Source organism: Falco rusticolus, chromosome 15, assembly GCF_015220075.1.
Source record: "Falco rusticolus isolate bFalRus1 chromosome 15, bFalRus1.pri, whole genome shotgun sequence".
Classification (NCBI taxonomy): domain Eukaryota; kingdom Metazoa; phylum Chordata; class Aves; order Falconiformes; family Falconidae; genus Falco; species Falco rusticolus.
In genome coordinates this window covers 3,536,227-3,680,405 of record NC_051201.1, presented here as the reverse complement: position 1 = coordinate 3,680,405, position 144,179 = coordinate 3,536,227, and the positions used below count along the sequence as shown (strand labels likewise).

At 43.5% G+C, this 144,179-nt stretch overlaps 1 long non-coding RNA gene across 2 annotated transcripts; it reads left to right on the top strand.

Annotated features, from left to right (window-relative positions):
• The first annotated feature begins 38,813 nt into the window (after window positions 1-38,813).
• LOC119157617 lies at window positions 38,814-97,057 on the top strand. Of its 2 annotated transcripts, none has more exons than XR_005107605.1 (4): window positions 38,814-38,859; window positions 56,786-56,870; window positions 65,164-65,319; window positions 96,918-97,057. It is a non-coding gene; the product is annotated as an uncharacterized LOC119157617 (long non-coding RNA). The 2 variants fall into 2 exon arrangements; XR_005107604.1 differs by lacking the exon at window positions 96,918-97,057 and adding an exon at window positions 81,285-81,488.
• Window positions 97,058-144,179: the final 47,122 nt, after the last annotated feature.

Below are 144,179 nucleotides of genomic sequence, written 5' to 3'. Positions count from 1 at the left end.
TGTAATCTTTGTAACATTAATCTTTGTAATATTTATTTTGTAGCTTCTCACTGTTTCTACCTTTTTACCCCCAAGATACCCACATCGGCCCCTGGGGATGCTCCCTCTGCTCGTGGGAGCCTGGCAGGCAGCAGGTGGAGATTTAAGGGTCAAAAAGGATGAGCTTCACCTACAAAAGCCATAACATTGCATCCCCAAGAAGTGGGCACGGTGAGGTGATACACTGATTGCATCTCTGTGTCTCAAGGAGGAAATAAAGCTCATATCCTGGCTCCTTACAAAGCATTAAATATCCCTTAGTGTTTCAGGACACAGGTGAGAATATGGCACCTGGTGTTTGGCTAGGTGCCAGTATGGGTAAATGGATATTTTGGCCATCAAATATTTGTCTTTTAGCTTGTGCCAGACACTTTGCCCTGTGACTTGCTCAAAAAGCTGATGTGTTCCACCTTAAAGCTGAAGCATTTCAGTGGAGGATGCAAAAATAAAAAGATTAGATTCCTCTAGACACTAACTCTGACCTATAAGCTGGCAGATGACAGAAAAAGGTCCCCCTCAATGCCATCTTTTTCCTCTGGCCATGTGTGGGCCAGAAGAAGGTAGAAATTTGGCAGCAGTACCAAGCCATGCAATGGGAATAAGAGGGCAACCCAACAGACTGTTCAAAAAATCCAGGATGCCATTAACCACCATTCCTAGGACAAGCTAGAAAGCAGTGGTAGGAGCTATAGGGAATATGTAAGTCATTTTGGGATGAGTTATTCTGGAATTTTGCCTCATCCTGGTCCTTCATGTATTGTTAGCCTTCTGAGCAAAGCTTACTTCTGCCTCAAGCATCGTAATGCACTTCCTGTAGTCTGAATGAGTTTATTACAGATACTGTATTAGCAGCATTGGGGGAAAAAAAAAAAAATTTCCATGACAAGTACATTTTTTAAAAAGATTCCTCTTAGAGATTGATCATGTGCCTGCTCTTCATCACCAGCCTAAAGGACGAGTTTCCAGGCTGTATATCTCACGAGGCAGCAGGTAGTGATGAATATGTACACAGAACGTTTAATTCGTAAGTTACTGAATTAGAATTCTGCTTCTCAGGTCAGAAAGACTAAAGCCCTCTTGTGATCTATTGTCCAGTTAAAACTCCATGAATTTTGAATAATATATTTAAACTGCTTTTTCAACTTAATAGGAGTAATTAATTATTTAACTTAAGCAAGAATTGTGCAGAAAGCAAGCAAACAGAAATGGAGGTGACATTCAGCAATAGAATGATTAATTATAGGTTATATAGCATCTTTTGATTTATTTTTTTTTAATGGAATATTTTATTATTGTTACCCACTTAGCAGGTATCTATATTAGCTCCAACCAGTTATTTCCTAGCCATTACCACTTCTCAGCTAATATTTGGAGCTCTAAAAACATGCACGGTATCTTTGCGTTTACAGAGAGTCTGGAATACTACATTGCAGAGGAGCTCCGCTGCTGCTAAGACTGAGATGTTTTTTAATTGATCAAATGGAAAGCAAAATGCTGTGGCCTCAGACAACTCGTTTAATCTGTCCTTTCTCTCCCAAATTGTCAATTAATTATGCTCTTTTCCCTGAAGGCAGGGAAAGAGGTTGGCTTCAGGTCCGCTGGTGAAGCACCTGGATGCTATTGAAAGGAGGGTAGAAATAAGGGTGAAATGTTTATGCGGGCAGAAAATATTCTGTGATTAATTTCTTGTGGAGGAGGGAAGTAATTCATGTGATCTTTTTTTTTTTTTTTTTTTCCTTGCTGCCACCTCATGGAAACCCAGGGCACCAGCAGTGGCGACTTGTTTTTGTTTTTCCCCCCCGCAGCGCTTAGACAAGAGCCCTGTGGAGAGCACTGCATGGTACCCGTGCGCTGATAAGGGGGACGAGAATAGCCTTGCGGTCCTCAGAGAATTCATTGGTTTCCTAAAATCTGCCCGGGTTGCAGAGCTATCACTTTCCCTTTTACCCGAGCACCAAACGTGGGTGACACCAGACGTGACCAGGACCAAAAAGCCACACGTCCCTGTCTGCAGGGGCACTTCCTGACCAGAAACGAGCGGTGGGACATCTCTTTCTTTCCACTACCCCTGGAGAACAACAATTTTTTGGGAGCAAACTACGCCTACATGGAAAGTTCCCATTTCCTCCTCAAAACAACAAAAAAATTAAAAAATAATAATAATAAAAAAAAGGCTCTTGTCTCCTCTGTTCCACGGCTGGGGCAGGTTCCCGCTTGCGCTATACCATGGCCCTCGCCTTGGCCAGCTGCCCAAAACTCCCGTCTGTTTTCCAGACAGGAAATATGAATCAAAATAACATGACATAAAAACAGTAATTAGCTTTTGTGTGTGAGGCTGCTAAGGCCTTAATGAGGAACAGGCTTGTAATAAAACTCTTGGCTACTCTCTCCAAAACCTACTCTCTCGCTTGCTCTCCTTTTCAGTTCATCATTTATTTTCTTGTACAGAGAAGTGAGGAGAGAAAGAGGCGCTATCTGTAAATTGATTGTCCCCACCCCAGCTTAATTATCGGGGAGTCTATAAATGTTTTGACAGTTTTTTCCATTTTTGGGGGGCTATTTCTCTCCCACCCACAATGCTCATCTTTCCCCGTGATCCTTCACTGCCTTTCACTGCATCTTAAGAGCTCTGGCTTGAGCAATAGCTGAGATTTTAATGAAAGTGTGGGATCCTGCCGGGTCACCTGGGGCTACTGCACTCTTCCAAGGATATTTTCTGGACAGTTGCTCCATCGAGCGACCTGGGGCAGTTGCAATGTCTCCAAGCATCCTCGTGCCTTTGAGGAGAGTGAAGTATGTTGTGGAGCAACAGGTTCACCACAAGGCCAAGGGAGCTCTCTTCGCAGCAAAGGGTCACCTCATCTAGTGCCGTTTGTACAGAAAACTGTGATCTCAAAAGGCAAATATTAACTTCCAGCTCCTTGTGTGCATGAGTGACTTTAATTTCTGGAGAAAGAGGCTTCAAGTTGTAGTGGTAAACTCTTGTCTCAAACCTGGCATCATGTGGACTCAAATTAATGTGTGAAACCAGACCTGCCTGGGAGCTGCGAGTACGCAGAGGTGTGCAGGGGTCTGCAAACTCCTGGGCTTGTCTTCAGCAATGCAACAGTTTGCTTATGAAAACAGCTGTGCCTCCTTCCCAGACAGACCTATCTAGTGATGAGTGATATGATGTTATAACTCTCCAGGAGTTAAGGACCACGAAATACCCTGCTGGTCTTGGTCCAAAGTATAAACCCTACTTTGATACCACTTTCCCTGATATAACCACAATAAAGTCAGTTTGTATAGACCCTGATGACTTTTCTGTACATGCCTCTGTCCGCACGACTGTAGGCTCCCCACCAGTTTTAATGAGTTGTAATTTAAAGGTGAAGTCCCTTTCTGGTCAGCCTATTCCCAGCTGCAGGGCACTGATGCAAGCCAGTTGTACGGTTTCTAGCAATGGATAGTAAAACTTCTCTAGGCTCTGTCATCAGCCCTGCACATAGTGCCCTATTGGCAGCAGATCTGCTGGGTTTCCCCAAGTAAGAGGAAAGAGAGAAGTTGTGTCCCTGTTTCCAGAGGCTGTGTCCCTGTTTCCCACTTCTTTATGGGGAGTTTTCTGGGGCGCAGCATAGGAAAAGACAGCAAGGGCTGTGCGTTGCATGTTAGGGGTGTTTCGAGAGGGTACCCACAGATTATCTCCTTCTGTGGAACAAACCATGGACCTTCCTGGAAAGCTTCCTTCCACGGTGGGACTAACCACATGCCAGTGCTCTGTAAAGTGATGCTTACCAATTAATTAACCATCTGTAAGAGCACCTTGGCTGCTGACGGATAGTTTCCATTGCTTCGTGCTCTACCTCACAGCTGGCAAAGGCCAGCAGTGCTGCTGGGGGCGGAGAAAATATGTGCTGGGAGACCTCAAAATGTGCTGCAGTTTTTAACTCCAAGTGCTGCCGTACGTGATAACATCAGATTAGAGCTAGCAGAAAAAAACTTTCCCTGGCAATTTTTCAGTGGAAAATGCCATCCAGTTGAAATCAAGACTTCCGATCAGAATATGTTGTTGTCAATGAAGTTTTGTTTCAGTTTTTTAAAAAGAATTGTTTTGACTAGGTTGGAGTATTGTGTTTGGACCTTGTTGGAATGAAATTACTTGATTTTTTTGTCCTAAGTGTTTTTTCATAACAACAGTGATTTAATTTTATGTTTTGAATAATGTATGTTAAAAGGGAAGGTATCTTGTTCTGATTTAGTTTTATCAGAACAGGCTAGTTTAATTCATCTCAAAATTTTTTATGTGGTTGAAGATAAAATGTGGTTTTCAAAAGTTTTTTTTCTGATTTGGCACTAAACCAAATTTCAAAATGTCAGAATTTCAAGTGGGTTTCCAGTGAAGTTCAGCCCATTCCATGGTGTAAAGCAAGAAGAAAACCCACATAAAACAATCAAATTGATGTAGACATTTATTACTTGTGAGAGTTGTAAAAGCATCACATGGCTTTCTCATAAAAAGTCATAAACCCTATTTACAGTCCCTGCATTATTATTCTAGCAACTAAAACCAGCAACTCTATGAAGTGCATGAGTGTTCAGCAAAGTCTCTCACAACTAGTTTGGAAATGCAGAAAATACTTACTGTTTTCAGAGCAGGGGGACTGTATTTTACATGTATTTATTTATTGTGTTTATCTCTTACACTTATAGCTTGGCCCTTACCCAAAAGGTCAGAGCTATAATTATTTATGCTTCATGATAAAAAATACAGAAATTAAATCGGTTAAGTGCACTCGTGCTTTTGTGAAGGTTAAATGCTTTAGTAGAAGAAGCTTAAGCCTGTATGCAGCAGAGCATCCAACACTCACAGCCTCAGGCAGTGTGTGGTTACAGGTGAAATCTGTTTGAAATGATCATAAAGTCTATAAGGCACATGAAAAAGAATTCTACAAGGTTTTGGATCAAGTCCAGGCTTTTCCTATTCAGAAAAAAGAATATATATATTAAAAAAAAAAAAAAAAAAAAAAAAAAAAAAGAAGAAGAAAGATTCATTTGTTGTTCCATGTTCTTAGCTCAGTGAAATCAATGAGAAAAGGTCAGCTCCAGAGAGAGGCTTTGGTTGTCCCGTTAACCAGCAGTGTTGCTATTGCAAACACATTGTATTTGGGTGTTGTCATCTCTGGAATAAAGCACCAAAGCTTTTAGACTGAAGCCAAAGCTTCCCTCAGACTTTCTAAAGTGAAGACCTTTTACATCGCCTGTAAAAATGACACCCTCCTCCTCCTTTAGGGAAAGCAGGGAGCAGCTCCAAAGCAGGATGGGCTGGAGATGTTGCAGTTTTGCTTTATTAGGGGTCTAAGCAAAGGGAAGTCCTGCTCTTCACATTGGGTTTGAACCTGCAAAACACGGACTTACGGAGCATGATCCTCTCGACTGTAACATAACTGCTAATATCTTCTTATATTTTCTCTCATGTATCAACCTTTACAGGGCTGACAAGTTCATCTAAGCAGGTGAGTGAGCTTTGCCGTTCATCAGTGGAAGACCTCTGTGGAAGGCTCAATCCCTCATGAATTTCCCACTGGTGCCACTGCACTGGCATCAGCACTGCTATACCCAGCTACAGCAGCTTTTTATAACCTTGCTGTTGTTATTGTCAAATTTTTGCTTCTATAAAGGACTCATACATAAGCCCAGGCCAAAAATTCCCGGCCAGTTTTTCCCTACAGATCTATGAACTTGTGTCTGTTGACTGAGATCAGCCAGATACTGATCTCCAGAGTCTGAAACTCAGCTCAGAGCAGTCTCAAAAAAAGGAATTATTTAAAGACAGCCCTGGGCAATTTATGGACCCGTCACCACTCTGCCATGGATGTAGTGCAGCTACCCCACGCCAGCTCACCTTGCCTGAAAGTATCTCAAAAAATAGCCTACGAAGAGCCAATAAAATTGTTTTGCTGGCTGTTAAGAAGGGTTAAAATATCCAAGCCACACAAAAAAAACCGCTTACGTTTTTAAAAATGGTTGAACCCACAGCAGAGCTCCCTTCTCAGAGAGGAGATACCCCTTGGGCTGCAAGAGGACCAGTATTGCTTTCCCATCCACTTGGGGAAATTCAAAGATAACCATGCCATGTCCTCCTGCACTCCTGCGCCTGCCGCAGCTTTCCCCAACTCGCCTGTGCGCTCAAAAGACACATGGTATTAGTCTTTATGTTTCAATTATTCTGCGGTAGAGCTTGGACGTGTGCAATATATTGAAAGCCTTTGGGAGACTATCAAAATTTAATAGGGAAAGTATGGCATTTTTTAATTTTTACTTCCAACCCTTGCTGTCAAATGATTTGTTTGCTATTTTTATAAACACACTACGGTACCACTGGGGAGGTATGGGGACAAGAATAAACTGAGCTCACTAATCCAGTTGCAAAACACAAGGACAGATTAACCCCTCAAGTACCACTCATTGGGATTTCCAGATGTTCAAGAATAACAACCAGGTCTGACTGGCATCTGGCAGTGGAAAACTGCCTTTCCCTGGGCAGCAGGGCATGGTGAGGTAAGACCAGTGGGTACCTTGGTTTGTATCTCAGGTGCCCTACTTGCTACATTCCTGATTAGCTCTCTAGACAGATAATATTTTGTAGGAAATTACTCTGCAACCTCGGCTCTGCTCTCACTCTGGGTTTCTTAGCAATAACATTGGACATGAAGATGTTTCCTTGTTGTGCCATTTCAGCCGCTGGCACTTCCTTTCCTCCACACTCTTGACCTCCTCTTTGACTTGTTTCTCTTGGAAATGCTCATCCAACTCTTCAGTCTCTTCTCGCTTTCCCAGGATTTTTAAGATCAGTTATTTAGCAACTTTCATCACCATGTTTGCTAAGGCCTTAGAGCTTGTGTCTTCCTCTTTCTCCATATGCTTCCTACCTAGAAGTCCTGCCTGGTCACAGACTCCTCTTGTTCTGGGAAAGTATTCCAAGCTGCTCTTGTCCTCCTTTTCCTTCTTTAGTTGTTCCTCCCATGTAGCTGTTTCTCATCAAGTCCAACTCGTTCTTTTCAAGCCAGCACTTTTGAGGTCTTAGTCATCTGCCACATGATAAAACTTACCCCTTTCTAACTCTTCTCCCTCAGAGCCCCATTTCTACCTCTGTCTTTGCAACCCCTCTGTCAGCACTTGCAACCTTAGAGCTGTCTTTTAAGCAGCTTTCTGATTTTAGTGTTCTTGCTCTACCTGCTTAGACTCCCTGCACTAAAGGTTTGGCAGGGGCAATGCACAAGCCAGAACTTTATTTTATGCTGAGATACTTAAAAGTCCCCCCTCACTTCCTGATGACTTTTCCCCTTAAAATGCAAAGGTGCAAGTTCACTTTTCCTTTCCCATGTTGACGCCTTTTTTTAATGCTTGAGACAAGTGGTATTCCTCTACCAAACACTCCGCGTTTCCTCCTTTTCCCCTCTTACTCCATTCAACTTGTGAGGAATTTGCTGCGCGCTTCCTTTTGGAGGTCCAAAAGCTACACAACACTAATGTAGCGTTGGACTCGTCATAGGTTGGCAGCAGTGAAATGCCTTTCAGTATTCAGTAGGTTTAACTGGCTGCTTTAGCACCACCTGCTCTCCAACCCGGTCTACTTATATACCACAATTTATTTTTGTACTAATGGCAAAATACACTGAAAAATAAATTGTGTGCTTTTCATCTACAGTTATTTCCTTGAAAAGATGGCCTTGGAAGAGAACCCTGAGTGGGTCTTTACCTATGAATCACTGTCTGCAAAGAATCTGTAGCTCCAACTGCTAATCCCAGTACATGGAGGAGAGGAATTCTTGCATGTGTGCATTTGTATAGGCAGAGAAACATTGACGCTTGCATCTGCCTTTGATTCAAGAAAAGGGCAAAAAGAAGCAATATCACTTTACACAGACAGGAGACAGTTCCAAACCATGTTACATTTTGTACGATAATGGTTTTGAAAGATGACTCATTCAAGCTTGTCAAATTAGCCATTACATTTGCATAGCTCTTATGGGAACTGTTTGAGCTAGCACAGAAAGTGAAAAAGCAACACGCACATGCACCAGAAGAAATTTAAATGGGATTGCTCTTTGCGTTTCATCTTTAGCACTTAAACTGTCTTTGTTTCCCATCAGAGAGGCAAAGGGACAGGTACAAAACGTGAGTAAAACAACTCTCCCAAACAAGTCCTTTGGAGCACATTGGAGATTGGAAGACATTTTGGCAAACTTCATTTTATGTCACATGTGTGCAATTAAATAGCCGCTTTCTGACAAAGGAGGAGAAGTTTATTCAGGACACAAGCGCGCTGACTGCCCAATCGCTCAAACACTTGTATGAGATTCTTTACACGTCCAAGCCGTAGCATCGGGTCTTGGCGCTGTGAGTCTGGGCTCTGCAGTCAGCACATAAATTATCGTCCCCAGTGGACAGCAGCTTTCTGCCAAGGCTGAAGCTGAGGGGTTTGGGGCTTTTTGAAGCCAGATGTCTCTGTAATCCTTGATTCCTGTTAACCTCTTCACTTAAGTGTCTTTGGAATGATGAGAAAAGTTTTCCTAACCAAGATGACAAATTGGCAATAATTGGGCCACATGAAAAGTGGGCATGGGGGGGGGGGGTGGGGGTGAGCAAGGTGGGTGGCTGTCTTGCTGAGTTCTTTCACTCAAGCCTGAGCGTTAACATGTAGATCTAGATCAGTCAGTTCTTTGCCTGAGTTACTGCCTCAAGAAGATCCCGTTTGGCATCATTCCTGCATCCACCATGGTGCAATGGATCCCCAGGAGCTCTCGCACACTGGGAAGGCCACATGTGCATTGAGTTTCCTGGGATGAGGTTGGTCTGGATCTGGCGCACTCAGCTGTCTGTGCAAAGACTCCCAATGACTTTGCTGGAAATTAGCTCCAAGGTAGAGTGTGATGCTTCGCACAGAAACTCTGCCTCATGCTATCTGCGTGTCTTGTCATGCAAGCTTTAGCTATGAAGTCGGTGTTTGAAACCCGTTATAATTAGCTTCGGTTCCACACTGAGTCTTGGTACAAATAACAAGCAGAAGAAACAGAATTTTTTCATCATGTCTTGGCATCTGTCTCTCTCTCTGTCTTATTCCCAATCTCAATACTTGTAACAGTTTGGGTTTTTCTTCTTCTTTTTTTCATTTCAACCATGACTTGAAAAGATTAAAGCCTGACGTTACTACTTAAAAAAAGGGACCTCTTCCAACAGGGTATCCTGCAGAATGCAAGTGGGAAGGAGCAGTGGGTGACTGAAGCTTTTTGAAACAACAGCCTTAATACTTGGTGCTTGCATTGCACACAGCGTTTTGCCTGAGGATGCCAGGGGCTGGATTCTCTCCCCCTCACTCCTGCTTTTGTCCATGACTAAACCTCAGAAGGACGACTTGCAGAGCAAGGCAGCAGGTGGAGGCTGCCAGGCTGTTAAATTTTGTGACTTTCTTATTTAATGAAAATCTTGGTCCATTTGAGACTTTTTATAGTATGCATTCATATATATGTAATATGTCACTCATTTTTATGTCTTTTTAGTGTGGCTGCTTTGCTTAACCTAACACAGAATAAGGTTTGACTGGTTTATGGTAGGCAATCATGAGAGCAATGGACTCTGTGGAAGAGAGGGATCTGTTCTGGTGGAGCAGTGGAGAGAGGTGACCAAGCGATCCAGGGCTGAAGGAGACTGAGCTGCCCCAGCTGACCTTTCAACTGGGGCGGTGATCTACCCAGGTCACAGCCCTACCAAAGACTTCTTGTGTGACCACCACTTGAAAGAACTTGATGGAGGAGCTCTGGCAACTTTAGTTCCTGCCATCTGAGATCTCACTGACCCTTGCAGTGTCCCTTGTCTTTCTGCCAAGGATTGCTATCCAAGTAGCAAGTGCAGCAGGCATATTAGCATAGAAAGCAGCTGATTCAAGGGCAGTGCCTCTGCGTTAGCCCTTGGTGCAAACTGGCAGTGATTGATACTCCTCCAGCTATATCAGTTAAGGTCAAGTGCGAGCTATCGTGCAGCAACAGGGCTGGGGAATGAATCTCAACTCCCTTCCCGTCATTCTCTGACTTGAAGTGCTGGTGTTCAAAAGCTGTCTGGCTCCCTGGCGTATTTCCAGTTCTCCTTCTATAGACTTGCCAGCATCATGATGGGATACATGACTGAGCAGACCCCTCTGCAAGAGCCAGAAGGCAATCTTTTGTTCACCACTGATATAATTTGCACAGAAGCCTCTCATATTTTTCCTGCTTTCTCCTGCTTAGCAAACAGGGGGTCTTTTGCTTCAGGTTTCCCTCTGACACCAAATTTTTTTGCCTTAGCAGTGGAGGGGCTCTCAGCCACCATCCCAGCAAAAGTGGGGAGCAATGTGGAAGAGCTGAGGAACAATGGCAGTGTTTCAGAAAGATGCTGCTGCTGCCCAGTCATTTGCATATTTATATATTTCCCCTTTTATATTTACATACAGTATTTAAATTACATCCCTCCCCCTACCACAGATCTTCATTTTAGATACAGAGCTTTAATGAAGTTGCTTTTCTAGAAGGAAAAAAATATGTGCACATGCAAACCTACTGTGAGAGGAGGAAGACTCATCAGCAAGAGGAAGAACAGGTTTTGTAATCTGCTATAAAACCGGGCAAAACCACTGATGACTTCCAGCAGCACGTGGCTTTGCTACAAAGGCAGAGTTTTATACCCACCTTGCCCCACTGCGGGTCGGTTTTACAGAGCCACATGCTTTACACAGCTCTGTGCTGCTGCACTGCCTCTGCTGCAGCCTCAGGTTCGCTCCAAATATCCCCTTTGCCCACCAGGAAAGCCATCAGGCTAATTCATGTAGTCACGCTATTTAGACCTTGAACAATTTTTCTCAGCTACGGTTATGTACAAGGTCTAAATATTTTCCTTGTGAAGCACAAACACCTTTTACCCTTCTGCTTATGCACCCTCTTGAGGAGCTCACATGAGAACCTTTAATCAGCACCATATTTTGAGGACAGTCTCTTTTCTTTTCTATTTATTTCTTTTTCTCTCTCTTTTTTTCTTTTTTTTCAGTTTTGTTTTGGTTTTTTTTCCCAGAAAAACAAGCAGTGTCTGGTCTACGCTCACATTTTTATTTTCATGTTGCTGTTGACACATAGGATCCTGACAAGCCAAGTTGTATTAATTTCTTTGATTGGCACAAAAAGTAAATTTGCAGCTCGCGTTTCGTTCCCAGTCTCCTGTTCTGAATTTCAGCCCTTCATGGAGTAGATACAGCCGGAAGAAATTGGCGGACTGTGTTTGCTTCATGAAAGCTGGGCTGTTTATCTCATACTTATTCTTCCGTTTGTTCTTATTTTCCCCAAAAAAATAATTACAGATCACCTGGGCTGAGGGGGGTAAAAAAAAAAAAAAAAAAAAAAAAGAAGGGAAAAAAACCAACTTCATTTTCAGAAGAGGGCTTTTTTCTGCATTTCAAAGAAAACAGACATTGCAGCAACTGTGGGTTTCCTCAGACCCTGGAGATTGTGGTGACCTTTGAGACAGATTGTGGGCCATCAGAAGCTAAATATGCTTACTTTGGTTAGCTTGACATGAGTTACAACTCTGGAATGCTGAGGTCCATGTTCATGATATATTTAGGTATAACGAAGGGTTATAACATAAAATTAGATCAACAGATTGCTATCTGGCAAAACGAAGGCTGAGAAATTATACATGCCACAATGTAATGGAGTTACAGTCAAAACCTGGTAGCTCACTTGCCCACAACTACAAAATCTGCAATATTTTAAACTCTTTCTCCAAACCCTTCCTCGCTTCCCAGTAGATCTGCAGAGATTTGAAATAGCACATCCCAACACATCCCTGAGCCAGGCAGGGATGCAGTGCTGAGCCTGCGCTTCAGTCACCCTCCGTGGCTGGCCTCCAGCTGCTTCCACTCCTCATGAATGCATCTATCATCATACTGGCATGAAGAAGAAAAAAGAAGAAAAAATCTCCCTAATCATCCAGTACACTGGAATATAAACTGGGAATCTGCCAGTCAGGTGTCCTAACGTTTAGGCACTAAATAAATGTTGGCGTTACTCCACTGAAGATTTGTGAATATGCAAACACATTGATTAAGTTTTTCTTTGGCATATTAGATCTTTGGTGTGTATGAGTTCATTCTGAATCTATCAGTGCACTGGCTCTCATTTGCACTTGGACTATATCTGGTGACCACTGTAACCTGTCCAAGGATGACCACCGTGGTCCCATGCCACAGGAGCAGGCAAATCTAAACTGTAAGGGTTGTTTCATTTTACATCTACAGGAAGCAGAGATAGGTCTCAGCCTGAATCTGAGCATGATTACGATTTCGAAAGTCTGTTTCATGCTCATGCCCAGCATCTGCTTGGGCTGAGCCTTAGCAGGAATACATTATTCTCCTTGGATTGGGAAGGTGCTAATGTTTTCCTGAGCAGCTGTGACTGCAATACCTTTCCAAGGAGCACCAATTCTGATCCTTATATCTTGGAAATCAATGTTCTTCCACATACTCCTGATCAAAAGTGAGCACTTGGGTGATTTAGCACTTCAGGTCAACAAATTGGGCGGTTGCTCTTAATTATGTTGTCATTATCCCAACACATGCTAGAAGCCTCAGACGGGACCGCAGACCCCATTTTGTCAGGTAGTGTAACAATGCAGGCTAAAAAATTGATCTTTACCTTCCTATTTTGTAATTCAGCTGTATTTATTGCACTGCCTCCGGCATCTTCATATGTTGGCAAAAATCCCCAAGAACAAAGCACAGAGCAGCGTCACAGCTGGGAATCTTCATTCTCCTTTATCAGAAGTTTTCATACAGAAACAAGTAAGGAAAATATCTCGCATGACATACAGAAGCATCCTTCTTGAGCGATTCATTTTTCAGCAGGAAGAAAGGGAAAAAAGACATCCAGCTTGAGTTCACTTTTCTTCCTGCAGTGCACAGATGGGTCTTTGAATGTGGCAAAACGTGTTCACCATGCTCAGCTCCGGTGTTTGCCAGAACAAAACTAGATTTTGGCGTCTGGGTGGAGGAATGACAGGAATTGGGGGCAGAATTTCTTGTCACAGGCAGAGCAGTGTGACTCTGTTTGCTCTGGCAAGCTGCCCTTTTATTTATATGAACTTGCAGCCGTTTTTCACTGTGCAGGGCCATCCCCTAGAGAGTCTATTTCAGAAGGAAATCTGTCTAAACTTTGATGAAAACTGTCATGTTACCTCCCTCTCCTAATTTGCCTTGGGTATATGGGCCACATGAAAAATGCAGCCACCCAGAAAACGGTGAGAAGAAATCCACCCACTGATAAAAAACCTGTTCAGTAGTTTATTTTTTTGCACTTCACATCTCTCCAGGTTGCCACCTACGCAAGCCAGGCAGCAGTAAAGCCATTTGCCAGCAAACAGGGCTGGGGCCACCTAATCAACCATTTCTATAGCCATTTGGGCTCCCAGTTTGGCTGGAAAATCAGTTTTCAACAAGTTAACTAAGTAGAGCTACCACACAGCAGCCATAAATAAGCCCTTGCCGCTGTGGCCATCTGCTGCTGAAGGCCACTGAACAATAGCTATTTTCAGGAAAATGTTCAGCTTCTTATTGGTAATACCTCTAACCAAAGCCAAGCCAATAGGGAGATCATATGTTGGTTGGTGGGTGGCCTTAATGATTTTACCATAAAAGTAATTCCAAAAATACATGTATCGGGCGCTCCAGCTAATCCCATAGCTAGCTTTGTCATGTATGAACCAATATAGTAACCAGGCAGTTATTAGTGGTACAGCAGCAGCATTAAAGCTACTAAAACTGTCCTGGCCCGACGGCCGGTGTGGTGCCCCTGTTTAAAGTCACACGGGAAGCTCCATTTTTTTGCCGTTTCCAACATTACCTCCTCTCCGAGAGAAAGCCAAGGAGACTGCGTGTGCTCTGCGTTCACAGAATGGTATCTGGAGTCCTTTCCCCCAGGGTACACGGTCAGCCCCCTCACTGCAGGGGTGTTGCCATGTAGAGATGGGTTTTCTACAGCTCTCCTGTACCTTTGGATCTTTATGGAGAATTCTGAGGTTCGCAGACTTTCAGGACAAAAAGGGACACGAAGATCCATGTTAGTAACAGCTGTGGGAAGCCCCCGTGGGGACCCTGGCCCAAAGGGTGAGCACAACTTGTAGGATAGCATCTAATCCTGTTTCCAAATGGCTCTCCCGTGACTGCTTTCTTGTCCTCTTTGATCTTTTGGCATTCCCCAATTTATCTTTCTCTTACCGTGTTGTCTCCTCAGCACGTCACTGACCTGGTTCCCCGCGTATTAGGGAAAATTAAGAAACCTATTTATTGAAGACACTTGTATGAATCCAACCAAGTCACAGAGAAAACAGCAAGAACACCATGAAATACGGAAGGGTTTATCTCCATTACTTACGCACACCCCAGATGAAGGTTGCTAGGGCTGAGAAGGGTACGTGTACATTTGGTTCCACTGTTTGCAAAGGCTCATTCCAAACAACCCATGAGAGGGACCTGAAATGTGTGGCAAATCCTGAAATACACCTAATTTTCAGTATTATTGAGCAAGATACCCAACTGTCATGATTTGCAGGGTAATAAAGTGCTGCAAGGCACCATAAACACAAAGCCAGGGTGAAAAGCTGGCCAGTACCAGCTATTAACAGCATGTGGTGGGCTTTCTGTCATTGCAGAGACATTTCTGAGATGGAGCAGCCCTTCAAAACAGCTGCTTCTACCTCCCTGTCCTTATACTTCAGAGTTACAGCACTCTTTCACACACTTCTATAGGTAGCCCAAATGATTGCCTGCGTGCCCCCGGGACAAGGCAGCTGGCCCAAGCTGGGTCACTGGAGGAGCTGTGCAATCACCCTCGGAGCAGGACGGGAAGCCCACGGGCTGGTGCTCACCTTGGGGCACATGGTACCACGAGCAGCTAGCAGGGCTTAAGCACAAATCCAGAAAGCATTGCTTGGGTCACACCTGGTGCTAGTCGTTGCCACAGGATATCAGAGAGCAGACATGGCTTGAAAAAGAGTTTAGAGAAATCCCCACGGGACGTATCCATCAGTGACCATGAACAGCAGTGACATGCATGCAGCCTCCAGATGAGGAAATCCCTGCACTGGTACTAGCCATAAACTGGGTGAATATTTAAGATGCTGCTCTTAGTTTTCCTTTTTTTGTGGTATTTCCCTTAGCGCCTGTTACCGGTCCTGTCAGAGGAAGAAAACATAATCCTGAGTGGCCATTCGTACACTTTTTCACATGGCCAAATGCTTTGAGCCTTAAATTTGCGGTCGTGGCTAGTAGGAAGAAGGGTTGGGGCTAGAGGCACTGGGCAACATCTGCTAAGGCAGCATGTGGGCAGAGCGTTCCCCTCTGCACCTGGGCATGGCTGTACCCGGGGGACCCCAGAAACCCTCAAGTGAGTGTGTGCACTCCCGCTTCCAAAAAAATTGTTTTCCTAAACCTTGAGGGAGTTGAAAACTCTTTGCCCTCCCCTATCACATAATCCAAATGGACCTTCAATGCTGTGAGCACCCATCAATTTTAGAACAAATGAAGGGGAAAGAGGATGTTGCACTGGAGCCCAGGTGATGCCTGGAAGCAAGAAATGATATTGATGCTTGTAGCTGTGCTGTGCGTCGAGTGCACCGGGTATCTCCTGCTCCTACAGCGTCTTCACCTCCAGTTTTGCCTTCACCCGCAAAGTAACCTTGGTACTGCAGTTTTCCTCGTCCTTCCTGACATTTTGCCGTTTTAAAAGCCATGGGGATATTGCAAATAGTGACTTAATATTTAACAAGGCAGTTGGCTAGTTTAAAGGGATATATGTGTATGCATGTGTGTGTGTGTATATATATATATATTATTTTTTTTGTGGAAGGTCTATCGTTCTGTTTCTAATAGGCAAGGTACTTGAGGCACATGCATGTGCACAGGGACAATACTCTCATTTTTCTTCTGAGATACATTTTTCTGTCATTTGTGTAACCTTTCTTTTCAGTTTGTTAATCAATTATACTCCAGGCTTCATCAGAGGGGTCTAAAGTGTAACAGCAGCCGCTATTGTTACAAGGCAAAGAACAAATTGATTGATGGTGGGTAATCAAAGTAATATAGAGACTTGGCATGGGTAATATTTACTTTACATCCGTCACTTAAGACATTTTACTGCCAATCAGTGCCTTCAGAAGGCTGGCTGGAACAATAGAGGTCTTTCTACTTAATTCCTCCTATTGACTAGGGCTTACACTGACAAAGTTCACTTGCTATGTAATCCTCAAGGCATGCACTCGCTGCTGCAGCCAAGTTTTTAGATATATATCCCCCTGTGTCAATGAATTGGAAAAAAGCAGCTCTTTGGAGCCAAAGCATTGAAGGTGGTCCCTGAAACAGAGCCCATGACAGTGTACAATTGGCGTGTCGGCTTTGGAGGTGTCAAAGTGATAGGAGCGCTTACAGGAACCCTCCCTGCAGCTGCTGGAGATGTGAAAGGCCTTTGATGGTTCACTGGTGACCACTGTTTGCAGGTCAAGTCTGGCCAGGAAGATCCTATGCAATAACAAATGTGAGGGGCGTTGGTGGGAAGCAGGAGGAGGGGTTCGTTTTTCTCTATTTCTTTTCTTTTTTGGGTCTTCTTTCCTTTTTCTTTTTTGTTGGTCCTGCTCACTGCAGAGACTGATATTTACAAGATGACTCAGAAAAGCCACAGACCAGGACTGGCGTGGGGGAGCAAGAAAACTATGAAAAGTGCCTTGTGGGCTTCCTGCAATAGTTGGAGCCCCGTGCTGTTGTGACATGCCCAGCACCATAGCAGAGGGGTGCCAAACATCTGAGTGTCATCTCAGGCATCGCTGGGGGGAAGGTGGGGACACCAAGCTGCTTTCACTCTTCCCCATTAAGGTGAGGAGTGCGGTGAGAACAGGAAAGGGTGAAAATGCCCCTTTCAGCTGGAAGCCATTTGTACCTACAGTGCATCCAGCTTTCAGGCTCACACTTCCCTGACCTGGAAAATGAGGACACCTGAATGAGCGTTTTGGGAGGGTGGGACTGCAAGGCAAGACTCATTTGTGTTTAGGCTGGTACCTGATCAAAGTCTGCAGGAATTGAATGGAAAGGCTCTTTTAAACCAGCATTTCAGGTTTTTGAACCTTTTTTCAGCTTTGAAAAGCTCTTGCAGATAACAGATTTCAGGTTATTCTCCAAAATATCAAAAGAAATGAACTTTTGGCGCATTTACAGCCTTAACACAGCCACAACCTTCTCCCATTCCACTTTAAAAAACATCTTTTTTCTGGTTTTGTTCACAGCCCCACTGGACATCCATCCACAGGGATGCACATTTGGCTTGTAGCTGGTGCTGACTCAGTTTCCCAGTGCTCTTGGCACTTCACTCCGGTGGTTCAGCTTTTGGGTTAAACACCAGGTGGGGAGCCTTTGGTCACAGGCTCTACAGCTGCTTCTCTTACACAGCAAAATCACATCTCTGCCTTCCTTACAACACACACTAAGCCGCTATAGCCCACTTCTGCTGAGGACTTATCAGTCAGATTGCAATATTTTAGTAACTATTAAATTCAATCAAAGATGCCACAGAATTTTCATACATTAAACACCAGAGAGCCAGCGTTGTTATACTGGAGGTTTCTCTTATTGGCAGCTTTCTGTCTCACAAATGGCATTTTTTTCTATGAGCAGCATCTTGACTCACAACAAATATCTTCAAGAGAGTTGAAAGTGAAGCACCAGTGGGGTTCCCTGGGTTTCAAGACCCTCTGCTCCAAAGAGATTTTTTTTTCTTTTTTTTCTTTTTTCTTATTTCCCCCCCCCCCCCCTTTTTTTTTGAAAGGGTGCTGGGGAAGAAAGAAAAAAATAACCTGGGTCTCTGCCAAAATAACTAGCTAACTTCCAAGACAAGTCTGTCAGTAAAGCTCACTCTGGAATTTCCTCTACATGTACTGGAGGGTTCAATTTTTCCATAAAACCCGGTATTATGTAAGGGGCACTGACAAATGTTTCCAGTTGGACCCTGAGATTGCAAACGCATTTGTGGAGGGCTGACAAGAGATAACAACCCAGATCCCCAAATCTGGTGACTCCTGGAGTCACCCTGGAGTCAGAGCACACTTCCAACAAATAGTTCTTCTTCTCCATGAATCAAAAAAAAAAAAAACCAAAACCCAGAATTAAGGGCCTGAGATTTAACCAGTCCACTTTAGATTGTAATAGAGACAAATAGGGCTCAATTGGATCTGTGTGTCATTGGTGTGTAAATGACACCAGAGTGACAGAGCACGGTTATCGCAGCACTGGGCTCCTGCAGCTCTCCCCCAGCACCTGCAGCCCAGGAGCACATAGTTCACGACACAAACGTGATTGTTCTGAAATGTCCCCGAATATTGCATATCTGTGTCCAGCAGGGATTTCAGTGTCAGCACATTTTTCAGCTTTCACTGAGGGCTTGGAATGGCAGAGGGTGTTTCAAGGTCAAGGCTGGGAGACATTGGCAGAGCTCTGCGTGGGAAAGCTTGACATTGCGATATGTCTGGCTATAACCATTGCAGTCAGACTGACCTCCCCAGGAAGAAAATGCATCTTGTAATTAAGCAGGGGAAAGTAAAAGTAAACTGGCATCTAAGTTGGCAGCTAAGAAAAAGTCCAACGCGTAATCATATATGCATATATATAGACACACATGCCATCTCTTCCCTAAAAACCACACATACATGGTTGGACTCAATGATCTTAACAGTCTTTTCCAAGCTAAATGAGTCTGTGATCTGATGATATATAAGCATCAATATGGTTTGCAAAAATGGAAGTGATATAGATAGATTTGAAACAGTAGGATAGCTGTCTATGATTCTTTTCTCCCTTTCTTGAGGAACCGCAGCATTAGCTGAAAGTCTGGAAAGGCCAGAGTTGGAAACGTTTTTGTACATATTCATTAAAGACATGGACAGAAACGTTCATTACTGCATTACTTTGATGCAGCTGATGGCTTGAATGTAGCTCAAGACGGGTTGCAGCAATGCACAGCAGCACCTGGGTATATCTTCGATGTGTCTGTCATTTGCAAAATGCATGTCATTTGCCACCTCCACAGCCCATTTTTGCTGGGAATCCCTCAGGGTTTGCAATCCCACTATGCCTTCACGAGAAGCTCTGGTAGGGAACTCCCATGGGAGCTATGGACATGGTGGGGACTGCACAGTGGTGGCTGGGGCAGCCAGCACGCTGCCATCAGCTAACGAAGCAGTGGGCTGCAGTGATGCAAGCTGAACAGAAAGGAAATACAAGTGTGCTCAGAAAAGTGCAGGAGCAGCTCATGCAGCTGCTTCAGGCTCCTGTTGCTAGCCCACAGCCTGCTTCAGGCACTGCCCTCAGGCAGCGCTCTGCTGGTTAAAACAGAAATGTGAGCAAAATGCTGGTTTTCATCACGCATCATTGCAGTCCCTAAACATGGGCTCTTGTGTCTCACAGGCAGGGCTGTGAGTTGGGATGCCCTGCAATTCCCACTTCCCAAAGCACCAGACTCAGAGCTGGTGTGTAATTTATTCCAGCATAGGAAATCCTGCAAAAAATGATCGATTCCCTCCATCCCCCAAGGCTGAACACGTTCCCTGGGCCCAGCACCAGGCATATTGCTCGTGCAAGCTCAGCCTGAGCTCTGGCTGCCACAAACCGTACTGACCCCAGAGACTTCGAACCACTCTTGGGCAAAGCCGCCTGTCTCCTCCTCTGGCTGGTTCCACCACCTGCAGGGATGCTACCTTAGCTGGCAGCTGCCAGGGCTTCCAGGCTCACCCACACCCTGCCAAATGTGCTTTAATCTGCCATACTCTCCAATATTTCCAGTGTCAGCCCAGGGTGAGCAACACAGCAAGGGGATCGTGTGGACAGGGAGCTCTTTTGGCATGACGCTGGAGACCTTCCCATGACACAGCGCAGACTGGGTCTGCACCACTTACTTCCAGCGAGTTCAAGGGAAGGAAAGGGTGAAGTGAGCTGCATGGCTGATAGGTAAAAGGTAAAAGTTCACAAGTCCACACGCACACGTGCCGAATACTTCATGAACTTGGAGGGATACGGTTTCAGATCGCAGGGCTGGAATGCAGCCCTGGCTGCAAGGGCTGGGAGCAGGAGGGATGAGGGGGTGACAGAGACGGGCGTTCACACGAGCGCCTTGCACCCACAGGAGATGGGGGGAAAAACGGAGAAAAAGGGGGCTGTTGGGGTGAGGTGATGCCGTTCGGGTGATTCCCCCGGAGGGAGGGGAAGAAGAGCTGAGGCAATGCTGCAGGCTACGCTTGCTCCAGCTCCCGCTCCGGTTCTGGTGGTTTTATTGATCCCACAGGGAGCAGACCTGAGCCTTTCCTGTCTGAACCTACCTGGAAGTCCTGGCCACATACCTGCTCCTTGTAGGTTGCTTAGCCAGCTGATTCTAGTTAAAAATTCAATAGCCATTTCTTCCCCCTGAATAAATAATAGTAATTCATATGGTCATAAACGATTTTTTCCCCCCCCCTCAGAAAGCTCTCCTTGATATTCAGCCACTGGTTGTCAAACAGAGGCTTGTTTCCTTTCCTGTTAATAAGTACCGTCTCTTTTTTTTTTTTTTTTTTTTTTTTAACCAGACTTTTTGGAGCATTACATCAGCGTACACACAGTTATGTCAAGGCTGGATGGAGATAATTCACATCCTGTCAGGTCTGACATAAGAGAGTGGGCTACCTTCCAGCAGGGTAAAATATGAAAGGGAAAGTAAAATGGGTCCATTCTAGTGTAAATGAGGGCTAGTGAATACCGGACATATGGATTTGGGAGGTAATTGAGGAAGAAGGTTTCGTGTTTAACTTCTGCTCGCTTTCTGCTCCCCTTCACCTCTACCCATTATCCCTTAAAAGCTTCGTGTCACGACCATTTGCCATCTCAATACCCACAAGGAGTTACAGCTCGTGTCGTGCCTCATCCGTCACTGAACACGTCTGGATACTGTTTTGCTAGTTCATTGCAAAACGGGAAGACAAGGTGAAAGTCACCTAAAAATGATCAGAGCCAAAAGTTGTGACCCAGAAATGGCAAGATGAAAATGGGTGGTCAGAAGGAACGTTCAGCGTTTCCTCCAAGCCCTGCAGCCACCACGGCTCCCCGGGCCATGCAGGACCACACGTTGTCACCCTCACCATTTGGAAGCCTTTTTAATTTTTAATTTGAGCCTTGCTTGCTGTAATGCAATCCCATTCTTTCTTGACCCATCACCCCATGGATATAGATACCCTTCCATTCTCTCTGCAGCAGTTTTTAGGTACTCAGACTTAAAAAACTGCTAGTATGGAAAATAGCCCAATTATAGTCCCATCTTAATTAATGGGCACCTAGTGCTGTTTTAATCAACATTCAGCATGAGACTGAAGCCTGAAATTTGCTTTTACTCCACAGTTGCCAGAAAAAGGCAACCAGCAACTGTAATTTCAGATTCTGTTGCCCATGTTTGTCCCTTGGGGCTCTGCCCGGCTCTGCAATTAAAATAAAAAAGGACCTAAAAATCACACTTTATAAAAGTGAATGTAACTTTGCATCAGGACAGTTTTAAATACGAGCTGCAATTACTTGAAATAAAATCATTTTGAGGAGAGATGACATTGTTATTTAATGAGTGGGATTTCTGTTCTGATCTCCTCTAAGATCTCCACTGCGTTCGTGAAAAATCAGTGACAACTTAAGCATCTGAGCAGATTTACTCTGGATTTACTGTAAGTAAGGGAGAAGCAATATTGCATATGTATCTCAGCTATAGCTGGCAACGCAGAATAGATTTAGTAAGTGCTCTACATTTGGCCCCGAATTACTACTATGTGACAAATTTTGAGGGTGTATGAAACACAGGAGCAGCTTTAAAATGAATGATCTTGCAAGTTATTTCTATTTCACGCTTGTACTACAAACTCTTCAGAGCCCTTCACATCCATTTGGTTTCTGATTTTTAATGAAGCCATCATAAACCCAGAGCAAATTGAGTCCAAGGAATTCCAATAAAGACTTTAGAAAAAAAGCCTCCAACATGCTATATCTGAAATGACAAGTGTGTTATTACAATCAAATGCAGGCTGACTAATGTTTATTTGGGGTTAGGGAAAAATGGGGTTTAATTCATGACAGCTGATTTTTTTTTTTTAGGGATAATGATTATTTACCTGTCTGAATCAAATTATGTTGTTTGAATCTGATGTTAAGGACGAGGGAAAGGCAGAATGTAACTGAGAATGGTTATCCTTCCATTTTAACATAAAAATAGTTAAACAAAGAGCCATGTATTTAGGAATGAAAGCAAGACTATGTCATTACGTGAGAAATGTGCAGAATGAAGTAAAGGCGATGGAAGCGTGTTTTTTGTGTGTGCTGCACATAGGGGTTTTTCATTGTGGAACTTTTCACTACCTCATTTCAGGCACTTTATTGCTCCTCCAATTTCATTTTCTGTGTAATTTGACAAAATTACAAGTTCCTCCCCGCCCAAAGATGTCTTTTCTTTGAAACTGTAAATGTCTAATTTCAAACTCCAGCTTCATAATGCACCTTTAAAACAAATTGAACCCATATTGCCACAGCTAAGGAGTTATGTTGAAAAGGAATGAAGGTTTCTTGTAGAAGGTTTTGTGTCTGTTCTTGTACCAAAAAACAAGTAGGCTCCATGTCTCATGATTTTGCTGTTTACCACCACAGGCTCACTCTCTGCTATGCATTAACTTGCCCCTTAAGATAATCCTTTTTATTAGGATTAAGCTTTCACACCTCCAGTGCTAGGTTACATCGTGACACAGCAAGCATAAATTTTTCATGAAAGGTACAGAAAAAGTCAGTCTCACTCATTCTGTTTATTCGGCAATGCTCAGCTATGAGCCATCGTGAACTATTCCTAGAAATTCTGTTTGCAGAAAATGCTGCTTTCATTGCTAAAGCAAATGTATTTGAAACATTAATGAGCGGGGAGAAAAATCTTTCCAAGAAACCCCCGTGTTTGGGGGTGCAGGACCATCATCTCCTTGCGCCGATGAGAGGCAGTATATTTATTTCCAAACCTGCTGTCAGAGGTGGGTACTGGTCTCTTGCTCCAAACAGGGTTTTGGGGGAGCCACGAGCCAACACATCATGTGTGACCACAATTAATGTTGCTGATGCTGTTACTAGTGTGCCTATAGTTTAAATGCAATCGACAAACCTTTTTTTTTTTTTTTTTTTTTTCCAAAAGGCAGGGGGGAAATGTGTTACAGAGGTGGTCTTAATCAGGTAGAACACAGTCCTTGATGGCGTTCGGTGCTTGGGAAAGTGCTCAGGTCTGCTTCCAGTTTTTGGGCTGACTGGCTGACCTCTGGATGCACACGGGGTGGTCTGCCCACACCACACCACCCCCCCGGTGCTCAGAGACCTTATCCTGACACTTTCTTCCTTATTTCAGCGCCTCTCGTTTGGGTCTCAATGGATGTGATACAGCAGGAAGCAGAGCCTGGGAGTTCATAGAGGGATTTTCCCCTCGTTCCCAGACGCTTCTTGCCATTAAATGGTCTGTAGCCTCTAAAATGGCTGTGGATTTACATACCATTAAATTACACTGGGTGTGGATAATTTAAAAAATTGTGGAGTGAAGTGTAAATCTGTAACAGCAAAAATGAAAACACTACAGCACCTGCTTGGGAAATTATTATTTAAGTCAAGGGCATAGAAACTATGCTGATGTTATTGGCTAATCCAGCAGTATCCTGCCAGTGGGATTAGCCACAGTTCACCAGCAGATAAAAATTAAAGTGATCCCAACTGGCATCCGGATGCCTTGTGTCAAGTGGAAGCCCATTGTAATTACAAGAGACAGTGAAAAGAAAGATTTCATTTCATCTAGCAAAGGACCAGCGTAAGATCAGTGTCCTGGGGGAGTTAGTTATTTGCTTTTAGGCATCCATAAAAATTTAGAATTAGTGCTAAGAGCACTTATTCATACCTTTCTTCCCTCCCCCAAATAACTGTAAAAGCTTCAAACCTGTATTTTACGCCCTCAGAAATGAATCTGCAACAGGTTCATAGGTCAGTCTGCAAGATTTGAGGTGATTTTTTGAACTTTGAACAAGTTACAAATACTTCCTAGAACAGCAAATGCAATAAATATCTCAGCAGAAGAAATTTCTTTGACTTCTTTCCCTGGATGAAATCCAGGGATGGAAGTGGGGCCAGAACCGTTACATGATGAAGGGGAATTTAAAAAGTCAGCTTCGAGAACCTCAGCAGAAAGCTCATTTCAGGCTTCGTGTGAGTTTTTGATGAACATTTACAACGTCTTGAACCATTTTGCTCATCCCTACTAAATACAGGTTGCATCTGTTAAGTCAGTCAGCAAGGAGCCGCTGTAAATGTGAAAACCAGAAAAGCCTCTGCTGAAGTTCTGAAAGCGTTTCTCCTTATTTATCACCAGAGGTGAAACTGAAAGCTTGTTTTCCTTCTGTCTGGAAATGTCACCTACAAGATCTTCTAAATCCTCCATCCTTAGCACTTTGAGTTTCCATTTGATTGGAAATTTGTCCCGAAGCTCAGCGGGGTGGGCTGGGAGGCAATGGCCAGCTAGCTTGTCTCCCGTGACAGATAGCCCTTTTAGAGGCAATGGATTTATATCCCTTATTTATGAATAACGAAAGTGAGAGTAACGATGAAGGGGGAATGACATATTTTTCCTTGACATACTTTGTCACCCAGAGCTGTTAGAGCTCTAAGCAGTCAGATTTGTTTAGGCCTGCAAAGTGAGTGATGTGCCCTTTTCTCCGAGGTAAAGAGATATTTGTAGTGGCGTGAAGCAAGCTGGGAACATTTCTTGTAAGATCGCCCAAAGGAAATAGCACCATGCACAACTGACTTCTTGTATAGAAGACTATATTAAAATAAAAAACAAAAAAAAAAAGAGAAGGGAAAAAAAAAACCCTTAAAAGTATATTTATAAAAAAAGAGGGGGAGGGGGGGAAAGACGACATATTTCAACCCTTGTTGAAACGCCTGAAAAATTTCCGTGTGACACTAAATGATCTAAGTCAGGTCTCCAAAGAGTAGCTCATCATTTCTCAGACAACAGCAGGAATTTGTGGCTGACCTCCTGAGGGAAATGGTCAACTTTCTCCATCTTTCCTCTCTATGCCAATGTTTGGCTTTAATTTATGTTGGTCAGTTGAAAATGGAAAGTTCAGTACCAAAGCTGAACTGGGGGGAAAAAAATACAGCATGAGAAAGGATTTGTTTTGTGAGATAGGTTTTCAAAAGCACTATGGTTTTACACAGCCTGTTTCTGTATGCCTTCCAGCCTGTTTGTCACCCCAGCATCGCACAACCGTGAGCGCGCTACCCAGATGGAGAAATGAAAGGCTTCAGTAATTGAGGTCAGTTGTTGTTACTGCTAACTGTTTGCAAAGGGTTTTTTACAAGCTGTCAGGCTACCCCCATCTGGTAAGAAGCTCCACATCTTTTCTAACCGCTGCAGTGTGTTTTCTTTCAAAATATCATAGAGGAAACATATTGCATCGAGAAAGATACAAGCAATTTCAGCGAAGCCGGGTGCCGCGGCTCTGTGACGTACATTGGTATCTCAGCCGTAACTCACTTGTAGATCTGTCTGTTGAAAAAATACCCCAAAGTGTCACATGCCGGGTGCACACCTCAGAAATCAAGCCAAAGAAAATAAGGTGCATGAAGAAAAGAGCACCCAAAAATGACACGGTAGAAATTAATACTCCAGGTTCTGAGCAGCAGAGGAGGCAGGAGGCTGCGCGGCTGGTTTGCTGCCCCTGCTTTGGGGGGGACGTGCGTGGGGTGAGCCTGGTGGCACATCTCCTGCCTGCGCCAAAGGAAGATCCAAGAGACAGCAGGGAGCAGCTCCAGAGCTACATCTGCGAGGCCTCCAGCAAAGCACGGAGTATCTACTACTCCAGGAAGACACACCGGCTTATACCTTCACAGGTATCTAGCAGAGACGGTGGGCATTATTTTCAGGTGGGCTGAACATGCCCAACATCACAGGCACCTGGCAGAAAGCCTTCTGCTGTGACCTCTATAGAAGTTCCCCTAAAAAAAAATCAATAAAAGTCTCCAAAAAGCAACCAGCAGCTGATGAAATAAGCAAGCTAAAGCACAAAGCTAGTTGTCAGGATTGATGGTTGAAGATTTTGTGTTGCTGGAAGGAGCATTACAGTGACGCTGTTTGCCAGACAGCATGAGGCACAGATTTTGTCCAAGACAGTTTTGAAGAAAGAATTAGGAGTTGTGCTCTGGCACTGTTTGGGACAGGTCTCCATCTTATGTATATTCATTACCTCTGCAATTCCTTTTCTATTTGTTTTTCTGGTAAGGAGCCTTAACCAACAGCCCAGGTGATGTTGTTATCATTTCCAAGAGGGTTTTTGGCAAAACACTGGGACTAACAGCTTAAAACCTGGGAGCACAGCAAATGCACTCTAGATTTGCTTCCAAAGCAAGGTATATACAGGCACGGCATGTGTAAATGCTGTTTAAACGCAGTTGAAAATGATACCTAACTCAAGATAATCTCTTGAATGGTATTATTTTACCCACTTAGGAGAGACTGTACTCTCATGAAAAAGCTTCACTACAGCAGATCACATGCCTTCCCACTCCCAGATCCTAACAAATAATCCCGAATTGTGTAAACATGAATAGCAAAGAGTTGGGTTCTCTGTTTGTCTTCTGCTGGTTTGTTTTTTCCTCTTCCTCTGAAACCCAGACAGATCGTGCTGTCTCATGCTTTTCCACACCCAGGATATTGGAAAGAAGTCACTTAACAGCTCAGCTCCTGCCAGCAGCTCTCAGCGAGGCGGGACACCAGCTCGCTTGCTGGGCTTCCACCCAAGGCTGCCGTTACGTGACCACCTCACTGGACTGTCCCACTGACTTGGAAGCACCTGACTCTCCCTGCCACGCTCTCGTGGATGATGCACAACTGCTGGAGGGTCACCTGTGGCAAGGGAAAATCAGAGATGTTGGAAAGATCCCAGAGCATCGGCCACATATGTAACCCTCCCCTCAGTCACCGTGCCAGCCCAACAGTGGGGAGCTCCAGCAGACGTAAGGGTTTCAGCACTTCTCCCGTGTTATCAACCATCTGCACAAGCTCCAAATATATTAAACTGAAGTCAGACACCTTTAACCCCTCAGGTTTGCTTACTGCAACAGGCTTTTCCTTGGAAAGAGTCTCCAGCTGATGAGGGGAAGAAGAAGATGCTCCTGTTTCTTAGCAAGACCAAGGAGAGGAGCATCCTTTCCTTGCACCGCCTTCTCCATCCCTCTCAAACTCCAGACATTGGCTGAAACTGAGCAGACTCCTACAGTCCTGCAAACCACGGGGCTCAGTTAGTGAAGGAAGACAACTCTCAGCTTTTTTGGGGCCAGATCTTTTCCTCTGGAACGACATACATACACAGACTGCTGAGAACGGCAAGCTTCTCCCAGGCATAGGTATGCCAAGAGTGGGCAGAAGTTGCTCGTGTAGCACAGGGCATCTGTGCATTGTCTTTCACAGCCCTTGCAGTAGCAAATTGGGTTCTGTATATGAAATATAGTATTTTCACACATCTAGTGAATGCCACAATAAAAAAAGGAACTGGTGCAGTTTACGACTGGGCCTCATGCTGAGTCCAATTAAACCTACTGTTTCCAATCAGGTTTAATGTGAGGATAAAGTGAATGCTCCCTGAGATTTGGAGGAGGATAATTTGTCAGTAATAATAAGTGTAGACAAACAGGATGTTCCACAGTGCAGGGGCCTGATTAAAACCAAATGTGTTTCCAGGGATCATCTCGAAACTCCTGGCAGCCAACGCCGTCAGCATTGCTTGCAACTTGCAGCATTTCTTTCACAAAGGCTTGCAGCCTTTGCAATTCTTCCTAAATCCCATGGAAAAAAATAGGAACCAGGCCATTGGGTCACCCAAGAGCCATCTCTGTGCATTGTTGTTGGTTTTATGGTTTTTTTTTCAGAGCATGTTTCAGCTTTATAACCTGTCAATGCAAGGACATCCTAACAGGAAAGGGGAAAAGTCTTGGATTTTCAGCCTGGCCCTATCCTATTTCCTGACAAGAGCCTGTCTAGCTGGACTTATTGGCAAAAATACATTCCCTGATCAAAATAGGGTTTCCTACAAAAGGTGAATTCTTTCCTGATGAACTTTTACCATAGAAACAAAATTGGCAGTCATCAAACCATGGTCCAAAAAGTCACTTCAGCTTTGGGAGACTTTATTGAAAAGAAACAAGGAAGGTTTCAAACTATCCCAGGCTTCGGGTGTTAAATTAGACTCGAGATCATTCTAATAACCTCTTTCCTTAGGGAATGGGGAGGGTGAATTTCCTAAGAAGGATTTTCTCACTTCTTGGCCAGATGGGAGACTCAGTAACTCAATGCTTGTTAGTTAAGTTATAGTCCCTGAGAAATCAGTGGTTACCTGTTGCTGGAGAATTGCTTTTGTTCATTAGAGACAAACCAGCCTGAGGTCAATGTGCAGAGCAGTTAACATACTAGCAAACCACTAATTAACCTAACACAGAAGCAGGAGCCCGTTTCCAAAATGTGTCTCTAATTCCCCATCGCTCAGTGTTTACAGCGGTACAATGGATCGTGTGTAAAGCGGGGGCTGTGGCAAGGATCCGCGGCGGGGAGAGGGTCCCACCAGGGGACAGTTTCTGCATGTCTGCAGAAGTCTCTGTTGGGGACGGGAAAATCACTGATGTAAATACAAAACTGGATGTTATGTCCTGCCAACATTCACCCTATTGCCCAGCAGGACAATTGCCCCCTAAAGTGCCAACCCTTTCGGCTGTAGGTCTCTGGCTTAGTCAGATTTATCTGTTTGCCTTCAGGATGTTTCTGGCTTACTGGGAACCTGCTGCCTGGATCTTCTCTCTCTGCCCTGGAGGCACTTGTTTTTTTCAACAGATCATGGGAAACACTGTGATGCTCAAAAATGGAAATTATTTTGAAGGTTTCACACTGCTTGTTTGGTGACATAAGCAGTGCCCTATGTCCAGTAACACATCCCCAGAAACCTGCATTACTTCCTTGCATCTCATTCCTTAATGAATTCTTCTTAGGAGAGTCTGATGAGCTCCCTTCTGTGTCCCCAGGACCCAAGGCTACCTTGGCTGTTCCAACAGCCCACAGTCACAAGTGGCTGATATATACATATATATATATACACATGTGTATTAAAAAAGAAAAAAAAAAACATTCTAGACTATAAACAGGGAAAGAACCCCATCATCTGAGCCCCGAATACTCTTATGGATGAGTTCTGATCAAAAAGAAAGCATACATAGAAAAAAGTGGATGTGTTACAGTTGAAGAACAGTGTTATGATGGGGTTTGGGACATCTCCCTGGTGAGGGAGCCTTGCAGCAGAAAGGCTGGACAGGCACTGCAGGGCTTATTTCAGTCTCCAAGTGGATAGAAAACTCCTTCTTTCCTTTCAGCCTGGAAAAAATGTGGGTAAATTCACAAGATTCTTCCCCAGGACACACTTCTGAAGTCTTTACCTGCACAGAGTCTGTTTTGAGAAGCCTGGAAGAAACCAGGTTTTGGGGAGAAGATGTTTTGGGGTACCTAGAGATTTGCATGTCTCCAGCACAGAAAAATATCTTTTCAAAAGGAGGACTATGAATGGAGACAGGAAAACAGCAGCACCCGCGCCTCTCCTTGTCCTGGTGGGGAGTGACAACTGCAAAGCCGTACTTTCAGATGGCAGCAGCTTCTCCCAAAACCGCATGATGTGTCTTAGCCAAGCTGCCCCAGACAAATACATGGTTTGGTTTAATTTAGAGCCACATCTCATTCCCAGGGAAGGGTAATTGGATCCATGGCAAAGAGCTGGGAAGGGGGCCTGAGATGAAACAAAAGCGGCAGCTCTGCTGCGTGGCATACTGGTTTTCTCCAGTGGAAATTTCTTAAGGAACAAAACCCCTTCTCAGCACAGCAGGGCAATTTCACCGACCTGATTTCCTGCCACTGTTCCTTCTCCTCTGATGATGGGGAAGCATGTCTCTCCTCCTACAAATAAATTTAAAAAAAGCATAAAATTAATACAAATGTTTAATGCAAAAAGCCTGCAGGAGGACAACTGCTTTGGACTGGGGACCTTTGCAAACACAAGGTGATGCGGTTAGAAGATGGTTTCTGCTGCCGCTGCCCCACAGCTTCCAAGCTTGGTACATCTAACTATCCTGAGAGCATCCCTCTAGTTACAGCTTCCAGGCAGCTCTGAGGAGCAGAGAAAGAGGGCAAGCTGTCCCTGCTTTGCCTCCTTCCTTCCTAGCTCAGCAGGTCAAAGAGACGGTGAGGAGGAGACCTGGGTTATCAGCTCTTGGCCATCATTCCCCACAGTCTGGTCGACACTGGCTTTTGATGGGACAGCTCCAGCATAGCTGCAATGAGAGTGGAATCTGGTGCCTTGTGTGGGCTGGGGGATGGAGCTAAGGCCATGTGCTCGCAGCGGGAGCGGGTGGCTGTGCTGCTGGAAGGCTGCGGGCAGCCCTGTGGGCGGCACGGGCAGGGTAGCCCCCACCATGCTTGCCCATGCACATGGGATGTCTTCTTTGTGGAGCACAAACCCAACATAAAAAAAAAAAACTTTAAAAAAATTCCCAGCCCAGCACATGGGCACAAGCTGATCTTGGTACTTGCAAGGTCCCAGGAAAATTGTATCGGTGTCTGAATCTGGTTTGAATCTCTTGAGTCTTTCTGACCTGGAGCAATCCAGCAGTGACATTATGTTGAGCTGTCACCACTTTGGGCTGGCTGTGGAGCTGAGCTACCTGGATATACCCCAGAGACGAGGAATTTACAGCTTTTGTGTGTTTGAGGATTGGTGGAGTGGTGATAACACTAGTTTGTGGGGGTTTTTAAATCTAGATATAAGTTATCGCTCTTTTCCTCTCTCCTTCTCCCCAGCGTACATTATTAAGTGCTCAGCTCCAGAGTGTTCTTCCCCACATTTGTCATGTGTGTAATATACACTATTTAAAGGAAAGTAAAAATCAAGGTAATTCTGGGGGGAAAAAAAAAAAAAAAAAAAAAGCTGTTGTTTATAATTTTAACACATAATACAATCTTTTCTTTCAATGCTGGATTTCCTTTCTATAACCAAGTGCTGTCACTATCTTTGTTTTAAATCTGGGCAAAAATTTTTGTAACTTTACGTACTTTTTTTGTAACTGTGACTGGCTTAAAAGTCAGTGTGATGATGGTAAAAAGCAAATCAGAGGTGTTTTTTCATCTTTTTTTCATTCATTGTTTAAATTTCATACCCCTGAATAATGGAACTGGTTCTGTTCACAAGACTATTTTATCATTATATATTCCCTCACAAAATGAGTGCTCAGCCTGGGATTTTTTTTTTTTTTAGGAAGATTACTTATAATAAGACCCATACAGATATAAAACATCATCAAAATATATTAATTCTTCTTTAGTCTTTTGCTTTAGGCTGGAATTCTCTCTGCCCTTTCATGCCTGAAAAATGAAAAGGAACTTCAGCTTTCTTCCCATGAGGGAAAAAGGTGTTTGCTTCGGAGGGCTTCTGTCTTGCTCTGTGTTTTTTAGATCCCTTTTAAAAAACATCAGGCTGGAGCCGATTCGTGGGTAAGGTACTGAAGCAGTGAGGATAACCCTCCAACACAGCAGGGAAGGTGTCGCAGAGCTTTTCAGCAGTCTGCTCAATGAAGATGGAAATTGCGTATAAAACTCTTCTCGCATTTTTTTTCCAAGAGAAAATGCACACAGAGTCCACTAGAGGGTAACAGCTCGGGGATGTGCAGCGGAGTGCGCAGCGGCTGCATCCAGCCGGGATGCGCTCGGCGTGGCAGGTGGAGCGCAGCCCTTCGCCGCTCCTGGCTCGATGCCGCTTGAACCCTGGCTCCAGGTCAGAATCCACCTGCAGCTGGAGGAAAGGAAGAGACCAGTTGGGAAATTTATCCTAATGAAAAAATGGATCATTATAAAGGAGCCAATTGCTTTTTGATTCATATTGATTAGATAGTCCTGGAAGAAGGGCATTTACAGAAAACATAAAGTCTGCTCCCTCTGGATGCGCTCATTTCTTCTCCCTGCTCATTCCTTCAGCTGGTTAAAAAGCTCTCCAATCTTTTAAAGCTTCAGCTATGGAGACCTAGCTTTGTTTTAGTTTTGAGCACTTTTTTTACAAACCAGAAAAAAAGAAAAAAAAAAGACATAAAATCATATGGAGCCTTTGGAATGACTGCTGGCTGGTGTTGCACTCAACAAGTCAGCAACTATAGCCTGAAATATTGAGTGGCAGGGAAATTGATGTCTTACCTTGGCACTTTTTTTTTTTTTTTTTTTTTTTTAAAACACAGAAATATATCAAATGGACCTTTCTGTGGCAGGCTGAGAGCTAACACAATCTAATGTGATTACGAGGCAGGGGGTACTCAGGGTCATTGTGCATCCCAAATGAGTGAGGCAATAAACTACTTATTGGCCCATTCGTTTCTGCTTTAGCACATTTGCCAAGACCAAATGCAAGAGGGGGCCAAGGAGGGGGGTGGATTTTATGGGATCACAAAAGGGAGCTGTCAGAAGCCCTCAGGAACATTTTGGGCAAGAAAAACCTATTGGAGTTCAATATTAGCAGTCAATCGTCGAGCTTAAAGCAAGGAGGGTGCTAGGTAAACAGTGAGAGAACAGATGGGACCCCACGGAAGGCTCAGCTAAAGGCACATCAACAACCTGCAGATGCCGGCACAGGGGGACATGACCCACATGGCTGTGTCTGCCTTCTTTGGGCATCTAATTCCCAGAGGACACGTTTGAAGGTTTGCCTTGAAAAAGCTTCTCTTGCACAGGACTTGGTGCCCTCAGATCTCACTGCCATGAGTGATAGGTAGATGCCTTGATGCTGCAGTTCTGGCTTATGAGGATTTGCTGCTGGAGTTAATGAGATTCCTGCACCCTAATGACCGTTGCTGAAGCAAGGCAGATTGCAAACACAGGACAGTAACTGGCCAAAACCAACTGTAATGGAATATTGTTATTTTATCAAGAGATTTCATCTCTTCTCGCTTAACTCAGTGGCAAAATTTCCCCCAGCTTTCTGGGCTCTGGATTTGAGTTTCATTACAAGGATAGGAAGATAGCAAGATGATATGCACAGCCTTATCCTCAAAGCTGGCAGCTACTGAGAAAAAACTTCTTTATTGTAATCTGGTTCCATTATACTGGGATTAAGTTAAAGCGTGTAAGATTTCTACTCGTGTCTAAGACTGAATTTTGTTTGTGCCATATCACGGAAAGTTATGGCTTGGCTTTCCCATGAATAATTCAGCCTGCTGCTCTTATGCATTCTGCTGCCAGCAAAATTGTCATATTTTAGGATTTTATAGATGGATCAAAAAGGGTACCCTTCTAAAAATGCACAGTTGCAACTGAGAGAAGGGCTTCGGATTGCAGCTGTGCCCTGTTTGAAAATGCTGCTTGGAAGACTGATTATTTTATTTCCTTCTGGACCAAAGCATACCAATGCTCTCATTTTTCTACAGCCACCCCCACCACACCACACCACTCCCAATGCCAGGCCCCAGATGGGGCTGGGAGATTTGCTTATTTAAAAAAAAAAAAAAAAAAATTTAGGGAGCTGTTCAGAGAGGATCGATAGCAAGTGATCATTTACCAGTCTCCTCAGCCTGTTCTTTGAAAGCAATGCTTAAATTTCCATCATCTTCAGTAAGAATCAGACAGAGACTATTATCCGAAAGTCAGTGTGGCTTTGGTATAAATACACCAGGCTGGGGTGCAAGTAACCTGTTTTAATCCTGCACTTTACCACTGAAATTGCACCTTGGCTAAACCTCTTTTTTTCCTAGTGCCTCGGTTTCCTCATCAAATGCCACTAAACTTTGTACTAAACCTTAAATTTTACAGGAATTGCAAAAGAACTAGGATAAAACAACAGAATATCTGTCTAGTTACCTCCTAGACTAGTTTTATCTGCTGTTGTTGGATTAATGAAAGCCTGGTGTTCAAGGTCTCTTGTACCCTGCAGTCCATAGTGCATGAAAGCATCCTTAAGCAGATAAAACTCCACTAGGGAGAAAGACTGAGGATGCAGGATCAGGACCTAAATCTTGTTTATACTACTTAATCCGTGCAGCTCACACCATGCAGCTTGTACTTTCTGAACTGACCTAACAAGGTGGCTCGGACAAGGGTATACACCAGTGCCAATTCAGAGACATTCTCCCCAGCTGCTTCCTTGCTGTATCCATCACCAGGGCCCAATCCTTGTGATACTCCAGTCTGAGGGAGACTTGGCTGCTGGCTTTACTTTCAGCTGAACCACATGGACCTGATCCTGCATGGTCCAGCCTAAGTGACAGCTGGCAGGATTGGATCCTATTTTCTTTTTCCTTTTCCTTTTTTTTTTTTTTCTTCTTTACCTGAAATATATATAAAGCTTGCTTTTATCAACAGCCTGTGTATATGGTCAAATTATGAACTTTACCGAGATGGAATGACAGAAAAGACAGTGTCTATTAAGACTCCCATCACCCCACCCAGATTATCTTTTTTTTCATTTTGTGGCCAAACAGCAAGCTTTTAAGGATTTTAATCCACAGCATTGCAACCCACCAAACAAATCCAAGAAATGGGTGTCTCCTGGGAAGTCAAATCAGCCTGGATTAAATCCTCCTGTCCAAAAGGGACTAGATAAATATTTGCCTACAGGAATCGACACCCCCAGCCTCTCTACATGCTAAAGAGGCAAGTGTGGGTGTAATGGCTATATAGATAAACCCTTATCTGAATGATACCACACTTAGCTTTACAGTCTGCACACTCCCTTACCAATTGCTAATGGTTACTGGGTTTATGGCACTTTTGCCTCAGTTAGGGTGCGAACAGCCCGGGTTATCGGTGGCAGGTAGCAAGCATGCCCCAGAGAGCCCCAAACGGGACTTTTTGGTGGAAACAAGTGCTTTAGAGGGGAAAAGGGTTTTTTCTCATGCCAGAAACTGCTTTAAGTGAGCAACATGTGTCCTGGGCATTAAGAGCACTGTGCAGGGGAGAAGCGGCTGCAGTAGAGCTTCAGCTGCGCTTGAGCGAGCTTGAAGCTTGTTTAAATTTCTTAGGTCAAAGCACTCACAAAGGTAATTTTTTTTTAATTATTAATTTCTTCTCCTTCATTATTAATTTACAGAAAAGAAGAGCAAGGACAAAACATCTGGACCCCTTCTCCCTGATGCTGCCAGAGGAGGGATGCTGCCCGCCAAGGGGTGGGAAGCGGCGCTGGGACCTCGCCCAGGTGATGTTTATGGCACAAAAAAGTCCCAATATCCCGGCGTACAATGACCACACTGTAAATACATCCCTTCCCATCATGTAAGAAGTTAAGATCGTTACTTTTGGCTGGAAACAAAATATATGACATGCAAACCGCTCTGCTAGTGGGCAGAAAATGCACGCGGCTGCTGTAATGTTTCTCATTATATTTCCCCTTTGTTCATAAAAATGACTGAGTTATTGTATAATGCAGGAATCAAGGAAGAAGGAAAATATATCATAAAGATGGAATCGAAGACAGCCTGTCAGTTATGAATGTAAGTGAATGCTTGATTTCTTTTATAAAGCAAATCTGCTATAAAACTGATAGTCTAAGTAAAAAAAAAAAAAAATCTGACAAATTAAAAAAAGAAATATTCTGACAAATAAATAGTTCGTCTCCTCCACATTTAATCCAGCCTTGAAAAATCTCCAGCAACTCGTCAGAGGGGTTTGGTTTTTTCATCCTTTTTTGATTCTTGAATTTTCCCCCGAATTTTGTGTGCGTGCGTTTTATTAGGTTAATAAAACTTGGTTTTCAAGGTTCTGGACGCCTCGGGGGTACAATGAGCTCGGATGTCAAATGCATCAAATAGCTAATGAAGGGATTTCAAGGGTCTCCAAAGTGTCCATAGCAGCAATTTGTAGCGTCTCATAAAGGTAAAGCCCATTCTGCCTACAGTGTGTTTTGTCTGACGGTTTTCCGGGTCCTCCAACTTCGATCTGCTGTTTTATTCCGATTTTATACCGGGTGTAAATGCCCCAGTGTGGCTGTCACAGGGGCTGCTCAAACCAAGTCAAACCACCACCCTCGAGCCAGCTCATGGCACCAACACTCTCAAAGAGCAAACGGGGTGGAACCCCCAAACGTGTTACAGGGATTTTCCAAAAGGAATTGCGAGGGTAAAACGATATAGGGGAAAATCCTTACCCAAGGACACGGTTTGCTATGGGAAAGTCTTGTTTGTGGCGGAGTGGGACGCAGAACTGCTTTTTGCTCTTTCTTTTTTTTTTTTTTTTTTCTTTTTCCTTTTTCTTTTTTATTTTCTTGTTTGTTTGGTTTTTTTTTTCTTTTTTCCTTTTTTTCCACTAGTTCTTATTTCAACTTCTTTTCTGCTAACTAAACCCTCTTTCTGGGGGCTGAGCTCTGCGCAGGCGGGTAACAGTGAGGGATGGAGGGAGGCTGCGGTGGGTCCGCCGGCTGCGCCAGGCGCTGCTGCCCCCCTGCTCTGCGCCCAGCGGCCCGGGGCGCTCGGCTCTGCCCCCAGGATTTTCTCCCCTATTTGCTCTTCAATCACTCCCACACACACCCCTTAACCTGGTACTATTTTAGCAAAACGGGAAAAACAAGCAGCCCCCCGCCCCATTCCGCATCCCACCCGTGCGGGACGCAGCTCCCCCGGGACTGCGGTGTGTTTGGCTAATGCCCGGGCAAACGAACTTGCCCTTACCAACTTTCCTCCGCCTTTTCACAAACACGGAGCTCAGTTAACGGCGCTGCAGAGGAGTCCCTTTGAACTAAGCTTCTCTAATAAATTACCCGCACTCCCACTTGCGGATAGCGCTGCTCTCTTCCCCTCCCGAGATGCTGGCGGTCGGTAGAGGAGCTCTTGAGAACAGGCCGGTATCTGCCGGTAAACCTTGCAGCTCTGCCGTTGGTTACGAGCTCTTCTAGGCTGCCAAATTTAAGACATCACCTATTAAAAAAAATAAATGATTTTTTAAAAAAACGGAAAAAAACCTGCCGCTTTTTGCAGCCCCTGCTGCTGGGAGGGACCCCCGGAGCCTCGGCGCCCCCCGGGCAGGGGCGGGATGGGGATGGAGAGGGGCCGGAGCTGGGCTGCGGTGCTGAGGATGGCAGGACCCGGGGCCGTTGTCACCCTTAAAACAAAAGGGCCATTATGGAGCCCATCGAGCAGCAGCAGTAAAGGCTTTGGTACGGCACAGATCTCTCTATGAGGTTACAACAGCAGTGTTAATCTTCTATTCAGTGTTTACAGAGCCAGCTCATCCGTGGGGTGGGTGGAAGGCAGCCAGCTCGCGAGAGAACGCTCTTTATTAAAAAATACGGAGTTATGTTGCTTTTAGCAGTGACCCCGGAGTGTGTCCCGCATTTCTGGGGGAGGGCAGCTCCCCTTGCCCGGGGGTCCCCCCGGCCCGGCTCCGCAGGGGAAGGGGTCTCTCCAGCCGCCTTTAGCAGCATCTGGTGGAGCACCCCACCGGGGAAAATTCCCTGGGGGGTTTGATGGGTTACCCACCCCACCGGGGAAAATCCCCTGGGGGGTTTGGTGGGTTGCCTTCGCCCAGATGAGAGCCTAAAGAGAAGCCAAACTCCCCCCGGCAATGCGCGGCTGCCGCCGCCCGCGGAGCGCGTCCCCCCTGCGATGCTGTCGGGCGGGCAGCACCGACCTGCGCCGGGAGGGCTGCTCCGCTCCGCCGCTTCCATTTATCCACCTATTTGTTTGATTTTCGTAAGGGGGGTGGGGGGGGTGGGGTGGGAGGGAGCCTTTCGGTCCGTATCGGCAGGCAGAGACGATCATTCCGAAACGGGATGAAAGGGGGAGGAACGGGTAAACTGTGGAAAACTTAGGAGAAGCAGAGGCGATAGAAAAGCCAAAAGAATCCAACCCAAAACAAAACAACCAAAAAAAACCCCAACAAACCCCCAAACCCTCTCCTGGCTACACTCATCCTTGTGTGAATTGCACTTCTAAAAGAAATGCCAGCAAGGAACCAGCTCCTTTCTCCATCCTGCTTATCCCAGCCCGTGCGAAGGGCAGAGCATTCCTGGGGAAGGGCTGTGCACCCTGCACGGCGGTGCGGGGAGCTGCCCTTCAGCTCGTGTCGGGGCTGATGGGCTGATGTCAGCACTTCTGCCAGGCAGGCAGCCCCTCGGGGGGCGAGCCCGGCCGGCACCCCCCGCCCCTGCCCTGCGCTCCGCCGCAGCCAGCAAAATAAGCGAAAGCGGGCGGCCGCACCCGCGGGAGATGCTGGAGCTCGCGGGGGATGTTTGCGTGGGGTAAAAGCACAGCAGTGAGAGGGTATTGCGGGTGGGAGCAGTGCCCGCGGCGCGCAGCGCCCTGCCCTGCGCTGCGCTGCCCTGCGCTGCGCTGCCCTGCGCTGAGAGGCACTGCGCTGAATGGCACGGCGCTGCGCGGCACGCTGCGCGCCGCCCGCCGGCCCTCGCTCCCCTCCCTGTCAAAGCGCACGGCTCGCACGAATGTGTTGCGTTTCCTCGGTTGATTGTTTGGTCAGAGGGTTTGCCAGCTTCCTCAGGGCTCCTTCTCTGACTCTGGGGGGGGGGGGGGGTGGGGGGTGAAAGAAAAAAAAAAAGAAAGAAAAAAAAAGAACCGCATTTCCTTTTTTACTTAAGAGGGAGAGAGAGAGAGAAGCAGAGGCTGGGGGCTGGTGGACTCATCGAGCTGTATGTACTGGACTTTTTCTCTTCCCTCTCCCCGTCCCGAAACCCTCCTCCTCTTCCTCTTCCTCCCCTCCGGGCCGGGGGTTGCGCCGTCCCCTCCCCGCTCCGCGCTGCTGCCCGCAGCCCCCGCCGGGCTGCCGGGACGGAGCCTGGGGAGCGGCACCGCCGAGCTCCCAGCTCCGCTGGCCCAGGCTGGAGGCTTTGGGTTTGCTTCCTTTGCCTTCAGTTGCTTTAAAAGATTTTTTTTTTTTTTTAATTTTCCCTGTCTGTTATTTCCCATTTCGCGTCCTACCCTTGCAGCTCTTGTGGCTACGACAAGGGATCCAACTGCAGAAAGAAAAGTAAACACGGAAATCTGTTCCACTCGCTTTTATTTGCTTCGGGTTTTCTGTTGTTGGGCTTCACTGCAATTATTTTACGTGGGGTTTTTTTGTTTTGTTTTGTTTTGGGGTTTTTTTTGAGAGCAGCGAAGCTACTCTGCACCGTTTGCTGCCTTTCCCCCCCTCCCCCCCCCCCGCCCCCAGCTCTACTGGCTTTAACTGCTGTCTTCAATCCTGCTGCTTTTAAAACTGCATCTTTCTTATAGCTGAATTTTATCTCTAACCTTACCGTACTAGAATATGCTTGACATAGGTGGTGTGGGGGTGCAAACCTTGGCATAAGGACAGCACGCTTTACAGAAAATTACAGCCTTTTCCCCCCAGCCCACCTTCTAAACTACTTTTTGTGTGGCCTGATATTTATCACTTGAATCAGCACTGATTTCAGACCTGGCTGCAGCAGGTCAGGGGCTGAAGAAGCGCAGGGCCCTATCCCAAACCTCCTGAAATCAGCGGGAGCTTTGGATCAGGCCCTACAGAAACAAATTAGAGGAAAACCCTGGGTACAGTGTAAAGGAAAATACAGACGAGTCAGAGAGAATGGTGCTTTGTTCAGCTGCAACTGGGAAAGGGGAGACCAAAACCCAAACCGCTTTCTGATAGCCTTAAGCCCAAGGACATTTAACTGGGGTGGAAATGTTAAATCATCTTCGAATTAGGGCCTGCCTGGTTTGGGAGCCAGTCCTAAAAGTTGGTCGAGTTTTATTTGCTGCATGGGTGAAAATGCAGTGTAATTCACCCCTATATTTAAATATGTGTGTATAGATCCCCGTGCATGCATTTGGCAGCAGGGATGCACGCCTGCCTACGGATAGGTACATAAAAGCATTCTTGGGAAGGTGCTCACACACCGAGGTGTTTGCAGAGCTGCAGAAAGCAGATGCAACACGTGAAGAGCATTTTAAGGCAAGGGCATATTGATTCCCTGTCTCTGCACCCCCGTCTCGGTTTCTCTGTGTGCATCCCTCTGCGAGTGGCCGCGTGCGTGTGTGCCTGTGCGTGCCTGGGTGCGTGAGCCAGGGCGCGGGGGGGTGAGCGATGGGGAAGATGAAAGCATGTCATGACCACACGTCAGAGAGCAGGGATTAGTGCAGCAGAGTGTATTTTCACATTGTGTCGCAACTGGGTCACGTCTCCAAGTTTTCTGCCGAACAGGAATGGGGGATTTCTAAGAAGATAATAAATCTAAGCTAACCGCATCAGCCCTGCACCTCCTATAAAACCGAGACTCGTACTTTAGGGGCCACGTGCATCTGCCCGTGAGACAGGGATGGGTTGAGACAACGCTACTCATTTCAAGTGTTGACATCTAGCAAGGCAATCAAAATATTTGTCCAGCCTTTGCTACAGGATTTTGTTATTCTTCCATTGAAACTATTGCTTTGTAAAGGCTTTTTAAAAGCTGTTGAAGCTAAGCAAAGATCGCTATCAGGGAAGATGCTTGTGCTCTCCATTAGATGGCATTGCGAGTTTGGCAGTGCGGGAGGGAGAAAGTGGCTTCGTGCACTGGTCACCTTCTGCTGCCGGGACACGTATTTGCATTGCAATTGAAAGCGTATTTATCTTTTCAGCACTTGTTATATACTTACAGTACCATTTGGTTTATCAACACACAGCTTAAAAATTTTATCGGGAAGGTTTCTGTGTCAAGAATGAAAATCAGTACCCTCCTGCCCTGAGTGGTGCACATCGTATCTGCTTTTTATGCAATTAAAGGCATTATAAAAATAATTGGTTACTATAGAACACTTAAAAACCATAACAATCAACTATAATGTATAACAGATTATACACAATCCTTTCCTGTTTTCTAAAGGTTCAAACCCCTGGTAATTCAGCCCTTATCTCGTGGGGTAGCTACATGCATTGGCAAATTAATTTTACGCACTTACAGATGGTGGGTATGTTGTATGCTGCGCAAAGACGTGATGCCAATGAGAAAAATGCTTTCCACAAATTGGGTTTGATCTGAGAGATTATAGATGCAATTTTAAATAATAAATATGATTAAAGTTCTAAAATAATAAATTAAATATAAATCAATTAAGAAAAATATTTTTTCTACTCACAGTGACATTCTGTCTGTAGTTCTGCTTTTACATCTCATGCCAGCACTTCTTTTTAATTTGAGAAAATCCTTTAATTGTTAAAAAAAAATCTATTTTGTTTGCAAAGACAGAGATTGTTTTAATCATAAATTAATTAGCATAATTTAATTTACACTGGTGAAATCTTATTAGCTAAATTAGAGCCAGTCTTTTATTTACAATGAGGTTAGCAAGAGCAGAATCAATCTCAAACTGTTTGCTATTGTTTGTTTTGTTTTATTTTTTCCCCTGACTTCTTGCTGACATTAATTTAAAGGGCAGACTTCACATTTATACTCGTTTGGGAAAGATGTTCTAAAGAATTAAATTTGTATGTTAATCACACACCACTGCATTTAAAGGAGTTTACCTGTACAGCTTTAAAACACCCTGATTCACAAAGACTGAACTGTATATTTTCTCAAAGTTATGACTGGTAGGCTATATCGGAAATGTTAGCTTGCTATATATAATTAAATATCTATGCACACTAATGGCTAAATAAATTTTAAAGTATTTGTTTTGTTTTATCTAGAAAAAAATATTTTTATTTTAGGCTATGAAATTTTCTTATAGTACAATTTTTTTTCCTACTTTCATTTCTTTGCTGTACCTTTCTTTCTTTCTCTGGATTAATTATCTGAGTAAATGTTAAAAGTCTGATTTGTTGGATTTCTTTTAATAACCCCTATTGCTTTCCTGTGCTGTCATGGGAGGGAATATTCTGGCTGTTTTCACAAGTAAAGTTTCCAATAGCTTTTTTTTTTTTTTTTTAATTAGTGGGCATAAAATGACGCTTCTAATTGAATATGCGAGTCAATGACAATTAATAAAAAAAATAATTCTAATACCTTAGATTTCTGGACTTCAGCAGTAATAAATAGCGTGCTTATATCCCAGATATATTTTACAATGTAAGTTTTAAATACTTTCCCTGTAACATCTGCAAGAGCCCAAGAGGTTAATTAATACCAACATCTCTATTAAGATATCTGAAAAAAAGGGGCTTTAAACCTTCAGGAGCCCAATGGAAACTTCCTAATCCAGTTCTGCACCAATTAAGCATGTTGGAGACCAACATTTTGTTTGTTTGAAGGTCATTTTTGCCCCTTGCAGAGCCGGGGAGGGGGACACACCATAAAGTTACGTGGCTCGTTCCATCAGTTCATCTCATATTATCTGCAGTGCTAGAAATGCAAAGCAGTTTTCCCCCCTTGTATCAGCTTGCAGCTAAAACCAGAAGGGCTGAAGCCAGGGACGAGAGTGACGGTCAGCTGAAAGAAAACAAACACAGCCAGAGCAACGTGTGATTTCCAAAAGGAGCATTTAAAGTCATAACAGTGCTTAATTCTGCAACGCTGAGCTAATTAGCATCCTCTGCACAAAGGCGCAGGCACGTCACGTTCCTATTGCAGGCTCTGCGTAACTTTTTCTTTCGTTATTTTCCTCTTTTGTCAAGTTGTATTTAATAGGGGTTTTTTGGTTTGTTTGTTTGTTTGTTTTTCTGAAGTAACTTCTGTCATTCAGCACTGATGATCCAGCAAACTGGGATTTTTGCCCTGTGCTCAGTGCAGTAATGATGATATCATCATCCCGAGCTGAAACAAAGCAGGGCTTCATTTTGGGGGCAGAGGGATATGATAATCAGGGAGAAATCAGAGACCAGATCTTAAAATAGAAGAAATTGGTGAATTTCCATGAAAAATCAATGAGGAGCTGGAGTGATATTTCCCCCCACCACCACCCCAGGGTGGAAGAAAACTGATATCAAAGTCAACAACCTCAGAGCTTACCCCAGTCTGTGGAAATTTTGACATACATTACCTGCTTTTGACCTTTAGCAGGGCAGCAGAATAAGCAGCACACAGATGCTGGGGGAACGGCACAGCACCCAAACACAGTTTCTCTTTCATACAAGAAAATCAGATGGAAGAAATTTAAATATATTTTTTCTATGACAGTTTGCAACCAGAATCATCCCCTCTTAAAAAATACATAGGCAAATGACCAATGTGGTGATATGGAATTAAAGCATTTTCATGGCTTTTTCTAGCACGGTAAGGCCCCGGGTTTGATGGCAGCTGAAACTCCTGGAAAGTTCAGCAGAACAAACAAGCAAACAAAAAGGGGATATGTAAGCTCTCAGGGGTCAGGTTTCCCCGCTCGCCTATTCATCACCCAGTGCCGTCTCCTCTAGTAATTTTTAACTACATTTGAGGGTACTTGCACACTGCAGCCTGTTTGGTTTGACTCCTCTTCGTGAGAGAATCCGATGCACGCCATGTTTAGGGGAGTAAAAGATCGTGGGATGAGGTTGGAGAGATTCAAATTGTGGTCTTGGGCAATAGCGCAAGTTTAAATAAATGCTCAAAAACTCCAGGAAAAGTTCTGCATAGTACTTCTGGTTAAAATAAAATAGTAATAATAATAATAGCATTAAAAAAACCCAAAAAAAACAAAAAAGGAAGGGCCAAACTGCTATAAGCAACCCTAATGGAAATTACATTGTGGTAATGACTCGACGGGCCAGTTTTTAATACCATGAAGACAGCAGCTCTGTATTCTTGCTTTAACAGTGTGTCAGGAGGAATAGATGCCCATGCCTAATCCTGCAGAAATAACACGGCTCTGCTTTTATTGAGGCTCTTGGTGCATCGGGGTTTTAGGGTGGCTGCCTTTCCCATTGCTACTGGCCCTTTTGAGGCATTTTCTTGCCTTCTTCATGGTTTCGTTAAAAAGAGATAGAAACCACAGGCTGGCTGGGATGCTAACTTAACGTGCTCACATCCGCCTCCCCGCCAGCCTCGGGAGGTGTTTCAGCCCCAGTGCCTCCGAAACAGAAATCCCGTCACGGGCAGATCTCCGGGTTCGAACATGGGGGGGTGAAGTATTAGCTGATGAATGAAAGCAAGGAAAGTATTTTTGCCCATGATTAAAAAAATAAATCGGTTTTAAAAGAACATATTATATTTATTCAGTTTTGAGTTTGGCTGAGGTTTGTTATAAAAATAGTGCCGTAATTTTTTAAGAAACATTTTCTGTTTGGATAGATTAACTGTACACGCAAGCACTTTAGCTTTTGATTCCTTTCAGTAATATAGTAATATTCATTGCTGGCATCAAAAGCTGCTCTTAATATAAACAGTTTGGGAAATCTTCCATGCCAGGCAGATAAAATCTCTTTGAAATGTGGGGCAGTGGCGAGCCCCAGACCGCACAATCCCCCCTCTGCCCTGGGGTCCCGGAGCCGAGGAGGCATTGCCTGCAGAAGTCCCTCTTCTCCAGCACTCCACTACAAATGCCTGGTGCAAAAAAATGCATTTGAGAACAGTATTATTACTGAACCAGCTGACTGCAATAACCAGTGGTATGTGGGTTCACGACAGAAATAATATGGGTGCCACAGCAGTGCAGGGTCCTCTCTCTCCCCCTGGTACTTGTCACACCTGGGCTGGTGCCCTGTGGCACCCAGCAGGACCATGGCACATCCTCCCCAGCTCACCTTGCCTCCTCAGAGCCCCTCAGGGTCCCGGCAAACTTTTTCACTTCCCACGAAGTGTGGAAAAGCCTGACTGAAGTGGCAGTGCCGGGGAGCCGGCGGGAGCGATGTTGGTCCCTTCCCCTCCGCGCTTGCCTTCAAAATAGCTCAGTGCACCCATTGCCTTTAATCTCTCTGCTCACAGGTTATTTGCAGCTTGGCAGTAATTCCTCTGATGGCCTGGGAAGCTTATTTATAGCCAATAGTTACCTTCTGTAATTTTATATCTGTTCAATTGCAGCAAGATTCATCTGAGTTAATTTTTCATAATTCACTGAAAAGCCCCATTTCCCTAAGCTGAGGCTGTGACCCTGAACACCCGTGCTGCCGCTACCTATCGCACTGGAATCAGCAGAAGCAAAAATCAAAAAAGGAGGAAAACCAGCAAAACGCTGAAAGAAATAAGTTATTTCTTTCCATTTTCTGTGTCAGTGGGTCACTGAGGAGGTGGCTACCTGGGGGCTGGCTGGGTCCTACTCGTTTGTGCCACCCGCACCAATCCAGCCCGCAGAGCCCCTCTCAGCGCCGGCACGCCTGAACGTACAGGGCTGTTACTGCTCAGGTTTTGCTAGCAATTGTTTCTGCCTTGCAATGCTCTTTTGTAAATCCTGCAGCATTTCTGAGCTGTTCATTTCAGTCCTTTGTAAAAGTCGTGGTTTGGGTTTCTTTCCATTTTGCAGGGTTTATGCTTCAGTGTGTACATGGGTGCGCTGCCGACACGACTGTGAACGCACCCAAAACTGAACGTTCAATTAAGCAGCTCACTGCTTTCTTGACATTTTAATGTCATATCTATCTTTTTTTTTTTTTTTTTTTTTTTTAAGGGAGTTAGTGGTAACTTTATCTCTCATCAAATTCCAGGATTTTCTGTAATTCAATTATACCTATCTAGGTTCTTTTCTTTCTTTCACTTTACTGAAGTGACACATAAGATTGTATATCTGCGTCTCAGAAAATTCAAATCACTCTGGAATTATCTTCCTTTTTGTTTGTTTGTGTATGGCCAAAAATATTTCTTACACTTCTTCAAAAACAGAAAGGTCTGATCTGTTGTTTATTATATATTATTATTACACTGTTTTGATGATGTTCCATCTTCAGAGATCGGTAATTTGTTACAGCAGCAGTGGTGATGATAATAGAAAAAAATAATATTAGGAAGCACCACCTCTTTGCAGTAGCCTTTCCTGCCATGTTCCCTGTCAGCTTGCATCCCCTTCTCCTCGTTTGTGAGATAGAAATAACCTTGGGACTGGGAGAAATGTGCGTTTCTCATAAGAACGTGGGACAGGAAAGCCTTTTCTTTAAATCGAAGCAGGTTGGCTTCTGCAAGAGTCTTGAGGCAGGAACTCTGCTGCTGGTGGTATGTGTCAGCCCTGGGGTTAATGTCAAACCCAAAGTCCTTATTTTTAATATTGCTTTAATCTGAGACCTGCTGCAAAGCTGTGCTTTCCTATGGGATCTGGCCGGTGCCGGACCAGGCTGTGTTTTCCTGGAGGCTGCAGAGAGCTATCCTCGGCGATGGGACGGGCTATGAGGATCTTCTCCCCAGCAAGTACCTAACCTTGGGAGGTGGTCTCTGCGGGGAAATTGGATGGAGGTTTGCCCAGAACAAGTCTCCAGGAACTAGACGACGTGTCCAGGCTGTTTCCACCATCAAGCTCTCCTCCATCACGCCCATCACAAGGACAGCTGCCATGTGGCATTCCTGCATTGCAGCTCTGCCTGCGCACGGGCTGGCCGATGGATGTATGGACAGGCCAGTTTGCCTACTCCCTCTTGGAAGGGAGTTTCACCACTTTTCCTTCTGAGATATATTTTGCCAGCCAGCTATTGAACCAAGAATGTCTTGTCCTGCCCAACTCTTCCTTTCCTAGGTAGACGGGAGGTCTGTATGTGCCCCAAGGGAATAACGGGGGGCATCCCCCCTTCTTTCTACTACAGTTACCCTCTGCATCCACGTGTGGTGAAGTAGTCCAACAACGTTGATGGTGGCTGCTGTCTTGGCATTGAAGGGTGATGCAGCCTGGGAGCCCTGTGAAAACTGATACTGTTAATTTTACCCAGCTTTGCTCAAAAGTTATCAAAGCCGAGGATGGGCTCCAGTGCACATGGCTGAGCGCGCCGGGTACGCGGGCTTTTGCAGACCTCATGCACCGTGCAGGTGGATTGGTATGTGGAAAGGTCACACCTACCAACTTCTTAGGCCTCTGGTGTGAAAGATAAAGCCATCTGGTCACCATTTGACAGCTTAAATTGTAATTACACCATTTGGCCTATGAATTGCTGTGAGCCACTGTTTGAAGCTGCTGTGATTCAGCTATTCCAGGGCTGAGATAGGGATCGAGCCATTCCCCAGAAGCTGAGTTACTGGAATTCATCTTGCTTCATCTCCTTGGCCTGCTTTTTACCTTCCAAAATTTATCTCCGTCGATCCTTCGTTATGATTGTGAACTTGGCAGCACTTGTTTAGCATAAATAATCACAGTCGCCGATAACCAGGAACACCTGCTGGCCCATTACCCACAACAGGAGGAGAAGACGGGCATCTCCAGCAAAATTCCACTGCAGCAATATGGAAGTGTTTAAAGGAAGACCTGCACCGCTCAGGGTAGCAGAGATCTGAACCTTTAAATTACAGCCATTCCCGGCCTGACGATAAGTAAATAAACAATTCACAGCTGCATGGGCTAAACACAGAAACACATCTATCTCTTCCAGGCGTGATTGCTGAACAAGTAATTAAGTGCGAAATGTGAGCCCTCAATGTCAGTGTGAGATGATAAAGGTCTCCAGTTGTAAATTAACTGAAGTCCAGCAAGCCCTCGATATTAACCCTTCAGGAGCCCTTGGGTGGCAATGGGTGCGTTAGCATGACTCCAGTGCAATTTGCATGCAATTATTCCTGACATTTGCCCCTGGGAATATGGAGCTGTTATTTTAACAAATTAAAAAAACAAGTGAGGGAGTTGCTTTCTCTCTTCTCTCTGAGCTAGCACAGGGCACCCCATAAGCCAGGAGATGTAGTCCCAGTTGATGGCTCTGCCACAGTCGTCCATCACATTCCCCTGTGGCAGGCTTCCTCCTGGTGACAGCAGAGGTGTCACAAAACCAAAATGCATTAAAGACTGAGCTGCTGAAGCCCTGAGATAAAGAGGTCTGCTGATTCAGATGGGCAGATATCCATCAATGCTTCCAAAGGAGCCCACCACAAATCACCTTGAGAATAAGGATCTAATGAATCACCATAAACTGAAGTATCACCACTTGTTAAGCAATTCATTAAACAAGCTGGGGGGGGGGTGGTAGGCGTTTGGTTTGGTTTTGTTTTCCTTTTTTTTTCATGAACCAACTAGCTGAAAGAGAGTTTAGTCAGCTCCTGCAATCATGTGACTATACCCAGTGTTCATTCTCAGATGCATACCTCTAATTTTAGCTGATAATTAAGACTTTGTGTGCATCCACTGTCCAGTTTTCAATCCAAGGGACTGCACACTACAAGACAAATAAAATTAATTCAAAGTAGGATTTTTTAAACTCATTGTTTTTAAGCCATACCATAATTTTTGAGTCCTGAATACCTACTTTGACACTACTGGGGTTGGGTGTACTTAATGCAGTTTTGCTCATTAGATGATTCATAAACCTGGAGGACCTGTTTGCTGCCAGGGCTGGATTTGACTGAAGCCCTGGCTGTGAAGCGATGTGGAAATGTGCTCGGGAGGGACAGATTTGTAGATCTGGACCCTGGAGCCCCCAGACCCCAAGAGCCCATGGCCCACATGAGGCACTGCACACGTCTGCTGGCTCCTCGCTAACTGGCAAACCCGTGAGGCGTGCCCAGTTTTGCTGTCCCCACCAGTCAGTTGGCACTGGGCATCAGCAGAGCCCTGTCCCTGCCTCTGGCCTCAGCGCTTTGGGTTTGGGTAAGCTCAGGCCAGCCACACCGCGATGCAGGGGAAGAACGGGAGCAGAGGGAAATTTACAGCCATGCTTGGCAAGGTGAAGTTGAATTCCAGGCAAGACCTCTAGAAATAATATTTGAACTATGGCTCAACCGTGGACCAAAGAGGTGATGTCTCAGGTGGAGCCAGCATTGCTCTTTCTTCACATCATAGTGACTGCAGAGGAGGACAGGAGACAGCAAGGAGGACATGGGCAGGAGAGATCATTTAGTCCCACCTCAGCCTTGAAATACAGGCAAAAGAACTCAAAGCCACGGCTGAAGTTATGCTGTGGTCCATTTTGGGCTCCAGACAACGTAGGACCATGGTAAGAAGTGGGCAAATGCAACCCAGCAGAGCTAAATAAGCCGGGTTCATGCAAGTGATAATCTTTTATCTACTGGGCTTAGCACAGGAGTGACCCCACTGGCATTCAGCATGACACATCCCAAGCTAAACAGATAAATCAAGAGGTTATGTTGTTGCACGTATGAGCCTGTTATGAATATTTTAACTTTTGGACAAAGCTTGCTGACCTTGGCTTTTGTGCTGTAAGTATTTGATCCTTTTATCTAAGATTCCCTCATGTCTCTATCATCTTTCCTAAGTCTCCCCAGGTGGGTAGAAATCAGTAGAAGATGTTGAAGTGAGGCTCCCGAGCAGCTCCAGTAGGTAAAGACAGGGCAAATACTTGAATTTTTTTTTTTTTTTTTTTTGGCAGTTCAGTGAGTTTATGGTGGGAACTATTTGACCTAGTACCTGCTGTAGAAGGAGCTATATTGGATGATTCCAGAGGTCTTTCACAAGTCCTATGTCCTGCTTTCCTCTGACCGTGGAAGACACAGAACTAAGCAGCTCACACACATCTTGCTGCCAGTCTTGGTACCCTAAGCACACACTGAGCTCGTACCTGTGTAAAGGAATTGTAGAGGAATGAAGGCAGGTTAATTAACACTGATAATATACAGCTGTGGGCTGGCTTCAGGGGCGGTGGGTTGGCTGACGTGGATGATGTGCAGCTGTGGCTGGTTCCTGCTAAGCAGTTAAATAGCTCTGAGGGGGATGGAAGGGGAGTTTTGGATGAAAGGAGTGGAGGGAGATGCCCAGAAGGGGTGAAGGAAGCACCAAAAAGAAGGGAGCCCTGGATGTAAGAGAGACAAGGAGAGGCCCTGGGAGAAGCAGGGAGGCTGGGTGAGGAGAGGCTGGCTGGGACAGGAGCCTGGAGAAGGAAGAGCTTGGACACAGCAGAGGCAAGAAGCTGGGTGGCCTGGCCTGAAGAGGAAGAAACAGCACAGACAGTAGATGAACCCTTGAAACCTTGTGTGAGACTGAGGGTGGTGCTGAGGCATGAGAGGGCTGGTGTGGGGCGGTAAAAGCCTTGTAGCCTGCTAACTTGTTAGTGCTGCAACATACCTACACAGAGAAACTTCCTAAGATCTTTCTCCTTAAATGGCTCTACTTTGCCTGTCTCAGCCTTACTACATGCCACGCTTTCTTTACTCCTTCATGCCCGGGCATTGCTGCTCAGCCTCAGCCCGGGAATCACAGGCAGCACTCTGTACTACTCTGTAGTAAATTTTTATGGGGAACAAATGTGCTTTTGGGCTCATTGGGGAAGGGAGGAAAGCAGGGAGTGATTGATAGCAGGGAGATGGTACTTCAGCTTCTTCCTCACTGCAGCACATGGTTTGCTTGGGGCTGGGCTCTTTGTTATGTATTTCTTCAGGTTTAACTAGTGGGCTCTTTCTCTTTTCCTGTTCTGAAGCAAGCTGCTTATATATCACAGCTTTGCTTGAAGCCATGGCAAGAGCTGTGCTTGAAATGCTGCAGTGGGAGCCTGTATCGCAGTTCAGGGAATCAGACCCCAAATCCCTATGGTGCATCTTGGCAGCTGGGCATGCTCCAGCCCAGCCAGGCTGCTGCCAGCAACAGGGGGTCCCTGCCAAGCTGGTTCCTGGGAGTACATCACCAATGGTGCAAACAGCAGATGGGGACTTCAGATAACTAAGCTAGGGCTCTCCTGATTAACCAGATGAGCCTTATCTTTCCCCTGTCCCAAAGCATATGTATAAAAAATGCTCCATTTGACAGAGCTGGTTTTTTTCAGAGCTGAAGGTGTGTAGAAGCACAGATCATCCATCTCTGGTCCTCGTTCCAGTAAGGGGCCCTGGGAACTCGGCAGGGAGACAGCAAACTTTCGAAACCCAAGCTGTGAAGAAGCAAGAACACTCCTAAAATGTCCCTTCTAAAAGGGGAGCCTCCCTTTTGGGTTTGAAAATGCTATCTTTGTTACCTCCCTCAGTAACCTCTCTAGCAAAGAGCTGAATGTTATTAGAAAAGAGCTGAGCATGGGTGGGAAGACAAGAAAACAAAAGGAAATGGAAGTGCTGGAAACTGATTTTCCATTTGAATCTATTCTTTTTACTTATTATTTTTTAATAAGACATTTTATGAAGTTTATTGCTCTGCTTTCTATTTTCTTTTAGGGTGTGTTATCTTTTGTGACTCAGTTTAGACTAAAATAAACCCCAGTTACTAATTAAGGATAGAAATGGAAATCCAAAGATTTGCTTCTCATCAATGCCAAGCGGTAAATCCTTTAATGCTCTGGGATTTTGCTCTATAGCTCTAAATTTCCCATTGGTATTTAGTAATCTGCTGATTGCATTTACTTTAATTCTTTGGTCTTCAGAGTTTTCGTGTTAAGGCATTCACTTACAGTAGCTCTGCATGTTAAGGGCAATGAGTTAAAAGCTACAGAGCTTTTTTTTATTAAATTCCAGCTTTGTTTTTTCTATTGAGTTCCCAACTGTGTTATATCATACTAATAAGAGTTGTGCTCTGGCTGGACAAATGGCAGCATATTGCAGTGCCCTGTGGGAGCCATGACATCATTTTCAATTTGCTTATCTGACTCCTTCAAAATAGAAGGGTGATTGATGAACCACTGAATTGCATTTTCACTCTAACTCACCTTTGCTTGCTATGATGTTATGGGAACAGTGTTGCTGTGCAGCTTACAGCACTAGCTACTCCCTGGAGGCCTCGGATGCACCGATCTCCATCACCTCTAAAGGCAATGTAGGAGTTTAGTGATACTTAAGCCCATCTTCCCATTTCCAAGGGCTAAGCAGTAGGAATTGTGAGGGAGAGGACACAGCTTCCTTCAATGTATGTCCCTCCAGGTTTGCCTGGAGGCTTCCAGGCACTAAGAAAATGTTCCAGGAAGTTTTGTGATAGGGTCTCACAACCTACTTTACACAGTCATCAACAAAAATAGAGACTGGTGACATGATTTGGAGCAGCTTGGATACCTTTGGCTATGTTTGGGCTGCACTAGTTCACGAGGAAATTTTTTTTTCATTTCCTCATTCTAGCTGAGACTAAATAAGACATTCTGTTTTCATGGGAGCTGAAGAAAATCCTCCTGACAGAACTGGCCCAACTCTTTTTGTGGTTGTTACTTTGCTTATGGAACTAGGAGTGGAGGTGGGAATTTTAGAATTGGAGACAGACTGTGACATATTCAATTTCATTCATATCATTCTAAGTAGTTTACATACACAGAATCTTGGATAAACAGTTACTAAATCATGAAGTACTTCTCTAATTTAACCCAAACTGTTACCATTTTCTGAAAGTGTCCATATCTTCTCCAGAAAAGATAATCTAGACATTAAGTCTTTATTAAATCTGTAGCACTTATACAACTTTTTTTTTTTCCTGGCTGAGGGTCTGGCAGCTCTGTCCACTCTTGCTTTGCAATGAGCACCTTCAAAGCGGGAGAGCAATGCCATTCTTCACAATGCCATTTTTGTCATTTACCTACTTCTTGCAATTGTTCCAGAGATTCATTCATGCGCTAAAACTTGCACTTTCTCACTTCTAACAAGAGTGAAAGTTTAACTGATCCCTGGTCAACCCAGCATCTCACATCAGCATCTCCCCTCATCCCCCAGCCAGGATGCTCTTTTAAGCTTTGGCTCTCAGTCTGGGGTAGCTTAACTCTTCTTAGCAATCTGGGTAAACTAGGTTTGAAGAAGAGATCTAAATTTGTATTTTCTGAGTGATTTGGGGAAAAAAAAATAGTTTTGTCAATCTAGGCAGCTTTCAGTAAAACCTGTGCCATAAGCTCCTGAGCACCTGAAACTACTGACTGGACAGTACAAGTGAGTGAGGACCAAAGGCTCCAGCTCCCTGCAGTGGAGATGACATAACTGCATGAGGAAGACCTGTTTACATCACTGAGATAACCCGTTTCTTTAAAAATAGCAAGGTCAGGGAGGCAATAAAGCTGTCAGCATGGCAATCACAGCGGTGCCTGTGTTCCACCCACTGGAGGACAGTGGGGATGCTCACCAGGCCGGGGACCAGGAGGGTGGGGGATTCACAATGAGGATGGCCACGTTTGGGTAAACAAACTTGTGGCAATATCAGAGTGCTATTGTCTGCTGAACAGCTCTATTTGTGCCAATTATATTTCCAGGTTAGCTCCTCGCAGACCCATAAAAATCTTCATTTTATTCTTTTTGCTGGTGTTTTTTTTTCCCTCAATACAATGATAGATGGAGTGCCCATAAAACCTCACAGCACCATGTACAAAATCCCCGAGCCAGGTGTGGAGCAACTGGTCACTGAGCAGACTTCCACCCAGTCCTAGGTTTGGCTCGTGTGTGTCTGTTTTCTGGTCATTGAGATGCTTCACTGTTTGTTTGTTATGTAAATGAGCGCTGGACTGTGGGAATATTTTGTGCTGAATTCCAGGCCAGGAATGGAAAACCATCACATCTATTCAGCTAGGCAACCTTGTGAGGTACTCATATAGTCCAGGTGGGAGCACAGCCCAACATTTTTATTGTGTTAAGAGTATATGTTCTCAAAAAAAAAAGATGATGTGTAGGGTTCACATCCTGGTGGTGCATCGGATACATTTCAACGATTGCTGTTTTCCTTTGGACAGCATTTGCCTTGGCTGAACGTCTGGCTTAGCTGGCCTTGGACAATAAGTCACAGTGATACAGCTGCTTTGGCGGCGACTTTTGGACAAAAGTGCTCTGCGTCAAACTGCACAGTAGTGATAGATTGTATACGTGCAAAGCAGTGTCTGGCATTAAAACATTTCTTAGCGTATCCAAAGTGAAACACAAAGTTGTGCCATTGATACCACACAGTATGGCTTTGTTAAACTAGGCAGGACACCAAGTCCCCACCAAATTTTGGACTTTCAAAATATTTTTCAGCTTAAAATACTGAGAAAATGTCAGGGATTGAGTTCAGGGATAAGAAAAACCGAAAAGAGGCATTAGCATCATGTAGGAGAAATCTGGTTGCAGTTAGTGCAGCTGCCATTGCCTTGCACAGCTTTTCCTTTCCTTTGGTGATGGTTCAGCATTGCATTCAGAACAGCTCAAGGCAGTTCTAAAATTCCTGACAATTATGCCCATCTTCTCCCATCCTGTCCAAAATCAAGTGGATGAAAGAAACCTATTTGAACGTGAAGCTTCAAACTTCCATCACTGTTAAAAAGGGTTAGAGATGGGATGTGATTCTGAGCGTTTGGATGGGATAAAATTGTGGTTGACCAGAAAACTTAGTTGCAAATTAAACAAAACTTTTAGAGAGTTTTTAATGTACCTTTGTTATTTTGCATAATATTTTTGTGTGCCATCACATTTAACAATTTTGGTGGGGACCATAAAGAGAAATACTGTGAGGCAAGGCTGTTTCCATGGACTATTTTTGTTCTCTAGTAGGGAAGGGGAGGGAGGGTGGAGAAAAGAAAACCTGTTCTTGTAGGATTTCCAGCTCAAGAAGAAATCAGAAAAAAAAACATTTGTAAGTGTATTTCTAAATGGAATAGTTCTTCTGAAGCTTGCCTATCACTGGTCCTAATTACCTGTTCCTGTTACAGCTAATTACACTGATTCTCCACAGGTGAGGTGGACTTCCAAGGCAATGAAGGAGTTTAAACAGAATGATTTTTCAGTTTTGGTTCTATTTAGAGACTGTGGTATGTCAATTTGAAGAAAAGCCAGAATGCGAAACTGAAACGCTAGTGTTTTCTTCTTGCTATAATGGGAATCTTTCAATACAAGATTCCAATGTTTAAAGGTGTTCACTGCAAGGTTTTGGTCCTTTCCCATCAAGTTTTCAATGCTGATGTATAAAGCATTAAACTTGATGTTGGCTGCCGCCTTCTTCCATTGAACTCAGCTGGAGTTTTATTCTTTGATTGCAGGCAAAGGGCCATCAGGCCAAGGCTAAACGCTTTTGGCTGTCCAAAAGACACCGTGGTCCAGCTCACCTGCCCTGGTCTGCAGGCTGCGCTTTGCAGGTATCACTGGCCTACCTGGAGTCAGCAGGAAAGCGCAGTCTTGACTGAAAGCAAGAATTCCTCTCTCAATCGAACTAACTAGCAATGCTGGCCTGAGACACTGCTGTGACTTTGTGCTTCTCAGGTGCAACGCTGTTTGGGAAGGAAGCTGAATGCTCTTAATTTTTGTGACCATAAAAAACCCCCACCTTTTAATGAAGGGATGGTTTTGGCCTAAAGCTCCTTCGCCTAAGGGACCGGGTGTGAAGTAGCTCATCATCCATGGGTTTGCCATGCTATCTGTAAGGGTGCGAGAAGAATTGGGTTTGTACCTCCGCCAAGCTGTTCCCTGTTGGTCTTTAAGGAACCGAGTTGCAAAAAACTCTTTCCTGCAGAGTGTTGCAAGGACTGCCTTGAACTGAGCTTCAGAAAAAGGTCCAATCCATTTTGTTTTATCAGGGTTGCTTCATACTATTCAAAAAAAGAAGGATGTATGTGCATGTATTGCATGGGGCAGAGAACCTGCATCACCTACAGTGACAGGGACGGGGGTGGCAATTACTATGTGCTAGAGCAACAAGTCAGTATTATTTTAAATTCATCCTTTCATCCAACGCAACAGTAATATCTTCTGGACAATGGATTTTGGAAAAGTTGAAATGTTTGCTTTACAAAACAGACGTAAAATTTCTCCTTTAAGGTGCTAAATTTGTGCTGAGCTGGTCCAAAACACGACTGCATCTGGCTATGTCTCGTGTCTGCTACTAAAAAAATGTCCTAAATTCCAGACAGCCTCTGGGGCTTTGAAATAAAACTCATTAATCCTGCATTTGAATTTAATATTTGAAATTTTATCCTAATCTTTTTTTCTTCCACATGAATTAACTTCAGAAAACTTGGAAAGAAACACAAGGGTGGGATTTTTTTTTCCTGGTGGTTCTTTTTTTTTTTTTTTATTATTGAGAGAGAGGGAGAACATTCTTAACAAAGGGTATAAAATTAAACTAGATTTGACCTCTGCCTTTAGCAGATTTTCCACCTGGTCTGTGCAGGAAATCAACTGCTATATAGCAGCTCTTTCATAAGGAATAACATACATGAGTCTGTAAGTGACAGTTTTTCTTGGGTGGACAACAATGTTAGTTACTTTTTATGATTAATTGATAAATGTTTTGATATGGTGCCTGGGCTCTGAGTCAAAAATCACTCTAGTTAGATGATCCAACACTTGGGAAGCTGAGCCAATTACAGCTCAGGCACAGTGAAAACAATTCGAAAATATTTGAGCCTAAAAATGTGCATAGTTGTTAAGGAATCTTACACATGGGTGTATGGTGGTATCCTAAATTACAACTACTTGGTGGGCCAATTTCTTGAGGAATGCAGGGAAGTGCAGGGATTTGAGACTCTTGCATCTGTATTTCAAAAGACTTGGGAAAACAGAAGAACCACATGGGCTCTTGTGGCTGGGCACGTGCTGAGGAAAACCAGACCGTGGGCCAAAATGTACTTTTAGTCCCTCGGGTTACACAAATCCCTTTGCTTTTTTGGGAAGGCTTTAGGTTTTAAGTCTCCTTTCACTCCTAACCTTCTCCTGCAAGCTTGCTCTTTTCTTTCTCAGCCTCCAGAACTTAATTTCTACACCAGGTTTCCTACCTTGTCCTCAGGTGTGCATCCCGACTCCAAGCCCTAACGTGTTTCTGAACGATCCACGAGGAGTCGGAGTCCATCCTGGCTGTGGCTACAGACCAGGTTAGTGCTGCTGGTGGGACAGCCTGGGCGCTCCGGCTGTGGGTGCAGCAAACCTGCATGAGACACGGCTGCTTCTCGTAGTGGAGGTCCTCCAGAATACCCTGCCTTGCAATTAAAGGCTACTTTCTCAGATGATTAGCAGACACACAAAAAAAAAGACTCTGTATTTTTCTTTCCACAGGTAAGTGAATGTAGAGGCATTTTTTGAGTGGGGTCCTGGGGTCATCAGCTCAAAGACCATGGAAAATTCCTTATTGCAGGTTGCTAATGACTTTGAGTGTGATGCTGCCAGCTGTTCCCAATGAAGTCAGTGGAAAGAGAATATCTTTTTTTTCTGCTTCCCCACCCTTCAGTACCTAGTGTTACATGGAGGTTTTGAGGGGTGCATGCTGGAAACTCAGTGCCACCATGGATCCTGGGAACTGGGAGGGTACTTTAGAACTTAAGCAATCTCAATGGTTAGTAGCTGTTCATCATAGACCTCTGCATTTGTCATGCAAAAATCTGATCCTAACCCCAAACATCTCATTGCCTTCAATTAATTTTTATTCTAAGCTCAAAACCAGGTGTCACTTTAGAACAATTAATGTCTAATGGATATAGCTGCCTCTGGAGGCTGTTTTACATCACTAAGGCCATCAGGCCCTGAAGGGCTCAGATCTGGACATCTGTTGAAGATGCTCAAATAGACTTAGGTCTAGATATTATTCCATCTTTTTATGACCCTTGGCTCTTGATATACTGCTGTGTCTCCAGGAGGAGGTGAGGAGGGTTGAAGAATATCTTTTCAAATGGGAGAAGAGCATCTTTCCTATCCTTGTTTTACAGTGAAGATCAATAAAGGAGGATGTTTCTTTCAGTCTGCTATGTGGTTAAAAATGTAACTTTTCCAGTAATTCTCTCATTTCAGGTACCATTTGAATGGGATGATACCCCCTTCCCACCCTCTCTCCATCCCTGACACTCTGTTTTGATACTGGCTGCCGGATCTAAGCACACTCCTGCTTTCACTTTATTTAACACTGAAGGTTTTCATCGTTGCTGATCTGAAAGGAAAATTTCTAACAGCATACTGTAAACTTTACTGCTCGTGACTTCTTAATCACGCAGATTTTATTTCATGTTAGGCTAGCAACTGAACTCTTCTAATAAACAGAGTAAAATCTAATTAGGCTACTGGAGGGGAACAGAAGAATTTATACTCCTCCAGACACACAGACATTAGGAATTCTTCCTCAAACATACACACAGGCTTCCTGGCAGCCGCCTCATTCAAAGAGTGGCTAATGATCATGCTAATTTGCTCTTAGCTGATACTGTTAGGAGTTCCTTGCAGATGGAAAATATACTTATTTCATGAGATCATACAGGGTAGCATGGCCTCGTGGATTGTGCGTAGAGAAAAATCCCAGTGTCTAATCCCACAGCTCACACTACTTGTTGTGTGGTCTCTCTTTCTCTCCCGGTTTCTCCATGCGCAGTCTTACTTACCCGGCTCATTCATGGGACTGTGGTGATCACTCAGTCATTTGGCTGTAATGTGTTTCAAAAGCAGAAGGCACAGTTAAAGTGCCGAAGCACTGTGATTAGAGACTCAATGGCACCTCCAAAATACACACGTAAGAGATCAACATCAAAGATGAGTTTGACTGGTTTCTTGTCTTCACTGGGCTCAAAATTATGTCAAGTGTTGCTGGCAAGAGAGCTCAGAAAGCAGCAAAGCTGTGTCTCATCCAGCCTCGGGGGAAGACGACCCCCATGCAAAGGGGCACATCTTCCCACACAGAGGCCAGACAGACGGACTACACTCAACGTGTCAGGGATACTGCCACGTGCACAACGTTTTCTACAGACCCACAGTCCACCCAGGGTTTTACCCCTCACAACCAAAAGGAGCTCATCCAGCCAACAGGTTCAAGCTTGGGGTCTCCACTGATGTGGCGTGGGATTGATGTATCGTGCAAGGGGCAGAGAGTCCTCTAGGGAATTTCCTCTCAATTCCCTGCAAAGGGCAGCCCCGATGTCCCACAGCAGCCCCAGCTGTCCAGAGAGACTCGACATCAGGAACTGTGAGATATGTTGCCAGAATTGGCTGTACAAGTGTGGACACTGCGGAGGCAACAGGTAAACCCAAGGCATGCAGCCCTCACTGGGAATCGGTGCTTGAGGTTTTTCCTGTGTATTTTCCAGTAGCCTTTCTTCAGCTGGAGAGCTGTCATCTCCTTTCCCAAGACTGTTTAGCTCTTCCTACGTTGCTGTCAGGATTGTTCCTATATATTAGTCATTTCTTGGGTTTGAATGAGGTGCAGGGAGAGAATATAGGAGTAAAGATTAAAGTAAGGCTGGAATAAAAGCTGAGATTTGTTTATAAGTAAATAGGACCTGAAACAGCCCATGGCAACCTCAGGAGACATCTTTCTATCAACTGCAATGGAACAGAGCTCCAACCACCTCTGGCCCCTGGAGACACAACTGGTTCGGGAAGGATTTGGGTCCTGCTGAGCGGAGGTTTGGTCAGGGAAGGGTGTAGCCCCCAGAGTGGGAGAAGACCTGCCTTCTCCTATTTCAGATTTTAAAGAATCATCACCAAAAAAAACCCCCAAACACAACCACCCCCCCACCCCCCCCGAAAAACCCACAACCACCCTGCAGTGGGCTGAAGCTGATGTATCTTTTTATAATACAATGAGTTTTTGTGAAATGGAATCGCTGGCCTGGAACCCGGAGGCATTGCTTAGTTTTAACTTATACTTTATTCAGGCAAAACTCCAGTTGATGTGAGAGAGCACTGGGTCATATTAGGATTTGGCCCATAAGGACAGAGGAGAGCCAAGCTCAGAATGTCACATAAACATATTAGCTAGAGACTTGGCTTTCTCCAAGATCCCAGGGATGGAATAGAGCTGTGATCTAGTCTTCTGTGAGGCATATAAGGAGGTTAAATTCATCCTGCATAGAGCATTAAGAGAACAGGATCCAAACATCTGCACAAGCATCTGTATCATCTCCTCCTCCTCCCAGAGATGTCTGGAATATAGTCCTTTTTGTGTGACAGGTAGAAACTGGACTAAAAACTGCTTAACCTGTTTTGTGTGGGCGAAAAAAAATTAAAAAATCAAACCATGGCTTGTTCATGCTGAAGTCGAAAGCGTGTTCTTTCTGGCGATGAGGTATGAAGAGGGCATATTGTTCATTTAAACCACACTCTATAGTTTTTGCAGCAGCAAAGTATTTTTGAAAGTTTACAGCTGTAGTAGAAATTCCCTGGAGCTTAACAGTCAGTTTTCTGCCAATCAGAAAGCTGAAGGCGCTCCGGTTTGGGCTCCAAAAGTGACATTTCAGTGTTACACGTCTTAAATGTGGAGCGGTTTCGAGAGAGCATCCTGACAGGTTTTGAACTCCGAAGAAATTATTTTCTGGTGCCAAGCTACACAGTCTGGGAAACGCTGCACGCTGCACGCCACACTCGCTCCCTGTATCTCTGCCAGAAACCAAAATATATATTAAAAAAGAAAAAAAGTATAAGAAATATGGCCCAGGACTAAGGTTTGCAGATGCATTTCAGGTACGAGCTCTTTCTAACATTTAATGTATTAACTGCTCTCACAGCCATAAGAAGCTGGTGTAGGAGGAGGTCCATGTACATGTATATCATGGAGCGACACCACGGAGAAAGGGAGAGGAAGGGCAGGAAAGTGAGCACCTCGAATTGACCAGAACCCATCTACAGTGTGGAGGAAATGGTAAAACTTGGGCCAATCCGCTGTAAGTCTATTAACTTAATAAGTTTAAAAGTGACTTTGCAGTGGTTTCTGAAAGGGAAAACATGGGCATCTGAGAAGGTGTGGATGCTAAGCCACTGATGTGGGACCCATACTTCAGGGAACAAGAATACATCAGCATGTCAGGCTGTCTCCACAAATGGCCAAAAGGAGGAGACTGAAAGAAGACTGTGTCCAAAAAAAAGAATGGTTATGAGATGGAAAAAAAGGCATTCAGCTTCTTGTACTTCCTTCACTTGAGTAGAAAAGAGCTGGGAGAGAAACAGGCAACCTTTTAAGACCTCAAACTAGATAATAAGAATAGAACATCTTTTTATTAAAGCCTTGGATGAACCAATTTGCAATAACTGATTTTAGCTGGTGAGATGAGGAGCTGCGCTGCCATAGGCAGGGTTATCTGCAGGGGTGTCACTGAAATGCGATTGCTTACACCGGTCGGGGCTGGAAACAGCTCCCCGACGGGGAGTAGCTCAGATGTAGTTCTCGTACCTCTCCTGAAGTGCCCTGCACTGGGAGGGACGGAGCCAGGACACCAGGTGAGGGGACCTCTGAGCTCAGCCCCTTCTGATGCCCTTGCCTGCGGGAGGCTCAATATTTTAAAACACTCTGTCATGTATTCGATGACTTTGGCCCGGTACCTTCTGTTTATTGTTAATAAGAGTCAATAGAAGTGTAGAAAAGTACAAAATGTCAACCTATGACCTTATAAAATCCATGGCAGGAGAGAGAAAAAGAAAACCCACCCTTTGGTACATGCTTTGTCCCTCACACTGCGTTGGGATCCAGAAGTACAAATCTTTTCTCAGGACTGGGGCTTAGAAAGTCAAGAATTGTGTCTCTCTTTATTTTCATTACAGTTCGTTAAATCCTTAGGCTCCTGTTAACACTGAACTCCAAGCCGATTTTTTTGTTAAAATGCTGAAACCTAATTTTCGTTTAACAATTTTCTGTTTGAGGCCAACATCAAATTAGTGTGCTTTCCACTGGCAGACCCCGGTAATTTGGTAGGCAGGAGGCTCACACATACTTAAGTTATTCAATACATTTTGTTATACTCTGTACAAAAAACCTAGTCAGAAAAGTCTGATTTATGATATTCCTCAGGTTTCCTGTTACTTTATACCACTAACATCCTATGGCCAAGCCCTTCACAGGCAGCCAGCACATCTGGCCCGGAGTGGTTCTGTCACCTATCGCCAAAATGCCATATTTATAATCAAGCCATAATAGAAAAGAACAAATTGATTATAATGAAAAGAAAACAAAAACCACAAAACATTGAAAAAGTCAATCAGAAAACATTTGTAAATAAGATTGGGTGTTTTTTTTCAAAACGTATGTCACATACAAATAGGAACACATAGCATATTGAGCAGGCAGATTAGATGTATGCAATCATCTCTTCTGGCTTAATTATAAATTATTGACAGCTCTGATTCTTTCCCATTTCACACATTTTTAATGTCTATTTTGTTTTCCACTTATACAGGCAAACCACTCCTGCCCAAAGCCAAAGCTACACAGTCCATCTAACCTCCCACCTGCAGTTCTGTAACTGCTGGTAAATGAGTGAGTGCTCCTGGCAAAGTGTTTTTTAGCTGGTCTCCTCAGGGATTTAAGGCTTATGCAATCATTGTGTCTGTGTTGTATCTGTGTATCCATCTGTCAAATATGATCAATGGGCCAAAGTCTCCCAAAATATTAACTTCCTACGTGCTTCATAAAAATAGTTAGAGGCAGATATTTGGTTTAATGTCCTCCTTAAAGGGAAAGCTGGAGTGGATGTCTATACTGTAGAAATCGTATGCAAATCCACAGGGCAAGAAATTAAGCTCACAGCAGAATTCCTTAATTTTTCTCCTAAAACTACATACTTAAAAATAGCTATATAAACAAGAGTGCAGAAAGACCTGCAAGTTTTGGACTGGTACAGGCTGGGAAGTCGGGCAGTGGTTTAGGGGTGCCAGTACCTATAGGCTGGCGTGAGCCTGCATTTAAGCTGTGTGCACTCCTAAAGGGCACAGGCAAAGCTGGCCGCATTGTCTTCTCTGGAAGATGCAGCTTGCAGAGATCCATTTTTTTCTAAGGGAGTCATAAAAGAAATATATAGAAGATAACGAACAGATTCTCAGCTGTGTCAAACCCTGGAACACTGCTATGGAAATGTGAAGAGCTGCAGAGGTTCGACACCTTTGAAAATCTGATCACTGAATATTTCTGGTCAGCTTCCTCCGCCAAAGGGTTATGAAATTTTCTAAAGCTGTGCCAAACTCTGACGTTCACAAACTGTTTCTCAAGTGGATTTGGATGATGTAACCAATAACCATGAAACCTCCTCCACTTGCTAAATTACATCTGGTTGAGATGAATTTCTACACGGATAATACAACGAATATGTGAAAGACTATATTTGTTCTAAACCTTATTATGCAGTCTCATGATGACATATAGAAGTCCCTACGGTAACATGGCATGATCTAAAGCAACTGCCTGGTCACACACGAGAGGTCCAACAGCTTTGCCATTTTGTTCTTAATTATCCCTGGTGGATAAACTAGTTGAAAAACTGAGCCAGCTTCTCCATCCTCAAAACCAATGGAGCAATACTGATTTATATCAGCTGCAATCCTTGACCGCAGTTTGCAAAACATTTATCAATTAATTTCCTGCATAATTTCTCCAGAAACACACTGGAAGTGCACCCTGACTTTTTTTTGACCTCCAATTCAGCAAGCTATCTTCATGCAGAAAATTATTTCAGCATATGTTTACTGTAAGCAAATGGTTAAACATGCCTTGGAGCTCCATCTATGTGCCTGAACACTGTTAAAACAGGACCTTGGGGGAAGCATCCACCTGGTTTGTGTGTTCGCTCGAGAAGATGATCTTTGCAACACCGACAAAGGACTTACAAGCTCTTAATGATAACAATGCCTCTTGTTGCTTCTTTTGGCAAGACATTTGCGAGTCTCTCTCAGAAGAATTAGATCACAGTCAGTCCCACCTTAACTACATATTTGCTAGCTGAATAAACAGGATGAAATTGGACCGACGGTCATGTCTGCTGGCAGAATTGAGCACTTTCAGTGCCGTAAGGCTGGTTCCAAGGGTGCAGGGTATTCAACCAGCCTCTCGCATCCCAGCGCTTGTCCTTTGCCAAAATTACATCCCAGCAAATGTTTTCAGTGCTGCCCTCACCATCGCTACCAATAATGCTCAAACCAGAAAGACAAATTCATTCACATTTTAAATAGCGATCTCAGCAATATTAATTGCACAATAAAAAATAATTTGTTCCAAGTATGCAGCCGGCTATTTATTTGTGTTCAATTCTGAGTCATAAATTGTTAATTTGACATTTAAAGCCTATTTTAACAAACAAGATTTTTTTTACTTGCAAAGTGCCTAATCAGATGGGTTTTCTGAACTATTTAAGCAACTCTGAGAAATGCAGTGTCTCTGATGAATATTTCACTGCACTGAACAAATTTTCCCTGTGTAAGCCAAACCTGCATTGCTCCTTTACTGCATGAAAGTGCTCCAAACTTTGCTTTCTCCTTTCACTGTTGTTTTTAAAGATAAAGAGAAAATGAAAACAGAAGGTCAAATTTAATTTTGAAGATAGGTGACTCCGTGAACAAGTTTCTGTATCTTTGTTCATACCACTAGTCCCTCCCTCTGTACCAACCTCTGGACCATGTGGAATACTTCTTGGAAATGGTTTATTGGATCAGAGGGAGGAGAAATCTGCGGCTGCAACATGGCTTTCTGACTGCAATAATTTGGTGGCTTTTTTTGAGTGAGCGAACAAGGCAGGTAGGTTGTGGTTCCACAGGCAGTAGTATTTGTGCTATACATTGATAATTCACTTACAAGGACGTATTTGAGCTGAATAACCTTTCTGTTAGCTTCTAGTCTCCCAGTTCTACACCTGTCAAATAGGGTCTTTTCATATTTCTTATTAAACAAATACATGTTTGGAAGCAATGAGGTATTCAGATATTGTAATGGAGAGCTAGAAAGAGTCCAAATACAATTATTCATTAGTATAAAAGGTTTTCACTTTGCTCAGCAGAAGGACAAAGAGTCAGTAGAATGAACTATTGTAGGACCCATATCATTAAAAAATTTATTATATAAATATAAAAATATCTTAAATAATAATATGTTTATTATTTCTTAATTTATGTGGGTTGCTTGATCCCACAAATAGCTGGAGAAATAAGTATGTAAGAAGAAAAATCTCAGTTTAAGGGTGGCAGTCTTAGGTACCTTTTGCCCCAGTGTCCAAACATGCATTTGTATCTATGATTTTTTAGGTGTGAATAGAGTTAAAATAAAACTAATGGTGCCCTTTGTGGAGAAAGGTGATTAGGAAATACTTTTGTATTCTCTGTATGTGCCAAAACAAGGCACTTACATATCATTGATAAATGTAGAATGAACATTTAAATACAAATATGGGCATTCCACACTCATATTAAAAAGTTGCCTTTGGTCTTTGTTGGTAGGAGATTCACTCGTACCGGAGAAGAGCAGCACCGATGAGGCCACGCTCTCCTGCCTCCGGAGCTACTGCAGTCAAGGAAAAAAACGGGAGAGAAACAGAGCCCTGCAGGCAGACATGGAGAACAGAAGCATGCCAGTGACCACTTGAACGTATCAGGGTAAGAGGAACTTGACTTGAGGTTCTAAAGAGAGTCTTATCAGCCGGGAAGGGCTGATCGAGCAGTGATGGCATCTGTGTGCTTCCTGGCAGTGACCGTTCAGCAGCCATCGCTTCTCTTTCACAGGGGCTTCAGGAGCCCAAGACTAGCGGGGACTATCCTTTAGATAATTGTGATTTTATTTCTTTCTTTTTACCAAAGAATTTTGAAAATTTAAATCAGAGCTAGTGGCAGGTCCTGGGTTGTCCGTAAAGGGCACGTACAGAGCGGGTACAAGCAAGCAGTGACTCTCAAAGACCTTACGATTGAATGAGCTCTTTACGCCATTGATTCCTGCCATTACACCAATGAGTCTGACCCTTGGTGTTTCTGAAATGCTTTCAGAAAGCAAAACTGTACACTGACGTCAATGGTAAAGATTCTATTTATTTATTTAGAGGTTTCTCTTGCTTTGTCTTCATATGACATATATGTAAAAGAGTGTGACATTAAGGCACATGCAAGGAATTTCAGAAAATGCTGCATGTAATTGAAGATTTCTGACTAGGATCTGTACAGCAACCAGGACCATCATGTAATGGAGCAAATATCAGTATCAGCTTCATCTTTAAATCCTCGATTTTCCCTGCCTTTTTTTACTTTACCATAGATTTTTGTGGTATGATTTTATTTCTTCCCTTTTTTTAATTTATTTTAAATAATACCAATAAAAAAGCCGGGGGGTGAACTTCATTGGAAATATTTGAAATATTCTCCACTGGAAAAATAATATCCTGTAATAGATGGATAGTCATGTAAACACACAGCTGCCTAGCACAACAAAACCAGCCTGGATTCATGGGTATGACTTCAGGTGGCATAGTGGGGAGGCAGGCGGACTTTTGCAGGGGATTAATACACCAGGTTTGAACCTCTGGGGATGCTGGTTCCGGTTCAGGCTCTGGTTGGGAGGGAAAATAAGTATGGTGGTCTCATTAGTCCTCGTTACAAAAATCGACCACATGATTTGGTACCGTTGGCAGCCCCTCGCTAGATAAATCCGGGACTAGAATAACAAGGTTTGCTGCAAGCTAGGCTTGAGGTGCCTTGGCAGGGAGGGGAAGCTTGCACAAAGCCTGGCTGTACCGAGGCCAGTGTTAACAGTCTCTTTACTTTCATTTGCTCTGAATTCACTCATATATTTGCAATCAAAACTGTTTTAATGTCTTTAAAAAAAAGAAAAGTAAAAAGGAGGGAGTAAAAGAGAGACAGACAGCTTTTGAATTGTAAAACATAACAGACCCCCGTTCCTGACAAGTTTTATTGCTGCTCAACTAAATCCCTCAAGCCTATCTCTAAATTAGCTGAATTAGAAAAGATGTAAAACTAATCAGAATACTGCTGTCTAGATACTCCTTTGCCTGAAATATAGGAACTTTACCTTCTGGTAGAATCATTATATATATGTTATCAGTTATAAATAAACTTTTATAAGGGACTAGCAAATTAAGTAGTTTGGATTTCTTGAAAGAATATATAATCTCTTTACTTTTTCCCAATTAAGCAATTTCAATATTTTAACCTCATCAAACTGCATTTATAAAAAGGTCCCTGGATTTCATAAGTGTCCTGCAGTACAGTTTGCTGCACACCACATCTGAACAAATTAAGGTGAATGTATGTATATAGGTATCCCCCCTCTCCTTCCCAAGAGAGTCTCAAATGAGCCAAATATTCAACTGATGTAAATCAGTGTTGTTCCAGATACTTTTAGACATGATATACTGCATTAAATCAACAGTCAGCCTTCTACAACTGCCTCCATCACTATGCCTGGTTGAAGCTGTAATTAAAGTCTGTGTTGCTCAGGAGTCAGTACCCAGCAGCCTCGGAGGATTAATTAGGTCTGATATTTATTTCTTTTGATACAAAACCCAGATGTGTGCAGTTAAGCCAAAAACCAAAGGGAGAGCCATCCTGCTTTTTTTTCCAGTGGGCAGAGGAAAAGCAATGTTGCCCACCCAGAATTAAAGAACAGAGGCAAATAATTATCATCATGGAACAATTTGGCAGCAGCGTGGTTTCATAATCTGCTAAGCCACTTTACCTGCCTGATTATGAAATAATTCAGATGGCCTCAACTTTTTTTTTGTTATTGTTGTTACCAAGTATTGTAAATATATATCTATACGTGTGTTGATTTATTTGTCTGAAAGCTGGGATGAAAAATATGGAGGGAATACTCTTGCTCCCTATGGTTATAGAAATAAATCAGCTTGTATTTCACTTGAAGTATGTGTTCCTCAATGTGTTATAAAAATACATGCCCATTCAGTGAAGGGTTTACCTTGAAATTAATTAATGAGACTGGAAAATAGCGAAAACACTCTAAATCGTTAGCAAGTGTAGTACCAGCTTTGGTTCCCACAATGGAAGGGACATCTCCTGCAGAAGAATGTAGTTCAGGTTTTATGCTTAGAAAAATGTAGGGCTCAGGGAATTTCTGATATTGATCTTTGTGCTGTGGGCACCCTCTGGCAATACTACCTCACTCAGAAAATTCCGCCAAATTGGGCCAGCATCAGGTGAATTCACATGAACCATGAAACAGCTCCATATGATACCAATTTGTGCAGCATTTCTTATTCAGCCTTTTCTTTCAATGAGAAAAATGATCCACTCCCATAGATATAATTCTGATTTTTTTTTCATTATAAACAGAAAAACAGCAAAAAAGGTTTTTTCAGTGATAAAATATAAGAAGCAGATCTTCTTACAGTAGAAGGGGTAGGGATCACCCAAAAACAAATATTGAAAAGAACTACGGAATGATCAGACCATTAAGAAATCTTTCCCCTCATTCTGGTTCAAAGAAAGCTCTGAACATTTTTAAAATAATATATGAAAATTCAGGAGTTATTTTCTAATAATTTCTGTTATTCATTTCTTGTTGTGTACCTGGGTATTGATTCAGAGTAATGAGACTCCCACTGATTTCACTGAGTTTTGGATGAAGTCCCTCGGAGAGATTTGAGCCAGTGATCTAATGATAAAAGACTGGAAAACCCATTCCTTTTCCCTTATGCAGCTAGCCAGCATATTATACTGGAGATATGCAACATTTTTCCCCTCTGAATAATTCCTATAGAACTTGGTGAAGACTAGTTTTTCTCTTTCTCACTGATTGCATCAGTGTATTTTACAGTATCTTCATATATTTTGGTTTACAAGGAAAAAAATGGACTAGAAAACAGTAGATTGATTTTTTTATTATTATTATGTTTCTGATTTTTACTTTCTTTTCAGGTAGACTTTCAAAAGCAGGCTTTTGCATAGTTTCCTGGAGCATTTCCTCGCTGCTTTGCAGCTCGTTAAGCTCAATTTCTATGTTTTTGTTGAGGGTTTTTCAGCCCATCTATGGGGCATCTCACAGGTCTCCACAGCTCCAAATGTCAGCTGAAAAAACAAGCCCTCTCTTTTCAGCTCCTCCAGTTGATGCAAGGCACATCAGGACTCAGGCAAAAGCGGGGGGGGGGGGGGGGGGGGGGGGGGGCGGGGGGGAGAGGAAAGCAAACCCACAGTATTTGGGGTTAGGAGCAACTGCTACTAGTAGGTGTCCTAGTCCTCCTCCCCTTCCAGGTTCTGGAGAACATCAGCCAAAGTGACCTCAGCAAAGGGGTACGACATCCCTCCCCGCTCTCCCCAGGTCTCTGCTATGCTTAATACTGTCAGAAAAGTCTCCAGCAAACATTTGTAATTGCAGGGAGAAAGAACACTGCTGTCTTTATTTTTTCTAACTTGACATCTATCAAATTTAGTTTAAGTGTTCCCCTGGGTCAGTCGAGTTGCTGAGCTATAAACTAAAAATAATTAAAATAAAATATTAAAAAAACCTCAAGCTTGCTTGCCAGGAGCGTATCGTTGGGAGTTAACAGCTCTCAATCATGTATTTCGGAGTGTTAGAATAGCTGAAATAAGACAGACAGGCTTAATACAACATAAAACTGTAATTCTTTGATGTTTTGATGCTACAGGATTGATTCTTGCACTTCAGGGCAAAACTGATTTCTGGGACAGGCATTTGGAATCTATATGCATTTTTTTTGTTTGTTTTAATACTACAGTTAATATGAATTTTATAGGACTAGCTTAACGAAAAGGAAAGGCAGGGGAAGGTAGAAGGAGTCATTCTGATTAATACCTTAGATAATAAAACCTCGCCCTGACAATTCCTATAAAACAGCAGTTACCTTTTTGTACTATAAAAGATGACTTTGCCAATTTATTGACCCCACCAGATGTATCAGCTATCACCAAAATTGGAAATTCTAGTTACAATGACTTAAATTTTGGCTTAAACCTGACCAGACACACAGCATGTTCCCAGACTGGTCACATTCATAAATGTCATAAAAAACATACTTGTTCTCTGACATGCACGAAATAGAATTCTCAAACAAGACATCTCTAACCAGAAAGGCATGAAGCAAAAATCTTTAACCACGTGACAGAAAATGAGGACGGCTAAGAATGGTATTTTGACATTGGTGGACTGCTGAAGTAAAGCTTCTCTAGGCATAGCTTTAACATTGTTTTTATTATTTTTATTATTCTTACTGGTCATAGTAACCATGTGAGGTAAAATGAAAAAAAAATAAAAATCAGTCAAAACATGGTTCAAAAATGTTGTGTAGGCTGTTCCAGTATAAATTTAAAGAGAAAAAATTAAGTCAAGGATCACGTTCAGGGGTTCTTAGTAGAATCAGCCATCAAGATGTGCACAATATGCAACTAAAGGATTAACCTGGGTTGTCTAGCCAAGCCCATTTGCATCTAATGCTTTTGCTTTTCATTATGTATCTGCTGCACTTTAATTATAGATTTATTCTTACACCTAGTGAAAAAAAGATGTAAGTTCACCTCACTTTTTCACTACAAGCATGTTACCCTTGAAAAACAATCCGTTCTGGAAAATGACATTTTTTACAAAATGTTGGCATTATCAATACTTTTATGTTTCCTTTTAAAAATCAGTGACTTCGTATTTCTGCAGGCACTGTTAAATATAACAGTATTGTCTGTCTGAAGGCGATAAAGCCGTAAAGTTGAGAGGATTGCCTGCATTCAACCTTCAAAAACAGACAGTTCATTCTTTCAAGCCCTAGAAAATAGGAATAATTTTATTTAAAATGTGACATTGCAACTAGCTCTAAATCAAAACCAGACACAATATCAATACTCTGTTGTTGTCAATACTGCCGAAACACCAACCCTCCCCAGCTTTCAGCTGAGTCTGTATCTCACCTCCGCAACCACTGCGCTCCTCTGATACAAATTGCCTCTCCATAACGAGGGGCCAACTGCCTCGCAGAGGGGATGCCCTGGAGTCAAGGGAGCGACGCCCACGGATGGTTTGGTCCATGGCTAGCCGAGGATTTGGAAATGAAATGTGCTCCAGCGTACAGACGAGAGGTGGTTGGGAGTTTTCCAAGGTACTTATTTGGCGGGGTGTCACAGAATGGCAATTTGTTGAAACTGAAACCATTCACAAGGGAAGGTCTGTCTGAACAAAGTTCCCAACTCAGAGTGAAAAGCAAAAACAGAAAAGCAAGTAAGAAAACACAAAAAAAAAAAAAAAAAAAAAAGGGAGGGGGGGGAGGTGGGGACGGGACGGGGACGGGACAGGGGACACAACAAAGAGCAATTAGAGAAGCTGCCCCTTTCTGCCAGTCCTGGAGGAAAAAGTTCTGGGGTCTGGCTTGCCATGACTCTTGCCTTTCTCACTGCAAATGGCAATTTATGCAGATTTTTTTAGAACAAAATTACAAAGTCAAAGTGGAATAGAACAACAGAAAGTACATTCACTCAGTCTGATCTCTTGAAATGAACCATTCCTGGACTTCTTTAAGTTTTGATTTTTCACCCAGTTCCATGGCCATGTTTTGTGTTTATCACCACAACTTGCTAAAACTACATAAATTCTAATTGATCAAAAATACCTGCTTCAGCCGGTAGCACATGATTAAGCAACCAGTACCTGCAGGAAATGTTGTGTGAAGCCTATTCTTTACTGGAAAACTGCTCCCTTTATAATCCACTTTTTCAGAAAAGCTACCTGCTGTTTAGGTTGACTTCTGATGTGCTGAACTCAAGGTATTTTAGGACTTTAAGGAAAAATGATGAAGAATAAATGATTCCCTCTTAGAACTTACAAGAGCTGCCTCAAAACCTTAGAATACAGTAAAGAGATTTTCCAATAGTGCCAGAGGGTATTTTGAGTGAGCAGATGCTGCCGTTCACCTTTTTTACAGGCATAACAGAATGTTTATGATTCAGTCACGACACGCTTGCTCTGCGGCAAGGAATTATGACCTAGCTGTCCTTTGCCACTCATTTCAGTGAGATGTTTTCTGTCCTCTGGGACTTTGCCTTCCAGTTCTTGAAGGAGGAGAGAAATACAAGCAGGCTGTAGCAAAGATGTACGTGGTAAAGTCAGGCTTGGTATGAGTGCAACTCTCCTGATACCCAGGATAATCACTCATTTTTGTATCAGATCTGGTTTTGGTCTTGTGTAGGTTGAACCCATTTGCTATGGTCCTGATATATGTCAGGCAGTAAAGACGCGTGAGTTACAGCTGCCGTAGGGTTGGTCCTGCAAGGTGGGAGGATGGAGACCTTCAGTGGAGGTGGGATGTAGGCGAGCGGGATTGCGCAAATCTGGAAGGCTGCTGGCCGTCTAGAAACAACATATAATATCCCGAGGGCTGCAAATATTGACTTATTAGCTAGCTGTAGGTAGATCTGGCTGCGGTCTGGCCTGGGATGAGTTTAACCCCTAGGCTCAGTCAAATGGGCTTTAAGCAGTTCTTGATCCCAGAGGGAGCACCTGACCCTCCTCGAACGCTGTCACCAGCATTGTGGTTTTCTCCATCTTTGTGTCCCACACCCAGTGGAGGGAAGAGCCAGGAGCTGTTATCCCTCTGCATTTGCATGCAAAAAGGGAGGCAGATTTTAAGATGTCCTTCCTGAAGAAACACTATATTTCCTTTCACCCCCATATTCCTTTTCCCCCTGTTATCTCCACCCCAGTTCTTTCCTTACCACTAGCCCAGAGAGGGAGAAAAGAGAGAGAAAGAAAAGAGAGAAATATGCTGCCTGGATTGGAAAAGTCATCTTTTCCCAGGAGCAGCGTAATAATGTTAATGGAAGGGAGAACGGGAAAGAGGAAATGTTTCGCTAACGTGGAGAATTTCTGGCCTGGGTTCTTTCTGAGGCCTGTTTGTCAGGGGGAAAAGGAAATTGGTGGCTGGATGAAATATGAGCTGATGCAGCTGCAATGCCTTTAAATACAAGCTTTTTTAGGCACACTGGTGCTTCAGTTTGGGGATATAAGCAGATGCTGAATGCCTTTCCCTACTTCACATGGGGCCTTTGCGTGCTGTGGTTTTAAGACCAGTGTTCAGGTGATAAAAAAAAAAAGGGGGGGGGGGATGGGGAGGGGAACGAAATGTCATTTTCGGAGAGGCAAAAAATACTTCAGGCTCTTTGGTGTGTAAGTCATAAAGGGCTTTTTGTGCATGGGTAGTCAGTGCAGTGTCAAGAGAAATCACTTGCACAAGGTGGAGTAACACTATCTGAAATTAAATTCTGGCCTCCATTTACAAGTAACACTTCAAGGTTAAGGAAAAAAAAAAAAAGCTTTTTCTTTTCAAGAAATTGAAGGGAACTAAGAGACGTCCCCTCCTCTCCTCCAAAAACATGCCCTAGGTGTTCTTGCTATCCGTAACACGACAGCCCCAGTAATTAGCAGAGCTCATCAGCCAAAGCTAATGAGCACACGGCAGCTTTGAGCTTTGTACAGTGGGGTGAAACCCGGGCGGAGGTTTAGAGCCGCTCTGATCTGAGAGGGTCTGCACTGGAAAGGTTTGAACTCTCGTGCTATGGCTTTCCAGGCTCTTTGAGCATGGTTCCTATTTATACTAGGTTTCCTTAGCATAAAGGGGCCTTCAAGTGGGCATGCAGTGAAGGAATATTTCAAGGCAAAGAGCATGCAGAGCGGGCTCTCACTACCCTCCTTGCACCTTCCTTGGAACAAGCCCCTCACTGTTTTCTTACAAGGGTGAAATGCCAGATGTAGCTCTAGTCCGAGGTGGAGGAGAAAGGCTTTGGCTCTCAGTCCTATCAAAGCTCTTTTGCGCTGTGCTGGTGTGCCTCAAGGACCTAAGTAATTACTTACGAGTTTTATTCTGGATCCATTTTTTTTATTCCTGTAATGTAATTTCTGATTTCTTACTCTTTCTCCATTGCTGGAAAGATGAAAATTCACCTCAAGCTGGCCGTCCGAGGTGGAAGTTGTGCTGGCACGTTCTGGAGATGTCATTGAAATATAAATAGCAAATAGATGATTAAAAATAGTTTGTCCCCTTGAATGGTTGCTTTAGAATTTAAGGATTATTCCCAGCTCCTGAGACCTCCTTGGCTCAGCCCTGGCTGGGACTTTTCATTTATTTTTTCATGCCAGCCTCTGTTCCACACTCTTAAGGAAATTAAGGTGCACTAAATGCCCTGCAAAATCTGGCTTTTTGTCCAAAGACAAAACACAGCTTTCTGTGACAATATTTATGAACTATATTCTCATCCAGCTTACCAAAGTCCCCAAAGAAAATGTTTCTTACTGTTTATACCTGCTCCTTTGCCAAGCAAAGATCGCTCAGACCGTAGAATAATCTCCCAAAAGATGTATTGGAAACTGGGTTTGGCCTGTTCAGTGTAGCTGAACTGATTAATGTAGCTGGTTGTCATTTTTAGAACTAATGATTTTTAACAGAAATGGTAGTCTTTAACCCAAAAAACTTTGTCCTAAGCTCTTGACTTTGTATTCTTTCTTTCTTTCCATATTTCCATAATTTCTATTGAAAGGTTTTGCTATGACTTGTTTACCAAAAATGTTTCAATACTTCATTTTAATCCAATAACCATTTCAGAAAGAAAATTAATCTGTTTCAAAGCATTATGATTTTTTAAAGGATCTATTTTGACCTGAGAATATTGAAACTCAGGCTAATTGCAAACACAGGTTTTCAACAATCAAGTTTATTTTCTCTGCAGAAAACCTCACCCATATGCCTGCAGGGAATAGCTGCATTTGCCAAATCCAACTTTTGGTGCACAGAAGAAGTGGGATATATAAATAGAAAGTGTAAGCTTTTGGATATACAAAATGGGTTTGTAATTTAAGGCCTCCCAGCCGGTGGCAACAATTGTCCATGTCTTGTGGGGTGTCAATTTTCCCTCTTCTCTTTATTTGGCTCAGCAAGCCACCTTCTGCAATCACAGTTTAAAGTCTTGGCTTATGCCTCCTCTGCCTCCTATCTCACATCGAGTCGCTGTCGTCCTGTGGAGCTGCAGGATGCTATCCGCTAATCCGATGCTGCAGTCTCCAGGCCTGCGGTGGGATACTGAAAAAAAGGGGGGGGAGGGAAGCTTTCCTAAATGATATACCAAATTACACATTATTTCACTTGACAAACAAAAACTCTTTTGTGGTTAGCAGAATGAATCGTGTACATCATAATTTTGACAGCGAGTACTGAGGTTGAACTGGCTCTTTAAACAATTTCCCTGTGTACGCATTGCTGTTCCAGTTCAATGCAAGCATATGGCAAACACAGAAACTATACTTACTGATGCCAGGGCATGACCAAAATCTATAATAATGTTGTTTACTTTCACCAACTCTGCAAGAAAGAATGTAGCCTCATGCACTTAAATGACCTCAGAAGAGTCACACTTTTGCTTTGTCAATAATTTACTGAAAACATGCGTTGCCCCTTAGAAACACAAGGACCCAAAATGTTTGCAGTAACTGAGTCAAACTCTTCTATACAGAGTCTTGCTTGTCTGCTGGAGAAAACCTAAGGAAATTCTCTCCATGACGTTGGTGAGAGTAGAGGAAGGCAGCAGACAAGCGTAGCTTGTGGAGAATACTTGGCTTATGCTCTTTTTGTTGTTGTCATTTCTGATAAAAATCATAATATTTCAAAGTCTTCTACAGACAGAGCTCTGCCAGCTTCCTTCTCCCACTAAATTGGCCGTTCTTGAGTGCTGCCAGGAAAGAACGTATTTTAGCATCCTAGCGCTGCGTGGTCTGGCAGGCAAGCGTTGGGAGGCTGAGGTTGTTGGCCACTCCTCTGCAGAAGGTTGTAACACCCAGTGCTCAAGGGGGTTTTTCTCCGCACTTTTGTCAGGCACTAAAGCAGCCCTAATGATGTGGAGCCACGGGACAGTGCAGGCTTTGAAATGCTCGGGGAATAAACAAACCCAGCTAGCTGCCTGTGGAAACTCCAGCTCTCGCAGAAAAAACATCCTTCACAACCAAAATCAGAATGTCAACAGGAGGATAGTCTTCATTTCACTTTGGTTCGAAACATTGCAAGGAAAGAAGAGGAACAGCCTGAAGGGCCAGGATCTCTTAGATGAAGATGTGTGTTGAGGGAACAGGAGTCAAGGAATTTGAGCAACGTTGCGGTAATATAATAGCTTGGATAAATTTTAAGTGACAGCAATTGCAAAGACTAATGCTGCTGAGGTTCAGGAGATACTGTGTAAATGGATCTGCATAAAGTAGTTTTCCTGTTGTCTGGAAAGCATGCAGACATGGACTTCAAGCATCAAAGTCTTCAAGCTGTGGGGAGCTGAGCTGCACTACCTCCCATTCCAGGCAATGAGAACCAGGACACTGCATCTGATGGCAAGTTGTTCAAAATCAAGATTCCCTCTGTTGGAGACAGTGTTTGTACAAGGCTGAAGCAGGATAACCTGTTGGTAGAGTCATAAATACTTCTTTCTGGAAGGAGAGAACATCACTAATCTACATTTCCTCCTTTTTATGCTTCGCAATTCACAATGTCCTCTCCCATTTCTTAGTCATCAGAGCTACATACTATATGCACTCCAAAAAAACCTGATAAAAATTCGAGAAACCAAAAAACTCAGTACCCAAATAGAAATCAGATATCTTCCTAGCAGTTAAAACTCAATTACAGTTAAGTCACATGTTCACTGCACTCAATAGCTCATAAAATGGGCAATGAACTCACCAGGTACTCAAGTATTGGATGGATGAGAGACGGCAGCACTGGGAGATGGGCAGATATCCACCCACAGGGGCTCAGCCTTTGGGATTTACTGAGGTTCAGCCTGAGCCTTGGCTGTCTCTGGGTGGAGGCAGAGCTGTACTGGGCTAATAAGCCCAGCTGGAGTCTGTCTGGATCTGCAGAGAGCTAACTCAGGTTCTTCTGCAGCCATGCTAAAGTCAGCATGCCAGAAAACAGAGCACCCGCAAGTGCTCGAGAGCTGATTTGTACGTCTGTTTAGGCCTAGGAAGAGCTAGATGTTGCATGGGCACAAGCATCCTGAGGCACTCCAGGGGTCCAGCCTCCAGCAGTTCCGTACATAAAAAAATCATCGAAGAATCAGCTGAGGAAAGACATTTACCAATTTGCCCGAACCAGAGAAGTTTATAAATCTTTGCAGCCATTGTACTGATGGTGACTCCTTGCACGAACTGGGGGAGATACCCACGCTTATTACCGGTCAAAGATACTATCAAGAGTCAGATCCAAAGACCAAGGAAGTCACTGAAGTTGCTCAAAGAGCTTTGGGTTTCATTGGCATGTACTGTATGCAAAGGCCCAGTGAACAGATTTTGTTGGAGCCACGGAAGCATGGGTGGATCCAGATCACACTGCTCTGCTCACCTTGGAGCAAGCCCAGACATGGAGATTTCAGCCCCCAGCCCCCCCAGTGTATTGCTCAATGGTTAGGTTTGGTTTCTGCATGCGATGTGCTCCTGGCTGGGACAGGGCCACTACTAATAACAAAAATGCGGCATCAGCACGGATCATGGCCCTTTTCCTTTGTTTTTTTTTCTTCCTTTCTTTCTTTTTGTCTGAATACACATAATCTAAAGCATAAGGTCCCATTACAGACTGGAGGTGCACACTTTTATTAATGACAGGTTGTCTATTCTTTCAGCTCAGACCTCTTACAAATAGAGGGTTGCCGTATTAGTAGTCAGGTCAGGCAGAACTTAACTCTTGTATTGTTTTAATTTTTGTGTTGGAAATCCAAGGGTTTGCAGCAAAGGGATGTTTCTAGCAATTCTGAAAATTCACGTTTGAAAGCTAAACCACACTTTGCTCACTTGGGCTTAAGATTAGTTCCTCTGAGTTGACAATTTACTCTTTCAACTTGTAACCTAAGATCTTTCTTTCACCTCTTTGGGTGACTCCAAGATGAATTAAGTCTTCTCCTCTGCCAAGAAAGCCCCAGTTCTACCAGCAGAAATGTTGCTAAATAGGGGATAAAGGGGGATCTGATTCATCTCTTAACAAAATATGTAAGTGTAGAAATAACACCACTGAAATTAATGGACCTAACAGAAGAAATGCATCAAAGAAATGTTCTTTCTCTGTCACTATGTGGATATGCAGATAAACATACAGCCACATTTAAGCCTTTCAAAAAGGTCAGTTAAATGATTCCCAATCTCTAGTTTCACATGATTTTGCAGCTTCTTGGTTCCAGCTCCGAGGAGAAGCAGAGGTGCTGAAATACAGAAAGATAGGATATCCTCTTTGTGTCACTTTTCCTACTGGAAAGGGGAAATAATGGAAAACTTGTAAGAAGTCCTGTTCTCATGAGACTTTCAGCTTCTTTATTCAGACCAAACGATCCTGGCTAGTTCAGATAAGGTTACTTTAGCTATTTACCCATTGTAAAGTAAATTATCAAAAGTCTTCAGGCTTGTCCATCATTAGCAAAGGTTGAAAAATCCCCCCTCTTTCCCATGACAGGGTTAAGAAAACAATGTCAAAATCTCTTTCAGTATCCAAAAGATGCACAATTCGGTGCCAAAAGCATTTTAGTAAAAACTAGCTTCTCCGCAGCTTTTCTACCTATGCATGTGTTTGCTTCGGAAGTTGTAGGAGTTGCAGGGAAAATTGTTTGGGCACATGCCTATTCAGTAAGATATCCTGAGGTCTTTAAAAAATTGACATCTTTTTCTGATGGGATTTTTTCCTCCTTGCTTATTACCTCTACATTGAACCTGGCGGCATGCATAGGGCAGTGCCCCATCTTGGCCGGCCGGGCTGCACTCCCCGTATGGAGCCACCCGCTCCCAGCCTTGCTGGTGAGCAGTCCTGCTGCTGGAGGGACAAAACCCTGCTGGAGCAAGGTAATTCACCAGTCTCCTCTCACACCCCTCCAGACAGCCTGTCCTGTCTCTTCAGCTGCACGTTACACCAGGCTGAGCTCCTACACCAAACCCTGCTTCTCATGCCTTATCTTTAGGGTCTGGCAGAAGAGAAGAGGGACAGGGGGAGGGAGCTGAGCTCCCCCCAGCACTGCCTATAGCAGGGGCCCATGGAAATACCAGAAGAAGATTTGTTGCATCATTTGGCAATTTTTCACTGCTCTACTGTACCTCTCTGCTCAGACACGCTTTGTTTATTGTGTGCCCTTCTAATCCTGGCACTGTCAAAGCCTGGTCCATTAAGCTAGCATTATTATGATTTATTAGCTGTGCATGGCTAACATAGTGTTATGACAGTTGGGATGAGATTAGGTTGCAGGTCAACCTGCTCCTTAGACTGGAACGTTTTCAGGTCTCTTTGGATCTAAGGGTGAGTTTTAGACTGAGGAAAACCCAGAGGAGAAAGAAAGGGAGGTATGTGGTGCTTCTCCATCCTATACTCATGACACCTCTGATAAATGGCTAGAGAAACCTACTTGTTAGAAAGCAGAGGTGGAAAGAAAAAAAGAAAAAAAAAGTATTTGGTGAAGGTAGAGGAACAGTGCTCCTTCTCTCAAAACAAGAAGCTCCCAGACCGAGAGAAAACACACTCACATTTTCCAGTCCATGCCTAATTTCAGACATAATTTATGAGATCAAAACACCTTGATGATCAGAAGTAGGTACTTTGTGCATGTTTCTCATTTCTTTCCACTTCAATGAAAATAGTTGGGTAGATGTTCAACCAGACTCTTTTTACATGCCAGAAATCCCAGCTATTTGTACCAGAACCCTCTCTAAATCAGAACAAAAATGTTCTCTGGTTTGCCAACTTCTAAGCACCTTCTTTTATTTTGCTGAGTAATTATCTCTTTGTTTGTCCAGGGGAATATCTAATAACTCCCTGTTCACAGAAGGACAGTGACCTCCGAATGAACCAAAAATAGCCCATACAATAATTTCAACAATATGCTTAATATCTGATTTGGGGGCCCCTTTGGGTCTGATGCGTTACATCACTTCGCACAGGGGCAAAGCGGAGCAGGACAAAGCATTGACCCTTTCCCAGGAGGAGCAGCAAGTGTGTGCTGGCTGGGAGGAGGAGGGCTGACGGTGCTCCCCCATCAGTCACCCAGATCCACTGTCGTTCAACGCACACATCCAGTAAATTGTTTCAATCAAGTTGCGGTTGGGAGAAGTATGCTCCGTATAATTCACTGCAGCCTCCTGCCTGTGGACTCCTCTGTTTATAGCATGGCCTTAATTGCTTTTTTTTTCTCTTTTTGCTCGACTGAATTCGTTTAGAAACACAATATAAGCTAAATGATAAAATCCTTCACTAAACCACTGATAGCTAAGCATTGCCTGACTGGGACAGACAAATAGCCCATTTAGTCTGGAATCCTTTATGCTTCTATAAGGCCTATAATATGTCTAAATTGTGCAATAATATAGCACACAGATAAATTATTCCATGGCAAAAGCTTATGTATTAAACCCTTCCAAAGTGCAACAGAGTGTAGCAGGCAAGATGATTACAATAACTGGCTTCTCTTCCAAGCTCTTTAGAGCTGGATTTCTGCATAGCCCTCACTAGTCATTCAGCCTCAGCGAGCCTCCGTTCCTTCCTCCTCTTCTATCTATCGTCTCCATGGCACTGCTCCGCTTCCTGCCTGTTAAGAATAAGCTGCAAACTTTTTCTGAGCCTATATTTTTATTATCACCTAAGTAACGTGGCTTTGATCTCAATAATGATTTCAGATGGCCTTGTAATAATTAATTAAAAATAGCTTGAGTGATATTTTGACTTCCATAGGACCAAAATCCTTCTGCCTAATCTTTCAAATCTACCTGCTTTGGTTATATCCCAAAGCAGTGAGTGCCAAAGATTAACTATATACTGCGTGATACTTTTTCCACAGATTTTAAAGTGTTTCCCTTAAAGGCAGTGATATTTTTTTCTTTTTTTCTTTTAATGGGAAAGCAGTCTCATTAGTACCAGGTGATTCATTTAAAGCACAATTACACAGGGAATTCAGCTAATTGATTGGATAACCCTAGATTCATTTGTAAAAACACAATCCTCAAACCTGAAGTGCTTGGACTTAGTGGTAGCCGTGTACCGAGAAGTTTACTTTAAAAGCAAACGTTTAGGTTAATGGGATCCATATGATATGAATTCCTAATAACTTTACCATGGGTGGGCTTATCGAACTGCTTATCATAACAGAAGTCGGGCCATTTCAAAGGACCTTTCTTCTGAGACTTTCTGAAGACTTTTCTTTCACCCCAGATCTATAGAAAATTCCACTAACTCTCCATTGAGAAAATATTTGAGCTCCCTCTCATGCCATGATTCAAAGGGATTCTTTTCAAAATGTGTATTTTTTAACCCTTTGTCAGCAGGACAAAGCATTTAATAGAGGTGTGTGGTTCTTTGAAGGGGGAAGAGCTCTGAGCAGGAGTGTTTGCTATGCTGCTGCTCTCAGGTCCCGGAGGTTGCATTTATGTATAACAGTGGTTGGGAGCTTGGACTGAAGATGTTAACTTGCCTGTAAACTAAAAGAAGAGCTTGAGGGTAATTTGGGCTCACTCAAACCCAGGGAACTCAATGCACGTCTTCCAGCTGACCTCTGTGGGCTTTGAATCAGATCCATAGAGAAATTCTAACCACTATTTCTAATTACAGAGGGGAATAAATGAGAACAAACATCCCCTAAAGAGGCACTGGAACATTTAGCAATCAAAGGAGCAAGGCCACTGCACAGTTTGAAGACAAAATTTCCTACGCAGAACTGAATTGTCTTAGAAGCAAGCCGAGAAACTTCTGCTACAGTAACTAACATTTCTTAATTTCTTCGTACTTTAAAAAAAAAATTAAACCATATTACATTTGCCAAAAAACATGTTACTGGAAATTGGTCTTCTTTCTCAATTATGCTGAAGTTGATTGTATAATCTTTTTCCCAATATAGCTTTTTTAAAATATAGAAAAATATAGAAACAATTTTAAGCAGCTAAACATGGCAGTGGAGTTTTATATAAATATGTGTGTACGTGCATTTAAAGAGAAATCCAGTACCCTGATAATCTCTGGGAAAGAACAAGCTGGCAGTGTCACGGCAGGTATGGAAATTGCCATGACGTTCATTGAAGACAGCATGATAATTCTATCATTATACTTTTGGTATTTAAATAAAACAGAAACCCTATCACTTAGCAGAAGAGAGGGAAAGCACCGTAAAACATAATCGTACGGATAAGGGTCCTGCTGGGATAGCTGCACGGACTGAAAAAAAGAGAAGAGATTAAAACCACTAACTGTAGTCATACTTGGCATTGACCTATGGGGACATTAAAGTGATCTACAAATATGTGAAAAAGAGTGATCAAGGGTAATTATTTAAGATAACAAAAATAAAGAGGGAGAAAGAGAATTAAAATGGTCCAGTGTGAAGGAAAGAACAAAGGTTATGTTTCAATGAGAACTTCGGAGAAAGCATCAGTCTCTTGCAAGAGGGTTTCCAGTGGCACACACTGCTGTCACCATTCATGATAAATCAAACTAAATGCAAACCTCATGCAAGATTTTGGTACAATCTAACCAAAAGATCTGTAATTTTTAAAATTAAAAGGAAAAAGAAAAAAAAAAGCTGAACACTACTTTGAGTGTAAAATGTGAAATTGAAATTAAAAACCTAATTCTAAACTAAGCAACCTGTAAAAGTTTCTAGTAATCACCATCATCCCTGTCTGCAATGTTTGGTCATGCCCTCAAAGCTTGTAGAGTGGGGTTTTCTTAAGTCCTTAATCATTTGCCCTGTACAACCAATGTCTAAAATGGTTCCATTTCACTGCTGTACATGCTACCCGTCCACAATATTATTGCAAGGAGGTGTATTTGTGATGGCTGTATCCCGTTACAGCATGAGGGATAACGGCCTGGCACATTAGGAGCTGTACAAGGTGATGAGAGGCCGGTGCAGAGTCCGGCGTGTTGATGTACCGAGTTTCCAAACATTAACTAATGCAGAAGGGAAGTCGACACTGGAAAATCTTGTTCTTGACCGTGGTGGGACAGCTGAACACTTCATAACACTATCAATTAATATGCTGCAGACACTGGTCTTCTCAGAGGAGAAGGCCAGGCTGGTTACAGCTCGGAGGTGGGCATGTCACAGGAAAAGATTTGGATTTGTTGGCAAAGAAGTGTGGAAGATGCCTGTAGGTTGCTTGTCAGCACTTCGCCTGGCCTAGACCAGGTGCCTTAAATCATGGGATGCAAACCCACACGTGGATATACATGGACACAAAAACAAAATACCAGATGCTCTACAGCTGTGTCCTTCAGACCAACACTTGGTTGCTTCTCTCTTTCAGGGGGGATGAAGAGAAACCACTGAACCCCATCATCCAGAAGACCAAAGCCTTTAAAAATACCCAACCCCAATTTAGGTAGGGATTGTGAAAGTCCCAGAGACGGAATTATCCACAAATCTTGCCTGTAGGAGGCCTCAGAAATAATCAAAAATGTTTGGAAGCTGCAATCTCTCATTGCTGGGCGGTAAGATTATTGTGTTAGAGGCTTAACGGGCTTGAGAAAGCTGGGCTGGAGCAGCAGTGAAAGAGAGAACAGTGTTTATTGAGCAATAAAAGAAACATTATGTTTCATTGCTCAGCCAAACTGCCCTACAGAAGCAAATCCCCATGCCTTATAATATGGGGTGTAATAAATACTAATACTATAAAGGGGTCTGCTGGAAACAACCAGCAGGGCCCTATCACAGTGTAATCAAGCCTCCCGTTAAATTAGCGTCTCGCTTGTGCTCGCTGCTTTATTGTCTGACGGGAGCAAGCGCCTGGAGGTTCGAACGCCGGCTCCGGTGGGGTTCACCTCCTGCACGGCTGCACTCTGGTTACCCTCTCTCGGGGACATCTCTCCGAGGCCAGGGTTAGGTTTCCTTCCAAGGATTAAGTGGTAGGCTCATGTCAACAAGGTGGTCGTGGAGATCGAGGCAGCGCAGGAAGGACTCGTGAGGCCAATGAAGAGAGATCCAACTATTTCAAGGCAGCAGATTAATCCTGATAATGCTGCGTTGGGCCATTTTTTTTTCCCCTGGTTGGGTCAAGTTCCCCTAGCAACCACAAAGCCTGCCATTAATAAATTTTAAAAACTCAATCATAATTTCCAACCTCTGTGCCCTTTTCAGAGGCAAAAAGATAAATTGAATATAAAATGAAAGCCTTGCTTTTTTGGCCTTTGCAAACCTCTTCTTGCTTTTTCACTTTCCTCCCCATAATTCTGCGTTGCTGACCTTCTTCCAGTCACAACGGTCTCGGGAACGCATGCAACATATGGACCTCATTGTCCTATAGAGCGAGGAGGGCACGGGGATACCTTTCCCATTGACCTTGCCCTGCGCAGGCTGGGCTGCATTACTGACGGCATCTGCGCGGCTCTACCTGGGCTGGGCTGCAGCAACGTTTCGTCTTGAACCTCGGTCTGATATTACAATTATTATCGCAAGTTGAGCTGCCTTCCAGGGTTTCTTTGGAACAAAAAAAGGGCCTTTTTTTTTTCTAACTGAATTTTTTGGCTAAAATTTATGTCTCTGCTAAGATGATTTAGTTACTGGATTCTGTAAGTAAGGAGTGGTTGAAAACCAAAAGACAGAAAAATAGGAATATATCTGAAGATGCTTTAATTTTCAGAAACCAGAAGTAACTGAAGAACAGTTGTTAAAAATTGGAAAAGTGTTAGGTTTGGGGGGTTTGTCAGTAAACAAGAACGTTTCTGTGGAAATTCAGGGGTTTTCAGCTGCTCACAAAAATCACTGGAGAACTACCACACTCCAACCACCTCTTTTTTATTTTCTTCTGGTCATATAACACCAGGTTTCCATTTGCTGGAAATAAATGAGGAAGCCATGGGGTATCCCTGCTCTTTTTATTCACGCGAATAATCCCATTAAAGTCCACAGGAGTTCTCATATCCAGTGGGCAGGTTCTGACCCCAATTGTTTTAACAGTTCTTTTTATTCACACCTCATATTCTAGCTAAAAAATCTTACAGATCTTGACAGAAGGCTTAAAATCATGAGTCTGCCCAACGACAGAGTTAGTGTTATGTCTGTGCGCTGTTCAGTTGACTTTGTTCAGGTAAAAAGGAGGAGAAAATAATACAAGAAGAAAAAAAGCGTTGAGGGTAAACAGATGGCAGACGTTTGGTGAGTCAGCCTGAAACCATCATACACTTCCTGGGAAATGATGATCAACCCATTTTTTCCCCTCTGTGCCTCAGTTTCCCCACCTGTACAATGGGATTTATCAAACTTCCCTTTCTCAGAGTTGTGCACATGCAGCCACTTGTAAACTTCAGGTGATCAAATGGAAGAGAGACAACTGAATTTTTCTTCAAATAAATTGAAAAACCAGTTCTTTTTGGCAAAAGGTTTATCTTTTCGTCCTGCTACCCTACTGCTACTCAGAGTGCTTCCATTAGCAATACGCTGGGTGATGCCATGTTCACAAATGCTGACAATAAAACAGACCACGGCTCCAAAGTAAGAGCACCCCATGCACACTCATGTTGGATGCAGAGTCAAAACCAGATTTTTGAAATAATTTAATTCTAATCAAATTCCTTCAGAGCTTCTAAAAGCTGTACCATACCCCACTGCCAAAAAGTTTTTTTACTCTTTCTGGGCTGAAGTCAAAAAGGAAAAATCCATAAGTGTTTTTTTCTAAATGTTATTTATTTCCATGATGCCAGCAGCATACATAGAGTGAGTCAGCCCATTCTAACCATCTTCTTCCCCCTATCTTAAACCTTACAGCAGCAACCTGACTTTATTTCAGGTTTGAGAGAAACAACACTCACCTCTAAGTTCAGACTAAACATGAGAAATTGTAGCCAAAAAGGAAATTTTTTTGAGAAATTTATGCAGGAAGATATAAAAACAGTGGGTTAGAATGGAATGACTCTTTCAACTCGAGTTTATCATGTTTACAGTATTACTCAAGTTCTGAGGAAACTAATAAGGATCACAAATCTCACCAGCATCCCATATTTTAGGGCTTGAGTTTTCTACATTTTCTGCTGGTTTAAAGCCCAACAACAAAGGTTCTTGATAGAATAAGCTCTAATGTTTGAACTACTGTGACATATAGAGACATATAACCTCACTCTTGGGTAACCAGGTTTCCACTGCAACTTTAGCAACAAATTTCTTCCCTTCCCTGCCACCTCTCCTACATCCCATCATAGCTCCTATGTTTCAAAAGCTGAGCTCCACATCTGTAATATATTATGTGCATAATTTGCACTTAATTACCAAGCACACTGATTAAACCATGCACAACAATTAAACTTAATTAGGTTTTTTTTACAGTCCCTTCACTATTTAACTGAAACATGCCAAGTGTCTTATCAGTTCTAATTGAAAGGCTTGCTGGAGAGGTTTAGCTTCAAGTGGGATTGCTATTTCTTTCCAATTTCAGGTGAAGGCAAAACTGGGGATTAACAAATGTGTGTCAGTCTGTGACCCAGCATGAGCCACTTTGCATTCCCAATTGTTTCCATCTGTATGGCAGCAAATGTTCATCTCCATGCTATAAATAGATGACCAGGCTGCCCCCACCATGAAATTAAACAAGTTCTGTTGCACTTTGCAGGAATGGGGTTTCAGTTGTTACTATGAGTTAGGCTGTGAAATGCAAAGGGTATGCTGAGTTTGGAGTAATATGGGTAATAATCTGGGGCATTGTTTTCCTCCAGCACATAATTGTAGCTGCTATCATAAAAGGAGAGAATTTCACAGGCTTTAGTTAATGAGGAAGTTGAAGAAGCTTAACGGGGAGTACAAATACAGAGAAGTTGGTAGGTATATTCAGGGAGCTAATTTTTTTTTCTTAAATTGGAGTAGTTGTATGTTTATGCAGTTAGAGGGCTTGATTCTTTTTCTCTAGAGAACACAAAAATATTTGATACCTGGAAAGTGTGTTTCCTATGTCAGCTACTACGGGTAGACTTTTGAGTTAATCTTTGCATGAAATAACAAATATCACTTTATTAAATGCAGTCTTACTGGGGCTGCAGTTGGAGGAAAAAAGTTGTAAATTAAAGGAAAAGATAAAATAGATTCTCTGGCTGGTAGTTCATCACTTAGTTCAAAGAAAACAAGTAAAAATAAAATCAATGTTCACTGTTGTGTTTCAGCACTGTTAATGGGATGTTTGTAACTAAAATCTCTCAGATTCACTGAATATTTGAATTTCTCTTACACTGTTTTCCTCACAGTTCTAGACATAGTCCATTCTTACCCACACTTCTATATCTTTACTTAATGTTCCCTCTATTTTCCAACTAAGTGAGGACTGTTTATATATAATTTACATACTGCTATTGAAAAAAAACCCTTATCAGTAAGCCTGAATAATGCAATGAGATAAATATGAGATGGAGTTCAGAGACACAGGCTGTACTCTTAATTCTGCTTTAAACTTGCATCTAATTGAGTCAGGTTGTCATCTTTTTTCAGGAGGAAGTACTTCATTATTTGTTCTATTAAATTCCTTAGGCAATATTAAACTCTTCTGTGGGGCTTTTTTGAACAGTAAGCTAGTTCTGCTGCAAGTGGTAGGTTGCATGTACGCAGATAAGCAACTTCTGATTCCAGTAGCATATAACCAATTGTTTAAAAAATCTGCTTCATCGGCAGAAAAAAGCATTGCAGTATTTTGATTGCTGTCAGATCCACTGGTGATTGGAGTCTGTTGAATAAATTCATAGGACAATGCTTTTGGCAGATTTTACAATATGTCTTTTACTGAATGATTTGACTAAAATGATATTCATCTCTTTCCCAGCTGATAGTATTGCTTTGGTAATTTGCCCATCCATTCCACGGGAGAAAAGAAAGATTCCTGTGAAATCTTTCAAATAATAATTTCAAGCAAGAAATATTTTCCTTCAAGTCACCCAATCTGGTGGTTGTGGAAACTGTAAGAAAAGCTACACTAGGAAAGTTCAGTGTTCATACACAGTGCCTCAAAGCAATAGAAGTTATTTTCTTTTTGCCCCTATCTTCCCCCACACACCCACACCCCCCAGAATGACTTAGAAATAATAAAAATAGCAGCATGATTTAACTCCAAACACGCCCTGGGCACTCCAACAAAGTGGGAAAAGCAAAACTTTCCTGTTCAATTTGCAAAGCAAAATTGCAAAGCTTTCCAAAGCATCTCTCGGCGGGGTCCACCTTAAGAGACCGGCCATGTGGGTTGGGGGCAGACATCTATTTTTAAACAGCAGGAGAGTTCAAGACCCCTGCTGTGGTTAGCACGGAGCCTCCTTCCAGTGTTCCCAGTGATTCCTCTCTGTGAGCGTGAAATGCCATAAAGTGCTGCAGTGATGCCTTTATGAATGGCCTGTTTGTCTCCCTCTCCCTTGGCAGCCCTTTTTTTTATTATTATTTTTTTCTTCCCCCTTCCCTTTTCACCCCACACTTGTCCAGTGGCCCAAAGCAGTTTAGCAGATATGGCAGCTCACATGAATTATGAAAATGTGAATATGGCTCCGCTGACTCGTACCCTGCGTGCTGGCATTTTGTTGGGGGGGGGGGGGGTTGGTTGTTTTTTTATTTTTTTTTCCACTGCAAAATTTCTTCTTTGTGAAAAGGTAGAGGACAAGGAACTTCTTTTATTCCTAGACGCATGACTCTGGGCACCTCACATGTTTAAACAGGAAAAATAATTGGTCAAATTTAAATAGTCATATCCCAATATAACCCAAACGCAAAAGCACTCTCCATCCCCAGCGGCTCCAGCTCCACTTATGGGTATGCTCAAACATGCAGTGTCTGGATCCTACAGTCAGAGTCTGGATCCAGGGGTCATTTCTGCAGGTGGTATTCATCTCTGAAATAAATCCATCTCTGGGAGACAACCAGGATCAGGCAGTTTGAGTGCCCTTCTTCATGCCACCCTCCAAAAAGACAAAATCGATCTTCTGTGCGCTCTGGGAGAGAGGAGCTTAAAAAATGTTGGAAGAGTTTGTTTAATTAGGTGGCCTAGCAGTTCATTTCAGAAGGCTTGCTGGCAAATCACCTAGCCTTCTTCCAGGGCTGATGTTAAAATCTGTTTCCACATTTTCTTGGGGGGGGGGAAGGGGGGAGGGAAAAAAAAAGGTTATCCTTCACCCTTTCCAGCAAGCCAGGAAAGCTTGAAACTGAAATAGTGGCTTTATGCCCAGACAGAGAGGAACTGAAATAAATATGAGCAGGGTTAAGAATTTTCTTTATTGAGAGCACCTGCTCCAATTTTATATGTAGCATTGCTAAAAATTCCTCCATTACGGTGTGCTCAGCTCTGTGGGAGTTCAGTGAAGCTTTGGTGCTGAGAAAACCCAAACGAGTCCTTGGGACCTCTCAAGGGAAAGGCTTTCCCTGCTCTCCTCCGAGGGGGTTAAATGCCTCCAAAGGCCAGGCAATGGCGATGCTCCGGAGAGCTGCAGGTGGGGATGGTGTCTGCCCTGGCTGTGGGTGACTTACAGGGCAAGGGAACTGAAAAAAAATGAACCAGCAAAACCTCCCTGCTTGTGAAGTTTCATGTCAAACTGTTGCTTTTTGCAGGTAGCCGCACACCTCCTGGGTGTATCAGGCACACCTGAAGGTCAGCAGGTCCTTGTACCTGCTCAAACACCTTCTCAATCGGAGTGTGTCGGAGGAGCTGGCTTATGAGCTTGTTTTGTGATGCATCAAATTCTGACATTTTGTTGTCGCTGTGATGGGAGAAAGACAAAGCAATAGGCAATATATTCTTATTAATCAAGCTGAAGTAGCTGGAAAAGGCATACATCAGGCAGGCCTGCTCTCTGGGTCTTCAGCAAGAAATTTCAAGCTAATTTCTGGACATAAATAACTGTTTCAGGTTTAACTTGATAATGTTAATCAATTAGCCTGAGACTTTGCCTGAGACGGCAGCGTTCTCTTGACTTTTGTCTGAGCGTAAAACAATTAGGGACTAATCCTGTAAACTGTATTATTTTTGGAGTTGAGGCTGATTACTTACAGACCACTCAAACCTTCTGCTACTGTTGTCAAAGTCTAGCTCTCCAGAGATCTTTTGCTGTAGTTGTGATGATCCAAGGACACACAACTTGTCTAGGAAAAAGCACGGCCTCTGCCTACAAACCCACTTCCAGCTAAAGTCTGTTTCTATATTTTTACATGGCCTCACAAAAACAAGAGGTGGTCTTCGACTTTGGAAGTTTAATATCAGTGTTGACAAGGAGTCTCTCGGTGGCCCTGACTGTTTCTTGCTTTATTGCACCTTGCTTTCCCCAAACAGACGGTGACTCCTTTGTTAATGGTCTGAAAATACTATCCACAATAAACTTTTCAACCAGGTCAAAGCCTTTAGATGACAGAAGTGTTTTAGGAAGTGCTGTCTGAGCACTAATAAAAATGATTATACATAAGGAAACAGCAGCATCCTGGAGATGGCCAACAGATTCAGTCGAACCACCGTGCTTTGCACAAAGTACCTCCCCAGCTGCAGGCAGAATCGCTGTGCACCAGGCTGATGCCTCCTATAGAGGTTCCACTGACCGACCACCCCAGTGAATTAAACAGCCCATAATCCGGCATGGCTAATATGGGGAACCGCAGCGCAGATGACAAAGGTGGCTCTGCATGTGCTGGGAAGTGCGAGAGGAAGTTTGGAGGTGCGGAGACAGACAAAGACCCACTGAAGTGGGAAATGACTGGGGCTTCCTCAACGCTGGTTTTTTATTATTGTTTTTTATTTTTCAAATGTGAAGCTGAACGTCGAATTGAAGGTGAGGAGGGAGGCTAGGGGAGCAAGGATTCAGCGATGTCACCACAGTGCAAGGCTGCAGTAAGCTAAAGAGTGGTGACCAGTAGTAGTAAAAGAGAGAACGGAAATGTTCACAGCCTTCTGGCTGCTGGGTGCTCATTTTGCCTGGGGCATGACTGGCTGAGTCTGCAGTAAACCCAGGGGAAACCTAGCACTGGGAACCGGTCATTTCTGTTGTGAATAGCGGTCTTTTCAGAACGATTGCCTTGACAATAAATTTTATCTGAAGGGCTGGCTCCCTTAGGTCCCCTCTATGTGCTAGAATAAGGGAATAACCTGTCCCGATGTTATTAGACAGCCTCTGTTAAAAGCCACATTTTTTCCAGGCCCTGCAATGGCAGCTTAGGTTCACCAACATAGCAAAAGACAGTTTTCTGTCTCTTTTTTTTTGCACCAGATCTAAAAAGCCACACTCATACCCCATAAAGCGCAGATCCAGTATAAACTGGGAAATGAGACAGGAATGCTGCAGTGAATCCACACCTGACCCACAGCCAGTATCTATTGCTTGAAGGCATCTGCAGCGTGCAGACCGGTGGCGAGCCATCAGCGAGCTGCCACCCCGCTGCGTGGGAAGTCGCTCCTGCGGCTGAGGATGGGTAGGGCTGTGGGTGGGAAACAAGTGTGTGAGGCTCCCTGGATCAGCTGCTTCGTTCGGATGTTTCCCCGGGAGCTGGCAGAGCCTAAGCCTAGGAACTGGCAGGGATCTTTGCTTCACCGGGACACAAGTAATATTCTTGAACTTACAGAAATCACAATACTTTGCTGGAGGATAAATCTAATCAGATTGTATCCAAAGGGTCTATCTATAAATTTTAGCCACAGATGTATCTCATTTTCTTAATACCTAAGCTGCTTAGAAGCTTTAGCATATTTATTTTTCTTTCGCCCCTGCAATGTAGAGATACACTGTCCCTATTTTACAGCTGGGGAAGTTACTCACAGAGAGACTTAAGTGTATGTATTCATGGGAGTCACTGAGTAGAACGGAATTCAGCATGGCTGGAAAACCCACCTGAGAAGCTGGGTAAATACTTGGGCAAGTAGCTCAGCGGTCAATGCCAGGAGGACCCATGCTAATTCATTGAAAACAGGCTTAAGTGCATCTACTTGCACTCCCTGCAGGGTAGAAAGGGTTTGAATGACTTAGTCAAGGTGATGCAGGGAGACCGGGGCAATCCCGGGAGCTGATCTGTGTCCCCAGGCTGGCGGCAGCTCCTGCTTGCTCACTGCCCGGCGGGCAGGGGCTGGCCAGCCAAGAACTCTGAATTACGCGATGGCAGCTGGATAGGAGGCTCACATGCTAAAGGGCACTAAAGTCTCTGGGTTTTGCATTCTCTCCTCTTTTTCTCCTGTAGCTGTGTAAGAAGGCTGCACCAGTCCAGGCCAAGTTATCAAACCTGCTGTCCCCTCCTGTCTCCCAGTGAATCAGGCCAGCTCAGGGAATTTGTTGCTTTTCTTCGGAGACTCAAACAGGACCTTTTAGAGAAGCAAGGGCACAAAGATAAATTAGAGCAGCAACACACGTCCGACCGTGGGACCACAGCAGAGACCATTGCTTGAGTCCCAAGTCCCTGAAGGACAGAAACCTGACAGGAAATCCAAAATCTCTTTGCAATCCCCTAAATATTACAGGAATGAATGGCTGGCATGGGGGAAGGAATGTTGGCTGGAAGTGAAGCTTTTTGGTTTGAGCTTTTCCTGGGCTGTGTTTATGTAGCATATAGCTCAGAGGCACTTGCTGGTTTATATCTAGGAATGGAGGCATGCAGATAGCATTGCACTGGAGGTGGAGGGGTTGCAGCTCAATCCACTGTTACCTGGAGCTGATTTCTGCACCTGCACAGAGCCTCGGGCAGTGCTTAAAACATTTAAAGCATTTAACTGTGGGTTTATGTCAAAAAGTTCAAAACGTGGCTGCCCTGCAGGTCTTTGTACTCAGATTGTGAAGTCCAAGGTGTAATTCCTTATGGCTTTTTCATTTTCCCTGAGTTAAATGGAAGTTAAACCCTAAAAAAAAACCCCATATCTGAACCTTTCTCCTGCCAAACCAAAAAAAGCCACTGCACTTCAGATCCAGTTTCCCTCGAGGACAGGATGAGAGAAAGGAAAGACATATGATGTCATGTAACCACTACCAGAAGATGCTCAGATATGACATGGTGAGGGTCCCATATGAACTAAAATAGAACATACATAATCGGTCTCAGTGAAATGATGCTGCTTCACAACAGCTACACATTGACCCCTTTCTCAAGAGCTCTGGCTTTGCCAAGCTTCAATCTGCAACTATTCTTTGTCTTGGGGCGACATTTCCCACCCTTCCCCCTCTTATGAGCCATCCTTGGATGTATTGAAGAGCATCACTCTCAGCCAGCTCATCCCTGATCTCCCTGGCCGGGCAGGACCCAGCACCCTGTGTAACCTGGGGTGGCCGATGCCTGCTGTGTACCAAAGGCGCAGACCTGGAATAGCAGAGGGCTCGATTTTATGAGGCATTTTGGAGCCCTTGGTGTTGAAATGCAGGTGATGAGTTTCCAATCAGATAAGGTGATGGTAATTCCAGATGACCCTGCCATCACTTGCAGGAATTGCCATGCGGGGAATGTCGGGATTAGGTTTCACTCAGAGCCTGGACACATTTATAATGTTTCAGTAAATGAATAGGGAGTACTGTGACCCAGCTGGGAAATTTATGGCCTTGGTTGTGGCTCTGACAGGACTTTGGAGTGAGATATCATGGGCTTTGGGGGTGGAGGCTCATCTTAAACTTAAATTGGGGTGGGGGTAGGGGTGAGAAGCAGAGATAAAGCAGCTGTTGAAAAGCTTAAGCTGTGTGTCTCTGGCTAAAAGCAGCTCGAGAGAACATGCTTGCCGAGGTGTCAACCGCCTACAAAGTGCCCATTAACTGAAAAATATTCCAACCGGGCCCTGAAGGACAGACCAAGTCCCATGTTGGAGGGTCCAGGCACTCGCTCTTAAAATGTGCAGATTGCAGTCTTCATAGAAGGAGGAAGAGGAGGAACAGTTTCATGGGAGGAGAGGTTGCTGCTGACAATGTGCAGTCACATCGAGCCAGGGAGCTGTGCCACACGGGGACCTTTTGCTCCACCGTCCGCGGTCACTTAACTGATTTTCTCTCAGGGTTGGACTGGGGGATTTATTGCACCTTTTGGATTTTCAACAGCATCTGTTACATAATCTAAAATGAAGTCTTCAAGGAATGGAAGCTAATCTTTGTCTAAGCTACGTACAATGATATGCTGTGACTTTCCTGACTGATGCTTGGAAAAACTTTCCTTAAAAGCAGAGAGTGAAAAGCAGGGTTTAAAGATTTACTGGGACGTTTACAAGTGTGATAACGTTTTTCAGCCTGTCTTGCTTTATGATAAATCAGCTTTTATTGCCCCAGAAAACCTGGGAGATGATGACCAGAAGTAGAACATTTTTGGCTTTGTCATTGGAAAATCAGACCCAAAGTGTTCGGCTATGAATGGAAGGAAATTTAAAGCACACAACAATCTGCGGTAACCAGTCAAAACACTTGCTGTGGCTGTCCAAACAAAGCCAAAAAATGCACAGAAGTAAACAAAAGATGTATTTTGTAGGCCACTGAGATAGTCGTTATTTTTTTCCCTTTTGATCTTGAAAAATTTTTTTTTTATTATTTTTTCCAAAGAAAGTATTCAGGTAAAAAAATTAATTTTTTTGTGTGTTAAAAAATATGAATGTTTGGAGAAAAGCCAAGCATTCATGATTTGTTTTATTTGAAAAATTTCAACCAGCTGTACCTATGAAACTGGAAACCAGGTAAAAAATGCCCAGATCTGGGCTTTTTTTTAAAACTGAAAAGTCAACCAAGGTTCATCAGAATGGTTTTTGAGTTTCCAGCTAACTGTCCTAGGCTTGCTGGAGACCAGACCTGGAAAACAAAATCGTAGGAAATCATGTGGGGTCAGCTGAGTTTCACTTTCATTTTTGCAGATAAACCTGAAATACCGAGTTCTGTGGCATTGGTACCAAAAGCAAACTGAGATTTACACAGAAGACTTTCCTGGCTAATCGATACCAAAAAATTAAACCAAACTGAAATGAAATTGTAGTTGCATTGAAATGCATTGAGATTAGTTTTGTCATTAACATGACGGGGAAGTTGGAGCTTACCCTGAACATTCACCATCAAATCAACGTGGCTCCTGACACTGATGTTCGTAAACAGTGCTAGCTATTTTCTAAAGCAGTTATCCCACTGCCAGTTCTCCTAAACCTTCCAGTTGAGGGAAAGCTGATCAATATATCTTAGTGAACTAGTTCTTTGTTGAAAGCCAGCATAACTTAAACTTCTCTCAGGTTTAGAGGAAGAAGAAACAGGTATGTCTGCCCTTTCTTTTCATACTAGTAGCTTCAGAAAGTCACCTTTTTCTGCTCCATGTTAACACCACCTCTCGTGGTTAATTCCTGACCTGTGAGTAGGACTCATAACCGTTAAGCAAGGTGCATCAGGTACACAAAAATAGCTGAACAATAGCATGAAAGCCATTTTCAGTCTCAATTCAGCTGCTGAATCTATTTTCAGTGCCCATAGTCTTGCAATTACAATGTGAGCAGTCGGTTACCAAAGCCTCGGTGGCCTTCAGGACCCCCCGCTGGATAGTTCACCTGCAGCTGGGAGAAGGAGTTGATATGCTGGATACGCTGCAAACCAAGATCAAAGAGGCCAATTCTGTTTTTCCAGCGTAATCTACACCTGTGCAGTAGTTTCCCTGGAATCTGAACCATCTCATAGAGCACAGAACACTGAATCGCTGCCAGGAATGAAAAACATATCCCATTTTTCTTTCCTTATCTGCTTGCATTTTGCTAATATCACCTCTCAACCCCTTCCACTCACTTCCAGTGGCTGTTATCAGCAGACAGCAAAGAAATCTTCCCCAACCAACACGTCTGCAACTTTTCTATAGGGAATTTTCTCACCCATGCTCTCTGCGCACATAAGATGTGATTTACATAAGTGGTGATATAGGGATTCATTATGGAAGTTTAATTAAGATCAATCACTTAACAGGTAAACTATTAGGACCGAGGATGACACAACTTCTCAAAACTCTGGTTATATGAGAGTCACTAAAATGTATTGCCACAAAAATCGAGGAAAACATTCCTTTGACTTGCTGAGAGGAGGTTTAGCATTAGTTGAAAGCCTCATGCTAGTATTTGTTGGAACATATATGTTCATTGCTAAACAACCTGCGTGTATTACAGTAAAAATGAGAAATCAAGAGGGAGAGGCTGACTTGCCATAGGCTATTGACTTTGAGTTCCAAATAAATTTGGTTTCTATTTTCTTTATTACGTTATATGTGTGCCATAAAAAAAAAGTGAATGTATTTCGTTACATCGCATGTCTAAACAAATTGGAAAGCTCCTGGGTAATCTCTAGAAATAAACTTCAATGAGTAAAGCTTTTTTACTTCATCATCTACATTTTATATTCTGTGTGGAGGGAGGGAATTTGCCATCAGGACTTCTTTATTCACTGTGTAAAATTAATTTGATAAATGCAGCCTGGAAGACAGTGCAGTTTTGAACACGATAGGTTCCCAAGCTTAAGGCAAACTGAAGTTTATGCATCATTAATAGTAATATATATGAATTAATACAAAATGTTAATGCTACAGATGCCATGGTGTTCAGGTGGGAATAAGAATATTTTAAAATAGTACACCCTAGATAGAAACCCAGCTCAATAATGTTTGCTACAAACGTGGGAGTTGCTGAGGGAGAAGCCAATATTGCATTCCTCAGGTCTAGGGCAGAAAAAGTGGAGGAGTTAAGATGAAGTACAGATTTTCTTCTAATCAAATCCAGAAGACGTGCTGTAAACCTTATTCTAAAAGATCCGCTAAGTCTGCAGCATGAACATGACAGGCAGGCAAAATTGTAGATTTGATCATTTAAAAACCTGTGGATTCCTGGGGTTTTGGCTACATTAAAGACGCTGAGAAAAGACATGCTGAAAATTGCTGAGGGGTGTTACCAAATCAAGTTGCCAAGGGCTTAGTCTGCCTCAGTAATACAGAGAGCAGCTGGTTGAGCTAACTCCCAGTTAATTACCTCTTCATTTCTGCAATCACTCCATAGTTTGTTTAGGGCAAGGTGGACTGGAGGTTTTGGTGCCCAAACCATTCAATTTATTCATTTGCTGTAGAAAATAAAAGTTGGAAAATAAAGACCTCATTATTGTACATATTTTTTCATTTAATTCATTATGGGCATATTACAAAATGGCTTTGTAATTTGTGTAATCACACACAAATGTTGCATTTTCCTGCAGCGTATTCAGATCAAATACTTGTTTGGCTGGACCTGGCAGGCAATGCTGGTGCAAGCCCAGCTCACTGAGAGTGTCGGGGTGATTGATTAATTGCTCCCGTAAATCTTACAGGGCCAGATCCTGATGGCTCTTCACACTTGGAATGGGGCAGGACTTTCAGAGCCCAGGATACGAAAGGTGCTTTTTACGGGGAAGCCAGCAGGAGCCTGGGGATCAAAGCACTACGTACGCTCATTTATCCAAGGAGGAAAATGCAGGTATGACACATCTTCTTCCCGCCATTTAATGGGATCCTTGTAGGAGTGTTTCATGCGACAAAGTTGTATGAAAGCCCCATCTACTTTATATAAATTCTCCTTTGTAGGTCTTAGGGTAACATCTAAGTATGACAGTCAATCCTAACTTCCACTGCTTGGTATAATCCCTGTAGATTTTCCTAAATAGTCGCTCTTTTTTCTTTGTTATTTTTCATACAATACCAAATTACAATCTCCTACAGTGCCAGCCTTGTTTTAACTCTGCAGCACATCTAAAATCAGCATTTAAGAAATGTTTAAGTGGTAAAGTCAACTCTGAGAAGATTAGGAAGTGCTTGGATCCAGAATACCCAAGCAACCTTAAATTGGCCCCATTCTATAAAGCCTTTAAATATCCAATTGCTACAAGTTCATGCCCCTTCCAACTACTGTGAAAAAAGAGGCGAGACCTGCAAAAACTAGTCCATTTTGAGGCACAGCCTGGATTCATTCCTGCTGTACTTTCCATCCAAGGCTTTGAATGAAGTAGGGGGCTGTATGGAAAAAGTCTAGTGTGATCATGTAATTAACATTTCATTGTGTGGAACCACAGCAGCCCCTGGCAAGAGGGGCGAGCAGATGGAAGAGGGTTCACACCCCCACTTTGACAACTTCTTGTGTGAAATTAGCCTACCCTTCTCTCAGGAAAGATCTTGAAAGGCTGATACTAATTTATTTTGTCTTAGTGATGAGGAGTTGTGATGGGGGGCTGAAGAGTCACTTGAAAATCTGATACTCCATTGAGGATTTCTGTCTCTTAAGTACTTTACTCCTTCACCTGTTGTTTCCCTCATAAAAATCAGTCCCGAGCTCCTTCAAGAAAACACATCTCTGTTCTTCAAAAGATACAGATGCTTCTTGCATAACACTTCTCATGTATTCCAGTCTACACTGAGAGTTAGAGACTCTCATGTAATGTAATATCTGTTCCAAGCTTTGGACCCACTTGTCCCAGCCATCAGATGGTTCTCCAGACCCCGCCTCTGCATCCCCTATTTTAGCTTTAAGTTTAAAACCAAGCAAAAAACCACACAAACAAAGTCAACCCTTTGCTTTGTTCTGGTTTGTTCTAAAAAACTTCTAACTGCAGTGGGGGGCCGGCCTTCACTAGCCTTTCCAATGCCTGACCTGACATCTGTTTTCTGAAGGAATTATTGGAATAGTCTGCCCAACAAATAATCCAGCTGGCTGAGTATTCTTAGGTGCTGGATTATAATGCAACAGGGAGGAAAGACATGCTTGTGGGTTTGACATCAACTCTGAGGTGGAAAATGCCATTTAGTGTGAAGTGTTCCAACGTCGCTTTGTTTAAGAAACCAAGTGGGTCACTGTAAGAAAGATGACTGTTCTACTCTTACATCTTTCCTGCCATAATCCTCTTCCACAATTCCCCAAAGAGGACAAAAATATGCAAGATACAGTAAGATGCTTTTCGTGTTGCATCTAGCTATAACCCCTGGTAATTCCAGGCTAGTGCTGTGGAAGAAATGACCGAACTTTATTCACTTCATGTTGTGAAATTTTTAAAAAGTATGTTTCCAGCTGATTTTCCTACTGCTGTACTTGCTTTGCCTGAAATGGTTTTGGCTTCCACAGTCTGGGTAGGTTCAACATGGCCACGAGGGATTTGGAAGACCTCACAGGGAAGACCTCCTACAATCAGCAGTGAATGCTGTCCCTTGAGCTAGTAAACAGCTTCTTAGCTTCAAGTAGGTATTGCATCAGTGTCCCGGGAGAGGGATCTGCTCTTGGAAGGGTCTGCTTTCCTTGAGCACTCTCAAGATCTTGACCACTCTTTCACCAAAAAGATTTTATGTGAGCATTGCGTCTGTTCAGTCCAATATCCTGTCAGCATCTGAGGGTATTTCCATCCAGAGCAGGGACAGTTATTTCCAAACCTGAAGGGTCTTTATGCAGAAAGCCTTACTCATTTCCCTGTATTTTTAACATACATACAACGCACTCATTTAAAAAGTGTGTTGCTTAAGCCATCTAGAGCTGTAAATGTCAGAACTCCAACTGGAGCACGGCTCACAGGCCTCTGGTGTTATATGTTGTTCCAGTGACAAACCCAACCCATGAAGTGGGTTGACCAGCTTCCAGTTGATTAAAGACGTTCTCCAGAAGAACAGTCTAATCTGGAGTTGACAAAGGCATGGAAACTATGTCTGCTTCCAATAAAACTCCCTGCCTCCTTGCCAGGCACAGAAGAAAAAAGACCTGCCTTCAAACTCCTGGCCATGAACTTGCTTCATGTTTTAGCGTTGCCACTCTCCTTCATGCTGTAAACGTTGCTAAGAAATTACCAGAATATCATCTGCATGCAAAAGCAGTACATTCTTTGACATATTTTCCCGTTTCTTCCCCCATCCCGGTAGTAGCACATTAGTCTGATCTGGGCTGCAGGCTGCTCCTTTTATGCTCGTCCAGTAAACTCCAAAGGCACAAACTGGAAAGTGATTTGGCCAGAAGTGTTATTCTTTCCTCTGTAGACACCCCTAATTGCACTGCATGTTCGCCTAACCTTTAAAAAATGCTTTGGAAGAAGGTGGCACATTGAAGCTGGTTATTGCTTTCTGATGACAATGCCGAAGGTGATGATTGCCCCGTAGCGCAGTGCATCATGTTGGATTCATTTAACGTATGTTATGTACCCTGTGGTCTGTGATTCATTCGCTGCATTGCAACGTGCTTTTTGAAATCACACTCCAGCAGTGACTTTCTGACATGCGGTTCAAATACTCATTTCTTTTCAGACCATATTTTTATTACAGTGAGTAGATCTGTATATAGCTTTAGACTGCTGCAAATTTCCAAGGGCCACGTCCCAACAAGTATCACTTTCCAATTTCATTCCCCTCAAGAAATTCTGTCAACAGCTTCTCCCAATTCCATTAATCTTGTGTTTTACCATCTTAAAGCCTCCCATTCTCTCAACTCCCTTAAAGATGTGACCAGTGTTTCTCCCTGAGTGCTGACAATTGCTTTCTCATTCTTATGTGGAGCTGCTCTCCCTGCTAAGAACCACATGCAGTTTTCAATAATACCTATTCATCAGTAATGTGCATAGTGAGCCAGGTCTGGATTTCCACACCGAGGTACTGATGTATTTTACATACCTTTCCTTTCTCAGAAGGGATTTTCTGTCTCTGAACACTAAATATGAGAAGCATTTTTCAAATTCTTTGACAGAATGCTTTTAACATATCAGCAGGGTTAATAAATCTTTTCCATTTGTTCTGTTCACTTTTATTCGTAGTGAAGTATTGATCAGGAACAAGCAGGGGTTGTGAGGACAGTTCTTAGATGGAAAAGATATATGGTGCTAGCAGGACACTGACACAAATGGTTTCGCTTGGAGCTGTGGGCCACTGGCCCCAAGGATTTTCTCCCAGCAGCAAGGAAACCCAGAAAGAGAGCAATTAACCACATCAGACCACCAACCTGCCGGAGCTCTCCACTGCATTAAGTTTTCAGATTTGCTTTTCTTCACCCCCTTTTTCACTGTGGTGCTCTGGAATAACACAGGCATTTTACCTCTCCAAAATGCAGGCAGCTGGTGGGGTCAAGGTGACTGATTTCAAGCAGGGACGGAGTGACATAGGGTACAATAATATTGATGCCACAGGAACACCTTGGACACTCAATTTCACCATCTGTCCACGCCATAAATGAATGGTTGGAGGATAATTTGTGAATCCCGCAGAAGTTCGTGATCACGGGTGGTCCACAGGACAGCCCTCAGAGCAGCACAGTAAGATGGGACTGTCACATATGCAGACTTAAGCACTGTCTTTGCAGAGACCCTTTGGCAGGTCCTGGGATGGAGAAACCTAAAAGTGTGTGATGGGGGCCAGGACTGGGTCTCTGTAAAACACCGCATTGAAGCAGAGCAGGGAGTGAACAGAGGACAAGGAGGTGAGGAAGAAGGTCAAGAGTGCTGGGAGCTACCCCTGGAAGAAATACCAAAGAAATGCTCATATAACTGGCTTATTGCAGAATTTTTACATGTACAGCTTTTTTTTTGCTCCACATCTCAAATGATGTTAGAAGGATGTGACAAATTCTTGGCTGTCCCATCACAGATGAGTCACTGGAGGACAGAGAGGTCACTCACACCCTCCCACATCTCTTGGTACAAGAACTGAGGTCCCACACCAGACCTGATGTTCCTATTATCTTCCTCTATTGCTCTAAGGGATTAGAGAAGTGGCCAGAATATAACTCACAAAATTAAAAAAAAAAAAAAAAATCAAACCAAAAACCCCCACAGAAAATCCTTTTGAAAAGCGTGGTCAAAAGGAAAAATATTCAATGAAATGGAAAAAAACCTAAAAAGAACACCACTGACAAAAACCTGAGACGTTGCTGACGAACAACAGATCTGTCAGTTTTTGCAAGTGTATTTTAATATTGGGAAAATGAACTATTGGGATGTATCTGGGGGTGACATACAGGAGACAGCTGCTTTTCTGTGGTCACTTCGCACCATGCTACCTGCTGCGCCTCTTCACCAGGAAAATGTTGATTGATTTTGTAATATTCCAAAGAGTCATCAGGATGAAAAACTGTCAAAACCAAAGGAAAATTGAGAAGCTGAATGCTAACTTGTCCTAATCACCTCATTTTTGATAAAACACCAGACAAGGATATTACCCTACAAATACTCATGGGAGAAAAAAAATCCAAACATTTCTTAGAGAGTCTGAATAGCTCAAGTCCTTTCATGAAGATGGGATGGAAAGACTGGTGGTGATGAGGTCCATGATGTGAAGGGGCAGGATGATGTTCTGAAAGGAGGACTTCAGACTAAATATCAAAAAAACTAGCAGATATCTTGCATTGTAAATAGTCTTCTCAGTGGTAAGAGGTCTCTCACTTAGAGCTTTTAAACCAGGCAGTGCCATAGGGGATTATCCTGAACTGGCAAAGCAGTAGCCTGGATGACCTAATCGATTTTCCATTTCCAGTTTTCATGACTGTAATTCTGTGAATTTTTTGTCTCTGCTGCTCGTCATATAAAAAACTTCTCCACACACCATTTTTGGGGTTGGAGTTGGCTTCCCACCCCCCCACACCCCCCAACCCGAAAGGTCTGGTCATTGGAATTCCTGTTTAAAATTTTGGTGACACGTTGTGCTTTTGTCAGCTTTGGCAAGGAAGCAGGGACGGTGCATGTGATCCACCGAGGAGAACAGAATGTCAAAATGCAGTTGTGGCACGAGAAAAGTCGGCGAAGTTTGGAGTTGGGAGTCTATTTTTAGCGGCTAAAGATTGTTCCAAGGTTAAAGGAACATGCAATTCTGGGGAAAGGTGGAGGGAATATTTGCCCTCCCTGGAGGGAATCCAAGAGGATTGCAGAATAAGAGGTCAGAGGAGCAAAGGGAGGGGAGGGCTATCTGTGACACAGCTGTTTTTGAAAACAGATAGAAAAAAAAAAGAAGTTGGATGGTAATCCCTTAAGTCGTATCCCACTGAAGCGTTTTTCAGAGTGGTGGAGTGGAACAAATGTACAGTCATATTTAAGGCATCAGACCACCTACATCTTAACAGATCCGCAAATTGACATTAATGAAGCCATTTATGTTTTTTAAAAAAAATTTAAATTCAGCTGGAAAAATAGAATCAATGCTGAAACACTGGCTTACTTGTTCAAACCAGCTTTCTAAAGCAGTATTTGATATGTTTGCTGAAGAAAAAGAGCAGAAAGGACAAAGCTGTCTAAGGAAGATGTATCTAAGGCAATACTTCCCTTCAGCGCGTTTCTGACCAACAGTGGAAGACCTTAGGTTGTATCAGTGACAAATGCTTTCACAAAAAAAGGGAAACAGCAGTTTCTTTTTTGGCAGAAAAATGAACATTTGGGCAGTGTTGGACCTTTTTGGAGACATTTACTGGAGGTGAAAACTGCTAATGCAGCAAGATCTATTCACTGTAAATTAGTGATGCCTAAACTGGGAAAATAATGTGATGATTATTTTTTTAAGATGCACTTGCAAGCTATGTAAATCTTATATGGTTTTCTGCTTGTATTTATTTAAAAAATTTAAACTATGATGACTTTTTTTTCTGGGACTCTTTTATTTACTTTTTCAAAAAGAAGGATAGCAACTCAAAATTTGAGGCAGGAAAAGGCACAGGAGCTGCCTAATTTTGCTACGTTTTTCTTTACCCTGAAGAACTGTAAGCTTTCTCCAAGGAAATGCGTAGTGAATGATTAAGCTACATATAAAAACAAAACAGTGTGTGTTACTCAGTGTGTGCACAAGTCAAGCTGCTTTTTACGCGGGTTAAGAACGTGCTCAGAATTATTTCTTTTCACCTGCCAGCCCACAGCTACCCACACACGCCTTGGATGTGCGTCTGAGCCTTTCAAAGGTTGTCCTCTGTGTTTGAGGATAGAGCAGAAAGCCAATATTGTTCATTTGAGGGCTATTTTTAATGCCTACATACAGAGAGCTCTCTAGAGTTGCCATAAATATCCTGTTTGCTTTCTTTGTTTCTCCTTCTTTCAGCTCCCTTGGTATCAACCAGACTATTCTTTCTAAAACATTTTACTATATCCCTGCTGCTCCCTTCAGAGGAGAAAATCAGGGAAATACATTTGCAGGGGGAAAGGTATATTTATTCAGCAATGAGTAACTTTTAAAAATAGTTAAATCAATTTAGAACAAACTTTCAACAGCGAACGCGCACCTTTGGACAGAGATCAAGAATGGAAACTCTCAGACCAGAAGGAATTTGTGCAGGATGTAATGAGGAATAAAAAAATGTGAGTGGGTTTGGGGGTGCCAGGACAGAAATAACGCCAGGTCACCCTGGACTGCCAGGCAACATGCTGCCTTTTCTCCCTCTCACACAGAACACAAATGTATAACATTTCGCTGAGAGTGTGAAGTGCAAATCCAAGCGCCCACAAGGATTAATTTACATGCCCAAGCGGGAAGCCGTGCTGGAACAATGAGGCTCTACCCCGAAGTGCTTCAGTACATCACACGTACGCACAAATCCATATGCAGGCATTTGAGTGCCTAAGGAGCGTTTTCTTGTTGCGTACAGAGCATTTTCTTGTTAGAAAAGGCACATGTGATATTGGGCTCATTAAGAGGAAACATATGAAATCAGATCCTCCTTTCTCCCTGCTCTGTTCTGTCTGTCTTTCTGCTGAGTGTCAGAAAAGCAGATTACATTCATTCAACCTCTGCCCGCGACATTGGAGCTGAAGTTTATCTCCGTTTTCCATTTTTTTTTTCTTTTAAAATTCTTGACTCCCTTATTCAGAAGCTCCTGAAAAAGAGAAATTCTCCTAGTGTAGAGATGCATTTATGTACTGAAGCAGAGGGCTTTTTCTATTTTTATTATTTATTTTTTTTTTTATAAAGCAGATGTTACATTTCTTAGGAAAGCAGTGCTGACCTTTTTCCTGTGTGTGTTCTCCAGGCCGGTGTGTGCAGACTCCAGGAACTCTGCTGACCGCTGTCCCTTGCACCTGGGGCTGCAAAGCCTGCCTTCACCAGGGGGGCTTCACATGAGCCTCCCTGACAAGCTGGGGAAAATGCCTTCCAGCAGGTCCTCTCACCTCATAAAAGCCAGAGTGTGAATTGCCAGCGCATGTGGGAGACCCTGCAGACTCTGGGGATGCTGAAGCTCTTCTGCTCTCCCACCACGACTGCCCCAAGTCCTTGGCAAATCCTTGCCATTGCCATTTTGGCAGTAGCCCTGTTCCCTCCTTGGGTGCTCCTCTCCCTCTTGTGATGCCATGTGCTACTGAGGACTTGCAGGTGGTGACACAGGAGAAGTGCATCAGTCCCGTCTTCCTATGGCTATACATAATTTTTGAGGCATACCACCCAGCCGATCATCAAGCCTCAAGGCTTTTAGCATCAACAGACACAAGCAGCCAAGACAGAGATCTGCAGGCAGGAGGCAGGTGGTGGTTACGTTAACATTGTAGATGCTCTGGGTAATTGCTGCCAAAGATCTCCAGGTTTCTGGGGGAAAGCCAGCAATTGCCACAGTGCAGGAACATGCAGCAGTGAAGGAAAGGCACAGCACAAAGTCATGGCCGTGTCAGATGTTTGTGCTCCTCCAGGACAGATAGCACCTGCCTCCCAGAGGAAAACCAAGGGGAATTGTAGATGCCTTTGTAGCGTTGCCTGCCTTATTAGGTTAAAGGACTCCTGGTTTGGCCTTTGCTCGTGGGTATCCAGTTCCGCTTGCCCAGCAGGTGCTGAGGTATGCTGAATTAAGATGATATATTCTGTGGACAGGTGGAGAAAGGAATCATTTTTTCAGGCGAGGAAAAAAAAAAAAAGTGGTTAGGAAGTTTGTCCTATGCTACAGAATAACCACGTCGTTGGATACCAGGGAGTTATAAATTTATTATTATATATGGTTTCTAAGTGTATGTATAATTGCAAGGTTAGCTTGCACAGTGTATTTGCAAATCAGATGTTTGTGGATCCTAATGGTAACGACACATATCTGCACACCCCCGTTCATCTAGGATGGACAGACAATGAAAGGATGACATTGCTTGAATATCTTCTGTGTCCAAATGCAAGGAATGTCAAACCTCAGGTCTTGTAAAATACAATGCCACCGCTGCCTTTAACATGATGCCTGTTAAGAGAGGTGGCTCCTGGAGGTCTGGATGTTACTGATCTGCCTGGGAGAGGGTGAAAGAAGGAGCAGGGAAGGAGGGGAAAAGGGAAAAATTCTCAGGATAATTTGACCTTGGTGTTTTATGGCCTCAGAGGCCAGTGGCTCAGGCAAAGATTTCAGACCTGGCCTACAACATCTCTGTCAAATACCCTGATCCCTGGCCTGGATGTCCCCAGCCAGGGAAGCAATGAAACAGCTGCTACCAGCCTTGGCAGTGGATGGTGGGAGATGCCAGTGCTCCTTGGGGGTGAGGGCATTTGCTGTTTGGGAAGCTTTTGACTTTTCTGAAGAGTGAAGATCCTCTGGGGGCTGGGACAGCTTGGTGGCGAAGGACCGAGCTGCTGCAGGGGGCCAGGTGGCCAAAGCTGGCAGCTAACCACACTGGATGACTTAGTCCTGCTCAGTGGGTTTTTCATCTTGGGTACCAGTAGGAGATGCTGCCGTGTCAGTGACCCTACAACCGACACTGCAAGAGAAATTTTCTCCCTCTGCAGTCCCCCCAAGGAAGCCTGACAGATGCTCACTGGCATCCATTCATCACATGTATGAGAGAAAGGCTCCAACCCCAGATACCTTACCCCACCAGTGATAAGGACGGGCACCCATGAAACAAAAAGCAAAGCTTTTGAGTTGCCATCATTGCTGTCAGTGGCTTGCAGTGAAATCTGGACAGAGTGTGGTGTGTTTACACACTGCACACGAATAAAAATACCTCTCTGTGCACCCCCCTCCCCCAGCCATTAACCTCTGAGGAGTCAGCAGATGAACTGGAGTGGTTAAACTCATTAACATCAGGTTAACTCCCATTGTGAAGCTCCTGGCTTAACATCAGAGGGCAATAAAACACCAAGTGCAACATGATGACTGTTATGATCAGGAAATTTGGGACATGTGTCATTAGAGGGAACAAACAGAGCAGCAGAGGTGTCTGGCAGTAACGCTGCTGAGTGTTCGTTGCCATTCACTCCCCCTCCATGTTCCTCTTGTGCCCTTTATCAGCTTCCTCCGATGTTGGGTGCAAACAAAGTCTGGCCCTTACCTGAGGGTCAGAGAGATGAGAGACAGTGTTAGACAGGATATTCCCAGCATTTTCAATGCTTCCTCTTCGGAGCATTATGAATGTCTGACTGACATGGCCAAACGAAAGTGCTGCGGGTTCCCGCGGGACCTGTGTGGCCGTAAAACTCACAAACATAATAATAACAAAGTCATAAATTCTGACCTGTGGTACAGTCCGAGTCGAATAACAGCTCCCCAGCTGTGGAATATGTGCCCTTGTTGTGTGAAGGTGGCAGCCCTGGGGCTAAAGTTCACCTCGTATTTGTCAGGTTGTGCGGAGCCAGGCCCCTTTAATGATCTCAAAGCAGCCAAAAGCCCCAGCAGCAGGACAGATGCCCAGCCGTGTTTTTAGCCTGTTATGATTTACCGATTATTTTGTGAGGAGGGAAAGCTTAAACAAATAGCCAATGAGGGACAGATAACGGAGCTGGGGCAGCAAGTGGTGGAGATCCTCTCGCAAAGGATGGGTTTATCACCTGCAAAACACCCAGGACCTTTTATCTTCAGAGCGTTACCAGTGCCTCAGTGTCTTCCAGGTGTGAGGACTGGATGCAGCCCAAGAGGAGGGAGTAATAGCCTGTGGCTGTTTCTGCTTCTTTCTGCAGTGATTTCTTTCTGACCACAGCCTTGCAGCCCCAAAACCCTGAAAAACATCAGGAAAGCTCCAGACCTTACAGAGAGGCAGGGAGCTACGGCAGGTGAATATTAAGGAAGCCTGACAGAGCTGTGAGCTAATTCAGATCCTTCCCAACAGAGCAGAAAGAGTTTGACACATGACAAATGCCCATTTGTACCCCATGCCTGCCTTTGAGGTGTGCGGAGATGTGCTGCTGACAGGGAGATGCACATAGAAGAGGTCAAGGAGAAACCTTGGTAGTGTCAGCCATCCTCAGGAGTGGATTTTCCAGGGAAAAGGGACTTGGGAAACTTCTTCTTCATCCCCCCATCTCCTCTGTCAGACTGGGATCGCGTCCACCTCAAGCCTCAGTGACAAGCGGGAGCGGGCTGCTCGCCATCCAGAGAAGGAAGGACGAGATGATTTGTTTTTGTGTGTGTTTTTCTTTCCATGTCTGCTGCTTGGAAGGAAACATGTCTGCTTTTAGAGAACAATGCTGCCCAGGGCCGTGGGAGTAAGTTACTGATGTGTGCGAATCCTAACCCGGACCCCGTTCCCAGGCCAGCCCTCAGCAGCGCTCAGCTGAGCACCATCCCCTTGCAGGGGGTTAGATGCTAAATGAGGGGGGCTGGGGGGGGTGGAAATGCAGAGCTGCAGCCCCTTCCCTCCTTTGTGGGGATGTGGCATTTGCTCCCCCTAAGCTGTTGTCAACAGTGATGCTCTGGGGCTTCTTGAACAACCCCCAAATCCCCAGTCTCCGACCCATGACCTACCCTACCACTCTAATTCTCTTCCTCTCCTTTCTACCCCAAATGCTTTCCGTTCACTTTTCTTACAGCTATTTCTTTTCTTCTCCCCCATCCATACGCTGATGGCCTGTTGAGGACAATAAAATGGGGACAGGACAGCCGCCAAACATCTTCCTCCTCTGGAAGCAAGCGCAGTTAAGTCAGATCTCCTCATCTTGAGACAGTGTAACACTCCTGAGAGCTGTGACATTCCTACCACACTTCCCACATCTCTCTTCATCACATCAAGTGCTGCACATCACCCTTCTTCAAAAACTGCCTTTGGAGGCAGAGAGGGCTCCATGGGTTGTTGCAGCAATGTTTAGCTCCTACCAGCCTCCAGCCAGGTCATGCTTCGTGCTGGTGCAATTCAGGCATCAGATTTTGAAGTGAAGCGATTTGGGCTGCAACCTGTTAACTCTGCTCGCAATAAGTGCTGCGCTGGATCTCAGGGGTACAAAACAGCATTTTAAGGATTCCCAGCCAGCTCTCCAAACAGCTTCTCTGGGTAAAAGCACTTGGCATAAATTAGGGAATGCTCGGATAGGCTATAACTCCCCAGGATTGGGAGCAGGAGGTATTATAGAGGAGTCAAATATGATGAAATTGGAGGTATCGAGGAGAACAGGATCAGCAGGAACCGCAAAGACACCTTTGGCAGAGTTTAGGGCACTACCCATGATCTCCAGGCAACTACAGAGCTGAGAAAATACATGCCAGCAACAGGGACTAACCAGGCATTTTACTTATTTTACAGCATTTAGCATCACCTCACAGCTTCCCTGTTAGTACATTGCGGTCCTTTGAGTCCAGCCGTGGCCAGAGGCAGGGAAGGCTGCGGAGGGAAGTTGTCCTCTCTCCCAGCAAAATAAAGCCCTTTGGGGATCCCTTACGGCGAACCTGAAGGTCTACAGATCACCTTTAATATAAACTGTTGCACTGACACAGGAGTGCTTAAACAAGGCGCCTTCACATACACCCTCTCTTTGCCCAGCGCGCTTCTCCTGCCACCCGCCTGCCCCAGCCCGGCTATCGCAGCGTTGAATGGGAGCTTAGTTTTAAGGATAAACACATCCATCACAAAGCTGTTTGGCGTACGCTGGCGCTGGCACTCTCATCCCCTCCATGAAACCCCTTTTGAGGACTCTGTGCCCAGAGACCGCATCTCTGCTCCAGTTTCCACTCCCCAACCTGCTTTTTCCAAAGCTCCCCAAGTGTAATCCCACAGTTTACCGGGAACAGGAAGAGAAGCAGGAAAACAAGGGCCACTTTAACCTCTATTTTAAAGCTATAGTTCTCTCCTGGGTTAGCATATTTAGTTTGGGCACAGTTCTGAAACAAAAGGTATAAAGAAGCCAGGCTGTTGGGGCAGGGGGAGGGAAGAAAGTTGGTTTGATTTTGAGAGCCTTGGAAGATCATTAAAATTTCATAACAGGCAGAAAAAAAGGTTGTTTGCTTATAAGGTCTCTAGTGTTTAAAGAGCTGAGACAAAACTGCCGAGCAGTATATTCCAGTTTATCCTGTGGAATAGGAAGGAATGGCCCCAGACGTAATTACAAGTAAGTAGTGCAGCGAGAGAGGGGAAAAAGCTCAGGAAATCTGATGTCTAAGAACTTTTTTTCGCTGGTATTTAATCAGTTTGCCCGGTTGTTTGTTTGTGTTTTTTTGCCATCTGCCTCAGTCATAATGTATTGGACCCTTTGATGGTGAAAGCGCGGGATGGGAAGAATTTGTGCTTCTGAAATTCAGTGCAGCTTAAAGCAAAACCAGGGAACAAGGGTGAAATGTGAAGCTTGTTTTGTGAGTTTACGGAGCTGAAAGGCAGAGTATGGGGTTTCAGTGGTGGTCTTGCTACTTATTGACTTTTGAGTTTTTATCCACTGAACAAGCGACATGAGAGAGATTTTGACAAAAGCAGGGAAATGATATCTCATTAATATTTCTACCTAGAAAAAAAAAAAGGGGGGGGGGGGAATAATAACATTAGTGGTTATAAAGCAGCAGGGAGATGATGATGAATGTTAGGCTGTATATGAAAACTATACAAGGCTGTATAGTTTTCAAAAAATATGTGCTATTTCTGTTCTTTAGAGTCACTCCTTAAAAATACATTAACATTGAAATGGAATTTTAAAACTGAATAACAAAATATTTCTCTGAAACTCAGAACTCCTGATCTGAAAAACAAAATCGGTGGTAAATCATAGAACACATTTACAGGCACAATGTAGAAATTGAACATTATAATATATTCCTCTCAGTACAAAATAACATTAACAACGAGTACATTACAGTGATACAAACACTAGTAAAGGTGTTATATTACTGTCGAGGCTGCAGATATCTGTTCCATTTTAAAATCATAGTATAGTAACTTAGAAAAATCAATAGTGAAAACCTTTTCCTATGTTACATCATATTTATGAAAAGCAGAAACTTATTGCATTATATTTTATTATGAAACTACTTTCAGTTGTCTGTAATTTGTACAGCATTGCTATATTTAATGGCATAGTTCTTGCAGTAAAAGATATATATCTTAATTTTCTATTTTGTTTAAAAAACCCAAAAAACTAGAAAAAATAACCTTACTTATAATTTCCTGTAGTTAAAATGATTGCTATGTAACTTTCCAGCTGAACACAAAGAAAACATATTTAATTATTTCTTTAAAATGCAGAATATTTTCTGGGTTTTTTAAATGAGTATAGCACATTATCCTTCCTGTGTGTATACCTCATATGCACACTTCATACCTATAATTTATAATTTATAATTAGGGGAAGCATTGTTAAAGGTATATAGCTAAACTAAACATGCAGTCCTATTATCTCCTGTGGGATTTGTGCTCCTGAAATCATGAAGTACATTAACTTGGCCCTCTGTTTTGAAATGTTCATCCCAGAAGGAGAATTAATTGCTTTCTATTAGGGTACAGTTTTCTCCTTATTTTTCTATCTTCTGGGAATAGAACAGCTTCCTTACTTCTCAGCTTTGACCTACACAAGTATACAAATTAAACACTAAGATTAATTTTGTAGATTGTATGTATGTCAAATCATAGCGTTGTTTTAAGGACTTTCCCAGATAGGAGATTGATCCAAGCCATGTTGCAGTTAATGAGCCATTTCTATCTGCTCTAAAAGGATTTGGATCTGAACACTGGACTCCTTACAAATTGGGGGCTGTACTTTTATAAGAACATTAATTTTATCGTTTTGCAAAATTGGGAATAGTTACCCACAGAATAGTTTAGACTATAGCTGGACAGTGCAGTTTGGTCTGATAATGATATCTTCCTCCATGTGCTTTGGACTTATCACGGGCTCTGTGGCTAACGCAACACGTGTCAGCTGATTTCTCACCCACGTGTTAATAAAACTTTGTGCTTTGGCATAGCGTCTGCATAGAAAAATATAACAAATTTTTAACCTGACTTTGATTTTGTTGATTTTTTATTATTATTGGGGTTTTTCAAAAATAGACAATGATGTTAGTCATATAAGAGTTCATTCCACATTTTGGTAATTAGCACAAATAGCCTGAAATCTCATTACCTTTCTTAGAAAACGGAGAAGTCTGAGGGCTTAGAGGAGTTCTGGAGTCAATGAAGGTTCAAGTGCTTTTACCTCCTTTTCTCTCTTGCTTTTATACTTTTATTCCTTGCTGTTGCGCCGCGCGTGCCTTTCCACAAAGCTTTCATTCGGAGCAGGGAGGAGGGTCTGAAAAGGTTAGCTCAGACTAAACATAGTGTGGAAACAAGGACCATGTTGTCACATCAGGTTTGCTCAACACTTAAAATCTAACTTGGGTCTCCGTGTCCTGCCATAATGCAAATGAGAATGTTCTTGCTGGGAACATGTCATTCCCGTGAACGCTAACTGCTGTCATGCAAGCCTCATGGGAGCAAGCTGCAGCAAGTCCTCCTGATTTAAGAGCTATTACTGATGCTGCTATTATTACTTTACAGGGGTACAGCAGGGATTCACAACCTCAGTTCTCAACCTTTCCCTTATTTCTACATGGGAGGAAGTGAAGTGGCAAGGCTCTCAGCTAGACACATTTGTTGTCCCAGTATGTAGGAATAATTGGAGGAAAGCTGCTGTTATGGAGTTTCACTCGTATAAGGAACCTCCTTCAGATCATTTTTTCAGACAGAAAGCTTTAAAAACGTGAATCCTGCTTGAATGCCCCAGAACAGAATCAGTGGGTGCACTTATTTGCACATGTTATAGATAATACCATTTATGAGCCCAGAAAGCTTCCGGGCTTTGCCAGCCTGGAGAGGGTGGTGGGGGTACATGGGGCATCTCATCACTGCTTGTGCAAGGGGAGCTGCCACTGCAGCACTCCCCTCCCTGACTGCCTGATCCGTGCCCCGTAACTTCCCAAGTTAGGTGGGCTACCCCAAAAAGTCATTTGAAGAGAAGGTTGAGGATCAGGCTTGTGTGGGATAAGCGAAAAGTTGGGTTCTACTTAATTTCTGTTCTTTCTCTGGGTTTCTGCAGGGATAATTCACAGGCTCCCAGTGGCAAAGAGTGCCAAAGAGGCCAGGAGTGTCAGGGGCGGTGTGGTGGACCATTCCCAATAGTGTACCCAGCACCATTGACTCCCCACACAGCTCCCACCCCAGCACAGGAATCTTTGCTGTCTCAGGGATGCAGCTGGCAAATCCCTCTGCTCCAACACTTGTAAATAAAGACCTTTTTATCTCTGGGTTTTCATATTCAGAGGAAAATGATCTCTGGCCATAAAAACATATCTCTCAGTAGCTCTGCTGAGGGCATACCAGCCCTAGCCTTCAGCAGGGCATGGAAGGCTTACTGCAGGCTGGGAGCTATAGATGGGTCCTTCTCCTTCCCTGAGTCCGTTACACTTGATCCTGACACAGCCAGTCGTATGTGGTTCTGTCGGGAGGGTGGCAGCTCAGAAAATGCCCAATATCTGACTTATTTGTGGTTAAGAAAATGGTCCCTGTGTGAGCCGAAAGCTTCCCTCCTTTTTGTTACAGTACCTGTCAAACCCCTTGAATTGTCAGAAGCCTTCCCGAGCACTGGCGTTGTTATTGCAGCTCCAACACCCCCACAGAGGCTGAAGCCCCTTACCCTTACGTGTGCCTTAGCACGGCCACTGTCTGCAGCAGCAGCAGGGCAGTGGATGGGGATGAAGCAGATAAATGAGGTTGTAATAGGTTGGGGAGCAGATGTAAAATCCAGTCTGCCAAATTCGGCAGAGAGGCAGCCTGCCCTTTCCTACTCCCAGGGCAGTCTTTTCCTTTTGACAGTTTGCTGAAAGGACCTCCATTGTGTGTTACTTAACACATCTGCGAATTTATTGCAAGCCGATGCTTTCTGTTTTATATCTCAGTGGCTCAAAAAGAAGATGCGGAAGAACAATTCATCCCAGATCTCTGACTCCACGCTGCATCCAAATGTGGTAAAACCCTGAAAAGCACTGACGTAGGAGAGCCCTGCTTATCCTGGCCTGATCCTGAATGACACTGACACCCACTGACTTTTCCCTGTAACAGATGCTTAGGGAAAAAGGAGAGAATTTGAATAAACAGTAGAAAAAAGGACGCTTATTTCCAAAATACACCCTTTAAATACGGGGCACTGTGCATATGTGGCAGGGATTGAATACGGCATTGACGATATTCCCCATGTGCCCTGACTCTGTTACCCTACTGTTTGCCCAGTGGAGAACAAGGGGAAAGGGAAAGAATAAAGCCTTCCCAGGTGGGAATAAAGCTCAAATCTCAGTTTCTCAAACTCAGTAAAGGAGCAAGGAGGGATGGTGCACTGCAGATTTTCCCTGGACAGTTATCCTACCTGTACCCTTTCCGTTTCTGCTGAAACCCTCTTGGTGCTGTCTGGCCAGGGGCAGCGCAGAGGGGACTCAGAAGGCAACCTGCCCCCCTGCCCTCCCCACCCAGCCGTTGCACCGTTGCACCATTGCACCATTGCACCGTTGCACAGCTGATGGCCGTGTTGTGCTATAGTGTAGGCATTTTTCAGCCAGACAGCAGGCTGCTGACCATAAGGCGTCCGTATCCTAACGCCTTCCCCTGCCCTTTACCTTGTTTAGCCCTTTGCAATAGGACGTAATGAAATAATGTTCGCAATAGCAAGAACACAAAATAACTCATGATGTGCCTCAAACTGTGAGAAAAGAGTATTTGATCCTCCCCAAACACAGACCTGCTCACTTCAAAGGGGGCAATATTTAGATAGTAATCAACATCGTGTTTTATTCCCCTTCCTGGCCCAACATGCATATTTGCTCAGCCACACTTTCTGCCCATCAAGAAATTCTGCTGCGACCGATGTGCAGAGCGGGGCAAGCAGTCTGGATGTCTGGTAATGCCTGGATCCCTGGGACCCCCCCAATGGCTCAGGTGCTATGGGGCTGCCACCCCTGCCACCCCAGGGCCAGGCATTTTGCCCTTGGCTCTTTTTATTTAAACCACCAAGTTTGGACAGGGGTAGTTTTGATCCAGGTTACTGTGCTTTCCACTACACTTTCTAAATCAATGCTTTCTCCCATGTAAGTGAGCAAAGAAACATCCTCCCTGTCTCAGGGATGGGGAAATATGAGCAAACAACCAAACTGCTGTATCAACGTGTGATTTATAACTCCCAAGGGACAGGAGATAACCCTTTTGCCATCTCTTTGCCGACATCTCAGAATGACCATCTGGGGAGAACCAAATTTCTTCAGTTCTCAGATACTGTGATAAATATTTAATAAAGAATCAGATTAAAACCGAATGTTGTTCGTATTTATTTTATTTTCTTAGGTCAGCATCTGTAGCTTCTCGTGCTGTTATTTATGAAACAGCTTTATTAACTTATTACGAAAGCAGGCATTTGTTATGCAGTAAATTTAAGTTTCATAGTCAATGGATGTTTTGTGGCCTGGGAAAAAGTAAACATCAAGTGAAAAAGTCACTTATTCCTATTCTTATTTTGGCCCAACAAGAATTAACATCAGATGTGTAAATGGTGAAATTCCTTGAAGGAAATGCATCTCCTTTGTTAGTGATTGTTAGCTGGAAACACCAGAGCCTCAGATGATGTAATAGCCAGACGTCTGCAGACTTTAAGAACAATTGTGATTTATTTCCAGGAATAAGAGGAAATTTCTTGCTATGTCTCTTCCCACATCACTCATCCTAGCAGGAAAAGATGCTTTCCAAAGTGTTTCAGCATTCACTAATGCTATAGATCCATATGGGTCACTCCAGTCGACAGATAGGTTAGGATCTAGCATCAATCCTAGGAGAAACTGAAAAGAAGTCATAACACGAGAAGGGAGACAGACTGATGAGAACACGCTGCTGCTGATAGTACTAAATTATTCAGGGGCTATAGATAAAGGTTAACTGTGGTGAGATGCCAAAAGTCCATCTGGAAGTACATGGCTGAGTGATAAAACATCAGGTAAAATTCAGGGTAGGTAAACGTCAAGTGACGTACATGGGGGAGGAGGGTCCTCTAAACTAACATGAACTCTGTTATACTCTAAACTAACCCTAATCTTTGAGGAGAATTAGAACTATAATAGAGAATTCCATAAAAGTGATTATCCTGTGAAATGGTTCCCATTTGTATCTCTCAGAAAGCAAAGTGAGTGTTAGAAATGATTAAGAAAGAAATTAAGAATAGAGAAGAAAAAAAAATTGGTGTTACATTATAAATCTTTGGTGCATCTCCACCTGAAATACCTGTAATCTTCCAGCTCCTAAAGGAACTAGTCAAACTGAAACAGGCTTAGTTGATGGCGCCAAGGATAATTAAAGACTTAGAAAGGCTTCAGTGTGAGAACGATTAAATGGACTAGGTTTCTTCAGCCAGAAGAGAGATGACTGAGAGGATATGATGGAGTTCTCAGGAATTATGAATGACAAGGAGAGAATAGCAAGCAGCTGTTCGCTGTTTTTTCTTCTAATACAAAAACTCAGAAGCATGAAACGAAGCTGGTAGCTGGCAGTTTAATCCAAGAAGGAGCAATCCTTGACACCATGCTTAGTCATCTTGTGGAACTCCTTGCCACAGGATACTGGGAGTGCTAAAAATTTACTGGATGTATTCATGAAAGAAAAACTCATTGGAGGTTTTTAAAATCCATCTGCGTTTTGTATTAAGCAGAAAGACGCCACGTCTGGTTCAGAAAGCGCCTGAGCCAGAAACCACTGTAGGTTGGGCAAGTATTTTGGGGGAAGTATTGCTGTAGAACTGACCTACATTTGTACTTTTTCCTGGGCTCTCACTACTGTTGAAGATAGGAGGTTATTTGGCATGGACTTCCAGCCTGACCTGCTAAAGCTGTTCATATCTTCTTCTTGCAAGCCTAGACTTCCAAGTGATAAGTAATTCCAGACAAATGCATTCCTTATGTTCTCTCTTAAATCTAATAATAATGTTAGCTGCTAAGTCAGGTGATGACAAGCCAACACGCAGTGGCCTCAGGTCTTGGACTTCTTGTTTCCCAGTTCCTAGTTACCTTTGGCTAAGGTGACCCAGAGTAACCCACAAGTGCTGTAGGGGCATGTCCATGTCTGCATGGGTGGACAGCAAGTCCTTCTGCCAAGCTAGACACCACATACCTGTGGCAGAGCAACCAAGAGAAAAGGTGATTTAGCTAACGCACAGCAGGACTCTAACAGGGTTGATGTGGGGTCTAGATTCGCTTTGGCTTTGCATCAGAATATCACAGGAGCAATGGCTGGATCTGTCCAGACAAGAACATGTGCCCAGATTTTCTCTTACTACTAAACAACTCCAATGTGCTGATACAGCACTTGGAGCTCAGAGCATTGTAACAGAGAGGAAAGCTAGTTTAAAAACATTACTTTTGGCTCTAAACTAGCAGAAGACCTCCATAAGAGGTACTGACACTCTTGTGACCAGCTACTCCAACTTTAATTGCCTGGCCAGGAAGTTTAAAACAGTTACGTTGAGTTCTGGGCAAATATATCTGTACTTAAGTGAAGCGTTTGATAGTCTCATAAAATCTTATTTGAAAGATTGACTCAATCTGGCCTGGATATAAGTACTTCTCTGTGGTCTCTGCATTGGCTGAAATACTGTAAACTAAGATACATTTTGACATATCAGGTTTGAGGAGATGAAGGAGGTTCTGGCTGGAGAGGAGAATGAGTTAAGCCTAACTTTATCTAATTTCTTCATTAATAAACTGGAAGACACAGCAAACAAAATGCTCATTGCATTTGCAGATGGAAACACTTGGAGCTGAACTACTGGCAAGCCCTCAATAACTCAGGCTGTCATCTCCAGCAGAAAGAGCCTACACACATATAGGGGTAGCTGTATGTGACCACCACCGGGGCAGCACGTTTGACCTTTGCTGGCTGTATGATATGGCAATGGAAAACTTGTCACTTGTGGGGACTCCATAAAGAGAGATGAAGCTTAATCAACCAGAGAGCTAAGTTTTACAACGTGTGGTAACCGTGATCATTTAATTTACTGAATGCTATTCTGTTCAAGGAACCTCAGCAAGATAACAACACAGAGAGAGCTCAGAGGGAGAGGGAAAAGGCAAAAGGGGGGTGCTGTGGTGGCGATGTAGTAAAAATGAAGAAGACCCAAAGGGAACGGGCTTACGAGAAAAGATTAAAAGATTTAAGTATGTGTAAATTGGCCAAATTGTGACTAAGAGCGGAAATAACTATCTGCACGTCTATGAGGACTGAAAACTACTAAGAAAGGAAAGAAATTGTTTGGTCGGCATGAGAAATTTAGGAGAAATCAGATTAAATTCAGCAAAGGAAAATGTTGAATGAATAACAGGAATTGTTCCTAATGGTAAACTCAATCAGAATTTGCAAAACTTTTTACATAGATTGGTCTAAACAAAACATGAAGACGATGTGAGAAAGCTGCTTGGATCCCATTTATTAAAGATACTGGCTTCTAACGCTTCCTGTAGCAAAGCAAGAAACCAGAACAATCAACAGCAAACTCAATAGAAAGGGTTTGGCTCTCTTTGTTTTCTGGTGCAGACCAAGATTTTACAAAGTTCTGCCAATGGTCTCATTATTAAAAATGTTGTGAGTGTATCCAGAAACCTCTCAGTCACAAACGAACATGGGTTTCTGAGAGCTTATGTCTGCGTCCTCCCTCCCTCCTTCCAGGGTTTCAAAATATTTCTCAGCAAACCCTGCCAGAACACACTGTCGATGTGCTGCAGTTGGGCGAACACAAGAGGGAAGGCAGAAGAGGGAAGGAAGCATCATTTACATTCCCAGCACAAACCTCAGGTGATACAGGACAGGCTGGTCCAGGTCCAGTTTTCTTGAAGTGGTTTTTGACCAGAATTCCCAACGAGGTGCCCGAACGTGGGCACCAATTCCCCATGTTGTCTTTGTGGTACACCCAAATCACATATAGTGGAAACTATATGTAGTGGGGTATGTCCACATGGCCGTATGGCCTAGCTCCCTTATTGGAAGCCGTTTAGAGCTGGCAGGAGACAACGTAACATGGACCTCCCACCTGGCACCGGGGCCCTTGTTCCTGCCACAAAACCACTTCCATTACAGTCAGAGAGCAAGGGCTTCTACACCACAGCGTGGGTCACGGTGTGCTGTGTTTCTTGCAGGGCATAAGGCCGTCTAACTGAGGTGTGCGTGGGGGTTTCACTTCCAACAGGAACCATGCAGCAGGTTGAAGGAGAGGCCTTCAACAAACCTGTTGTTCTATGATTTGATTTTGGCCGTGGACAAGTGAAAAAGCTTCTTAGCACTGAGATGTTGGATAAGAAAATGCAGATGGGCAGATGAGATCTTGGAGCTCCTCCAGGCACCAGGACCTTTTCTTGCTAATGTCAGCCAGATCCAGATTTTACTTTGAGAGCCCTGAATTTCTAAGTCACTGCTTGCCTCTGAAGATCATCTCTTTGGTCTTAAATGACCTGATTTTCCAAAGAACCCAAAGACTGAGCATTGCCATTGAAGCTTAAGCAGGGAAGGAGGAAGCACAGCCCCGTTTTGAACCACTGCACAGTTTGTGTCGCATCGTTGCCATCTTACGAAGGCCACGTTCCTCAGACAGGTCTTTATCAAATCCCTGGATTGCTGCAAGTTAATCAAATACATATAGGTAGTTGGCATCAGGTCAATAATATGGTTTGTATCAAGACTCAGGATTTTCATATTTCAAAGGATGTTATGATTTTTAAAATCACAAACAGGAACATATTTATGCACAGACCCATGCTGTGTGCTACATTACCCACTTAGACTCATATTACGAAAATAAGCTGTAAACACTTTTGATGAAAGGATTGGACACTTTGTTTACACCCTGAGAATGGACTTTTGTTTTAATGCCCAGTTTCACTTTGGTATTTCACCTTTGCCCTCTGTTTTACATATATTCTGTCATTTCATTCCAGCTTGCTGTTTATTTATCTTTGTGCAGGGAAAAAAGGAAATAATATTTTTTAAAAGAAGGATAAGTAAATACATTTACAAAAAAGTGTTCACTTAGCTCTTCGCTAAATGTATGCAGCAAATCAGAGTCTGTTTACCCTGGGAGTGTTTTGGTTGGGGTCTTAGGTGATTTCCATTGCCAATGAATGGACATTAGCTAAAAGCCAAATGAAAAAGCTTTTACCTGTCAAGACATTAATTAAAGTTTAATCAGCTCCTGTTTGCATAGTGCTTTGAAGACGTGAAAGTGTTTTAGAAATCCTGTGCATATTAAGGCCTGCACTGGCTACTTCTGGAGTAGTTTTTGGCATTGGAAATGCCCAGTATGGAACTGGGGCTTACTGCAGCTCGTTGAGGGCTTGCTGTCTAATGCCTATCCAGGGTTGTGATGGCAATGCAGCAACACACATCTTGGCAGCTCCATAAAAGCAGCTTTTTCATATATTTTTTTAAAGGCTGGAATCCACCCTAGTTGGCTAGGGCTTTCCCACAAATTAAACCTTGCCTCAAAGCCACGCTGCGCCAGAAGTGAGTGTAAGCACCATGTCTTCAACTGAATGGCCCAAACCATCCCAGCAGGGTTGAGGTCTTCATCATGAGGTTCAACTTCTCGGACACCTTGTGCAACAGAGCCCATCCTAAAGGCACCTAAAATAGGGCAAAGGATGAATTTTTGGCATACTGAGAACCCTTTGCTCTCTGAGCAACCACATGGAAGGTCTTCCTTCCAAGATGGCCTGCACAGAGAAAGAGACAAGTCAGTATTGCTCAGAAATATTGGCAAAATTATTTCCTCACACCACAAAGCCCAACTTTTTATGGATTTTATTGTTCTTTGTAGGCATTGTGGAAGAAGAAAATGTTAAAGGAGAGCTTTGAAGCAAGGAAATAAGCTAGCTGGGTGGATGTTTATGGTAGGATCTCCTCCCTGCTCTGAGGAACAGGGTGTGAGAAAGAAAATGTAAGAAGTGGTGTCATGTATGGTGCTGTTAAGAGCGGGTGGTTGTTAGGGTGGGTGCTTGGTCATGGGAGGGAGAGAGATGGGAGTGCCAGGTGGTGAACTGCATGGAAAGTGAGAACCAGCACCTTGGGCTGAGCAGGATACAGAAGGGCAATCCAATAAAATTTGATTTCTAAAGACACTTTCCACAGATTTCTGATAATCATCTGAACTCTTCTGACATTTTTCTGAACCACTACATTCTTCCTTTTTTCTTTCTTTTTTTTTTTCTTTTTTGATATTTAGCCATCACTAATTGTAAATAAGCACTTTGGCTTCCTTTTCTCCCAGACCTTTAAACTGCCCAGGCACGATTAAACAGTAAAAAATGTCACAGAATTCGCAGAGAGAGAGAGAATAATAGTGAAATCTGTTCTTCATTTTTTTTATATTTCATATGGGATGCGAACCGTTTACTCCATAGTAATTGCAGATGTTAGACTGAGACTGTAATAATGTAGCTGGCAATAACTCTATTGCTTTACCACAAAAAGCTTCCCAGTAGCATTAAAAAGACAACAGAAACAATAGTTTCAACACATTCATATGTCCTAGTATTCTGGAAGTACTCAAGCTACTGATTTATCATGTAAACTATTGCTGGTGTACGTATGAACTCCAAATATTTTCTCATACTGTTGTTTAAGAGACGACAACTCCATATTCTTTTCAGTCATGCAATCTCTTCAATTTGCAGACAAGTTTTGCCTTCCCATGGATTAAAAAGCTCTTTAATTTGTATCTAATATGTACCAGAAAAGTGTACTCTAATTTTTCCTTTTTTTTTTTTTTTGTGCTTTCCAGTTTCTTTGCCCATTTCAATCTGGTGTGCTGGGTTGCAATTCTGAATTCATATCTAAAATTTACTCCGGTCCTTGAAAAGGCTTTTGTAGCTTCCCTGGGCTTTGAGCTACTCTGCATAACATGAATATAGGTGGTACATAAAGCAAATACACCCTAAAATCGACCCTTCCAAGCTACATGGATGCTCTTATCACACATTTTCACGTGCAAGACAAGACCAGGCGCGTATCACTGTGCCTTCAAAGTGCCTCGTTTTTGTCACAGATGTTTTGCATAAACAAATGGTGTCATACAGGCTGATTAAATCAATACATCTGTATCAACTTGCAGTTCCTGACAGCGTGTTCCAGAGGATATCTTCTGCTCCCACTGTACCCTTTGAAATTTTAGATATAAACAAATAATAATAATAAAACCACCTTGTTTTTCCCAGGTTAACTTTTCATCTTTATCTAACGATAACAGGAGCTGCTCTGATTATGGTGGAGGAAAATAACACATGGATAATGCGGGTGAAGCCGTTTCAGCGCAAGGTTATCCAGTCTGGTGGTACTGGAAACCACAGGAGCAGAGCTCAGCTCCAGTGTCATCAGATCCTCAGGCGGGAATGTTCTTCTGCTACAATTTAGGTTTCCCAGCCATTCCTTTCTAATCCAACACTCATACAGAGAAGCCTTATTTTCTTTCCATCCATTGTTGCATATTTGTGTGTTTGGTACAGTGGTGTGAGATTAGGAAATTTCAATTTGAGAAAAGGCCTGGGGGCTGTGGTTTCTGGTTGTGTTTGGATTGCAAGGAGGTCACTCCTCCATCGATACTCGCTGAAAGTAATGAGATTCGTAGCATGCCAGTAATAATATCACATTGTGTATCTGCTTTGTGTGTCTGGATAGCTTCAGAGCATCTATCTATCATGTGTGTGTTTAGTATCGCTATTAACAGTGAGATCAGGACTGGGAACTGGGATTTTAGGGCTACCAGGGGAGGAGAAAAAAATCCCATAGATGATGTTCACAGTTTTCTATTTAAATTAATACCGAGTAAACAGATGAGTAACATATGGTGAAAAAAATAAAGTGTTTTGCCCAGAGGACAGACTCCCACTAGGATTTAAAGATCACATTCTCCTCTCGCTGCCCACTGCTGCCTCACTTCGTGGGCTTACATCACTTAAGAGCACTGAATGAGCTGGTGTCATTATGTCAGTATGTGTGCCTGCCGTAGGTGCAGATGGTAAGCTGGTTTGCCCAAACTCAACACAAGCCACTAGCAGGCTGAATTTTGAACCCTGATGTCAATTATACCGATTAGACTTATTTTTATGCACAATTGTACTTGGTTTGGTTTTAAGAATAGCCCCATGCCCTGAGACTGTATCCACAATTATGTGATCGAGTATTAGAGGTAAGTATGAACAAACCCAGGACACAGCACAGCAAGGCATAAGCACTCTTGAAAAAAAACCAATATTAGCATTTCCTCTGGCTTTTACACATATGTGGTGTCAGGTATTCCCAGGACCCCATTTTACAAAATGAAAAAAAAAATTCTCGGAATCAGAGCAGACAGATTAGAAGTACCAATAGTCAGGATTTCTTAGCATTATCCTCCCACAGCTCTTTTCCGGTGGTTTACAGGGTCATCACCAGAGACAGCACCTGAGCACCTTTCACATACAACTAATATCAACATAACGCTATAAATGAGCAAACAATTTTGGAACGAACGAGGGAGAAAGTGTGTCTTCCCTCTCTCCAGAGATGTGGTGTTTTACAGGTAGTTGGAATATTTCTGCGTTCATTATCTGCATCTTGGCTTGGCTTATTTTCAGCCCCCAAGTTTAACAAAAATGTATCTCTATATCGCGATGACCTTCCAAAGACATCAGTCTGGCTAGGAAACCCAGAGAATTTCTGGCATTGAGGGTACTGACTCACTCATTGTTCCTGTTCATTGTCAGTTCAGGAATTTCCTCTGGTTTGGTTGGAAGGGAAAAATCCAGCCAATGGCAGTTGCTGGTATTTTGCTGTTGTTTGCCAGGAGCCTAAACCCCCAAATATTTTCTCTTCTCAACACCATCATTTTTCTGATTAATCAGGGTCAACTCTTCTTTTTCTCGCCTGACCTCTAGTAGCGACCCCAATGTTCCTTTTCATTTCCTTGATCTATTTGCTACATTCCCAGCCAAGTCTCTGGAGTGCTGAAGATTGAAAGTAATTTCCAAACACCTTCAGCTGTGTTCTGGTTCCAGTTAAACTGGTCTGAAGCAGGACTCACGCTGCAGTAATAGCTGGGCAGAATTGGCATGGGAGCCAAACCACAGTTTATAACATTAGGGATTATGTCTTTGAAGGGCAAAAACCCACCTCTCACACAATCTCTGTAGTGTTTGCCTTACCTTACTGATCCAGATGTCTCCCTGTCTTTCTTGTCAGCAGAATGTCCTCTTTGTGAAGGTGTTTTCCCAGCTCCCTTGGTCAGAAGGTACCAAGACAGGAGAATGGCCATGTTGGATGGAGCACAGTCATGGGTTGCTGGATCTGCTCCTGCATCCCTGGGTGACTCTATCCCACCTCTTCCCGCTGAATCTCAGACTGACAACAGGGGCTATTTTTGAGACATGCTTCTGGGGGAAGGGATGGAGCTGGTCTTCTCACCAAGAAAAGAAAGACAGCAAGGGTATAACTAACAACTTCACTTATTAAAGAATATATTTCAGGCTGGATATCACCCTGTCTCCAGTTAACCATGCCTTCTCCTAAGGATCAGCTCTGATAGATGCCTGCTGTTTCAGTAGGCTTGCACCTGGGATGTATAAACTGTATCAGAGCCGAGCTCAAGCTGTAAGGTTTGAAGAGGCTTGGCTGTGGCTGAGCTTTTGGGGCTGTGCTCAGGACCTCAGGAGTCAGGCACTGTTCAGCAGGGTGTGGAGGAGCTAGCTTTGACACTGAGGGTTTCTGCAAGGGGGGAGGGGGGGGGAAGGCTGGGGGCAGATGATGGATTTGGACTTGAAAAAGTAACCATAATATATTTACATCATAATGTATATAATGGGGGAGGTGTGTGTCTGTGTTTGTGAAGGAATGCTGGGAGGGGGGGCATGCAATAAGGCATGATTTATGTTGGCTGAGTAGAGGGTCTAGCCTCCTTTTATCCCAGCTGAAGACCCGTCTGGAATTTCATCATGGTAGGAAAACAGCGAGGTGAAAAGGCATCCTCACTTTAGGTGATCTAACCCCGATCCAGCTCAGTAGCATCTGAGAGCAGGTTACCACAAGCCCTGGTGCCAGGACTTAAACAGTTTCCATTTCCCCATAAAGCCCAGCTCACATTATCCAGCGGAGATGAACGAAATTTCCATTTGCCATGGTGGGCTCATTAGTTACAGGTAAAAGTTTGTTCTCCTCACTGGCTAAATCCCTTAAGGGTACTTTGGGCCCATTCCTAGTCCCATTAAAGTCAATGGGAGCAGGACTGGGCTCCAGAAAGTATTATTCTTAATTTAAACATTAATAGTTTAACTCTCTGTTGTTAATAATAATAACCCCTTGGAAAATTCAGACTGAAATCCGTTTCCTTGCTGAATTTCTTTTCTCCCATCAGGCATGCAAACTGGTTTGTTATTGTTGGGTTGCTCCTGAGTGCTTTGGGTTGCACACACTGGTTTGTTATTGTTGGGTTGTCCTTCGGCGCTGGGCCGCACACACTAACTAATTTGTTATTGGAGTGTTGCTCGAAGCTACACACTCCAGTTTATTACTGATGGGTTGTTCACTGTGTGTTGGGCTGCTGTCCTTGTTTTATGATTATTATTACTGAGGTCTTTTGTGAAACTCCTTACCCACACAAACAGAAGGGCAGGCATTGTGGCAAATTTAATGCAATGTTTGGGGATTAATCCGTTTTGCTTAACTTTTAAAAGGGGACTAATTAAGGCTTTCAGAATTAGGAGACCTGCTTCTTACTTTAATATGGTTTAAAATATCATTTCCTTCCCTACTTCCCTTTCTTCCCACATCCTTCTTTTGAAACATAACTTTTTATAGGTATCCTATCTTCCATCTTAATGCTCCCATTAGCTTCCCACTGGCCTTGCAGGAAAAACTTCTCTATGGAAGATTTCCTTTCAGGTTCAGCGCAAGAGCAAATGCTCATGACCCTTGATGTTAATACTTGCTTTCTTCTATAACACCTTCATTTCATTTAGTACATACGTTGGTGATCATCAGGAAAATGGAAAGAAAAACGATTGGAAAATATTAGCTGGACAAGAATCTGGCATATTTATATGATATAAAACAGGATTCTTCATCGCCATCATTCCTGAACAGCGTAATACTGAATAAAATTTGTATTTTCCTTGTTTCACAAGCAGTGCCTCTGGTGATCTGGTAATGCTAATTTGGTGAAACTGAGCTGTTTTACCAGGCCAGAAGTAACTGTAAAAGGAAGACACTACAATATAAAACAACTAAGATCTTTGAAATTACCACTGATTACCTCTTATCAGCCTTCCCCATTATTCATTTATTTGTTTGTTTGTTTGTTTGTTTGTTTGTTTTTTTACTGTTAAGCTTCTCTTGGATTTAAAAAAAAAAAAGCTTGAGTGGAGTAGGTATATCATCCTCTGGCAAAGGTGAAATAAAAGAGCTACGAAGCAAATAGGACTGTTCTCCACAGCAGTAATTATCTCACTGTTATATTAATGTATTTAAATAAGCAAGGAGAGAAACTCTTGGGCAGTTCAGGCAATATTACCTGCAAGACCCATCACACTCTCTCTTCCCTGTATGTCACTGGGTTTGTGTGGTGTATGTGTCTGCAGTTCAACTAGATGAGTGTAAATGCCCAAATGTGAGCAGAAGACACAAGGCTGAGGAGACCTCCTCATTGCTAAATCTAACTGCCTGCTATCAAAGCTTACCACAAAAGTCTTGCTGAGCTCTGTCTTGAAGCCATTTAGGGTTCAATTCTGCATTCTCTGCTCCTGTGAGCACATCTGGACAGCGGTCACGAACTGGACGTTCACAGCAGACATGAACATGGAAATGCCCTTGCATTTTTTTACATATTGTCCTCCAAACCCCAGAGAACGGAGGCTTGCAGTTTAGAAAGTGAAGTGATTACTAGGTTTGTTTTAAGGAGAGGTCAGCTAAGGCAGAGCAATTCAGCCCGCTAAGGCATGGGCAGACTGGGAGGAGAGCAAGCGGGACTCAGCGGTAGGTCTCTGTCTCAGACTGGCTTTTCAGCTCCTGGCTGAAGCCATCCAGAGACTGAAGAAGCACTTTCACCATCCTGTAAAAGAAAGGTTGTGCTATTGGCGCGAAGGCATTCACTGGTCGGAACAGTTGCATCACATCACGGCTTCATTCTGGGAAAGGAAACATTTTAAACACAAATTTCCAAATAGCAACATCCCATGCTCCCTGCAGATGCTGCCTGCTCCTCGAAATAAAAATAGCAGTATCTTTTGATTTTCCGAGCCCAAACACCACTTGCTTCAAGTCTTTATTTTCCTTTCGATAGAATTCATTTTCCAAGGGATGCTCGGGCATGACTGGGGCCGGTTGCCTTCAGCAGCGTGCTCCATGCCTGAATAAATGGAGCGAGGGGGCTCGGTGCCAAACCCTGCCCTCAGATAAACACTCCCGATGCTCATTGACTTCACAAGCTGCCGGCACATATCTGAGGGAAGCGTTTGGCCTACGGATGTGTTGTTTTGGTTCTTTTGCAATTCCAGCACAGAAATGGATTTTTTTCCTCTCAGAAGAAAAGGAGTTCAGTGCCACATCCCAGCCTGCTGGTAAACGCAGCCCAGTGGGTTTATCGGCAATGACTTTTAACTACTGGGCTGTGTTGGGATTCTCATGTTTTACAGCTGGGATATAGGATCTCTGATATGAACACCCAAGGATTTATTGGTCCCACAAGGACTCAGGGTTTGCTGGCAGTGCAGTTCAGAGAGTCAGGAGAAGTCAAAGGTTATCTTTTGTAGGGTAGTATGGGATTTACCAGCTGACCCTCCCTCCCTCCTTTGGTTCATCTGCTAAAATCATTAACGAGCTTTCCCTTACCCTCAAGAACTGTTAGTGTCTTTTTAGCGCTGAGATCAAGTTACTGACCTCTGCGTTGCCAATATACCTTGAGGTTTTCAAGAGCTCGGGGGTATTTTCTGTTTTAAAAGGAACAGCACGGAAAGATGAATAGGTGGTTGTCTTGCCCAAAATGAAGCTTAATGTTCTTCTGGCTTGTTAAAGGGAAGCCTCGCTTATTTATACGTCACTATCTTGAGAGATTTTTATGTTTGAGAAAAGGCTTTGCTCTTGCAATGCAATGATAAAAATATGGGTATGAAAACGGGATGTAAAAATGAATGAATGATGTTACATGTGCTGAACTCAGGACAGTGCTCCCCATCCCAGGGAAGGGGAAGGATGCTGTTGTTCCCGCTCGGGTATGATGGGAGAATCATTTGGGGGTTCAACCACAGTGCTGGAGGACCTTTCACATCTCTCCCGAGCTTCCTGCAGAGCACCCTCAGGGTATGCCAAAGTCCTTCCCTCACCCTGCCATGCCTGGGGATGGGCAGCATGATGTTGGGGAAAATCAACAGATGAGAGTTGATGCTCCACTCTCCTGATGGGCTCTTCACCCCTCCAGGACCTCCATCAGGCCTCCTTGCACAGGCTTCAGCAAGTTTGTTTCCAGTTCAACTGATTTTGGTATGAGGGCACCACAAAATTAACAATGAAATAATAACAATCCTGCACTATTTAGCTGGGCTTTTCTCACCCCATTCAAAAAGCAGCTAGCAGAGGTCATTTAAGGCCTCCCAGTGATGTCCCTTCCTCCCCTCTCCCATCCCCTGCCCCATACATCAGTGATCTAATCACTTGTGAAACCCAAAGCAGGGGGCTCCGATTTATCCCATTACAAAATCAAGATTTATCTGAACATGAGAAGTCTAGCAGGGTTTTATGGTACGCACGGCGCCATTCCTTTCTGTTAACCTATTTGTTACAATTATACTTGGGAACTTTTTATCATTCTTGACACCCCTCCATCTGTTCCTCACCATGCAGTAGCTGGGGGTCTTGTTTCACAGGACAGCAAGGATGAAATCACTTCATCTCAATAATGGGTTACAGTAATTAAGTTACGGTTTGAACACTTTGATTTTGATCTGCTTTTGGGATAAAGTCCCTGGGCTTCCTTTTCTTCCCATCTTTCATAGAATTTGACACCCATATAGCCACTACTCCACCAATTATTGACTTTAAAATTTAATATATTTTCTTTCTTATTCTAATAACATAATCTGAATATTACACTTCCTTGTAAAAGTAAGGCAGGGGACGAATGTTCTCAGGCATTAATTATACCCAGATTATCTGATACCGGGATTCAGAAAGTAGATTTTTAATGTGCAGTATAAAGTGTGAAAAGAAGACAAGGGAAAAAAAAGTCTCTTTGTTTTCACTTCAGCGTCAAACCATTTGGAACCTGTTAGCTGAGCAAAACAGCTCCAAGATGCTATTGATTAATAGCAATTACAGTGATGCAGCAACCAGTTCAGTGACATGACCGACACCTCCTTGCCAACACTTTTAATGATCTAGTTAAAAAGCTAAACTCTGTTTGCATTACATGGAACCCATCAGGAAACTGGAAAATATTGCACATGCTTCAAGCTCTACTGATTCCAGAGCCAGATCCTCCATGCACGCTGCTTCGCTGCAAGCCTGGACTGGCAAAATGCAAGGAGGAAGTTCCTTCACGTCGTTCCTCAGATGACAGTATCCAGATAGACGGAGAAAGGCTTGCGGATAGAGCTCTGGACACAAGGCATCTGCTCCATTAAATCTGGGTGCTGTGCTCAGCTCCAGCCCATCAAACTCTTACATTTTGTGGATACCACCATCACAGAGCACATCCCAACTGCACGGCAATTGTCCTGCAAACATCACCCACTGCTTGCCTGGATGTGGCTGGAGCTGACACTCTTTGCAGTCTCATTGAAGGTCTCAGAGGAATGGCAGAGACCATTCCTCACCCCACAAACCAAGCTCCACCCAGAGCTGCTGGGGCAGGTCTTTGACCAGCAAAAGTGGTTTTGTTAGAGTCAGGTATGTGCATGGCAGATATGGAGCCATAAGGGTTATGAACAGTGTCTATGTGATATGTGAGTGTAAGTACAGCAAAGTATCTGCCAGGTCCCCATCTGAGTGGGCTTCGCTCATGTAGGGTAAGTCAGCTCCCCCAAAAATGTTCTCCTGCCTTCAGAGGGAATATTTGTAACACAGAGACCGGCCTCACCTGACTAAGGATGCAGATGTGCTGCAAACACCACTGCTGAGAGAAAACGTGAGAAGTTAAATAAAGAAGGTTAGTATCTTGGTATAACTGAATCAAAAAATTTAAATCTTCTGCTTTAACACTGGCTTTAAAATTCAGCTTAAAAAATTATAATCTGCCTGGTTTAGAGTGGGTGCCCCAGCCTCACCGAGCAAGAGAGCTGGGCAGCATGACCATTTAGAGAAGTTCAAATAGCTAAACTGGCCATGACCTGAACTAAAACTAATAGTTTGTGTTTGTGATGGCTATGAGAACGGCATCTGGCTTACATTTAAATAAGAAGGCTATTCAATAAAGCCACTGCTTCTCGAAACTGCACAGGAGCAAAGATTAATTATTGCAACTAATGACGTTTCAGCCATTCATGCACCCAAGGGAGAAAGGCAACCCCCTGCCCTGAGAACCAATAACAACAACAAAACCTTGCAGAAAGCCCAACAAGGGAGAAACACCAAGAATATATTGTTGTTCCTGATATTCTGCCCAGGCATCCTAAACATGGAATTAAATATAATCTTTACCAGCAAACTCTATTTTTTTTTTTTTTGCTTGCTGTCCTCCCAAAGGAGAGCCCAGAGTTTCAAATGGGCTTTTAATAGCAACACTAGAATCCAGCCTCTATGTCTTCCAGCGTCTTCGGGAGATCGTGTTTCACATTTCACTCATTCCTCTGTGTGTTGGCACAGCCTAACACTGGCTTCAGACATTTGGTATTTGAAACAGAAAATCTTGGTGTTTCATTCCTTGCCTCACTTCTCCCTGTGTTTCTCCAGCATCATATAATATTGACAGCCCCTGCCTGTAAAGAAAGGCCAGGTTCTCTCGTTTATTCAGCTGCAGGCTTTAAAAACGTAGAATAGGGGTTTTGTTCATAGGAGAGAGAGCAACTGCCAGTGAACTTTTTCTTTCTTTACATAAAAGTAGGATAGCACAATAAACAATGGTAAGAGAAGTGGGACCCAAGGTATGTATGCACATATGTAATATTGCGCTGGCTAGTTTTTTAGTGCCCCAGTTTCAGGGTACAAATCTGCTCCCATTTGTGTGAGCGATTTATATGCTTCAATAATCTCAAAGCCTGCACCTTTGTGCATCACGACATATAGTGAATGATCCGGCCTTACGTATGGCTCACGTTTTGGTGAATCACATACTGAACCATGCCACCGACCACAGTGACTTCAGGACTTTCAGCAGTGAGAGTGTGTCCACATTAGGGGAGAAAAAGGAGATGAGAAAGAGAAGATAGAAAAGCAAGTCGTTTTCATAACAAGTGGAAGAATTTCAGTGATAATGCTTATCTGGAGATTTCAGCTTTCTGGTTATCTTTACTTGTGGGACATCATTCCTAGGATGAGGAACCACTGAGGTTTTCTTGCTTTTCCCCCGTGTAGATCAATTCCGTAGGGAGAGCAGGTACAGGACTGTCTCCCCTTCCTCTCAGACCAAGGCACTTTCTCTGGGGCAACTGCGGTGAACATTTACACAGGGAGATAATAGCAGGCAAATGTCTGCATAGCTGTACTTTTACACACAGCATTTCTGGAAGTGGTGCTTCAGCATCAAGAGGATGACTCCTGTCATGGTCATGGGGGATAAAATGAATCACGCTGTTTCTCTGTAGGTATAAAATTGAAATCGGTGAAGATGTATTGTTTTCCTTCATACAGGGGCCAGTCCCATCTTCTCCAATTCCTCTGTTTATTCTCCCCATCCCAGCTGTTCCCCTCACCTCCAAACCCTGGATAAGCCAGAATTGGATGACCGAGTCACCCAAAGAGGCCACCTGTTTGGGACAGACCTTGTTAACCCCTGCAGTACAACAGGCATGGCTTTGATGGGCACATGAGCAGGCTGAGTGGGGGCATTCCTGCAGCTGCAGCCCCCCTGTCTGGGCATGACATCCCCCGTCCACAGGAGGGTCCAGAGAGGGAAGGAAAGGTCCATATGGAGGAAAAGAGAGATGACCTAGTGTTGCTCCGACAAGTCATGAGATGCCAGTGCCGAGACAGCAAGAATATGAATGCCGTGAACGTTGCTACAACAGCACCGAAGAGCTTGATTTGTGTATCCCTGTCCTCGTCAAGTGGCGGGGAGCAAGGAGGAGAGAGAACGCTGACATCATCTCCCAAGCGTCGTTACACATCAGTAATGCTGTTTCCCTCTGCTTCTGATCTTTCTTTGGGGAATTTTCATACTCCTTTTGGCTGCAAGCGCAAAAGGGATGTGAGAGGGAAAGCGGATATTGGATCATTACTGCGTCTGTTGTGACGAACGTATAGCGAAGCCGAGCCTAAATGTGAACTGTTTGCTTGTGAGAGTGTAATAGCTCTGGAGCTGTCATCGGGTGTAGTATTGTGTAAATATATATTCAGGCACTTCTTATGGAAGTGGATATGTGACCCAATAGGCTTTATTTAGCTCCTTCTGGCGACTGTGGGAATGCATCACTTTTGGCATATCCAAGAGTAACCAGAGTAGATTCAGCCCTGCAGAAGTAAGGACCTACGAGGGATGTAGAGGTAATAAATGCCTCGTCTGGAGGCTGGGATTTTGCCCAAGAGGGAGGTGAAATGCTGAGCCACTACAGAAATTAGGAGTTTGTTTTCTTCAAAGTAGGGCAGGTTTTCCCTTCAGTGCTCTACATAGTGAAACAATGGGATGGTGCATCCCTCAGAACTCTCTGCACCATGGGTTAGTAGGGAGAGACCTCAATTTGCTTTACAGGGGGCTTCAAAAAGGGAAAGACCCTGTGGAGGTCCATATGCTGCTCTGCAGCTCCTCTATAACCACAGCGGGGTCCTGATGGGACACAGAGGGGCTCCCCTGAGGTCCTGGTGAGCTCAGAGTGCCCCAGGGCACCAGCACCCAGCAGGGATGTGTCAGCTCATCCGTTGGCTTCTGGGGGGGAACAGTTATGAAACTACACCTCAACCTGCAAGTGACTAACAAAATTTTCAAATGCCCAACTAAGCATTTAATTTATAACATATTATGGGAAGGTAGTGGAATTTTTTCAAAAGGTTTCTTTCAATTAAAAAATGACTCTTTCCCCAAAAAATTCCATTGATCACTTTCCGCTGCACTCAGGAATTTTTTGTCATAAATTCTTATACCCAAAATACGACACTTTGGGGCCGCAAAAAAGGACCAGGTTTGAAGATTTTAAGTAATTTTTTTTATAATAAAAGTTAGTTTTAAAAAACCAGAATGTTTTGACAAGACCAGATTTGTTTTCAGTGAACTCAGAATTGCTTTGGGCTGAACAACGTACTTTAGAAAGACAGCTGATATTAGAATAATTCCTGTTATATCTGTTGATAAATATATTCATTTTATGTATTTGTATTTATTCAAAGCTTGTTTGATATTATTTAAAGAACACATCACGACTAGGTTTAGATTTCAGGTTGCTCCTTTTCCCTTCTTTTACTGAAAACATGGGTTAACTTACAACTCTCCCTTTCTGATATAAAAAATTAAAATATTTTTATATATATTACATTATTTAATTAAATTAAAATACATATGAATATTTATATAATAAAAATAGCAGGTCCCAAATAAATAACTACGGTCAGAAAAGGAATCCAAAGCTCTTACTGAGCTTTGTCCAAAAAATCTGATTCTGGTGCGCTTCCTTTCTTCGGTCTGATAACTCGGTTAGGATGAAATAAACCCGATGATAAGCACGTCCAAAAGGCAGGGATAAGCAGCAGGGTTCGATCGCCTGCTTTCTGGAGGTCTCTGTCTCAGATATGGATCAGATTTCCTCCTGTTTACATGTAAGAAGGTTGTGAAGATCTGCAATTTCAAGATACATCTGGTTCTCGCATCAAATTAAACAGCAACTAAAGCCTGAGCACTGGGGCAGATTTTAAAATGTAGGAATGAATGTGTGTTTATATAGTATTTGCATTAATGCTTCCTACGGTTTATTTTGAAAGTGAAGAAAGAACATTGCATGGTAGGCAACTTAACCCAAACAATATCGGTTTAAAGTTAGGGGCATGCTCCTTGGAATATTTTCCTAGTGTTTTGAAGTGTCCACTTGAAGGGGAGGGGGGGGAAGAAAAGGATTGTTCTGTCTTCTGCTCTGTGTTTGGCCTGGCTCAGTAGGGCTATTGCTGTTGCTCATCTGGTATGGATTAGTCCTTCTCTCTCACACTCTGTCAACTTGGGTGTTCTGCATGCAGGCTGTTTCTGCAGGGGTCTTGGTTTTGCTTTTTTTAACGGCAGGAAGTGCCCCACTCAGACCACATGTGAAATTGTGTGGGAACAGTGGGGGGGGATGAAAGAGCCCCATCAAACATACCAAAAGTGTGGGTGGAGAGACAGGGAGCGTAAGCGGAGAGATACCAGCTGAGTAATTTAACCTCCTGGGATGGCCAGGCTGGGGACGCAGTGGAAGTTTGCTGCCTTAAAAGCATCTGCTGCTCGTGACATCAATTTCTAATATCTTGTAATATCGGGGGGCTGTTGGAAGTGTGAGGGATTACAGCTGCCGCTTAATTTGTTCTAAATTTCCTGCTAGCCTCACCAGACATGTACAGGAAATAGGCAGTAAATGTTTAATAGGTAATACCTAACTGGACAATTAACAGGTGCTGTCACACTGAAAATCCGAGCCTGTATGTGTGGGTGCACCTTGGGGACGTGGAGCTCCACCAGCAGCAATCCCTGGGTAGCATCCGCACAGAGCAGCGTCGGGCGTGCTGCAACCCAGCACCGTGGTACCCAGCCCGAGATCCCTCACGGTCCAAAATTCACCCCTGTTCCCACGACCGTGCTTGGCCTGAGAAGATTTTTTCCTTTTAAACCACTCACTGCTGATTTTGCTGTTTGTGTGGATAGGTCCTCGCAGACTGTGGTCCAGCCTGCAGTGCAGGGTGCTGGGAAGCCTTCTCGCATACACTTAATGTACAAACTCCACACACGTTATTCACAGCCTGGAAGAGGCAAGTCCAATGCTCATCAAGTGATAGAAAATTGTAACCTGTTTTTCCCAGGTCAGAATAAATGTATGTCTGTCCTGCCACCCCGGTTCTACCAGGGACCAGCAGATACCTTCAGAAAAAAATTGCAATGGGCAGGATATATTAAATGATCTTTCCCTTCTGGACTTGCTCAACTTCTGGCAGTCAGCAGGTATGAGGTTTCCTGCTCTGGAGTCTATATCTGGCCTTTAATAGTCATTGATGGATGTTTTTTCTTAGTTTTAAATTAATTTTTACTTCTGGTCTCCATAAAATCCTGTGGCAATGAGTTCTACAAGTTAATAGCGTCTTCTACGAAAAGTACTTAAGTTTGTTTTAAATCTCAATATTAAATGTAACTTCAGGTCTATGTTGTTCTTTTCTCAGTAGACAATAATTTCAAAACAAATTTTCCGCAGGGTTTCCAACACCATGGAAATCAGGTAGTGTCAGTCAGACACAGTTCCTGGGATTGGCTTCCCTGCCTTGAAATGCCAATTAAATTTTAAACATATTTTTATTATTACAGTATTTATATTTTTAAACAACATTTCTATTAAATTGTTATAAATGCTATTACAATTCAGTTCTTTTGTTGAAATAACAGTAATCTTTTGCAATTTTTCATTGATCAGCAGATAAAATATTAGAGAGTAACCCCTTTCCAACCCTCAACCTTCTGTAATAGTTACAATCTTGCAATCAAGTTCTGATTGTTCAGAATAATTGTATTTCCAATTAAGGTAGAATTAGGTTAATTGAATTGCTAGTATTTCCTTCAGAGCAGTATTATTTTAATATGTTTGACCAACATAAAGCAAGCCTCTCCTTTGGAATTTGCTTTTATTAAGTTCAAGTCCAATAGAGTTCAAAAGACCCTTCTGTAAAACTTAGCTGTCCCCTAATAGTGCGTGACTAATGCCTTACACTTGGCTTTCCTATAAATTGCTCTCTTTACTGAGCAATTTCTGTGTCAATACTCAGACATCCTTATCAGTACTTGATGTTCATGTAAACCAACCCTTGTTAATGACTACATGGACCGGGAGGGGGAAAAAAGTAACATTGCACAGACCTCAAGACTCCTCCATCTGAACTTTGAAGTCCAGCTGTTAATAGCAGCGTTGACTACTTACATAAAAACGTGTAGTAAATTGAACTGACATTGTCTGATTTCAAGAGATCGCTTTAAACCATCACAAATGGCTCGAGTTTTCACCCTTTTTTCATCTCTGTCTTAGTGCCGTCACTCAGGATGATTAACGTTGTTTTGCGATACGAAAGCTATTGTCCCAGCCTGAAAAAAAGTAAACATTTTTACAGTTGGGAGCAAGAAAAATTTCAAACAAGTTCCTTTTTGCATGAAAAAGGGATCCCCAGCTGCTGTTTATTATCTCTCTGTTTACATCACACATGTGCATGTGGAGGACAAAGTAGTTCAATAAATTACTTCTCTGCTATGGGGCTGGCCAGGAACAAAAGCGTTTAATGGTTTGTTGAATGCCTCTGGAAGTTCCTACAGTCATTTTTAACTCTCACCAAGTAGTTGATCTGATTTCGTCTGCTTTACTACTTCGTTTAGGGCCCAGAACATTTTTCACATTGCATGCAATAAAATGAAAGTGAGAGATAAATTATATCCATGCTTTACTGTTAAAGCAGTTCATGCGTGTTGGTGTGGGCTTACACATCGCACTGGGCTGCCTGGCAGGGATGGGAACTGGTCCTGGAAGCCTCTGCAGCTTCTGTGAGGTTTGGTAAAGTTACCAACACCTCTCTTCTATACTCAGTCATTTACCTAATGTCTCCACCTCTGAGTTTCTTGTATTGGAGGAGTTTCCCTCCAAGGGAAGAAAAAAATGTTTTAAAAAAGTAAAAATCCCAGATAATGGATATTCCCCCCTAACGATAACGAAACCAACCTGCGTGCTTGTGCAGACACACAGTCAGTGCACTTGGCCATCTCTCCGATCTTGAAAATGGTTGGAAATGCCTTATCTTTTTTAATGCTTGAAGTCCATGTTCAGATGTGATTTTGGCTGCTCCTTCGCACGGGACCCGCAGCTGGGCACGGGGGTTGTCCCAGTGGCGAGGAGCAGCCTGGCTGACTGCCCTTCCTGAGCCATGCAACACCATCCCTCCTGCCCCTGCTCCCCATTCCCTGCCTTCCTGCCAAGCAATGCTTTGAAAATCCATTGCTAGCACAAGTCTATCCAATATTCTACCTCTATAAAGAAATAAAACCTAAACAGCTGTAATCCCCACCCTCTCTCTTCCCAGCTCCATCTCAGTGGGGCCATCACCAACCAAATCCAGTACCTGCCCCAGGTCAGGTACCACACGCACATCCCCTCGGTGGTACCACTTGCACAGAAATATCAGTGAGATGGTCTGGGTTTAAAACAGAGAATTCTAAGCTTTGCTTTCGGCCTGGACGACTCCAGAGCTCCCTTTGCAGCAGAGCCCCCTTAGAGCTGTCTAAATAAAGATGCGGATGGGAACTTCTCAAATCGGCTTCACCACCACAGGAGACACTCCACAGCTGGTCTGCACAAAGTCAAGGTGCTACAGCAGCACCAGCTGCTCTCTCAGCTATGTCAGCAGATACCCTTTCAGCTGAGAGTCACATCCTCAGCTGTCACGACTTGAGGTGGAGCACTGGGTCTCTGCACCAGAGGCTTCAGGCTTCGTATCCCCTTTGGTTTTGAACAGTGAGGTGGGCAGGACCCCATGATCTGCCATCCTTTCCCATCCCAGCAACTTCTCCTGACCCACAGCAGCTTGGTGGGAAATTATGAGTCCTTTGCACAGGGCTCCTCAGCTCCTGGCATGACTCCTGAGCCCCTGAAGCACTTTGCAGTGATGCTTCTCCTTTTCTCCACCTCCCACAGTCCTCCTGTGGGAGAGTTCCTCTATCAGTCACCAGACATTAATGCACTTCTCAGGTGGTTGGAGTCATTCCCCTTTGCACCTGAGGTGTGCATTAAAAGCATTTAAATGCATTAAATCATTGTGTCATGTCTTATTGCTCATGGCTAAAGGAAGACCAGGAGAGAGGAGCTGAGAGTTCAGCCGAGCACAGAGCAAACAGAAGCGATGTCCTTCCCACCCACTCTCTTCCTCGCATTGCCACCAAATGCCGAAGCTCTTTCGATGCAGTCCAAGCTGTCGTCAAAAAATTGTTGTCCAGCATGTAAGCAAGGATGCACTAATTGACATCTTATCTAAGCGTGCAAGCTGGGATGAGCACACATATTAAATATAAAACCCAATAAAACCCAATATAAAACCCAAAGATTCTGGTTTTATTTTATATTCATGGCAATATGCATGGAATAAAAACCTTTAGGTTTATAAGTTTAACTTAACAAAATCAAAAAGGCAAAACACTGCCGGGAGGGTAGGCATTGCAGCGATACTGGGCTGGCATGCCAGCTTCCCTTCTCCTAGCCATTTTTGCAGACCTCTGGGGGTGAGAGGTATTAAATTTGCTGGACAGGCTTGACCCAATTCAAGTTCTGGAATCAGTTGCCATATATCTGCATCCAAGCCCTACATCTTATCACACAGCAAGTCCATCCAGACAGCTGGTGTGCTACTAACATTAACAAACAATCCAGTTCCCCTCCAGTTGCTGTCATCCCAGTAAAGAGCTGGAAAGCTCTCTTGATGGTCTTTCAGAAATAGAAATTGCCAAGTCTAGGATATATTTGTAAATAAAATTTAAAACAACACCAAAAAACGCCCTTTAGGAACTCAAAACTTGCAATATCATTGCAGAAAGCGGCTCAGATTAGCCTGCATCTGTACTATTTGCAAACACTCATCTACCGCTGCTGGGAGTGTTTCCTGAATACACATGCACGGAGGTCCTCTCAGGCAAGCATCTTCAGAAGACTTTGCATAATAATGGGAAGAAAGCCACAATTTGGTGCCTGCCTCAACACCATCATCTCAAAGCAATGCTGTCCTGAAAGGATGTCCAGCCCCTGTCACTCTGATACAGGAGAGGATGAAGAGTTGGAAGGGGGGAAAACCCAACAAGACCTGCCTGTAGGTTTATTTAGGTTTTCAAAAGAGAAGCAGCAGTTCATCTTTCTGTCATTCTAAAATACTTTAATACCGTTCTTTGGCATGTGTTTGGACTCAAGTAGATGTTGCACCACAATGAAGAAGGCAGCTACCTTTGCAGCATCAGGAATGGAAGCAACAAGGAGCAGGAATCTCCCATAGACAGTTTGTTCTGGTGCAATTTTCCAGCCTAGGTTTCTTAACTTAAGAAATGTGAGTATTTATGAGCCTCAGGAACCAGATGAACTCTGGGAGGATCCTCTGACTGAAACCCAACATTTTTTAGACTAGCCGGTGACCGCGTTACACTGAAGTTGCACCAAGTCTGAAGTTACACAGTAGTTGTAGTCAGTCAAATAAAGACACTGACTTTCTTGATTCGTTCTTGGCTAAAAGCAACCTCTTCTGCATTCCTACCTTTCACCCCTTCTTCATTAAGTGGAAAATCCAAAGTTTCCTTTAATCAGGTTTAAGCTTGGACTGATGTGATGTTTACTGACTGAGACAGTGGTTTTCAAATGATGTCAGGAACATCTGGCCTCGTGGCTTGGCAGAGAGCCCAGCAAATTGCCAATCCAAAGGCCCAAGTTCACAAGCAGCTTTGGGGCTTTCATCCTGTAACAAGCAAGCCCTGAGGGCAGTGGAGGTGGGACTGCTCCTCCCTGTTAAATCACGCTGCTTTACTACCTATGTGCTCCCTGCTTGATCTCCACATCCTGTCAAGAGTCCTCAGATTAAGGTCCTGCAGATGTCTCTCCAGGCTATGCCATGCTGGCCTTGTCATCTTCTACATCCCCACTGTATCCCACCGCTTTTACCAGCTCCCACTCCCACGGCTGGTGGGAGCCACTGGGCAGACAGGACCAAGGAAGGCTGTGCTCCCTTGGTGCAGGGACAGCACTCACCACAACCCTGTGTATTCTCCAGCAGGTCCCACCCTACCATACCTTCTGTGTTTCCATCTGCCACTCCTGTCTTCATGGACCACTGTTCCCTAAGGCACCGGAAAATTCTGTCTGAGCCATGCAAAGGGTTCAACCCAGGGCTCCAGCCCCCTGGTGAAGCAGCTTGACCAGAAGACCACGCTGACATTTTGTCAGCAAAGACCGCCTGGAAAGCCCAGCAGCAGCAGATGTTTTGCATACAGAAAGCATTTGCATCCAGTGCAGTTTATAGCTCCACATATGTTTTAAAAGCTAATTCTGTAATATTTTACTTGTGTGAACAGCTTCTACTACAACAAGTAGATCCACTCAGGCCAGCAAACTGATAAGTAAGAGTTCAGATGGAACCAAAGGTTGGATCTCACTGGGAGGGACCTTAAGTCCATCTGGTTCAAATTGCATCCCCTGTAATGGGCTGTGGGCTGGAGCAGGAAAGTTTAACCAGCACTGGGCTGCTGAAGTGTGTGTGCACTGTTGTTAAACCATGAGTAGGAGGTCTCTGTGTTCTCTATATATGTCACTGCGACATACCTTGTCTAGGGAAGCAACGGTGCTTGTTTACACGCAAGTGAAAATCTCTGAAGGTAGAAGGTTACGTGGCTTTCACCACACGGAAAATGAATGTGGAGAGAGTCATGGTCAAATTAAAAACAGGACAAAACACAGTCCTTTAGGTATTATCACCAGTTGTCTTGAAATGGTTAGTGAGGTGAGGGAGACCAGAGGCCAAGGGAAAAAAATGTTTCCAAAAAACAGTGACCAATCACCAGGAGAACAGTGCGTCTCCATCCTGACCTCCCGTGAGCTCTGAACTCTGCTGGCACTGTCCACCCTCCTTCCCTGAGAAACACAAAGCTCACGGAGAAAGTCATCTTTGTTTCATGAAATATTTACATTGGAGAAGGGAAGGTCTTTTGTATGTTGTCACTGACCTTTGGAGGGAGAGGGGGAATTGTAATCAGGTTTCACGATCACAATTTTCACAGCTGCACATAATAATTTGATTCAGGTATTTGATTCACGCATTGAAGCTGAAAGCTCATCTAGAACTAACAATTCTCTGCTTTCCCACAGCCTGCTCTGCAGAGAGATGCCCTCCGCCTGCCTATTGCTGGCTGTCGACCCGGGCATGGACCAGGCGTGGAAACAGTTTGTGCTGAACTCTAGAAGTAAGGGAAAAGGAATAAAGAAGTTCAATGAAAATGCCTGGCCGGGCACTCTTTCATGTCATCTGAATTTTATATTTTTTTTCTTCCAAATGGTTACAAATGAAAAGGAAGAGCTAATAAGAGTTTGGCTCCATCTCCTCTTCCTGAGACAGAGTGGGGTCTACAGAATTTCCTGCTCCTGTGCAGCTATCTTAGAAAGGCTTCAAAACACAGCCAGGTCCAAGAAAAATCAAAGGGCCATCTCTGAAAAGGGATACAGAATTTCCAGATCCTAGGGTGGGAGCCGCATTGATGTGGCAAATTACATGACGATGGAAAAAGGAAGCAGGTTCAGTGTAGGATTTCACGTGTATGGATGGCCTTTAGTGCTTGGGGGGGGGGAGGGGGGAGGGGGGGGGAGGTGGACCTGTGAGGGGAAAGATTCAGACTTCTTATCTCCTCTGCAACAAAGCACAGTCACTTACCACTTTGAATACTGCCTTACATGACAATAACATATGATTGCATTAAAGGCCATGGCTGGAAGACCTGTCCCTCCCATGCTGAAGCTTTAGAGACATGGGTATGTCAGCCTGCTCCGCCTGTAAGATGTCCCACCAATGCCCTGTGTCAAGGTACAGTGGGGCAACATAAATCAGGGTGGATCAGAGGAAAACTTTTGCTCCCAAAAAGGCCACGGCTGCCTGTCCTAGCTGAAAAACTATATATTCATCATTTACGTATTTGTGCATGTGTATTTACCTTATTTTCACAACTGAATTAAGTTCAACTGTGCAGCTGCAATTGCTCAGGCTGAGTTTTCAAAGTGAGACTAAACTGGAAGCAGAAATTCCCTCTTTTTGCAGCTAGCTCTCATGCCCCACTAACATTGTATCAGGGGATCTGATTCACATCAACCAGAATAAAAAGAGATAAGCAGAAATGAATGAAGTAGAAACAAGATCTATGATCACAGAAACCTCTCAAGGACTTCAACATACTTGGATATAGGTTGCCACAATGGGACAGACACCAAATCCCCAAGCATCACTGAATCCTGCTGAATCCTGCCACATCACCCATCTCTAGCCCTCCTGCTACAATAGCATAAAGATGTTTGGTTTTTTTACTAGACATGTATCTGAAGTAGCACCCCCTCATTTTTAAAAAGACTCTATGGAAATGCTCCCAAACATGGAGTGAGTGGGAAGCAGCGAGGTTAGGTGGCCAGTGGGAACGTATGGAAAACCCATGACCTCCATGCAGACGGTTTGCCATTTCTGTCAATGTCTTGCCACATTTTAAGCATCGGGGATAATCTGGAATGCACTCCTCCTACTTCAGAGACAGATGGCGGTGAGGAAGCAGGTTGGAAGAAAGGAATAATAAATATCTGAAGGTGAGTAAATGTCTTGGCTTTAGGCAGCTGCGCCTGTGGGTTTTCTCAGGGTGCACAAATGTCCCCGCATTCACTGTGCTGGGTGGTTCTAGTAACCTTTTTTATTACGTGTTTCCTGCACTGTCTGGCCAAGGGTCAGAGATGTTAAGACCTGGGGGAAATCTGGAGCTGAGATCGGGGTGTGATAAGGCAGATTGACAGCTGGTTTGTGGCAGGGAAGGCAGAGCTGGCTCGACAAAGCAGAAAGGGTTGTGGAAAGTTTCTTTGTTAGCAAGAAGGCGGATTTATTCTAGTTTTTGGACTGCTCCAGAGACAGTTTTGTCTCCTTTGCCACATTGCTGTGCACCACTGTGGACAGCAGCTGAACAGCTGGAAATAAAACACATAAAGTGTTTGAGATGTCCTCTTGCACCCTTCCTCCCAGGGACTCTGTGAGCATCACAAACACTGTGATTCACCATCAGGTAGGGGAGAGATTTTGTCTTGTGTGAGTTATCTGGTGGCAGAAGGTTGGTTGCAGGTCCGTGACTGGGAGGTAGCGGTGTGCTGCAATGTACCCTCAGGAGGGTTCCTAACAATGGCTTTTGCTAACAGCGTTACAGAGCCATCCATCCACTGAAAATAGTTGGAACACAGCAACCAACTTCCCAGTCCCATCCATCCTCTGTCCAGAGGCAGAGACCTAGTGGAGAAAAGATGTCTCCACAGTCCAAAGAGCATTATATATTGTAAGAATTTGGGGACACGTATTTGTTCTTCGTTTCTTTGTGGGGCAAAGTTTGCATCACCAACTGGACAACCAGCCACAGGTGGAAGACGGGTAATTCCACAAAGCAGTGTTATGCAACTGTTTAGGACGTTGAGAAAAAAATGTCAGAGCCAAAGTACACTCTGTGTAGTTGACATAGGAGGCTGAAATAAGATAGGCAGTTTGTAATTACTTACATTGGAATTTGGCCAGGACATCGAGGTTAACATCACAACTTCACAAGGACTTCAGAAGCAGCTGAGGATGTCTCCAAGTTGAGAAGACATACCGGGAACTTCCCTGAAACCTCCTGGCTTGGGCCATCATGTACAATGCATGCAAGCTCTCGCCCGGGCCAAGGCCAGGAACACAAGGGTAGGAGCAAGATCTGATACGTCTTCATTGACATGCCAGAACCAAATAAACAAACAGCGAGGCTGTTGCTCCTCAGCCCAGGGCTGTTGGTCTTCTGCCACAGAGTTGTCATTCTTCTTGACAGCGTACATCTGCTTGGGATAGTCCACCTTCTGAGATGAGAAAGCGTAAGAGGGACAGGAGAGTACAAAAGGCACAGACAGCTGCAGCCCGTGAGCATCCCACACCACAGCAAACAGAAGAGGGAGTTTACAGAAACTCCACACAGCCAAGCAGTAACCAAGATTTTCATTTTTTGAAAAAAAAAGTCCATTTTAATAAGCATAAGGGACATCTCTGGGCTTGTCCTACCTGCAAGACACGCTGAAAGCACAACCTACTGGGTATCTCTCCATCAACACAAACGTATTTTATGGCAGCTCTTAATTTGACCCTAACCAGACTCAGAAGCAATAATTTTGGAATGTTTCTCCCCAGAAAGACCACACCTCAAGTTTTTCTTGGAACTCAGCTACATTAAGAGCAATCCTGTTCCTGAGGGCCTGGGCTTTTTTGCTTTTTTTTTTTTTTTTTTTTTTTCCTGCTGAGAACTCAGGTGTTTGAACCATGAACTACGATGCCAATGGTTCACCTTCTTGCTTTATTTTAAGCAGGCTGCAGCTTCACAAAAGA